At 48.1% G+C, this 144,179-nt stretch overlaps 9 non-coding genes and 1 pseudogene across 9 annotated transcripts; 9 read left to right on the plus strand and 1 right to left on the minus strand.

The window, feature by feature from the left end:
• The first annotated feature begins 10,064 nt into the window (after positions 1–10,064).
• On the plus strand, positions 10,065–65,623 carry LOC144172691 (luciferin 4-monooxygenase-like; annotated as a pseudogene).
• A 60,956-nt stretch (positions 65,624–126,579) lies between these two features.
• Trnai-gau (transfer RNA isoleucine (anticodon GAU)) lies at positions 126,580–126,652 on the minus strand. The gene has a single exon. It is a non-coding gene; the product is annotated as a tRNA-Ile (tRNA).
• Positions 126,653–127,525: 873 nt separating this feature from the next.
• Positions 127,526–127,598, plus strand: Trnai-gau (transfer RNA isoleucine (anticodon GAU)). The gene has a single exon. It is a non-coding gene; the product is annotated as a tRNA-Ile (tRNA).
• A 384-nt stretch (positions 127,599–127,982) lies between these two features.
• Trnai-gau (transfer RNA isoleucine (anticodon GAU)) lies at positions 127,983–128,055 on the plus strand. The gene has a single exon. It is a non-coding gene; the product is annotated as a tRNA-Ile (tRNA).
• Positions 128,056–128,439: 384 nt separating this feature from the next.
• On the plus strand, positions 128,440–128,512 carry Trnai-gau (transfer RNA isoleucine (anticodon GAU)). Its single transcript has one exon. It is a non-coding gene; the product is annotated as a tRNA-Ile (tRNA).
• A 384-nt stretch (positions 128,513–128,896) lies between these two features.
• On the plus strand, positions 128,897–128,969 carry Trnai-gau (transfer RNA isoleucine (anticodon GAU)). Its single transcript has one exon. It is a non-coding gene; the product is annotated as a tRNA-Ile (tRNA).
• A 384-nt stretch (positions 128,970–129,353) lies between these two features.
• Trnai-gau (transfer RNA isoleucine (anticodon GAU)) lies at positions 129,354–129,426 on the plus strand. The gene has a single exon. It is a non-coding gene; the product is annotated as a tRNA-Ile (tRNA).
• A 384-nt stretch (positions 129,427–129,810) lies between these two features.
• Positions 129,811–129,883, plus strand: Trnai-gau (transfer RNA isoleucine (anticodon GAU)). Its single transcript has one exon. It is a non-coding gene; the product is annotated as a tRNA-Ile (tRNA).
• Positions 129,884–130,267: 384 nt separating this feature from the next.
• Positions 130,268–130,340, plus strand: Trnai-gau (transfer RNA isoleucine (anticodon GAU)). The gene has a single exon. It is a non-coding gene; the product is annotated as a tRNA-Ile (tRNA).
• Positions 130,341–130,724: 384 nt separating this feature from the next.
• On the plus strand, positions 130,725–130,797 carry Trnai-gau (transfer RNA isoleucine (anticodon GAU)). Its single transcript has one exon. It is a non-coding gene; the product is annotated as a tRNA-Ile (tRNA).
• The last annotated feature ends 13,382 nt before the right edge of the window (positions 130,798–144,179 follow it).

The following is a 144,179-nucleotide window of genomic DNA, read 5'->3' on the forward strand; positions in this document are numbered from 1 at the left end:
TACTTCATCAAATGTTCTTGATCTCATTCTCACCACTGTACCAGACCTTGTGCATTCTATTTCATATATCCCTGGCATAAGTGACCACTGTTTCGTGCACTTCAATCTTACAGGTTCTTTAAGGCGTCGGTCAAACAATCGGAAAACAATAAGAGACTACTCACGCGGCGATTATGACTCAATCAACAGGGAACTCGAATCGCATTTTGAGAGCTTTGCTCATGGCTTCTTTGATCGCACTGTTCAAGAAAACTGGAACTTGTTCAGAACGAAAGTTGAATCTTTAATCACGCGATACATACCCACATACGTTATCAAGGGTCGACAACGGTCCCCTTGGTTCTCAACTGATTTAAAAAAAAATGCGGAATAAAAAAATCGCGCCAATCCACCCCGTGAATGTGGTTGGAAAGCAAAGCTGTAAGCGGCACCCATAACGATTACTCATGCGACGTCACTTAAAATCACTCACATCGCTCTACAAATAGGAAAACCAGAGAGAAGTGAAATGCACTGAACCACACCATTTATTACTTCAAAGAGATATTCTTGGTAAGGTTACATCAATGCATGATGCTTGAACGGTGTTTGGTTCAGTTGTAATGGTGTAGCAAGAGTGGAAACTTTTTTTTATAAAATCTAAGTAAGCTCCTACCCGGTGTTAGACGATCTGACTTCTCCGTCTCTGCGCCGCGGACGGAGGCGACGAGACTTGCGGCTGAGAAGGAGGAGGAAGAAATAATTCTGTTCAGATTTCTGAACGGCCCAGGAGTGCAGCCTTGGGGAGTGGTTCCTTCTACTGCGGGGCCCATATGCAGTACGCGCGGCCTGTGTTCTGTCCACCCACTGAAGCTGGGTAGGTAGAGAGGGCCTGGACAGCAGCATCTCCCATTTCTCTTGCTGGGTAGTTGACGGAAAGAGAGGAGGGTGCTCAGGGCTAAAGTCGCACACCCCGAATACGGGGCGGAGTATTTCTACTTCTGAGAAAAATTTACATTCAGCGTCATAGCGATTCGGATGCATTACGTGAAGACGCGTACGCTGTGGGAAGGAGCCCGGATTGTATGAGCCGTAGGGTAGTTTGTTGTTCTCTGGAAAGGTCAGGGTAAGGCGAAGGTACGGTCTGTCTCAGAAGGCGATAATGCTGGATTATCTCCCTGGACATGACAAGCGGGTGACTGTCCTCGTGCAGCTCCATAGCACGGGAGGTAAAAGCGCAGGCTTGTTGGGTGGGCGTATTTGTTGCCCTCCATTGAAGCGTGAGGCGGTGTCCAGATGAGCTGAATGGAGCCGTTTGGGGAGTGCTTTTTTAGCACGCACAGTGCAGGTCAGGACACCCAACCCGACTGGTAATTCCAGTAGGCTTGCTGGGAATCGGTGACTACCCTCTGAACCCCTAGTTGAGTGAGAGCCAAGGTGATGTCTGCCTCTTCTGCTGCCGTCATTTGTTGGGTCCTAAGCGAGGTACACACAAGGAGGTTGGTTCTGGAGGTAGCCACGATGATGGCGTGTTGCTGCCCTCGATGTTAGGAGAAGTCTGTGTAGATAACTGTATGAGCCCCATCGAGGGTGGTGTTTAGCGCTTGAGCCCGTGCTTTTCGTTGACCCTGGTCATGTGAGGGGTTCATATTTCTAAGCAAAGGGAGCATCTTTAGTTTTAGTCGCCAAGAGTCTGGGAGTACGTCAAGCGGAGTGACATTCTGGGCTGCCCAGCCAATCTGGTGAAGCATGCGGTTACCCACCGCAGTTCTGAGTCGGACCTTCTGGTTAGAAAGATGGCCTTCTATCAGCTCTTCCACCGTGTTTTGGAGCCCATGCTAAGCAGCCTCAGTGTGGACGCATTCATGAGAAGACCAATGGCCTGCTCAACCGCCTTTCTAATCATTATATAAAGCATCTCTATGTCTTCCTCGTCGAGAAGAAGATAGGGGTTTGTCGTAAGTAACACTCGAGACGACAAAAGCTTCAATTAATCGAAAGGTACCTGATTCTTTTAGTCCTCGCTTCTTGGTGGCAACTCGCCTGATCATGTGTATGATTGGATTATTGCTGTTTTTGAGGCGCTGCAAGGAGACGTCACTCTTGGTGTTGGCCTGGAAATGTAGGCCCAGGATCTTGATGCTGGGGTTTGGAGTGATGGCCTGGTCATCAAGGAGTATTTGAATGTATTCCTTGATTTGGCGTGAGGGCGGACGACACGGAGCTGTGATTTTTTACGTGAACACTGGAGGCCACAGGCTTTAGCACTTTGGCGTACTAGAAGAGAGATGCCATGGATTGGTGTGAGCTTCGTTTAATTTTTGTAACTCTTAGTACATGAGCAAGGTGCGCACAGGGCCGCTAGACGGGCGTGAGTGGTCTTGTGACGCTTTCACGTGGCATTCAGCGAGAAGGCAGGGGGTAAACCCGTAGATGTGCTTGGTGAGTACACCATTTGTCTTCCCGTGTTCACGTGGGCTCGTAGCTGAGTCGGTAAGACAACGGGCTCAGCCGCTCTCGCTTTGTTAGTCTATTAGTTGCAGGTTCGATTCCCGGTGGTGCCAATAATTTCTTTTATTTGTTCGCTGGAGTTTTCTGGTGACACCAACGGTCGCGAAAGAACCCTTGGGGGGTAGAGGTAGAAAGCTTTGCTTTAAAAAATCGCGCCAATCCACCCCGTGAATGTGGTTGGAAAGCAAAGCTGTAAGCGGCACCCATAACGATTACTCATGCGACGTCACTTAAAATCACTCACATCGCTCTACAAATAGGAAAACCAGAGAGAAGTGAAATGCACTGAACCACACCATTTATTACTTCAAAGAGATATTCTTGGTAAGGTTACATCAATGCATGATGCTTGAACGGTGTTTGGTTCAGTTGTAATGGTGTAGCAAGAGTGGAAACTTTTTTTTATAAAATCTAAGTAAGCTCCTACCCGGTGTTAGACGATCTGACTTCTCCGTCTCTGCGCCGCGGACGGAGGCGACGAGACTTGCGGCTGAGAAGGAGGAGGAAGAAATAATTCTGTTCAGATTTCTGAACGGCCCAGGAGTGCAGCCTTGGGGAGTGGTTCCTTCTACTGCGGGGCCCATATGCAGTACGCGCGGCCTGTGTTCTGTCCACCCACTGAAGCTGGGTAGGTAGAGAGGGCCTGGACAGCAGCATCTCCCATTTCTCTTGCTGGGTAGTTGACGGAAAGAGAGGAGGGTGCTCAGGGCTAAAGTCGCACACCCCGAATACGGGGCGGAGTATTTCTACTTCTGAGAAAAATTTACATTCAGCGTCATAGCGATTCGGATGCATTACGTGAAGACGCGTACGCTGTGGGAAGGAGCCCGGATTGTATGAGCCGTAGGGTAGTTTGTTGTTCTCTGGAAAGGTCAGGGTAAGGCGAAGGTACGGTCTGTCTCAGAAGGCGATAATGCTGGATTATCTCCCTGGACATGACAAGCGGGTGACTGTCCTCGTGCAGCTCCATAGCACGGGAGGTAAAAGCGCAGGCTTGTTGGGTGGGCGTATTTGTTGCCCTCCATTGAAGCGTGAGGCGGTGTCCAGATGAGCTGAATGGAGCCGTTTGGGGAGTGCTTTTTTAGCACGCACAGTGCAGGTCAGGACACCCAACCCGACTGGTAATTCCAGTAGGCTTGCTGGGAATCGGTGACTACCCTCTGAACCCCTAGTTGAGTGAGAGCCAAGGTGATGTCTGCCTCTTCTGCTGCCGTCATTTGTTGGGTCCTAAGCGAGGTACACACAAGGAGGTTGGTTCTGGAGGTAGCCACGATGATGGCGTGTTGCTGCCCTCGATGTTAGGAGAAGTCTGTGTAGATAACTGTATGAGCCCCATCGAGGGTGGTGTTTAGCGCTTGAGCCCGTGCTTTTCGTGACCCTGGTCATGTGAGGGGTTCATATTTCTAAGCAAAGGGAGCATCTTTAGTTTTAGTCGCCAAGAGTCTGGGAGTACGTCAAGCGGAGTGACATTCTGGGCTGCCCAGCCAATCTGGTGAAGCATGCGGTTACCCACCGCAGTTCTGAGTCGGACCTTCTGGTTAGAAAGATGGCCTTCTATCAGCTCTTCCACCGTGTTTTGGAGCCCATGCTAAGCAGCCTCAGTGTGGACGCATTCATGAGAAGACCAATGGCCTGCTCAACCGCCTTTCTAATCATTATATAAAGCATCTCTATGTCTTCCTCGTCGAGAAGAAGATAGGGGTTTGTCGTAAGTAACACTCGAGACGACAAAAGCTTCAATTAATCGAAAGGTACCTGATTCTTTTAGTCCTCGCTTCTTGGTGGCAACTCGCCTGATCATGTGTATGATTGGATTATTGCTGTTTTTGAGGCGCTGCAAGGAGACGTCACTCTTGGTGTTGGCCTGGAAATGTAGGCCCAGGATCTTGATGCTGGGGTTTGGAGTGATGGCCTGGTCATCAAGGAGTATTTGAATGTATTCCTTGATTTGGCGTGAGGGCGGACGACACGGAGCTGTGATTTTTTACGTGAACACTGGAGGCCACAGGCTTTAGCACTTTGGCGTACTAGAAGAGAGATGCCATGGATTGGTGTGAGCTTCGTTTAATTTTTGTAACTCTTAGTACATGAGCAAGGTGCGCACAGGGCCGCTAGACGGGCGTGAGTGGTCTTGTGACGCTTTCACGTGGCATTCAGCGAGAAGGCAGGGGGTAAACCCGTAGATGTGCTTGGTGAGTACACCATTTGTCTTCCCGTGTTCACGTGGGCTCGTAGCTGAGTCGGTAAGACAACGGGCTCAGCCGCTCTCGCTTTGTTAGTCTATTAGTTGCAGGTTCGATTCCCGGTGGTGCCAATAATTTCTTTTATTTGTTCGCTGGAGTTTTCTGGTGACACCAACGGTCGCGAAAGAACCCTTGGGGGGTAGAGGTAGAAAGCTTTGCTTTAAAAGAAACGGTTGTTCCGTCAGGCAAAGCAAACTACCTCGTTTCGCCGTTGGCACGTGTACAAATCCGTCCTTTCCGATTACAGAGCAGCTATCAAGGAAGCCAAGCGCGTTTTTCTTAATAATACCCTTCCCTCAATTCTTGCAACCAACCCTTCTAAGTTTTGGAAAACTGTTAAACCTAGTGAAAAGAAAAACATTTCGCTTACGAACTCAGACGGGCAGCAAGTTCGCTGTGAAGACTGTTGCATTGCATTAAATGATTTTTTTGTTACTTCTTTTTCGAATTGTTCTGCATCTGCGTTGCCACAAATGCCTAGTCGTGATTATTTACCTATGTATCCTGTGACCGTTGATGCCGTTGGAGTGCAACATTTAATTCACAACCTTAAGTTATCCTCTTCTTGTGGCGTAGATGAAATCAACTCGAAGTTTCTAAAAAATACTGCACTGTATTCATCAATTTATTTGTCCCTAATCTTTTCGCAATCTATTCAGAGCTCCACTTTGCCGATTGACTGGAAAGTGGGGAAGGTGGTCCCTCTGCACAAGTCTGGTAACACACAGTCTCCTCTCAATTACAGACCAATTTCCCTAACCAGTGTTCCTTGTAAAATGTTAGAACATATAATTTACTCCAACCTTGTCTCCTTCCTAGAATCAAACTCCTTTTTTACTCCCTACCAGCACGGATTCCGAAAAAGTTACTCATGCGAAACCCAACTTCTTTATTTTACTAATGACATAGGATCAGCTTTAGATCGCGGCTCACTTGTGCATTGCATTTTTCTTGACTTTCAAAAGGCTTTCGATACAGTACCTCACCAATTACTCCTCCTGAAAATTAGTGCCTTAAACATTGACCCGAACATTTTTAAATGGATTGAATACTTCCTGAGTGATCGCACTCAGTTTGTAACAACTAATGACTATAACTCGCCTCTTTCTAAAGTAACATGTGGCGTACCGCAAGGTTCCGTTTTAGGCCCTTTACTTTTCCTTATATATATTAATGATCTCCCCGACAGTATTAACTCCTCTATAAGGCTATTTGCAGACGATTGTGTCCTTTACCGCGAAATAACCAACGAATCAGATAACCAACTCCTACAGGCAGACCTTGAGACTGTCTCAACCTGGTGCAATAAATGGCTTATGACACTCAACTCTAACAAATCTAAGTGCATGGCAATAACCCGGCGATGTATTTCTCCCGCTTGTACCTACAGAATTAACGCAGTCCCCCTCCAGCATGTCTCTTCATATAAGTACCTCGGCGTTTACATTACCAACAACCTATCTTGGCACACGCATGTTACCTACATCTGTAATAACGCTAACCGAACGCTCGGATACTTGCGCCGCAACTCTTCTCGCGCTCCGCTGTCCCTTAAAATTCTACTATACCGATCACTAATTCGCCCAAAGCTCGAGTACGCGTCCGCTATATGGGATCCCGCGCAGCACAATCTAATCAACGCGTTAGAATCTGTTCAGAACCGCTCAACTCGGTTCATTTGTTCTAAATATTCCCGTACTGCTAGCATATCAGAAATGAAATCTAACCTTGACCTACCCAATTTAACTGTCCGGAGGAAACTGGCGCGACTTCATTTTTTTCATAAGATATTTTTTCACCACCCATCAATGAAGCGAGACCTGATTTCACAACCATCGTACCACTCATCACGCATTGATCACCAGCATAAGGTTGCCATTCCATTTTGCCGCACGAAATTCTTTTCAGCAGGCTTCTTACCGAAAACGTGTGCCGATTGGAACCACCTTCCCTCTTCCGTTGTAACAATAACAGACCCTTTGTTGTTTAAGACTGCAGTTTCTCAGCAATTTTTGTAACTCTATGCGCTTTCCATTATCTATCTTTGTCTTTTATATGCTTGAATTCTTACTACAAACGCATTCTTTTTTTTCAGTTGATTTATGTTGCCTTCGTAATTTGCGCTTCTGATATTTGTTTCTTTTCTTTGTTTTTTTCCTTGTTTTTTATTCCTTTGTGTGTTATGAAATGTTGTACCCACCCCCTCTGTAATGCCCTAAGGGCCCTGAGTGTACTCTAATAAATAAATAAAATAAATAAATACTTTGTTATCTCGAGCAGCTGGAAACTCGAGACCGAGCTATCTCGGGCCTTCTGGAATAGCTCCCAAGGTATGCTGTCTGCGGTTAAGATAACGCCGATATATTTATGAGACGACAATGGTAGCAATGGCGAGCTGTTTATAGTGCAAAAGGAAGGGTTCAAGTTACGTTTGCGTGTGAATCCCATTACTTTCCCTTTATTAATATTAAGCGTCATTTGCCAAATCGAGCACCAGTTATCGAAAGCATCAAGGTACTGTTGTAGCAAAGAAATGTCGTCATTAGTATTTTTAATTTCGCGGTAAACGACACAATTCATTTACAAAGACCGTTAATTTGCGCCAAGAAATAATCCGGGCCGGATTTTCTACAACGACAGCCGTTACTTTGACATCCTTGGATAAAAACCAGCGGGAATTCAGACGAAGACAGAAGGAAGTAACCACATGGACAGCCGCTGGTCTAACAACTGAATTTTTAATATCAGAAAGGGTGAATATAAATACTGAACACAAACAATAAAGTCATAAAAAAACAATGCTCATGGGCAAACAAGTTTGCAAAGGTCGCGTTGATACCACAAGTAGATGTGCGCATGTTACAATCAAGGCACACGCAGATACGCAATCTCTTTAGGATGGAGACACATGCTTGTTTGGCTTACACACTTGTCTACTCCTTCAGCTATGTGGAATGCCTCCATGAGTTCGCGGGTTGTTTGATTACGGTGCCGAAATAAAATGTTAGTGGCAGGAAAATTAGGTTCGCGTTGGCTGCACTTAGCGCAATGCGAAGAAAGATGGGATGATACAGGGCCTTTCAATGACAATTCATGTTCTCTTAAACGCACGTTGATACAGCGGCCAGTTTGCCCAACATAGGTTCGAGCTGCCTTAATTTTTTTTCGAAATCATAATCATTCGGCATCACCTGGGAGAGGCGTACGGTATGACGTCTTTCTCGTTACGATCAAGTGTTGCCACAATTACGGCGAACGCTGGTGTTTTTTATTTGGGCAATCTTGGCCAATCTCCCACAGGGGGTACGCTTGGCTTGAAAAACGTGCGCCGGGGACGCTGGGCGGTCACCGTGAGGCATGCACACTCGAGCGCTCGGCCTTTTCTTTGTTTTTTTTTAGTACGGGGCGGTCGCAGCGATATTGGCGAACCTCCCTAAGTGAGTATTCTTGGCTTGACAAACGTGCGCAGGGGATGCCGGGCGGTCCACGCGAGACACGCACACATGCGCGCTAGGCATTTTCTTGGTTTTGTTAACGGGCGGGCGGTCGCCGCGAGGACCGCGCTCGGCAATTTCTTGGTATTTTTAACTGCGGACACGAAAAATGACAATTTGCTAAAGAGCTTCGCTATTAATACGGTGTTCAAGTTTCAGTGTCACTGTTTATTTGCATAGTTAAGATGCTGGAATCGTCGTTATATGCATCGAAGTCGTCATCTTCGCGGCGAGTAGTGGATGTGAAGCTATCCGCAGCATTGCATACTTCCACGAGCTCAACTTGCGAATCTTGCATGAAGTCGCGCAAGGCTTGAACCATAGCGAAGCTGTAGGATTTGAAAGGAAAGCTTTAGTGTCCTTGCTGATGCCGTTGTATGCCAATACGCCCTGCACGAAAGTCAACTTTCTCTGACGATGATGATTACTGATCGTGGGTGAAGTGGCAGAGAAAAATTAAAGCCGTTCCACTCAACGTGAAAGCTGTCGTAAATGCAGAGCAGTGATTCGCCATAACGGCCTGTGGCACCGTTATCGGCTTACTGCTACTACCCATCACGCTCTTCGCCTCCCTGTCTCACTTCTCTCTTGATGAATTGAACGGAGGTTTGTCCAAAGCAGTTCGAATTTCCCGCCTTCGCAGTGCTCGCGCGCCCCCTGCCTGGAACGAACAGCGCGAGCGGTTCTCGCACGGGCCGGCACCTTAGTGCGCAATCCACAACGCGTTGTTTTTGGCGGTCACTTATTTCGCTTACTATCGTAAAATTGGGCCCATCTTCCCGCGAGGGGGACTCGAGTAAATGCGTCGCATAAGGGGTGGGTGTATTGCGTTAACGTTTAGTGTTTGGGGAGTTGGTGGTAGTGAATGCGTTGTATCAGCAGCTTCTTGACGTAGTTTGAATGAGTCAAGGATATAAGGCGCGTTCGTAGCGTCCCATTCTGTGTCGGCTTTGTGGCGCAGTGGGTACAGCACCATGTACATTGCGTTCCGCCCGCAGGGTCGAGGGATCGAAACCAGGCGCCGGATGGTATTTTATTTTATATAGTGTAGGGGGAGGGGTGCGGACTACGACTACGGACGTCAACGCGGGTGACATCGTGAGTTACTGAAATGCTGTGCATTTAAAAAAAGCCGCCTGCATCTTCCCACGGGGGGAACTCGAGTAAATGCGTCGCATCTACTCGAGTCAAGCAAAGCGTCACGTCAAGCGTAAGCCATGCAAAGACGCCCTTGACTGAATTCCGAACGCGCGCTCCGCCGCTTATATACGTTGAGGGGACTGCGTAAGCCGGTCCCAGTCGACGACGTTGGCGTACTTGTAAAGCGGCGTGGACTCTAGGTGTTTGAGCCAACCGCGGATGTTGCTTGGCCGGAGAACGGCACACCGGTTATATGCGCAGCGCGCCCGAAGGAGAGGAAACCGCGGAAGAGAGAGTACTGCACATGCGCCGGCCCAAGCGCGTCTGCCGGCCGCGGCTATGACGCAACGTGCCGCGGCTATGACGCAACACAATCCAACACAATCCACTTTAATCCAATCCAATCCAAATCCAAGCCAAGCCAAGCCAATCCAATCCAATCCAAGCCAATCGAATCCAATCCAATGCCCCTCGCGAGAGAGTGTCGAATCCAATCCAATGCCCCTCGCGAGAGATGTGTTCGCTTTCGCCTCGACTCAACGCGCATGCGCAGTGAGCGTGCGGACTACGGACGCCAACGCGGGTGACATCGTGAGTTACTGAAATGCTCTGCATTTAAAACGCTTCCTGTGGCCGGGGTTGAACCTGGGTCCCTCGCGTTATGAAGCCGCCGTCTCTCGGACTGTTCCATTTCGACATGGTCGAAGCCAACGGCAAGCAGCAGATACAGGTTCGCACCGTACACCCCAAACCCAAACGTAGGCCTACAGAGTGCACACCCGAGAGTTGCTGTGGGTATCCTAGAAAAGGGGTGCGTATACCTCCAGAGCAGCACATACTCGCAGTGTGGGATTGGCAAACCAAAGAATCCATCACGAGAAAGCTTTGCGTTCAATCATCGCGGTGCCTAGACGGACGGGTGCATGATTTTATTTATACGTGAGCACAGAAGGACTCATCACAAAACATTTGTACAAGTTTGAAATTGTTTAGTTACATGTTTTATTTTGCTTTTCACCTTGCTAGTAGTAGTAATCGTAATATGCATCAGTATCGCCGTGTTCCTCATGCCAAGCATTACATGCGCGGTAGCGCTTGACGACCGGGCTGGAGGATTTTTTTTTGATAAAGCTACTGCGTGAGCCGGGACTCGGCGGTCACCGCGATGCACGCGCTCACGAACGCTCGGCATTTTCTTGGTATATTTTCCTGCAACACAGAACTTATTGTTTGTACGTCTCCGCTGTTAAAGCGGCGTGAAAAACCTCAGTGCCGCCGGAGCACGAAACTTTAGGCTGATTATAAATGCTTAGTGCCTCGACTAACCACGGGGGTGCCTTAGGTGCAAAAAAACCGACTTCAACATGTCGAAATCGGCGGTATAAACTACGTATCCGCGGTGATCGATTCCATTAGGCGTGTTAACGGAGGAGTTAAAAAAATTAAAACTATAGTGCTTCAAAATATTGTCGATTTATTCGAACAAGTTTCTGCTAATACTGATCACTAACTGCCAACTGCACATTACTAATTAGTTGATATTCCCCGCGTCTGTTTACGCACCCGATCGAAACATTTCGGCGATTTTGACATTCCCTGTCTTCAGGGGATATACTGTTGAAAAATGGTCGTCGCAGAGAGCTTTGGTCAAATCAGAAAGAAAAGAAGCTTCGCTACTCGTGCAAAGAGGAGAATGCAGCGATGACGTGCTCCTTGAAATAGCCTGCTTTTGGTGGGCGGATTTTCAGGACATCAGAGAGAAGGAACTGAATGCAACAACAGTAGTCCTCGGCTGCCAATGTCGGCTGCATGGCCAGATTACTACACTTTAAACAAAGACGAGACAGGTTCCACGGAGTAAATGTACGGGGTAGACATGGCACCCTCTGAGGTAATTAGGATGAACTGCCGTACGCTGCACCCATCCCCCCTGTGCGCACGTCTTTGCCTTTATGTGTTCGGGGGGAGTACCCGAGCTGAGGAATATACGGGAACAGAACGCATTCGTGAGCATAAATCCCGGTACAGGGAGAGGGCGCGGCCCGTCAACAGCGGATGCGAGGTAGAGGGTGGAGACAGTGTGGCATCGGCGCTCGGTGGTGCCACGGCCCCTCGATCAAGTTCACGCAAGTTGCGGCCTGCCGAGTCGCGCCGCTGCCAACGGGCGAACGTGTCTCGGCGGAGTTGACAGTTGTGGCCGCTGTTTTCAGTGAGGGCGCCACCGTTCGGGGATGAGTCGGAGAGCCGGCCGTGCTGTTGGCGGGAACGGGTGCACGAAAGCAAGCGCATCGTTGGCGTTAGTACGCACAAACCCTAAAACGCACGTGGTGCGGGTGGGAAATGTGATTATCGTCATTAGTGAGGCGTTCTTCTGTGTGCATTTTAGTGACAGTAAGTCTCGCGCAAGCGGCGCAATGCCGCGCAACTTTAGTGTGCCGCTGTGCGACTCGAATGCTAAAAAAGATCACGGAGTGCGCTACCACGAGTTTACTAGGAAATCGGAACTTCGTGAGGCGTGGCTGAAGAATAGTTCTCGCGAAGTACCAGCGGGAAAAGGAAGCAAATGGCAACCAAGTGACTGGTCGCTGGTATTCTCTAGACATTTTAGAGAATGTGACTACAAGACAAACGCCAAGGTAAGGATTTTACTTCCGACCGCCGTACCCATCGTGTTTCCCAACTACCCTTAGTACATGCAGAAAGAAAGTGGGAAGCCCAGAAAGCGTCGTAAAGGTACCTCTGCGGTTGATGCAAGTAGATGCATGCCCAAGACAGAGCCCCAGCGAAGGTTTTCTGCTTGATCACAATGATGTAGAAGCGCTCGCTCCTCATTTCTCCGCAGAAGTGTGCTCAAAGAGTTGTTTTTCAACTTATGCGGGGTGCCAGACTACCGTAGACGTCGTGCGTATCATGGAATACTTCAAAAAAACAGGCAAGAATAAAAAAAACAGATTTCTCACCTATTAAACGACCTGCAACGATTTCAGAGCGAACTCGACGGACTGGAAGACCACCTTCAGTCGTTTGAAAACGACAAGGCGATTTAAGCTTTTGTACAGCTTTTCGAAACTGCAAAATAGGGTGACAAGTCTCAGTTTTTTAACAACCAAAGCCGTTCTATTGTAAGCAAAAGCCCTCCTACTGTAAAGAAATGCTGCGCGAATGTGTGCTTTGAAAAGCATGCTCGGAAATGGGGTATGAACACTTGCGCACCGGAGGTCGTTTGAAGTTGCCATGTTGTTCTACACTTCAAAAGTATGTGGAAAACTCGACCGTTGAGGTTGGCGTGAACTCCTTGATAAAGGAGCGCCTTCGTGTGGAGCGTAAGGAACTGTGTGTTGCGCAAGAAGATTATCTCTCACTCCTTATTGATGAGATGGCTATCGCACAGAAGGTGATATATGACCAACAAGTGGACAAAATATTTGGCCTTGTTGACATGGGCCCCGGGGGCGAAACAAGCACGACACCTCAAGTGGCAAACCGTTTGTTGTGCTTTCTTTTACGGGGATTGCCAACCAGCTGTTATACCCTTTGGCTATTTCTTCACGCGATGCCTGAAGAACGACAAGCTGTTTTCTATGACAAGCTGTCGAAGACATGGGATTTCTCGTGACGAGAGTCGTAACTGACAACCACCAAATTATCCTTTTCAAACGTCTTTCGGGAGAGGGCACTCTTGTTCCTGCTGTGCCTGACCTTTCGAGGAAGGGTAGCCGACTTTTCCTTTCTTTTGATGCTAATTATCTCATAAAGAATTTGCGCACCAACTTCCTTGAGCGAGAGATCATGGGCGGGGATGGACAAATTTGAGACGGCTGCTACCTGAATAAACTATTTGAAATACAGTCAGAGCTACTGGTTAAGCGAGTAAGATTCCTCGCTCGCGCTCCCGTGGAGAAGATGATGGAGATGAACTTGGAGAAGATGAAGGTTTGCAGGGCTACTCAGATATTCTCTCCACCCGTTATTGCGACTCTCCAGTTTCTTCAGGGCAACCCGTGAAGCCACCCTGACGCACATGAGTTTGAAAACTGCTCTGCCACAATAAACTTCATCAAAATGGTAGCAAAGTGGTACGCGCTCCATGACATCGGCAACGTTCAGTCTTCAGGACGGCATGACGAACAGTGTGACAGATGATGAATGGTTTCATGGCTGGAACATGACTTCGTGCGCTACATGGAAGACTTCCGGATTCACAGTGACAGGTCGAAACGAATGACGAAGAAGACCTATGAAGCGACACTTAAGACGACAAAGTCAACTGTGGCCCTCATTGAATGTCTCCTTCATCATGTCAGGTAAGATATATTTTGTCTACACCTCGGAATGTTTACTAGTGTTGAGACGATCCCACCTGTTTGATTGTGAGTGTCACCGGATCTTACGTGCGGCATTTGTGCTTTTTTCAGTATGCGCCATGTCCTGACACCTTGCTTAAACAGCGACCCTGTGGAGTTACTGTTCAGTTACTTTAGGCAGTTTAACGGCGGCAATGACAAAGTGGACGCCCGGAGGGCAGTTTATACTGTGAAGAAACTGTTAAAGGTACTGTTCAAAACTTCACACATAATAACGTTATCAAAAAAGCAATGTTTTTTTCAGGTTGGAATTCTCCAAGCGGTAAAAAGTGGTAATGCATCCGCTTCTTCTGAAATAAGGTATACCCATCAGGCGGGCCGTTCAGAATGCTGAAACCTATCCGCTGCCAGCGCCAGTTGTATTTGCTACGAGGGAACTTGCCAGCGAGATCGAGTTCGTGAACTGCTTCTCTGAAGAAGCAGACCTCGAGATAGCACCTGTGGCATTCTTGGCTAGATATGTTGCCCGCGTACGTGTGGAAAAGGTACGGGTCATTTCGACAATATTTATTAAACCGCATTTTTATTTTGGTTTAATTTTTGAGTGGCACGATGATATACGATCTATAGATACTTATCGTAGCTTTCGTTTCGGTGTACTGCTTGGTTCTTCAATAATAAATTTCAAATAGAAACATGTGGGCTAGTACATAGTTCCTGCTTTATGGACAATTTCATTCTCGCTATTAGTTGCCCTGCCAGTCGTGCAAAGCTTTGCTGCAGGCTGAGGTTCTATCACAACCAATTTATGGGCTCCCCAAGCACATGGACAATGGAAATTTGACCACCCCTGAAATTGATGTAGTCGGGCTATGCAAGCTCACGTGCAACTTCGTAAGCCGGGTGATGAAATCAGAAGAGGCCAGACGTAGTAGCCAGCTGTTAAAAATGATGGAGTCAGCGCTTCCACACTTTACACGCTGCCCTCAATTATTCTGCGAAAGCCGTGACAGCGTCCGCACTGAGAAGCTTTGCAAAGTGTTTATAATCAAGCTCTTACGACATGTGCTGGGAAACTGGGCGGGCGATATTAACTCTACAATGGAGCGACTTCTGAGGCTGTCTCATAAACCTCTTTCAGGGAAGGTTTTCCGTTTGTAAATATACCATTTACAATATTAATGTTTTTGAAGAAAAGTTTCCTTATTCTGAATACTATATTTACCTCACCTCTTGCTTTATTTTTTCTCAAGAAAGAATCTCGGCCTTTAGTTACGGTTTTTGTTATTGCTGTTGTAAACAAATAAAGGCTGCATGAAACTCCCGGTTCAAACTCTTTTTCGTGGCTTCGAATAGCAGTGTTCTATAAATGGGCTTAGAAATTTAAAAGGCAGTTATCCAATTTGACTTGAAAGTGACATTTGTTAAGGGGAATATAAATATATATGGACCTGAATCTCAAAGCTCCGATAGTCAGTGACTTTTGCGGATATAAATACACTAAAATCTCGCTGATACGTTTTTTAAGGGAACAGGATAATACAACGTATTATGCGAAAATCGTATTTATCCAAACAAGTTAAAAACAGGGGAAAGATATGCATAATCCATCAGCAAGTCCTTTTTACTGAGCAACGTTGAAGGTGCTGGTCAGTTTTCTCGGTACTTTCTTCCTTTCAACGTCAAAGACTACATTCTTATGCAACGTAAAAAATTAAGCTAGCGCTATTTTTCACTTCGCTGGGCGCTGTTTTGTACGACAATTCGTGTCGCGCCTTAAAGCCACCGGACGCTTGAAAGTCTTCAGTGTGCAAGAAGAGCGTGGATATGTTAACTTTTTTGCGTAGAACTGACCCTTCGACGTTAACACCTGGCGCTATAATTTCCTTGAAGCATGTAAGCACGACGTCTTCCGGTTCGATTATGGTACGTTTCGCAAGATGGCGCAGTGATCGCCTCACGTACCATCATCATTGGACGAAGCGGCCAGCCCTGGCAGCGATGTTTTTGCCGCAAAACCGGCACTGCCGCTGCCCAGTGGCTCCGCAACGTACAGGTCGTGCCTTTTTGGAAAGCGGTCCGAGCTAGTAAAGCAGTATAGCGAGGAGTAACGTAAGATTTCTATAAATGTCGGTGAAGATCCACTTTCGCGATCGTATTATCCTATTTTTGGCAGAAATGGGGTAGTATTAAACACACAAAGACGCATTACTGTATGGGGTCATTCGCTGGGAATAAAAAGAAAAACGCATTATGCCGAAAAACGTGTTTGTTATGCGTTGTCGTGTCAATGAGAATCAACTGTACACAATGCAATATTTTACTTATTTTTATATTTTACTTATTATTACTGACTGAATGGCGCATAAAACATACGGCCGCCGTTTGATAACGAAGACAGCTAGAAAAAATAACTCTGAGATATCCGTAGCATGGCTCCCGCGGCACGCTGTGACAAAATTTTAGGCTTGTATGACTAACGTACGAGGTTCCCAGGGCGTCTAAACTTTTTCCGCGCACGTTGCAGCAGGAGAAAACGTTTAGACGCCCTGGGAACATCGTACGTTAGTCATACAAGCCTAAAATTTTTCCACAGCGCGCCGCTGGAGCCATGTTACGGATACGCCGGAGATTTTTCCCCTATCTGTCTTCGTTATCAAACAGCGGCCATGTGTTTTATGCACCATTCAGTTACGCCCATCGGACGAGCGAAGCGCCGGGAGAGGGCGCAATCAGGTTTCGGCGACGCGTGTCTCTAAATCCTGGGCATGCCCCGGGGCTTGACGGCGTGACTCTTGGGGCTATTAAATTTTGGGCTGAAGAATTCGAACCCGTTCTATTGAATGTAATAAATTCATGCTTCAGGTTTAGTTCGATTCCACTCAACTGGAAAGTGTCCAAGATAATTTTGCTCCAAAAAAAGCCAGGTCAGGTTTCGATTTAGACAACTTAAGGACGATTGCTCTTACTTCTATCATGATAAAATTAGTAGAGTGAATATTTTTAAAACGGATGACTTCTTTCATGCAGGACAGGAAAGTACTCAGTCCTACTCAGATTGGTTTTAGGCGGGGATGTTCTATTTGGAACGCTCATGTGGACTTAGAGGCAAGATTCCGCTTAGCACAAAAAGGGAAAATGGTGTCGGTACTACTAACCTTAGATGCAGCTAAAGCTTATGACAGTGTCCAGCATGGTATCTTACTTAACAAACTAGCGCGAATAAACCTGCCTGCATGCCTTATTGCTCGGATTAAGGAGTTTTTTGCTGATCGGTAATCCTTTTGTAAGAATGGAAAGCTATTTTTACGAAGATTTCCACAAACTAGAGGTATGCCTCAACGATAGGTTTTATGGCCTTTATATTTTAACATCCTTATGATTGACATTCCTGTGCTACCAGAAGTAACAAGCTACGTTTATGCGGATGATATAGCGTTCTTTCCGGCCGTAGTCGACATTCACTCGCTATATGACCGTTTGCAGACCTAATTATCTCTGTTGGAGACATGGCTTGACAGCATTTATTTAACGTTAAATGTGTCGAAGAGTGCTCTACTTGTATTCCCGGTTGCAGGAGCAGTTTCAATTTCTCTCGCTTACATTCCACAGGTAGATTCGCTGAAGTATCTTGGTGTTATATACACGTCTGCTCTTGATTGGAATACACATATTAACGCATCAGTCACAAAAGCGGAGAGACCATTTGGTCGCATGAAAAGGCTATGTGGGAAACAAGCAGTAATGCGCCGGGACACACTCTTGATCCTACGTCTGGCCAGTCATGTAGTTTGGGTGCGTCTTGTTCTGCAGTTGGAGAGGCGCATACCTGTTGGAGAGGCTCATTCTTCGATTTTGCCTTGGCCTCCCCCGGTTCATCTCGAACCGAGTTCTGTACTTAGAGGAACGCGTTCCTGAACTCAGAGTACGATTTCTCTTGCTGAGTTCAAACTTACCTCCGCACGTACGAAGCCCCCTTTGGAGCTCCAAGCCTGTATTTATTTGTAATCCGAGTTTATTTTTTACATCTCCATGGCCTAAACGTATTTCCCCCCAAGTGCTATTCGTTCAAACATGCCTGTACTCTATTTTTGTTAAGCTAAATGGAGTTATTCCGGTATCCACAATTGAGCGAGAAACTGAGTTTTTCGTTCAAAAACCCTTCCCTCCGGCTGCAAAACTTCTCCCATGCTCTGTATTAGCCGCTATTTTAATTCAATATTTATTCAAGTATCCTGTTTCTTCTGTTATTTATACTGATGCATCTTAACATGGCGAGAAAGCTGGAATTGGTAATTTTTCACAATCTCTAGATTGGAGCTATTCGCTACGAATCGTGGATTACACACCAATTTTTATGGCAGAATTTTTGGCAATAGCTCTCGCTCTATGCAAGGTACCGCAGCATGTATCAAAAGTCATCATATTATCCGATTCGATGGCAGTTATATCGGCATTAACGTCCTCTTCCGACTCTCCATTGTACCGTACACTATTATTTTTTGTTCGTCGGCACATGAAGGAGGTACGTTTGTCTAGGACCCTGGCCATACGGACATCAGGGGCAGCGAGCTAGCGGACCATTTAGCTAATCTCGCTGTCACAGCTCTCATTCAATTCGGAATACCTAATCTGGCTCTTTTTGCATCTTCAAGGATAAGGCGATATTGGCATTTAGGCGCTACTCGTTCAGACTCACTTTTATCATTTGAAGAGTATCAACACTAAAAGTTCTGGTGTAATGTTCATTTTTGTGGTTCTCGGCAACGCGAGGTGACCTTCACCGAGCTGCGCTGCAGGTTTCCAAGGATTAATTTCTATCTGTTTAGATGAGGACTTTTAGCTACGGAACTATGTGTGCAGTGCCAGGTCCATGAAACAATCAAACATTTTTTTCTCGACTGCCATCATTTCTCAACAGCTAGACAACTGCTTTTAAATGACCCAATTCAGCGTTTGGGGCTGACTTTTTCGATTCCACTTATATTATCTATTGGCGCATCACATTTGGGGTTTGCAAAAAGGGATATATATAATTGCATTCAAAATTTTTATTCTGCTTAAGGTCGCTTGAATTGCTTAAGGGTGCTAATTAATGGGTAATTCGGGTTTTATTCATAACTAAGTTTTTTTACGGCCTCTTTTCGGAAACAATTTAGTATTTTGAGGTCCCCATGTATTTCATCAACTGATTTAGCCGAAATCTTTGAGGACATCACCATCACCATCATCTTTTTTGCTTTTATGCTCGAGTTTTGGCTGTTAGAAGGTTTGTTTTGGACCGTTTTGGGAATCCTTTAACGACTGTGGTCCAACAGACATTGTTTGTTTGACGTTTTGCCTGTTTGCCAACAAGCATTGCAACCTCGAGCACCGGTGACTGGCTCGATGGCCCTTCTTAGGGGGTCATGAACCGACCACTGCTGGCGCCTGCCTGTCTCGTCGTTGGCCCGTCCCTTACCATGGATCGCCATCATCAATGCGTCCCTCAAGACATTACGCCGGAAGGTGTTCCAAGTGATGGCTCGAAACCACCAGAATTTCGTCAGTCTGTTTCTGACCACTTCCGTCAAGTGAGGATGCTTTGAATGCAACTAGTGGTGATAGTGCGCCTCCCAAGAAAGTTCGAGTCGACTGTTCAGATTACGACGAGGCCACATCAGCGTACTCTGTGCCAGAGGACATGGATGCCAATGAAGACGCTGAAGGCGGTTCGTTTACAACAGTGACATATCACACGAGCCGGCCGTCGGGCATACTAATTCTGTTCAAGCCAGTTGCGGCTGAGGAGTCTTTTTGGAAAGTGAACCCGAACGTGGTGGCTAGAGAAGTCGTCGCAGTTGCTAAGGGACAAGTTTAAGGTCATCGCATCAACCGAGATGGCAGCCTGTCTCTCAGTGTTCCCTCTCTGGCTGCGGCTCAGCGGCTATTGGAAACTTCCAAGATAGCTTCACTCGACGTTAATGCGAAATTCCCTGCTCTTACTGCCTCAACTTCGGCTGTATAACTGACTTGCCCATAGAGTACACAGAACACTGCCTACCTGAGTACCTTAACCCTTTGAGGGTCGAATTTTTTCGCCAAATGCGACCCCAGAGGGTCGATTTTTTTATTGCTGTTTAAATTCTTCGGATGAATCTTTTTTGAGAAAAAATTATCGTATTTTTTAGGGTGACCATCACGTGACAAAAAATCGTATGTGTTTTTATATTTATCTGGTTTATTCACGAGACACACAAGAAAAATTCTAAATAAAAAAATCGCGCCAATCCACCCCGTGAATGTGGTTGAAAAGCAAAGCTGTAAACGGCCCCCTTAACAATTACCCATGTGACGTAACTTAAATTCACTCACATCGCTCTACAAATAGCAAAACCAGAGAGAAGTGAAATGCACTTAACCACACCATTTATTACTTCAAAGAGATATTCTTGTTAAGGTTAAATCAATGCATGAAGCCTGAACGGTGTTTGGTTGAGTTGTATTGGTGTAGCTCAAGAGTGGAAACTTTTTTTATAAAAGTAAAGTAAGCTCCAACCCGGTGTTAGACGATCTGTCTTCTCCGTCTCTGCGCCGCGGACGGAGGCGACGAGATTTGGGGCAGAGAAGGAGGAGGAGGAAGAAATACTTCTGTTCAGATTTCTGAACTGCCCAGAGTGCAGCCCTGGGGAGTGATTCTTCTGTGGAGCCCATATGCAGTCCGCGCGGCCTGTGTTCTGTACACCCGCTGAAGCTGGGTAGGTAGAGAGGGCCTGGACAGCAGTATCTCTTATTGCTCTTGTTGGGTAGTTGACGGAAGGAGAGGAGGGTGCTCAGGGCTAAAGTCGCACACCCCGATTACGGGGCGGAGTGTTCCTACTTCTGAGCAAAATTTACATTCAGCGTCGTAGCTATTCGGATACATGAAGTGAAGACGCGTAGGTTGTGGGAAGGAGCCCCGACTGTATGAGGCGTAGGGTAGTTTGTTGTTCTCTGGAAAGGGCAGGGTAAGGCGAAGGTACGGTCTGACTCAGAAGGCGATAATGCTGGGTTATCTCCCTGAACGTGACAAGCTGGTGACTGTCCTCGGGCAGCTCCATAGCACGGGAGGTAAAAGCGCAGGCTTGTTGGTTGGGCGTATTTGTTGCCCTCCATTGAAGCGTGAGCGGATGCCCAGATGAGCTGAATGGAACCGTTTAGGGAGTGGTTTTTTTCACACGCACAGGGCAGGTTAGGACACCAAACCCTACTGGTACTTCCAGTAGGCTTGCTGGGAATCGATGACTACCCTCCGAACCCCTGGTTGAGCGAGAGCCAAGGTGATGGCTGCCTCTTCTGCTGCCGCCATTTCTTGGGTCCTAAGCGAGGTACACGCAAGGAGGTTGGTTCTGGAGGTAGCCACGATGATGGCGTATTGCTGCCCTCGATGTTTGGAGGCGTCTGTGTAGATAACTGCATGATCCCCACCGAGGGTGGTGGTTAGCGCTTGAGCCAGTGCTTTTCGGTGACCCTCGTCATGTGAGGGGTTCATATTTCTAAGCAAAAGGAGCATCTTTAGTTTTAGTCGCCAAGAGTCTGGGAGTACGTCAAGCGGAGTGATATTCTGGGCTGCCCAGCCAATCTGGTGAAGCATGCGGTTACCCATCGCAGTTCTGAGTCGGACCTTCTGGTTGGAAAGATGGCCTTCTATCAGCTCTTCCACCGTGTTGTGTAGCCCCGTGCTAGCAGCCTCTGTGTGGACGCACCCATGAGAAGACGAATGGCCTGCTCGACGGTATTCTAATCATTATATACAGCATCTCTATGCCTTCCTTGTCGAGAAGACAGGGGGTTGACATAAGTAACTCTCGAGAGGACAAAAGCTTCAGTTAATCGAAAGATACCGGATTCCTTTAGGCCTAGCTTCTTGGTTGCAACTCGCCTGATCATGTGTATGATTTGATTAATGCTGTTTTTGAGGCGCTGCAAGGAGACGTCACTCTTGGTGTTAGCCTCGAGATGTAGGCTCAGGATCTTGATGCTGGGGCTAGGAGTGATGGCCTGGCCATCAAGGAGTATTTGAATGTATTCCTTGATTTGGCTTGAGGGCGGACGACAAGGAGCTGTAAGTGTTTACGTGAACACTGGAGGCCACAGGCTCTAGCACATTGGCTTACTAGAAGTGAGATGCCATGCATTGGTGTGAGCTTCCTTGAATTTTTTAAACTCTAATCCCATGAGAAAGGTGCGCACAGGGCCACTAGATGGGCGTGAGTGGTCGCGTAACGCTTTCAAGTGGCATTCAGCGAGAACGCAGAGGGTAAACCCGTAGATGTGCTTGGTGAGTACACCACCTTTCTTCCCAGTCTTCGCGTGGGCTCGTAGCTAAATCGGTGAGACAACGGGCTCTCGCTTTGTTAGTCTATTTGTTCCAGGTTCGATTCCCGGCGGTGCCAGTATTCTTTTATTTGTTCGCTGGAGTTTTCTGGTGACACCAACGGTCGCGAAAGAACCCTTGGGGGGTAGAGGTAAAAAGCTTTGCTTTAAAACGAGAGAATAACAAGCCCGCACCTTTTGAGTGAATCAAAATCAGATAGATATCAGTTCGCGGGCGCAAAAAGCGGGAAGCGTCCGGAGGACGATACCAAAACCAGCCGCTGCGCGCGCGCGGCCGGATGCGGGAGCGATTGACGGCGCAGCGCTCATAAAACACAAAAAAGGAGAAAAAAGCCTCATCAGTTTAGTAGGCGACATTGGTCTGTGACAGGCGCAAGAAGCGAGAGGCGCCCGAGCGCCCGGTGGGCGATACCAACACGGATACACAGCGTGCCCCCTCGTTAGCGGATGCACAAGCGATAGCCAGCGCGCCGCTGAAGTAAATAAAAAAAATAAAAGGAAGAGCCGTCAGCGCAAGAAAAAAATTTGACATATTTTCAAAGTGTGGGCATCACATGCCAAGCAAGAGAAGTTGGCGAAGAAGGCGCGTTTTTTAAAGATACAAGCAATGCCGCATATGTACATACATTATTGACCATTTTGAAAGTGTTTGCCGATGCCGTACATGTACTGCCGTGACCCTCAAAGGGTTAAGGAAGTGGGAGTTGTATCGGTATGCCGACAAAAATCTTTTGTTCCCGGAGAAGATGGCTCAGTGGAAGAGCGTCCCCTTCGAAGTATTGTATTACAGTTTCGACCAGACCGCCCTATGCACAGGCGTGTTTTTTTTTTTGGCTTTACCAGCCACCCTGTCACAGAGTACTTTGGAACAGCGATACAGTGATACAAATTCCAGCGCCATGGACATATTGCCAACTTTTCTCACGGACCCTTACGTTGCAAGGTGTGCTCTGGTCCCCATAGTCACAAGGTTTTCCCATCAAGGAGAGAGCCAAAGTGGGCTAACTGCGGCGGATCGCATGCCGCAACTTTCGCAGGATGGCCCCGCAAGAAAGCTGTCACAGCAGCAAGAAAGGCATTTAATATTACACGTAAAATTGAATGCACCGAGGCGCAGTAAGCCGAATGCAAGTAATGCTAGAGGCAATGCCTTCTTTCAACAGCAGCTGTCGACATCCCGACCAACATATGCCGAAGTCACCGCTGACTCGTCACAACAGACACCCCGGCCTGCACCTCGTTGAAGAAATTTGGTACCTAACTCGAAAACCGTGACCTCAAGCTTGGCCCCTATGGAGGATCCGTCACATCAGCGACCCTTGGATACACATACCCGGCGGTCCTAAGGCGTATCGGCACGACCGGAGAGGACAGCAGTTCCACAGTTTGAGAAAGAAATACCTGACAAGGCCCTTATACGGATCCTCATTTGAGCGCTTCGTTCGATCACCCGTCTCCTCCTACAAGCTAGCTCCCTTCCAGAGATCCAAGCTATGCTATCACTACTACAGGCCCGCTCTTTCACTGCCCATGCGTGTCTCGGGTATGTCTAACACATACCAACAGACAGCTATTTTTCAATGGAATACTATTGCCTCGCCAACAAGACAAGTGCATTTCGTCAATTAGTGCATTATTATAACTTTCCTGTTTTAGCTTTGTGTGAAACACGAGCAACTGACAAGTTTCGCTTGGCTAACTATGTGCAGTATCGTGCTAAGAGACCAAATGGACTCAGTCGTGTTATGCTTTGTGTGCGCAGACTTACCCTAGTCCCTCGTGTTCTCATCAGTGTTGTACGGAACGGCGTTCCTGGAGCTAGTTCCTTTTTGGAGGAAAGTGGGAACGCCACCATTCCATTGAAGGTCGGTGGAACTGTTAGGTTTATGGAGGAACGGCAGGAACGGCGTTCCTTCTGCAAACTTTACATTGCTAGGATTTGACCGTTTTTTATTCCAAGGCTGGAGTACAAAAATGCACAAGTCACTACTGTGTTTCTCTTTCGACAAGCTGGCCAATTTTCCCGCGCCCTTCAGCGGAACGTGCTTCCGCGAAAGTCAAAGGCACAAGAATAACCCCGCAGTGTGCCGCAGCTTGTGCTTGCTTTCATGCCGGTTGAGCTTACGAGTCGTTCGACGAGTGAATAACGCAGCTGCGAAAATGCTTTCAGCTCTCTTCGTTTTTCGGAGAGGCCAGGATGCGCGTCTGCAGATAGAATTGTTCCCTGCCGGGGAAAGGTTGTCTAAGTCCAAGCGGCGCTGCAGGTCGTTTGTTAAACCACGGTATTTGTGTATTCTCAGGGGTACTTACCGCATTAGTGCACGCGAGGCGGGGGCCCGTTGTTGTCGGATGAATTGCGCTCGCTGTGAGGCCATTTGAAGGGTCACCGGCTCTCGGGACGCTGTAATGCTCGAAGTTACAGAGTACGCACGCAGTTCGTCACGGCGTGGTCTGTCGCCGATCTGGCAGCAATGGGTCGACGGGAGTGCCAGGTCATTTTGTATTGAGCGCGTCGTTTTGACACAGGACAGGAATTTCGTCATTGTTGGGCATAATTTCGTCTCGCGCTGTATGGACACTACCTGAGAGAGGCCGCCCAAACGTGGATGGCCAGCGTTCAGAGTTATTTTAGTTGGTCGGTTTCAACCTGTGCTTTGATTTTTTTGATACTGTAAATGTTTTTACGTACATTATTAGGCTGCGCGCTATTTCCTGTGCTTTTATCTTTGCGTACTTCTAACAACAGCAACTGATTTGTGCTTCGCGTCCACATATTTGGCTGTCTTTGCTTGTTTCCTTTATCTACTACCCTGAGTGTGTTCGGTATACTTTCTAATTCTTGCGTGTACATTTTATGTGTGACTACGCTGTTGACTTTGAATTTCTTTTCTTGTTATCGTCTTCCGACTTATACTTGTATTGCGAAACTTGTAGCCATTACCTGTGCTGCTGCGTTTTGTTACTCGCAAATTTGGGCTGTATAATCCGCAAAGCTTCGCTTTTGTAACCCACTCACTCAATTCTCTGTAAAGGGCCTGTAAGGCATTTTAAATAAACTGCAATATTCAATAACCCTTAATTCATTAAACGCCTATGTATTGTTCCTTTCGACACAGTTTTCTGTGCAAGAAATGTAATTATTTTCTTGCAAGTGAGGAACTTTAATTTGCACATCTGAAGCGCGTTAACCTTACTCCGCATTTGTAAGAGGAGCACCAAAATTGCAGTTAGCCATGTCTGGAGTTTGTCCGGTGCTCCCTAAAAAATTTCGTCTCGAAGCGTTTCTTTGGATTCTTTTTATCTCCAGATAATCTTCTGTCGGCGGTGTTCCTATTCGTATAATATACGTAGTTCGGTGTGAGTTTTAAATTTTACTTTATTTCGCTTCAGTATTATCCGACACCCAATTTTAATTTAAAAAAATGAAATGTAACATTAAAGGAACACTGAAGTGAATTTGTCAAGCTCCCGTTTTTGCTTGCACTGCGTAGACTGGCTCAAATTAGCACAGTTTTCATCGTTTATTCGGTTGACAAATCGGTAATTATTTTACAAAGCGCGAAAGAAGAAAAACTACCATGCGCGGTTTGCGGCGGCCGCACCAACTAAGCTGTGACGTTGGGAGGAGGGGGCACCGTGATTGGACGATGTCCAAGGTTAGCAATCAAACAAGTTTTGGTTTCGGTTTCGGTTCTGTAAAACAACGTGTTTGACATGCGATGGCGTCGTTGGATAGGCATTCTCAATATCCCAGTAATCGTAGTACCGCGCTTCTGCCATGTTGTCGGCTGTAAAATGCATAAGATAAGCCTCCCAGGGCGGCTTGGAATCGTAGTATTCACTAGCCGAGGCCTACGCAGTGCATGAACGCCCCCCTCGTCCCCGCAGACGCACAAATGCATGCGCTTTTCCCCCATATTTGGAGCTTGCCACACTCATGCCTGTATCGTAAAAAGCGTGTTCGCACCAGGCCACGGGTCTGTTGATTCTGGCCTGTGCCCACTGGCCGCAAGCAGTTGGTGCTTATGGCAACAGCACGCCAACGAGAACTCGCTAGCGCGCCAGTGCCAGCCTGCGCGAGTTCTGCGGACTAGTTCGTGGAGCAGTGAATGTTGTGGCCCAAAAAAAGGTGAACTCAGTATAGAAAACATCGGCGAAAAACAGAAAAATTACCTTGTACAAAAAAAAAAAGATCGTACCCGCGGGGATTCGAACTTGTGACGGGCAAAACACTCGCGATGATATACCTAGCGCTCCAGACCACACGGCCACGGGTGAGAGCACAGCAGTCAATGGAAATACAAGGTATATAATGTATAACCAGTTTACACTTTTATTTAGTTGTAGTATTTTAAGCAGCTTGGGTGACTATTTGTTGTATTGCGCTCGTGCAGTACGCATCCCCCGAGTTTCCACAATAGCTCACGTCTAGCAATTGCATTTCTTAGACGGAAAAGCGTACGCAGATGCGTAGACGTGCTGCTGACCGCTGTGCTCGTTCGCCCAGCGCAAAAAAGTGCTTCCCGCACCCTAGTTTATGCTGTACGGTAAAAATATCCGTTGATTTTATTTCCTTAGTACCTATATTGACTTCGCTGACTCTTCTACCCCTTCAAGAGGACTTATATTTTCCTAGTGGCGTACCAGTCAGCGAAGCGGCGCATGTGCGCTTGTGCAGCGCTTGTGTGAAGTGACCTTGACTTGGAGCTAGATACAGAGTACAAACTAACGAAGTAAAGAAAGACACATTCTTCCATTCACAAACGTGTTGTGGCTTAGTTTCAACCGATCGAGCGAATTGCCATGACCCGTCGGCGGCCGGCGGACTATACGTTGGGCCGCCTGACTCGGTCGCGGAAGGTCGGCGAGCCGTGCAGTAGCGCAGCCAATTGCCAGCTCCTCTCCTGCTGACGTCACACGAAAACGCCAAAGAAAATGGGCGAGCGTAAAGAGAGGAGGACAGCATTTTCGAATTGATTTTTCTACTAAATAAATTCGCGTAAACGTGCTCAGAGTGGTCGAAACAGGGCCTAGGGACTCCGGACTACAATTTGCGCTAGTAATCCCGCATTGTTTACAAATCACTTCAGTGTCCCTTTAATGTAACGACACGTTTGAATGTTCGAAATGGACCTAGAACGCGTTCCTTTTGCAATAAAGGAACTTATAACGAGAACTCGTTTGAAAATAGGGAAGGAACAAGGAGCGAGCTTTCTGTCCTGTTTTAGAGGAACGTGTACAGCACTCGTTCTCACGACCTCTTCACTACCGGAGTACGTTAGTAAAAGTGCGGTGCGGCCCTTCATTTTCACTGTCGTTGGTGTCTACCTAGAGCGACAAACCACTATATGTGCTTAATACTTTATTTAGAGACAAGTCAGCTCCATTTATGGTATGCGGTGATTTCAACGCCCACAGTCCATCATGGGGATCCAAGCGGATATGCCGTCGGGGCCGATTACTGGAGGAAATTCTCGAGCGTAACAACTTATGTGTTTTGAAAGACGACACACCAACGTCTTAGAGGAGTAGGTTGCAGTAGGGTACTCGATTTGACGTTATGCTCATCAGACATTGCATTGGAGCCGTCATGGTGTGTCGATGCGGATACTCAAGGCAGCAATCCTCTTCCTGTCTAAATTCAACACCAACGAATTTGCCTGACGCAGCAACCAAGGATGGCATGCATTGCAAACAGGGGGCTTTCCGCTTTCATAACGATCGTTACGAAGATGCCGCGGCCATCATTGACAACTGCGTGCAAGTGCTGAAATCCACTATGACAAAGGTTACCAAGCGAATTCTTGTTCCAAGCGCTAGTGCTGGTGTAAACGGGGAATACGCACGGCTGCGCGCAATTTAACGTCACGCTGAGCGGCGTTTTCGCCGCTCAGGAAAGCTTGAAGATTACCGCACCGCGCAGAGAACTTAAATCAAAATGCGTAAGGAACTGCAGTCTTTTAGGAAAATGTAGGTGGAGGTCATTCTGTGCCACTTTATGTCCGATGACGCCAATGAGCAAAGTATGGGATACGAATCGCGCTCTTCGATCACCTGTCGCAGCAAGAATGACTTTTCAACGATTAGCGCTATGCACAGGATTTTCCGAAACAGCTGTTGCAGATGAATTTTGAGCATGGATTACGAGGCATTCAGAGGCAATAGCCTGTGATGAGTTTATCACATCTCGCAATGCCACTAGGTCATTCTTCCAGAAGTGCAGGACACCATGCTACGCAGAGCTTAACCTCGTGTTCTCGCTGACTGAGCTCGAAGAAGCACTGCGATGGAGTCGCCGCAATGCCGCCGCTGGACCAGACAACGTCCCCTACGCTCTCCTTTGCAATCTTGGTACTCTTATGACCAGCAAGGTTCTACATTTATTCAATGAATTATGGAATTCTGAGGGGAGCCGCAAGTCTTGGAAGTTATCGAAGATTGTACGTCTCCTTAATCCAGAAAAATCCCCACAAGCGATCGACTCGTTTCAGCATGTCAGCTTGGCCAGTTGCGTAGCCAAGCTATATGAAAGGCTAATCTTTTATAGATTATATTGGTTTTTAGAAACATCTGGGTCTTTTCCATCATGTATGTCAGGATTCCGACCACCACGGTGCACTATTGACAGTGCCCTAGACCTGGGGACGTTCATTGAACAAGAGCGCTCTGAAGGAAACATAACAATAGCTGCTTTTTTGGATATTACTCGAGCTTTCGACACCGCAGGTCAATACCAAATTCTTGAAGGCCTCGCCGAAATGGGAATTCGTGGCAAAATACTTTGTTGAATTGAGAACTTCTTGAAGAACAGAAGGGTGTATATGTGCACCAGCCAAGGAGACAGCCAACATCATGCAGTGGAACAAGGGGTTCCTCAGGGAAGCGTGCTAAGTCCGCTGTTGTTTTATGTTGTAATGGCGAAGTTGCCAGCGTTGCTTTCCCCGCAGCTGCACGCAAGCATCTATGCTGATGACATTTGCATTTGGTGCAGCAGTGCTTGTTACTTGTCTATTCAAGCTGACCTCCAAGCTGGCATTGACAGCATTGAGAAGTTTCTACGTGCGCCAGGAATGGATGTCTCTGCAACAAAATCAGACGGGCTTGCTTTCACAGGAAGAAGCTGCGTAGATTACGGCTCACCATGGGTGTTCAGAAAATCGCCCGAGAAAAATATGACGAGTTCCTTGGGATGTACATTGACACATCACTCACATGGTGCTGACGTATGAATTATCTGCAGGAAAGGGCATCACGTGTAGTCCACGTTTTGCTTTACCTCGCAGGCACCCGATGGGGTTGTTCTCCCGATTCTATGCTTCGGCTGCATGCTGCACTTGTCCGTCAGGCCGTAGCATATTCTATACCTGTTCTGCATGGTCTGTCAAATCGCCAAGAGCAGTGACTGCAAGCATTGGTAAGCAGAGGCCTCCGTCTCTGCCTCGGAGTGCCCAGGCCAACGTCGGGAAATATGGTTCTCGCGGAAGCAAGAGAGCCACCTGTGAATGCTTTGCGAGTGCAGGAGGTGCGCCGCCATTACCTGCGCCTGACTACGCAGCGTGACTCGCACTCTTTGCTTTCCTGCCTTCAACAGCGTTCGGCGTCAAAGGTTCATCAGGGCATCTTTGGATATGTCATGGCCCTGCCCCGCGTCTCAATGGCAACACAGCACTGGGTTACCTCCATGGACTGTTCCCTGCATTGAAACCAATGCTGATATCCCCGGGATGCCCCCAAAAGTATCCATATCTACAGTGGCAGCAAGGCAGATGACGCTCAATTACATGCGTGAACGTTATTCTGAATATATGTATATATACACCGAAGGACCGTCGACAACCTACTCGTTGTCGTCAGCTTTCACAATACCGAGCCTTCACATCGATAAGGGGGTCAAGCTCTCGCACCCCACATCGTCGACGGCTGCAGATCTTTACGCCATATATCTTGCAGTCAAATTTATCGCTACCATGGCTTCACCTACTAAATGGGCACTTCTCACAGATTCAAAAGCGGCTCTTCAAGCCCTAAATCGAAATGCGGCTTACAATCATCACAATATCTTGGCAAGACACATCTGTGATTAAATGGCAACTAAAATATTAAAAATTCAGGAAATAACATTTCAGTGGATTCCTGGGCACATTAGAATAAGTGGAAATTCACGAGCTGACCAACTAGCATCAATCGCTCATTCAAATATCACGTGTAGCGCCGTGCCTTTTACCAGAGGTGATCTGAAAAATTATTCGAAAAAGCTAAGGACACACATACTTTGGAAACCAGGTTGACCGATAAATATCGTTCATTGCTGTTATACCAAGTGGACCAGTACCTCGCATACCCGACCCGCCGCGGTGGCTCAGTGGCTAAGGCGTTGCGCTGCTGAGCACGAGGTCGCGGGTTCGATTCCCGGCCGCGGCGGCCGCTTTTCTGATGGAGGCGAAAAGCGAAAACGCCCGTGTGTACGAGATTTCGGCGCACGTTAAAGATCCCCAGGTGGTCAAAATTAATCCGGAGCCCTCCACTACGGCGCGCCTCATCGCCTGCGTTGCGTCGGCGCGTTAAACCCTACAATCAATCAATCAATCAACCTCGCATACCCGTGTGCGTCTCATCTATGTCGTTCGGTCGACACGTCATTACATCGCCTTCGTCTTGACGTGGCCTACACCAAGAAATTCCTTTACCGTATTCGATTTGCTGATTACACCTGCTGTGCTTGTGGACGCCAAACGGAAGATGGGCATCATGTCCTGCTTGACTGCCCTCTGTATGCGACCGAGCAGAAAAAATTAAGTGACAAGCTTAGCCTGCTATCTCGGACACCCCTATCTTTGCCGAAACTGTTGGGTCCGTGGGACAATGTACGCAACCAAATGAAAGCCGTCCTTGCCTTAAGGGAGTTTTTTCAAGTGACGAGGATGTGCGAACAGTGTTAAATGCGTGCACATTCCTCTGAATGGGTGTGGAAACACTCAAAGATATTATGTATATTGGCGAAAGTATCTGTGTCGCATCGTGGATATTTTGTATTGTTTGTATATAGATGTATATAGGTTTTTTGAACTATATTCAGCTGATGTAAGGAATCATGTATATATATATATATATATATATGTGTGTGTTTGCGTACTGCAGAGAGCTAGTAGTTACTGAGTGCGCATACGATATTTCAGCTGCTGCTGTCTCAATGTACTTAATCTAACCTTGTGGGTCCTTAGGGCAAGCATTGTATTTTAAATGCAGAGCATTTTAGTAACTCACGATGTCACCCGCGTTGGCGTCCGTGGTCCGCATCACTACGTAGTCCGCACCCTACACTATATAAAGAAATAATACCTTCCGGCGCCAGGTTTCGATCCCACGACTCTGCGGGCGGAACGCAAGGTACAGGGCACTTTACCGACTGCTCCACGGAGCCGACACAGAATGGAAGGTTACGCACGCGCCTTATATCCTTGACTCATTCGACCGTCAGCCACAGGTGCGCCCTCCCCCCCGCGTCCTCCTCACCTTCTCTCCGCTCGCAACACCCTCTCTCGCCGCGTTCGGTTCGCGTTCATGTGGTGGCGCGATTTCGGCGCTATAACACTCTCTCGCGAAGGGCATTGGACTGGATTCGATTGGATTGGATTGGATTGAATTGGCTTGGCTTGGCTTGGATTTGGATTGGGTTGGATTAAAGTGGATTGTGTTGGATTGTGTTGCGTCATAGCCGCGCCACGTTGCGTCGTAGCCTCTCCACGTTGCGTAATAGCCGCGGCAGGGGGTTCACGGCACGTTTCACGTTTCACCATCGACTTCATCGACAATGTCTACGCTGGAAGACAACAATTACAACAACAACAACCAATACGTAATCCATAAGACTTGCAGGCACGCCCCCCGCGGAAATGCTCTGCATTTGATCGTGCCCCTCGCGAGGAGGATGTTTTGATTTTTTTTGTATACTCCGATGCCTGGAGTAGCCGGCTCCTGTTTGGGTTGGAGCTAAACTCTCCAATAAACGATTATTTCTCTCTCTCTCTCTCTCTCTCTCTCTCTCTCTCTCTCTCTCTCTCTCTCTCTCTCTCTCTCTCTCTCTCTCTCTCTCTCTCTCTCAAACCACCTGGGATTTTTTACGCGTAATCGTATGACTAATTAACGTAGCAAAACGTTTGTTATTCGATTTCTTTGATTAGACGTTCATGCGTACTGTTTCACTTGCACTCGGTGTACGCGCAGTAAGACGAGTCCCACCCCCTCCCCTTTTTTTATGAGTAGGAGTATCTTGGAGGACCCGGAAGGTTTTGTGGTATCGCTCTTTCGGTTGTTGCAGATACACTAAAGCGACAACAGTTTCTTAAAACTAACAATACACAAGGCCCATTGAAATGGCTTAGTTTTTAAGGCGCTCTGCGGCTGAGCCCGTAAATAAAGATTTGGTACCTGCTACAGTGGCTATTTTTCTGGACTCAAGAAATTACGACGCCCAAGCGCACAAAATTTTAACGCACGTAAAACTCAATTCGCAAGGCGCGTAGACGGTGGCTCTGCGCGGTGGCAGGAGGAGAAATCACTCCATGGAGGATCGGCGAGCGACGGAACGTGGGAGCCCGCACGCCCGCACGTTAGCCGGCAGCATTCGCCCGTAGTATCACAGGGATTTTGATGCCGTTTTCACGTGATAATAAGCACAACATTCACCGGATGCATGTCATGTTGTAAAGGGTGTCGTGCTTGATACACCGCGTGCAAGAGATTTCTACGCGCTGCACGAAAACTAGGAACCGAAACATGAACCGAACACAGGGCGCATGGTGTGTTGTGATGTTTTGGTCCCTCGTCATCGTGCAATGCTTTTGAATCCTTGTAGTTATGTACCAATTCGTCTAAACAACGACTCTGTTGTTACAGGGCGGACGCCCTTAGTTTCCGTCACCCTTACTTGACGTTTTCATGCATATCACAAATTCGATCCAGGGGCTGAATTCTCTAAAATGATGGGGCGTTGCCTTGAAACGACGTGGTAGCGCCATGCAAATGCATGTGTTCCGGGGTTTGGGCCGTCGCTTTGAGTGCAGATGAGGCACTAGATCAGCCTAGAAAAGCATTGTGGCAAGAGGCGCAAAGCGACGGGCAATGTCCCCCGTCATTTTGCATGTCGCTTTGCGCCTCTTGCCACAGTGCTTTTCTTGGCTGATCTAGTGCCTCATCCGCACTCAAAACGGCGGCCCCAACACCGGAACACATGCATATGCATGGCGCTACTACGTCGTTTCAAAGCGACGCCCCGTCATTTTAGAGAATTCGGCCCCAGGTCGCCGACGTCCGTCGCCCTAAAGGTGCAGGGAACGATAACAACGTTGCTATAATTTTCTTTTCTTCGTGTTCACGTTCTTACTAGCAAAGCAAGGGTGTGAGAGCGCGGGCATAACGCATTTTCTTTGTGACATGTTACTCTAAACCATAATCTGTTTTTAAAACCTACCGCTGTTGACCGTTTCTTTGCTTTGCGCATCGTGTGTTGTGGGGACGCGTTTTCAGATAATATGGGCTCATATTATCAAAGCTGTTTATACCGACGACCCCGCGAGGGCAGTTTGTGATTTGGGGACACCTTAGTCATCACCTCACATTTCACAGACAACAGGATTGCCCAGGCACGCTAGTTTAGAACCAGCGTTACAATTAATGATTTACGTGCGAAGAGCTTTGTGTTTCTTCCTTGCATTTCCCTGTTTCAGGAAGCCGCTTTTATCAATGCAGAAAACGTTAGGTGATAGTAAGAAAGCAGCTCAAGCTGGTTAGCAGGTTAACATTCTGCATAGAAGTTTCAGGCGTTTAATCAAGCCACAAAATTGTTTTGACTGCTTCGAATGTGCTTTTTTTCTTTATAAGCAGCAGGCAACTCTCTATTAATAGTCTGTCTTATCGAAATATTGGTTGTAGTAGGGGGAATGCAACTATGACTGCCACGGTGTCGACCTCTCGGTATTGTTTTAAACAAAAAGAAAACGTCACGCTTAGGTAGTTTGATTGGAAACGTTTATATCGCTGCATTCGCTGGTGGTAAAACAGACATAGTTGGAAACTATTACTATTCACGCTGGCCAGGTCATTGATTTGCGTGTCCTGCATGGAGCTACACAACGTACTACCGAGCGGTATACTATAAAAATGTCTTACACAGGCAGGATTTGTCAAGTAAGCGGGCGTTAATAAAACGCCTAGTAAGCACGCGTACTGTTGATAAGTCCGCACCGATAATGGGCGAACTCCTATAATTGTGGTGACGGCTAGGGAACCAGTCATATTTGCAGCACGGCCTCCGCGATCGGCTGCCGGCGGCGCAACGGCGCGCCGCCGGCAGCAGATCGCGGAGGCCGTGTTTGCAGGCAGAAACTTTGTAGTGTCACAGATCGGGCGCTGGCAGCCTTACCGCCGCAGCGAGCGACGTGAGCGGCTTTTGCAATATCTGTTCACCTTCGCATCTGGGCCGTAATGTTCTTCTTTTGTTCTAGTGTGGCACGTAACATCTATGTTAAGGACAGCCGTTAAAACCTGGAGTCACCGCCGCCTAACGACGTTAAAAAGCAGAGCTACCCCTTTGCTTTCAACGCGCACATAAGCGGCGGTCCGTAGAGGGAACCCCCCGATCCTCCTTAGGACAGCCATCTTGAATCACTTTGCGCGCCTCCTATAGGGCGTGCCCCTTGCGAATACGAAGCACGGCGTTAGGCGGGCACGCTCGTGAAAAGAATAACCCCCGTACTTACGGCTGCACCATAAAGAAATTACAGGAACTCCCAAGTTGATATAGCGGGATAAATGCGTAAGCCGCTGTGCTGTGCACCGAGCCACCTTAAATAGGCTTCCCTATAATACACAAAGGCATTGATGGGAAGACATTTTCCCAGGGCCACTATAAGAATTTTGGTGTGAAAGTAGGAAGGCCCCAGGGGCCTTTTATTAGATACTTTCAGATGAATCCACGTATCCCTAAGGAGCGCCATACATCGGACCTCTTTATAGTCGTTTTCTCTACTATGCACAAATGCAATGCTGGGAATTCGCTTTTACAGAAGCAATATAGGTTGCCTGATATCTATGTACTAGGGCTTCTCATTAAATATCTACCTAAGACACCCCCGAGAATCCTTACGGCCGGCTTCACTTTTGTACACAAGTGCATGGCTGAAATGTAATTATTAGGGCAATATACTGAAGAGGTCTACCGCCTTTATTATATAACTCCTAAGGAGCGCTATACATCAACCTTCTTTAAAGTCGGCTTCAGTGGTATATATGGCAATATAGATGACATTTTATTAAAATTTGAAAGCCCTAAGTGTGATAGATGAAGCTTTACATACGGAATAACGGGTTTTTTCTCGTTGATGCGACATAGAAACGTTTACGCATGTAAAAAGCTTTGGAACATTTGCGGCAAGCGTCAGCATAATGCAGAGGAAAAAAGACATGGTAATTTGTAAGTCATTGTTCTCGGCGAGAAAATACATCTACTGCATATAGGTTTATGCAGCCGTTTTTGAAAGCAAGGAATGGGGGGAAGTCCGAGTGTTGCCTACGTAGAATTGTGTGCGAACGGACAAGAATATGGGCCCCCTGTACGTCCGACCCGCGCCAAAAGCACTGAGAGCCATAAGACGTACGAAAAAAAAGAAAAGCAAGGAAAGAGACGGAGACACATTGTGACAGTAAAGACGTCCTTGAAAACTATCGCCATGAGAAGCCATAATGCTTTCGCATCCAATACGAGGCCGCAGAGTCGAGCTCCCCGAAGAACTGATATCAATGGATGAATCAAAACGTTGCATTTTTTTTTAATTTGAACCTATTTCCATTTTTTTAAATCTGAAGGCCATTGGCGTAGCGTTTTTACGTACCATAACTAAAGCCAAGCAAAAAAAGAAATAAAAACCATTGTGGCCCAGCTTCTATTGCTGTCGAAGAGGGAACAACAAGTCTTAGCACCGAGACGGGGCAGCGCCTGTCCGTCTCGTCACTGTACGTGTCTCCTTCGCGCTAAGCCATTCTTTTCAGTATGAACCAACTAGCCCCACAACACGTTTTAGTGAAGGAGGGACTTCATATACGTATATGTATGCACATACCTCCCTGAAGTACGGCGTCCATCACACTCTTCGATAAAATCAGTCCTGATTTTTGGGAGATATGTTATGCGATAATGTGAGCAGCAACAGCAGCTGCATCTCCTGCTGCTCCTGCTGCTAGCTTCTTCTCTGGTTCACTCGTACATGCCCACTTTCATCTTACTGACGCTGGACCGACAGCTTTCCCTGCGTCTAACTGCCCGCGAACTGGTTTCATGCCATTTCGTGCGCAGACGGACGGAACAAGAGTTTGACACCGCCACGTGCCTACACAGCCTGCCGTACCATAGAGCGCAGTGAAGGCACACTTGTGCAAGGTGCAAAACAAACACTTCACAACAAAATGGAAATGAACAACCGAATGGAACTGCACTTAGGGGCACTTATCTTGTAATATAACTTAATAGGGCAAAAGATGCCTCATGAAGCGCGAAATCCGGCTATTTTCACACCGAGTGACTGGAAAAATTCGTTGCGCCGAAAATTGTCCGCGTATCTGCTCCCTGCAAAGCAAATGTCGCCGATAGCTGATTGTCGCCTCCCGCCCGTGCTAAACAACCCCTCCGCTTTCCGCTACAACCCGTCACCCTCTTCGCCTCCCTCTCCCTCCTGTCACGACGAATTGAATGAAGGTTTGTTCAATGTAGTTCAATTTTCCCGGCTTCACACGGTTCGCTCACCATCTGTTAAGACAGCGCTCATAGCTTTTTACATTTTTTGTTTCTAGTTGTGACCATCAGCAGGAGCGCGCGAGCTCTGTTCTCGTTCTTCTGCCTTTTATCCCGCATGAGCTAGGGGCTTTCTGCGATGCTTTAACGCGGTATTATTTAACTTTTCTATCGCAAAAACGAACCAAACGAACCAAAGCAAAATCAAACCAAAAGAACGGGGTAACTAAGGGCTGAGGCACCTACATCACCTGAGGTTTGTTTGCGCTAATATATAGGGGCAGGTATGCCTTCGTCCAGCAGTTTTAGTGTGTTCAAACGGTTCTGCTTATATCTACTTCTTTTAGACGAATTGCTGCAACTTTAAACAGCAGAGGTGTTTAAGCTTTTAGTGGCGACGTCGAGCGTTACTAGAAAAAAAAATACCAAGAAAAAATACCGAGTGCATGGGAGTATGCACCTCGTGAGGAGCTCCCGGCGTCGGCTAGGCTTTCGCGTGGTCTTGCATCACGTGAGGAGCTCGCCAAAAATAGCAAGAAAAAAGCGCACGTGAGCGTGCGCTTCGCGAGGAGCGCCTGGGGTCGGCCACGTGGATTTTCGGGAACACTCGCCCAGCGTTCGTGGCGTGATCTCTCGCGTACTGTTCTCACCAGTTCACATGCGTTCACGCCTGAACTGGGAAGCACAGACGCGGAGTTTGCGCTATAGACGCCGAGTTCGCCAAGCGGGTTGCGTGGGTTCTACGGCGTGCTAACGCGGTCCACTTCGGGAGAGATGGGAAAGGCTGCGGACAAAACGATCCGGGCCTTCCAGTCGCGGAGAACTTTCATCGACAGGTTCGGAAATCCATGTCAGCTGCAAGAGCCGGATCTTCGACGAAGGGAGAGGGTCCGCCAAACTCTGCTGTTTCTCCAGCCTTGCACCACTAGTGCAAGCTGCACTAAGTTTTTTTTTTTGTCGGACAGCTGAATCGTGGGACAGGCAGACAGACAGACAGACAGACAGACAGACTACCTTTTAAGCAGCCCGATGAGGACTATGGTCTTCAAAAAAACTAACTAGACAGAAAATCGCATAGCTTTAAATACAACGTATTGCTTTCAGATTCCCAAACGTAGGCATATCTCCGGAACTTTGTATTTCGTTTTTCTTTTTAGATTCTTTTTATTTTATGACGTAACACTAACTGCTTCTCGGTCCCCCGATCTCAGTGTCGCATGAGATCGGGGAAAAAGGGAAGCGGCACTGCCCAGCGAGTTAAAGGCACACGCTTTTCCCATGAGGTCATCTTCCTTGAGGAAACGTCGCTGGGTTGCCTCGGTAGTTTCTTGTTTTCGGTAGGCTGCGCACTTCGCGTACTGTGAGTTGAGCACGTTGTTCGTGGGTGCACTCAGCCACCGATATTTCGATTGTGAAGTGTCATTGCAGGAATTGACTAGCCTCTTGGTGTCCTCGAACGCTATGCGACCTCCGACGTACTTTGGCGCGTGTGAGAGCTCTTCGCTCGTCAGCGGAGCGAGGTAGTCCGACGAGCGCCACCGGTGGCCGCCGACACCGCACGCTGCTCGTGGCTTCAACGTGGTCGCGAAAGATGGGGAACTCCTCGGGAGCAGGGAGCTGTTCCGTCACGTCGTGATCTGCTGGCTTCGGTTCAGAGGCGCAGCAGCAGGATATCCGCGCTCCGGCGCCACGACCCGCGTCTCCGGTTTCGTGCGGCTTCTCTTGGTCTGCGAATGGAACAGAATTTTGTTGTCGGGCTCGTTGACTGTCTGGCTAGCAGTGTCGACGACGCGCTGCTGATTCTAATCCCATTGGCCCTCTGGGGAAGGGAAATGTTCTACTACTCGTCCAGCATTTAGCTATGAAATTGATGAAGCACAAACGGCGACAAAAATTCTGAAAACAATCCTCTTATGTGTAAGCCTTCTTACGCCGCTTTTTCGTATCATCGACGTTACGCCTATGTTTAGCCAATCGCGTGAAGTACAGTAGTAGATATACTTCGGGGATTCGCGAGTTCGTTGTCAGTTATTGCTTCTTATTGTTCTGTTGTAGTTAATCGGGTGAGGGCTACTACGACGGAAAAGGACTTTTTAATTTCGTTGGTTCATATTGAAATTTCCCTGTTTTTTTGTACGATTTTGAGTTAGAACCATAAGAAGCTGCATCAGGTAGACCTTTCCGGTTTCGTTCCTCAATACTTTTTATTTTATTTTTATTTTGTATTTCATTTTCTGTGAGCGACGAAGGTTGTCATGCTAGTTGATCAATAGCCGAAATGCCAGATCTGACTTGGGCAACTTATCGTTTCAGATGGTTGTATTACTTGTTCAATTGTTTTCCTGATTTTCTTACAATGATCTGCATAAACACTGTTATAGCAAATAAATGGTAGAACTTCGCCGATTAAACCGTTCGGTGCAAATTCAATGCATTTCACTGTTCCCGTTGCACACCTTAACCTTAACTTTCGACGCTCGTTTCCCAAAACAAAGAGAGAGGGCCCACTCGTTCGAACTATGCGACTGCAAAATCAACTTCCAGGTGGGTTTCGTTTGCCCGCGATCAATAACTAGGCTTCGGTACATCACTCAGCTCCGTTGCAGCCGCAAAATACATTTTTATTCGAAAAACGCAATAACTACTGAAAAACACCAAAATGTTGTGCTACAGTGACGTGTTATGGGCAGGAATGACTGCATTAAAGTCCTGTACAAAAAACAATTTTCAGTGTGTTCACTGCACATAAGCGTTAAAGTTATAAATCAAATGGAACTACAGGCCCCACTGCAATCGTGCATCATGCGTCTTAGTGATGATGCCTTAGCGATGACCGACAATCGCAGAAACAAGATTCTGTGACGTCGTAGAAAAGTTTCCGGAAGATGCCTGTGGAGTCGTCACAGCTTCACGTTTTTTTTTTTTTCAACATCTTCCTTCCATTTACGAAGTTTGCTATAAAATTCCTACTGAACCAAACTCGGATTTTGTGTCCATCCTGTGACCACCCCCTAACCTTTTCTGGAAATTTAAGTCAGAAAAGGGTCGTTAGGGGATGGTCAAGTGTTGCAAGGCAAGAACGCTTTACTTGTGCAACACAGTCTTGAAATTCGCCATATATTTTCGTGCCTCGAGCGTCTAAAGAGTAAGGCGAGGAAAGTACACTTGCCAGTGGGCGCCGCCAGCTGTGGCATCCCGTGGATCATGCCAGTGCCGGGTGGCGGCAGTAGCGAGGGAGAGAGTTTGCCGCCGGTGTCAGCGGTAGGCGCGGCACCGGCGAATACGCTGGCCTCCATCCATGGGGGCCGATGAGACTACGGAAGCAGCTCGGCAAGGCCTGCACGCGGAAGCAGCTGAGCTGCGAAGAGGGAATTTAAAAAAAATAAGGTCGTTTCCAAGGACTTAAACCACCAGTTGAGGGATCCGCTCAGTCAGTCACACAACTCACCACGTTGAAGACGTCATTACATGCCGGAGGGGCTGCTCATTCGAACGAGGGATCGTTCGCGACGACGACGCCGTTTTTGTTGCTATTGTTGCTGTTCCTTTGTTTGTGGCGCATACCCACTTGGGGGATTGGCCAGGATCGGCAGCTTTATTGGGGTGATGTGCGCGATCTATGAAACTAAGATTTTGAGAAAAAAATGATGAGAATACTCGCACAACAAACATAAGAATTTGTAGAAGAATAGTGCGTACTATGCGGGAATTTGGAAAAAAAAAAGGCTCTTCTTTCGTGGGTATACAGCTTAAATAAACTCAAGAGCGGCTAACAGGGTAGGCGCCTTGTCTCTGAGACGTAGATGTGGACGCAGTGGCAAGCACGAGCCTACGCGTGCGGGGGACGCCTTGGAGATGATGACGACGATGATGATCACGATGATTACGATGATGCGTTTTGGAAACGCCAATGGGAACGCTTAGGGAAAAGTTCCATTGTTTAAAACCGTGCGCATTTTCCAAGAAACTGACGATAGCTAACGTTTATTAACTGAACGAGGATATTAAAATTGAATTAGGCGTGAGGCTTTAAAAATTGGAATTTAAAGTGTCCATACAGACAAAATACTAGATTATTTTATTGGAAATATTTGGTGTTTTATAGTGCCCCCAGCCATTCCCATGCAGCAAATGAAGCTTTATTCACTGATAAATAATTCAATTTAAGCAAAAATTTTGATTCCATCGCCAAGTTGTGTGTTTCGTGACGTCTGCGATGACGTAACCAGGACAGGTCTTCAAGCGAACGTTATTGTGCTATTTAGTCCGCAGCGGACTGCAAAACTCCTTCTCTACCGTTAGTTCTCCTAGATGGTGTCACCATAGCACGCAAGACCGCTGTGCACCCCTGCTTTGTTTCTGACCGTTTTTGCACCTAGCTCGTTTTTTAATACGGTGGGTAGTAATCGTTCCGTCAAACATGGGGTATGCTCGACAAACAGGTTCGCGTAAGACAATGTCGCTTACGCCAATCGGCTGCAGGGTCGTGTGAGACAACCCCAAAGCACCGGACTTCTGTGCAGCTATAACAAGCATAGGGCCCGCAGTACCACCAACAGCACACACTGGTACTTCTTTGTTTACGTGTAATTTCGTAACTTCTATAATTTACCCCAAACTCCTTGCTGCTGTAAAATGAATATGCGGTACATCAAAGCGAAAATACCTCCTTCTCCAAGTTTATAAGCCCTGCCTAACTTGCGTATGCTTTTGCCGGCTTCAGCCAATCACACAGATGTGCATATATTACATCATAGGTTCTAGTGCGGGAAATGAACTAGTGAATCGCATGGCCATTCCTTCCTTTTAATTATTTAGAATATTTGAGCAAAGCTTGCGTTAAAATTGGTGTCAGTATTAGTCGAACGAGGTAATTTTTCGAATAAAACAAACTTGTGTTTTGTCTGCATGGTCCTTTAAAGGCGGCCCTCATTGGAAAACCGCGAAGAATCGTACACTTATCACGGAGGGGATTACCCCATCAAGGACGTGATAACCTCGACATTTAAATAGGATGTGAAAATATAAAAAACGAAAGAAACACCGAACAGATAAAACCACAGCGGAATAAGAGGTTAAAATAAAAAATGGCCCCTTATCTGCTTGCTTCAATGCAAATGTCGTCGAAAGACGACAGTCGTCTGTCGCCTTTCTGACGGAACTCCTTTTCCGCACTCCGATCCCACCCCTCACGTTCTTCGCCTATAGCCCGTCGCTCCTCTCATAATGAATTGAACGAGGGTATGTTTATTGCAATTTCAATTTTCCTGCCTTCGCACTCACTTTTATGCTCAATAAATTCTAGTTTTCTCCTTCTCCTGCATTCGCACTGCTCGGGCTCTATCTGTTGGACAGTGCCATTTTTTTGCATTTTTTATTTCTTGTCCTGCCTTGAACAGAACGAGGGCGCGAGTTTTGTTCTCTTTCTTCTTGATTTTATATTGCACGAGCTGGAGCCCATTTGCGCCATTTTTACGTGGTATGTTTTTCATTCTTTACTGCGCCACTTGTCACAGGGCACCAAGGAAATAAAAAATTACATTCTTAAGTTGAGACGTGTGTATAAAGAGAGAGAAACTGCATAGGGGATAAAGTGTGACAAGATGCAGGCGGCTCCATGCACTACAGAATACTGTATAGGCCAGTCACAGCCAGAAACTCCAACACCTGCTTGTTGATAGATTATGAATTTTGCCTTGCCAACGCTACACAGACGATGAGGCGCGCCATACTGGAGGGCTCCAGATTAATTTGGAACACCTGGGGATGTTTAACGTGCGCCAAAATCTGGACCGCACGGGCGTTTTCGCTTTTCGCCTCCAGCAGAAAAGCGGCCGCTGCTGCCGGGAATCGAATCGGCGACATTGGGCTGAGCAGCACAGCGCCTTAGAGAGGACAATGCGGACACCAATGCATGTCGGGTGGACGGCTTGGGCGATATCCGTTGGCTACCGTAAGCCGGGTTCAGTCTAATTGGAGTCCTGGACATGTCACCAGGAGATGGTACAATAGCGGAAGAAGGGAAGCCGGGACAGGTTGAATAGGCCACTACATGGCTCTATTAAAGTACACGTTGCTCGAACAGCAGGCGGCAGTGCGATTTCCAGGCGAATGCTCCGCCGGGACTTTCTGCGGGCTGGTTAAGCCGCAGGGAAGGTGAGTCCCACGCCGAGAAAAAGGGCACGCGTTCAGCGTTGAAGACGCTCTTTTTTGAGTAAAGGCGTGTCCTGCAGTGACTGCTGCAGAAGTAGGAGCGGGTACATTACTTCAGGAGGATGAACAACGAAATATAGATTTATACTGTTATAACAATAATAGACAACACCGGGACTATATGAAAATATACTCTAAACATTTTGATTTGACGAACAGCCTACGTCTGTCACAAAAAAGCACAAAACTTTTCAGCCATTCCACTCCGTGAAGGTGGATGACCAGCGAGCTGTGTCGTAAACAAACGAAAGTACAATCATTTCAGTAATTGCGGAGAAGCGGCAATCGGAGCGCCACCAGTAGTTCTCGCACGTCATTTAACTTCGGCAAGTGTTCCGCTGTGGGAGGGTACACATGCCTTTTGGTGATGCACAGGCGCTGATCGAGTCTTTACAGGTTCCACGAACTTGCAACGCCCGCGCCGAAACATCGATGGGATGCTGACCTTTAATAGCATTTCGAGCATTCCTGATCGTTCCATGCCCAACTGAAGCCGAACTTCTTGTCTAGGAAGTCCATCTACAAGTGGCCTCACCCTAACACTGCACACTCCATACTGCCTGTGCTGGCCGTCCATTCGCTACTGACGAGTTAAAGGCCACGCTATGGGCCTCGTGCACTGCAGTTTCAAGTAAACTAGTGGCGCCACCTGGTAGCGGCGGCGGAATTTTTTCTGAAGAACAAAATAAACATAAACAGCAGTTCGCGGCGGGGCCCAATTTAAATAACAACCGGAAAATTAGTATACAACAACTTCCACGTTTTATTACGTTCACAGTTGTTATATTCATAGAAATGTTCCGCTGAATAATTGTGGAGGAATACAAGCTGAAATATTTCGAAAGCACCCCTTCTCCAATAAAAGCAGACGATAGTACACAGATCAGCTGCTTGCGACGCCGACGCGCACAAAGCACATTGCAGCCGCGAAAAAATAAAAAGTACAGAGCCATAGGTGAATTTGCGTATCTGCACGCTACTTGGCATAAGACCGCGGCGAAAAAATGTCGTGTATCCAACGAAACCGAACCAGTGCTTATTTTTGTAGCTCCTCCAATACCCGTTGGTGTCAGTATAACTGTGCACGCATTAGAAAATGCAATGAGCATCGCACGAATATGCATGTTTCCATCGTACGTATCCATACCACCAAAATATAAAGAATGCTTAAAAATGAAAACATTACAAACGTAAATATTTACGCTACATGGCGACACAACATTAAACAGACGGACGCACACCAGCCACAATTCGGAGGCTCACATCTACAGTGTTATTGAAATGACTCTCAAATATCTCAAACATATGTTCCTCTACAACTTGTATAGTTTGCGTTTCTGCCACAGTAGATCAAAGAAAACGAGTTCAAGTAGGGCTTGTTGCGCAAAATATTTTTGCTCACAAAGACAACATGCACGAGCACAACTATTTTCGCTAGCATGTAGCTATACGAACATCACGTATAACCCTATCAGCTTTGAAACAATTTCCATTATTCCAAATGGTCTTTTTTTTCACCTGCATTACGAATGACAGAGGAACCATTTGTGCACAATTATAGGTCCTGAAGTGCCCTCTACCTTATCGGTTCCCTTGTCTATGTCGAGCGATAAACAACTAGGTAAATAAACGTTTAGAGGTTTTCATGAAAACTTACTCACGCGCATCTACGTTCGAAAATATTCGCATATTAAGTACGCGTTTATAAACCTACGAAAGCCCTTAAAAAGCATCGCGATATTTTTCCGAGCCCATCCAACTAACTCATCGTAGTTTCAGTAGTTTGTGGTAGAGTTTAGTCGAGCAGCTCCATTTTCAAATACCTGTCTTCAAACCTAAATCTTCGGGCTCTTGACGTCGCATATCCTTGGTATGGTCCCTATCCTTGGTGTCGCAATATACACATGAACCTTTCGCCGCCATTTCACACACACAACGGACATCAACTCACTTCCTGACACGTACAAGGCACAGTGGAGTTTACACGGGAGAGAGAGAGAGAGAGAACAACTTTATTTTATGTCCGGTGGGAAAAAGAAGAGGTTGGAGATCCTCCTCGGTCCTCTCCCCCCTTTTAGGCGGCAGCCAGGAGTCCTTCGACCCCGGCGGCGTCTTCAGCCATCCGGACGAGTTCGACTTGCACTTCGGGATCGGAGCTGAGCAGCGCGGTCTCGCACTGCTCCACGGTTCTAATGACTAAGAAAGGGTCTCCTTTCTGCTGTACCTGTTTATCTTGGTGGCACACGACCAAACCATGTGCTGGAGGTCCGCTCTGCCTTTACAAATTTTGCATTCAGCCGTGTACAGCCCCGGGTAACAGCGGCTGTAGGCTACAGGGTTAGGGAACGCGTTGGTCTGGAGCAAACGCCAAGCCACCGATTGCCACTTAGTTAAAGTTCTGTGTGGTGCAGGAAATCTCGCTCTTCCAAGGCTGTAATGATCTAGTATGTCCCGATAAGATACCAGCCTGTCCCGCCCTGACCGGCGAAACGAGTGCGCGTCGACGGTGGAATCGCCGGCGTCGGCTCGGTTGGTTAGACCTCGAGCCGCGGCGTGCGCGTTCTCGTTCCCCGGGAGACCGCAGTGGGCCGGCGCCCAGACTATTTGGACCCCTCTTACCCGATCGCCGCAGAAACCGGCCAGCAGGATTTTAAGCTCTTCCGACGACACGCGCCCTCTCGAGAAATTAAGGATGGCCGACTTGGAGAGTGAAGAGCATCACTGGTTTTCTCTTCACTAAGCTGTCCGCCAAATGATGCCAGTTATGCCATTTATGCCTTGACAAGAACCGAAAGGCTTAAAGCCGAACGAACCAAATCGTTGCCGGTGCGGCTGGAACATTGCCCTGTAATTTAATATGCTCTTGCGGGGACGAGGGGCCCAACAGAACAGGAGCACAGGAGTGTCGCCGCTGGTGGAGCGATGTCGGCTTCTCTCTCACACACCTTATCGCTTCCAGGAGGCAATGCACACGCACGCACGCACGCACGCACGCGCACACACGCACACACACACACACACACGCACGCACGCACGCACGCGCACGCACGCGCGCACGCACGCACGCACACACACACACACACACACACACACACACACGCACACGCACGCACACACACGCACGCACACGCACGCACACGCACGTACGCACCCGCACGTACGCACGCACGCACGCACACACGCACACACACACACACACACACACACACACACACACACACACACACACACACACACACACACACACACACACACACACACACATTCCTGCACTTCTCTTTCTTTTCCTAAGTGGGCTCCCGAGATTTCGCCTGTTTGTTTTTATCTTTCGTTTGGGATACGCCGCTGGTGTTTAGAACCTGAAGCCGTTGCGAAATGGCAGCGTGTTCATACGGCACAGAATAAGACCCGCGCTTGCATAGAACCGATTTTGTTTTGATGAATCGCTTTCCTGTCGCACTTGCGAAACCTTTTCTCTTTATTAAAGGCCCGTTCAGGTAATTGCATCACATTGCAGAAGAATAGCGGCCGTTATTTATTTCTTATGCTGATATTCGTGTACTGCCGAACCAGACGCTACGAGACGCCGCCAGCTCGCGTAATTCAGAAGTTATGTCTTCGTTGTCCGCAAGATGGCGCTGAACACAGCAAATTTTGTAAACGTATTTTCTTTTGATTTTGACATTATTTTTTTATTCATTTTGTTTGTATTTTTTGGCGAGGGGATTGTACAGTGGCGTTGCGACTAAGGCCGCTGTGCTACGCCACCCCGTTACAAAGGGGAAGCCACTAAGCATCATCATCTGTGGCGCCACCATACCAGCGCACGAGGCCCATAGAACGTCCCTAGCTTTAAAGACAAGCAAAGCCTGTGGAGCTTTATCTGCAAATTTTACGATAAGCCAGTCGTATAAGGATACGCGGTGAAACCAATGCGTACTCCCAGTTATGACTTATGGCACGGAAAATTCGGGCTTAAAAAGCATATCAAAAGAAAACAGAAAGTCGGCTTAAAGAACCCAGGAAAGAGGAATGGCAGGAGCATCACTTACACATAGGAAGCCATTGTCTTGCATTATAAATACAATATATCGGAGCTCCAATTAGAAGAAATTAAGAACCGGAGTTTGGTTGGATATTAAAGCGTGGAACTGTCATCCGGTTAACCACCAGGATACCGGCGTGGCTTATGAAAGCCGAGATCAGGTGTGCTATTCCCGAAGGCCCTGAGTTTGAGCGAAACTCGGGCAAGGCGGAGCTGTGGTGATAATAATAAGCTCATGACAATATTTTGCCGCAGGGTTAAAACGCATCAAAAATGCGATTTATGCTATTTGCTGATTATTGAGGTGACGTAATCGGTCCAGGGCAGCGCGCACCAAGGATGCGCGACTAGGGCGTGGCGCATCTTTCAGTGCTTTCTCTCGCTCCCCTGCTACACTGGTGGCTACTTAGGGCACGCCAATCCAATTACTTCATTTTATTGTACTTTTTCTTGATTAATCTGTATTTCACTACAAAGTTCATTTTATTTTTTTAATCCATGCGTTCATATGATCTTTTTGTTTGGAATTTTTCGTCCTAAGAAGTAGTTTCTGCCGTTGATGATACACAGTGCAATCACGTGAATATGGCCGAGTGGCAAAAAAAAAGAAAGCGGGCGATGAAAGCGCGCTACATTCAAAACAGTTGCCGCTAGTATTACATTATCGAAACTCTCCGATTTTCGACACAAAATTTCCTCGGTGCGGTCCAGTCTGCTTACGTGCTTTTAAGGCGACACCATGGTGAGACGTATTAGCAACTTTTTTTTTAATTTATTGTACTTGCGCTTTTTCCTCGCTTTCGTTTCTTTTTCTTCTAGCACGGATTACTTTAAACGGATTTTATTCTGCTGTGGCGTGTTTGCGTGTAGTTTCTTCTCTTTCATTTGTTCGTCTTAGTGTGCAAGCAGACTGGAACACGCCACAGCCTCCCTAGAATCGGGGTTCTGCGAAGGTGGTGTTCACCTGTCCTACTCCAGTAACTTTACGTTCAGGCTTCAGAATGCACGCACTATTCTACAACTGCTACTGTTCGAATCATCAGTGTTACGAATTTTGCGAACCGGGCACGTTAGTTCCTCCAAGGTCGAAATTCCGGGCCCGCCCCCAAGTGGCCATGTGTTACGAAGGAAAGAATACCAACAAGGAAAACGACTTTTCAGGTTTGTTTGCTTTATTTGATTTTGCTCTTCACCGCTCTTGTTCGAAGATACTCTCCACAGTCGTTTTTTTTTTTTTTTCGTAGAGTTCAATCCCCTCACAACCCTCTGTTCCTTAGCGCCCTTCCCGCTCCCGCTTACCCTCCCTCTGGCGTCACACGGTTGCTTTAATTCTTAGCTCTCCCCTTTACTCGCTTTCTATGCTCTTCTTCCTAGCTGAATAAAATCCGTTCAAAGGTGTTAAGATCGCCTCTCACAATAGCCACGCGCCATTGATTGTATTGTAGAGAGGATAATGAAAAGATGCAACAAGCCATCGGGGTATTGCCGTACCATCATCTACCAAGTGGAAGAGGAAGGCAGGATTATGTCCAATCCAGACACAGGGATTGTGCCAAAGACGTGCCAGGGGAAGAAGATGAATCCCATAATGTGCATGCGCGAGAAACGAGCTATGTTATCCCAACGCTCGGACCTAAGTTCCTATCGGCTTCAGCCCTGCGAATACACCCCCTCAAGCGTCTATCGGTACGTCGACTGTCTCCTTGACGGCATATGTAATACGTATAAGCTATCCTGTCAGTAACGTTTTCACAAGAAATGCGCGCTACGCAACCCCTCGAGGGAGTCTGTCCGCCGCGCTGATGATAAACAAAGCGCACGGCCATGCAACGCTTCGTTCGAAACTGCTTTTCGAGCAGCCGATAACTGACGCGCACGCTCCGGCTGCAGACGGATAGACGTGCGGTAGGAACCTGCGGAAGCTATGTCAGCCAAACCACCTAAAAGAAAGGCTAGGTCTGCAAAACACGTCTCCACTGATTATATTGCGCACACACCCTCTGACAGTCGATTGGGGACAGCCAATGGGGCGGTCGCCACCAATGCTTCTGTAAAAGCTGGCCGCCGGATAAACCGCAGCGCACACTACACTTGCTCCTCGACAGTCATGGAGCGAAAGCCGCCTCTAAGTCATCGAAAACGGGGGTCTGTCACCAAACGACTCCACAACCAATGCAAAGCACTTTTCGGGAGAAAAAAAAAACGGGCTCGAAATTCCTATTTGATTTAAAAGACCTCTCGAGGTTGAAATATCCCTGCTTCGGAGACCATAAATATAAACCACGCCGCAGCAGCGGTCACCACTGGCGTCCTGAGTTAAACTCGGCCGTGCGAAACCATGCCCGAGTTTCCTCCGAGTTCTAATGTCAGTCAAACACATCCAGCCACTTCGGGGGCGCGGCGTAACAAACGAAGCCACACCCACCGTACCCTCAAAGTCGTCATTTGATGCCCGCTAGCAGTGACAAGATCTTAGTACAAAACAAAAATGAAGTCCCCAGGACACCGTCAGCCAACGGTGCTACAGTCGCGGGGGTGTATGGTCCAAACTGGAGTTCACTAATATGCAAGCCGATAATAGAGGCAGAAACGACACGATTTTCCCATGGGAGCCTTCTTCATACACCGTGAAAGCATAGTCGATGACTAATGACACAACTGCAACACCTAAAACGCACTCTTCAATTGACACGGGACGATTTCTGATAAGCGCTCGCCGTGCACACATAAGTAAGCCGTAAACAAAAGTTGTGGCTGGCCGTAATGTGTGGCGCGTACGCGTAACGCTTTAAAAAAACATCCCCCTCGCGAGGGGCACGATCAAATGCAGAGCAGTTCTGCGGGGGGGCGCGCCTGCAAGTCGTATGGATTACGTTTTGGTTGTTGTTGTAATTGTTGTCTTCCAGCGTAGACATTGTCGATGAAGTCGATGGTGAAACGTGCCGTGAACCCCCTGCCGCGGCTATGACGCAACGTGGAGCGGCTATGACGCAACACAATCCAACACAATCCACTTTAATCCAATTCAATCCAAATCCAAGCCAATCCAAGCCAATCCATCACAATCCACTTTAATCCAATTCAATCCAAATCCAAGCCAATCCAAGCCAATCCAATCGAATCCAATCCAATGCCCCTCGCGAGAGAGTGTTATAGCGCCGAAATCGCCACCACGCGAACGCGTGATGCTGACGTCACGATCACGCCACAGATGTTAGCGACCGCAGCGCGCGCGAACGACATATGTGGTTTAAGCGCGAACCGACCGCGGCGAGAGAGCGCGATGCGAGCGCCCCTAACGCGGCGAGAGAGGGTGTTGCGCACGTCCCCACCTGTTGTGCGCCCGAACCGAACGCGGCGAGAGAGGGCGTTGCGAGCGGAGAGAAGGCGAGGAGGACGCGGGGGAGAGGGCGCACCTCTGGCCGACGGTTGAATGAGTCAAGGATATAAGGCACGTTCGTAACCTTCCGTTCTGTGTCGGCTTTGTGGCTCAGTTGGTAGAGTACCGTGCACCTTGCGTACCGCCCGCAGAGTCGTAGGATCGAAACCTGGCGCCGGCAAGTATTATTTTTTTATATAGTGTAGGGGGAGCGATGCGGACGCGGACTACGGACGCCAACGCGGGTGACATCGTGAGTTACTGAAATGCTCTGCATTTAAAACCATATTTGATGGCCGGGAGCACGGCGCGTTCCATTCGCTACAGTGGACCCGTTTGATTACTTGGTTTGCGCTTGGGCATAGCTGCACTGGGACTGTCCTCAGGCCAGGTTGCAAACATAATTCAGTAGAAGAACAGAACACCGACAAAAAAACCCGCCCGGATCTTCTCACGGGGGGAACTCGAGTAAATGCGTCGCAGAGTGGTGGGGGTATCGCGTGAATGTTGCGTAATTGGGTATGGTTTGAATGCTTAATTGTTATTTCGTCTTTATTATTCTTATTTATTGAATGAAGGAGAAGCGAAGGCAAGGAGTGTAAAGTTAGTCTGTCTTTATTGCTTGGTGCCGTCAAGCAAAGCGTCAAGTCAAGCGAAATCCAAGCAAAGACGCCCTTGACTGAATTCCGAACGCGACCTCCGCCGCTTATATACACACCGCCCGCGTTCGAGGGAGAGGAGTACGGGGGAGAGACACGCATGCGCACACTTCCGTACACAAGCGCGCCAACTTTCCCCGCACCCACCACGCCGTTATCACGTGTACACGCCCTGACGCCGTTACTGTTGAGCGCGTCGCGGCGCACGGGTAGCTACGACGCATGCGCGCACAGACGCGCTCCCCCCCCCCCCCCCCCACCCCCCGCACCACTACAGCTGTTGTTGAGAGCGACGGAGCGCACGGGGTACACACGCTCCTCCCGCACCGCCGCACCTGTTGTTGAGAGCGAGGAAGGTACGGGGGAGAGACGCGCACCTGCGCCTCGATGCGATGCGCATGCGCAGTGAGCGTGTGGACGGCGCCGACAACATCGACGAGTGACATCGCGAGCCTAAGAATTGCTCCGCATTTCTTAGGCTCGCGATGTAAGAAGATGATAAAATTTGTTAGCAAAGAATGGATTCGACCAGCACCGAATAGGAGCAGTTGCCAGTCAATGGGAGACGCGTATACATCCTGCAGTGGACAGGAAGGGGATGGTATTGAACGGCTAAATGTCTTACTTCGAAAATTGCGCCTTTTTCTGCAGATACGGTAGGTTTTCATGGTGCGTTAAACTACTTGGCGAAAAACTACCCATATTTTCTTTATTGCGATGCATTCTTTAATTCTGGCAACGCCGAATTCTGGCAACGCCGAAAATTTCTTCGGCAACGCCGAAACGTTTTGAGCCACAAAGAATTCAAGGCAAAAGCTTAACGTTCAAGCCTAGCCAAAATATTTATTTACTCTGAGAAAGAAAGGCGTTTTTTCCAGGTTTCTGGCATAACATTTTTCAGTCTCATTCTAGAAGCAAGCTTGTATTTTGAATTCTTTATGACCTAATAACTTTTGGCTCAATAAGAGCTAATTATAGCAGAGTTATCGGTCGTTGAGCAGTGTATTTTCAGGTGTAAAGCTGGGCTAGTTGGTAAACAGCACAGTAAGTGTTGTCCAACGCTCCTTCCTCTTCTCCTGGTTTACGCTGAGCTAGTTCCCACGTCTTATTACGCTCGTGTATTTTTGTCCACTTCGTATACGACCCGGGGAAAGACTCCGTCATTAAGCGGTCTTTCTGAGAAAAGCGCTGTGTTCGATACTGCTGCCCCTGCAAGCAATGTCATGAGTGTGACAAGACAGTCTGCCGAATGGCGCCAGCATCAACCACATTTATGAGGTACATTCAACGTACATACGTGAGTAATGGATCTGGAAATCTGCAGTTTCGCGAGGTGATTCGGTGTTGGCGTGCGCGGCTGACGGTGTCTGTGGGTGGTGCAGATGGACGGCCACGCTGCTGGTGGCCAACGCCCTCGGGGTGCGGCGCAGGTGCTGTTCTCTTCCACGGAGACCGCAGACACCTTCACCGTCATCAAGAAGTACCGCGTACGTCTACGACGCCCTTGCACCGCAGGCGCTTTTCCATGAGCTTAAAATGTTTCCCCCCTTGATGCTAAGCCATTTTATTCCAGAAATATATAGTTTCAGATAACCACCATGCACACAGACACGGCGTGGCCGCAGTCATCTGATAAGCGCACGCATGAGACGACACGAGTGTCGCCTGGGGAGTCCGTTCCACTGGAAGCCTTTACGCGCATGGACTTCGCTAAAAATTTACAAAAATTTTAGGAAGAATCAATACCCGACGTTTTATCTTCAAATGAGAAACATTTTTTTAGCTTGGAAGAACGTGTGCATGCGTGCATGCGCGCGCTGTATGTGATGACGGCTGATATTTTGACGTAGTCCATCGCACTTGCTTAATAAGTCGGACATACACATAGCAGGTGTTTGAAGCTGGGATTAGTAGCCAAAAAATGCTTTGCGGAAAAATTACGCCAGCATTATCATGCTGACAAACTCTGGCGAGCACAAAATGTGTTGATCGGTCCTAACCACTGCGGACAGTGTTAAATAAGCTGTGTGGCGTAATAATTAAAGTCGCTCCACCGAAACGCCCGTTTCTATTATTCGGGGCTGCGCAAGAGATCCTTCTTTTTAATGTGAAACATTATGTGCCCCACGAGGCGAACAACCGGCATCGCGGTGGTCCACCGAGAAGGCCGGAAACATGACTGATGGCGAAAATAGTAGAAGGAAAAAAATCGCGCCAATCCACCCCGTGAATGTGGTTGGAAAGCAAAGCTGTAAGCGGCACCCATAACGATTACTCATGCGACGTCACTTAAAATCACTCACATCGCTCTACAAATAGGAAAACCAGAGAGAAGTGAAATGCACTGAACCACACCATTTATTACTTCAAAGAGATATTCTTGGTAAGGTTACATCAATGCATGATGCTTGAACGGTGTTTGGTTCAGTTGTAATGGTGTAGCAAGAGTGGAAACTTTTTTTTATAAAATCTAAGTAAGCTCCTACCCGGTGTTAGACGATCTGACTTCTCCGTCTCTGCGCCGCGGACGGAGGCGACGAGAATTGCGGCTGAGAAGGAGGAGGAAGAAATAATTCTGTTCAGATTTCTGAACGGCCCAGGAGTGCAGCCTTGGGGAGTGGTTCCTTCTACTGCGGGGCCCATATGCAGTACGCGCGGCCTGTGTTCTGTCCACCCACTGAAGCTGGGTAGGTAGAGAGGGCCTGGACAGCAGCATCTCCCATTTCTCTTGCTGGGTAGTTGACGGAAAGAGAGGAGGGTGCTCAGGGCTAAAGTCGCACACCCCGAATACGGGGCGGAGTATTTCTACTTCTGAGAAAAATTTACATTCAGCGTCATAGCGATTCGGATGCATTACGTGAAGACGCGTACGCTGTGGGAAGGAGCCCGGATTGTATGAGCCGTAGGGTAGTTTGTTGTTCTCTGGAAAGGTCAGGGTAAGGCGAAGGTACGGTCTGTCTCAGAAGGCGATAATGCTGGATTATCTCCCTGGACATGACAAGCGGGTGACTGTCCTCGTGCAGCTCCATAGCACGGGAGGTAAAAGCGCAGGCTTGTTGGGTGGGCGTATTTGTTGCCCTCCATTGAAGCGTGAGGCGGTGTCCAGATGAGCTGAATGGAGCCGTTTGGGGAGTGCTTTTTTAGCACGCACAGTGCAGGTCAGGACACCCAACCCGACTGGTAATTCCAGTAGGCTTGCTGGGAATCGGTGACTACCCTCTGAACCCCTAGTTGAGTGAGAGCCAAGGTGATGTCTGCCTCTTCTGCTGCCGTCATTTGTTGGGTCCTAAGCGAGGTACACACAAGGAGGTTGGTTCTGGAGGTAGCCACGATGATGGCGTGTTGCTGCCCTCGATGTTAGGAGAAGTCTGTGTAGATAACTGTATGAGCCCCATCGAGGGTGGTGTTTAGCGCTTGAGCCCGTGCTTTTCGTTGACCCTGGTCATGTGAGGGGTTCATATTTCTAAGCAAAGGGAGCATCTTTAGTTTTAGTCGCCAAGAGTCTGGGAGTACGTCAAGCGGAGTGACATTCTGGGCTGCCCAGCCAATCTGGTGAAGCATGCGGTTACCCACCGCAGTTCTGAGTCGGACCTTCTGGTTAGAAAGATGGCCTTCTATCAGCTCTTCCACCGTGTTTTGGAGCCCATGCTAAGCAGCCTCAGTGTGGACGCATTCATGAGAAGACCAATGGCCTGCTCAACCGCCTTTCTAATCATTATATAAAGCATCTCTATGTCTTCCTCGTCGAGAAGAAGATAGGGGTTTGTCGTAAGTAACACTCGAGACGACAAAAGCTTCAATTAATCGAAAGGTACCTGATTCTTTTAGTCCTCGCTTCTTGGTGGCAACTCGCCTGATCATGTGTATGATTGGATTATTGCTGTTTTTGAGGCGCTGCAAGGAGACGTCACTCTTGGTGTTGGCCTGGAAATGTAGGCCCAGGATCTTGATGCTGGGGTTTGGAGTGATGGCCTGGTCATCAAGGAGTATTTGAATGTATTCCTTGATTTGGCGTGAGGGCGGACGACACGGAGCTGTGATTTTTTACGTGAACACTGGAGGCCACAGGCTTTAGCACTTTGGCGTACTAGAAGAGAGATGCCATGGATTGGTGTGAGCTTCGTTTAATTTTTGTAACTCTTAGTACATGAGCAAGGTGCGCACAGGGCCGCTAGACGGGCGTGAGTGGTCTTGTGACGCTTTCACGTGGCATTCAGCGAGAAGGCAGGGGGTAAACCCGTAGATGTGCTTGGTGAGTACACCATTTGTCTTCCCGTGTTCACGTGGGCTCGTAGCTGAGTCGGTAAGACAACGGGCTCAGCCGCTCTCGCTTTGTTAGTCTATTAGTTGCAGGTTCGATTCCCGGTGGTGCCAATAATTTCTTTTATTTGTTCGCTGGAGTTTTCTGGTGACACCAACGGTCGCGAAAGAACCCTTGGGGGGTAGAGGTAGAAAGCTTTGCTTTAAAAACGCTCGGATTGACGTTACATTTCTCAGGGAGGTTCCGGTAAACAACTACATTAATGCGTTTGACAGAAAACTTGGCACATTTGGGGTAGGTGTGACCGAAACCCGGGTTGGACGAGCCCACTTCCCCGACGCTACTGTAGTTCCAGAGTACTGGCCGACTAAAGAGCAGGTGCTCGTGATGGCATGTGAGTGCACGAGAACGTAAGCCACTGAGAACGTCTATTGCGGCTGCGGGTGCAGTATTTTGTGATGGCACAGCGCGAGCTCCGAACGGAAGACTCCACAGTGAAGAGTGGTTGGGCTCTAGCTCTTTGCTCGCATTTCGCGCTCAAGGTGCCTCTGACGAGCTTTATGGGTTTTGTTTTGTTTGTATTTTTTGGCCACATAGAGCCCTCAGACAGTTGCGTAGCTGCGCAGGCGAGTCCCACCCTTCTTTCTTTTGCGTTTGGGTCCTGGGTCCCGTCAGAAGCGCTGCTCCTGCTCCTCCCTATGGTGCTTGACATCTACACTTCGGTTTTTCCAGTAACTTCGCCTCTTTTCGACGCCTTTTAAACTGTGGATGCGGTGATTGTAGTTTTTTTTTCGTAACCACCTTTTCAACGTATATTTTAATGAAAACAAAAATAGTGTTATGTTTGTATACGCATCTTTAAGTTTTATTTTGCCTCAAATGTGCTCAATCCTTCATATGCGGTAAATAATGTTGGCATGAATCAACCGTGCCAGCAGTGCTAGTAGCCGGGCGACGTGTTTGATTACACATACATTTATGGCAGTAAGCCCGAAAGCCAGCCAGCCAAGTAACTGAAACCTAGATTAGGAGGTTAAGAATGATTCGCATTGAGATTTTTGCTGCTTCAACACTCCCTCGATATTCAGTTGCCACATTTTTAATGTACCTTAAAACCGAGATGGTGGTCTCGTGCACTCAGAAGATTGGAGCTTATTGTACGATAAAGCAGGTCGGTGTCCCGGAAAATGTGCTCGCGAGACAGCTCCCACTTGAAATAACGGAACGCCTGTAACACGTCCTTTCCAGCAAACGTGCGGTTTGTGGCTGCTCCGTGGAAATGATTATCGGTTCACTGAAGATTCTTCTCTACCTGAGACACGAGGCTCTAACGTGCTTTACACTCGTATGTATGCTATCGCCTTCGCCAGATCACGCACGTACCGCTAATGCTCACTCGTCTAATGACGCTGACGAAGAGGCCTCTGGCCGGCAAATACAACCTGACTATCTGGCCACGTGCTGGGCTCAGCGGAGGTGCTGTGCCGGCCTCTGTCATTGAAGATTTGAAGCACAAGTTTAAACCGGAGAACCTGTATTTCGATGAGAAATGTTTCGGCTTTCAGATGTGCTACCTGTATCACACCCTCGGCCGAGCATATAGATAGCCAGTAGCAGCCCGCAACAGTTTGCCATTTGCATGGTAAGAGCACACGATCTTTAGCATTATTATACAACCGTACCACATGAAATAATATTATAAATGGCGTCATAAAAATGCGGGCACTACTTCTCACGCTCTCGACTGTTGAAAAAAAAATCGCGCCAATTCACCCCGTGAATGTGGTTGGAAAGCAAAGCTGTAAATGGCACCCATAACGATTACCCATGCGACGTCACTTAAATTCACTCACATCGCTCTACAAATAGCAAAACCAGAGAGAAATGAAATGCACTTAACCACACCATTTATTACTTCAAACAGATATTCTTGTTAAGTTTAAATCAATGCATGAAGCATGAACGGTGTTTCGTTGAGTTGTATTGGTGTAGCACAAGAGTGGAAACTTTTTTTATAATATTAAAGTAAGCTCCAACCGGTGTTAGACAATCTGTCTTCTCCGTCTCTGCGCCGCGGACGGAGGCGACGGGATTTGAGGCAGAGAAAGAGGAGGAGGGAGAAATAATTCTGTTCAGATTTCTGAACGGCCCATAGTGCAGCCCTGGGGAGTGATTCCTTCTTCTGTGGGGCCCATATGCAGTCCGCGCGGCCTATGTTCTCTCCACCCGCTGAAGCTGGGTAGGTAGAGAGGGCCTGGTCAGCATCATCTCCCATTGCTCTTGTTGGGTAGTTGACGGAAAGAGAGGAGGGTGCTCAGGGCTAAAGTCGCACACCCCGATTACGGGGCGGAGTGTTCCTACTTCTGAGAAAAATTTACATTCAGCATCGTAGCGATTCGGATACATTAAGTGAAGACGCGTAGGCTGTGGGAAGGAGCCCGGATTGTATGAGCCGTAAGGTAGTTTTTTGTTCTCTGGAAAGGTCACGCTAAGGCGAAGGTATGGTCTGTCTCAGAAGGCGATAATGCTGGGTTATCTCCCTGAACGTGACAAGCGGGTGACTGTCCTCGTGCAGCTCCATAGCACGGGAGGTAAAAGCTCAGGCTTGTTGGGTGGGCGTATTTGTTGCCCTCCATTGAAGCGTGAGAGGGTGTCCAGATGAGCTGAATGGAACCGCTTGGGGAGTGGTTTTTTTAGCACGCGCAGTGCAGGTCAGGACACCCAACCCCACTGGTAATTCCAGTAGACTTGCTGGGAATCGATGACTACCCTCCGAACCCCTGGTTGAGCGAGAGCCAAGGTGATGGCTGCCTCTTCTGCTGCCGTCATTTCTTGGGTCCTAAGCGAGGTACACGCAAGGAGGTTGGTTCTGGAGGTAGCCACGATGATGGCGTATTGCTGCCTTCGATGTTTGGAGGCGTCTGTGTAGATAACTGTATGATCCCCACCGAGGGTGGTGTTTAGCGCTTGAGACCGTGCTTTTCGGTGACCCTCGTCATGTGAGGGGTTCATTTTTCTAAGCAAAGCGAGCATCTTTAGTTTTAGTCGCCAAAAGTCTCGGAGTACGTCAAGCGGAGTGACATTCTGGGCTGCCCAGCCAATCTGGTGAAGCATGCGGTTACCCATCGCAATTCTGAGTCGGACCTTCTGGTTAGAAAGATGGCCTTCTATCAGCTCTTCCACCGTGTTGAGGAGCCCCGTGCTAAGCAGCCTCTGGGTGGACGCACTCATGAGAAGACCAATGGCCTGCTCGATCGCCTTCCTAATCATTATATAAAGCATCTCTATGTCTTCCTTGTCGAGAAGAAGACAGGGGGTTGACGTAAGTAACTCTCGAGAGGACAAAAGCTTCAATTATTCGAAAGGTACCGCATTCCTTTAGGGCTCGCGTCTTGGTGGGAACTCGCCTGATCATGTGTATGATTTGATTAATGCTGTTTTTGAGGTGCTGCAAGGAGACGTCACTCTTGGTGTTAGCCTCGAGATGTAGGCCCAGGGTCTTGATGCTGGGGCTTGGAGTGATGGTCTGGCCATCAAGGAGTATTTGAATGTATTCCTTCGTTTGGCGTGAGGGCGGACGACAACGAGCTGTGATTGTTTACGTGAACACTGGAGGCCACAGGCTTTAGCACATTGGCGTACTATAAGTGAGATGCCATGCATTGGTGTGAGGTTACTTTAATTTTTCTAACTCTTAGCACATGAGCAAGGTGCGCACAGGGCCGCTAGATGCGCGTGAGTGGTCGCGTGACGCTTTCACGTCGCATTCAGCAAAAACGCGGGGGGTAAACCCGTAGATGTGCTTGGTGAGTACACCACCTGTCTTCCAAGTCTTCGCGTGGGCTCGCAGCTAAATCGGTAAGACAACGGGATCTCGCTTTGTTAGTCTATTAGTTCTAGGTTCGATTCCCGGCGGTGCCAGTAATTCTTTTATTTGTTCGCTGGAGTTTTCTGGTGACACCAACGGTCGCGAAAGAACCCTTGGGGGGTAGAGGTAAAAAGCTTTGCTTTAAAAGAGCTGTACAGTTGAATACATACAACAACGAGGGAGGTTCTTGTCACCCGCGCAGTTTATTCGATGACATAATGAACTGGTTTCATGACGACGCCTACGACAAAAACGGATTTTATCGGGGCTTCTTTCCTCATGACAGAATTAAAGATAAGCATCCTGAAAACACCACTCACAACAAGTGGCGAAAGGGAGTGTTTACCCTAGTTCCCCACAGATCGTCCATATGAAGACAAAGAACACACCTGGTCCCAATAAAGATGGCCAGATTTGCGCCCATGGTCCACAGGTCATGAAGGGCTACATCAACAACAAGGAGGCTACGGATAAAACAATCGACGCCGATGGCTGGGTGCACACAGGTAAACATTCCTTGACTGGCCCCACGGGAGTCACGCGGAAACAACGCTACAAAAAAAAATTTAATGTCGTTCTTTTGTGAATGTAAATTGAAAGTTCCTACGGAGGTGTAAGGACCCATACGCCTCCCTGGACATCTTCAATCCGCGGTGCTGTTACAGCAGCGTACTGTGTTTTTACTTTGAGTGGCCTACCTACGGGTGAACTGCGCCGCACGATGGAGCAATGTCAGCTGCTTCGCCTAGCTGTCGTCGGGTCTGCAGATGTTGAAGGCGGGGTTGTGCACTATGCGCGGGTAGCAGATTGTTCGTTGTAATAATAATAATAACTTGTTTATTGATCCATAGTGATAATACCGTTATTGTCGGGTTAGCCCAAGCCAGAAATACTTGTCGGGCTGTACCCGGCAGTCAGCGGCAGAAACAGAAGGCATTTACATCAGAAACAGAAGGCGGAAACAGAAGGCATTTACATCATTGATTGATTGATTGTGGGGTCTAACGCGCCGACGCAACGCAGGCGATGAGGCGCGCCGTAATGGAGGGCTCCGGATTAATTTCGACCACCTGGGGATCTTTATCGTGCGCCGAAATCTCGTACACACGGGCGTTTTTGCTTTTCGCCTCCATCAGAAAAGCGGCCGCCGCGGCCGGGAATCGAACCCGCGACCGCGTGCTCCGAGGCAGTTACATCAGTGCACGGAAATATCTGCAGGTAACTAGAAAAAAAAGAAAAACTGACATAGCACGTAGTACAGGAAGCATTTCACATTTCAAAACAGGTTTCCACGCATTTCAAATATCGTTTCAAAGATCTTTTTGATTAATACAAAGATCGTTTTGATTTCACAGAAAATATGGCATGAGGAAGTGAATTGAAGGTGGCAGGAACATAACATTTTCCAGCGAAGCATCCAAATCGGGTGAAGCATATGGGTACATCGAAGAGCAAATGGTGTCGTAATGGTCTTACCGGTACATGGTTAACAAGAAGATCACTGTTCCCGAAGTGAGCGCAAATCACTGTTTGTAAAAATAAGTTGTCAAAGAAAGGAAAGTGTAACGCTGAAAAGGGCTTTTTATCATCGGGAATATTGATATTACAGGCGACACTACGATGCATGTTTTTTTTTTAAATGGAGTTGATCCTTAAACGCCACGTAGTTGAACAATGATAGTAAACAGTACTGGCATATCGTAAGGCACTGTAAACAAGTGCATGAAGAATGGTTTTGCGAGTCTGAAATGTCATAAGATGTCGGCAGTTACAAAAATGCACGATAATCCCCTGAGCTAACTACAGATATTAGTCAAACGAGTATTCCATGTCATATCATAGTCAAAAGTGATCCCTGAATATTTTACACTGTCGGAATACAAGATCGGGGCACAAGTGTAACGGCAGGCTCCACCTTTTCATCATCAATTCACAGCAAAAGAAATTACAGCCTTTCCACTGCTGTAAAAATGGAAGACAAGCGAAGCTGTATTGGGGCCCTTTGAGTTATGTATAGGGACACAGTATATTGATCCAATAAAGACACATACACATAACTTCGTCAGGATTATTTCTAAATTAATGTCCATATATCTTTTTCTGGATAGTTTCTGTAGGTTATAACCGTTTTTTGTAACCGTACTCCCTGTGTAGATGGCCATGTATGAACTTCAGTGTGATTAATTATTACAAGTAAAGGAAACTTGTCATAATTATGGAGTCATCTTAGCGAACAATATCAGTGTGAGTTTTTTTTTTTCAAGATACACCAGCTCTAGAGAGAGTGCATGCGGTTCTTTGCCAACGGGATGTCATATCCTGGTGAGAACCTAGTGCAAGGCTGCGGTGCTGCAAGAACTCGCAGCCTAGAAAACAATCAGCGACTGACTACCAAAGGAAATAAACCGGCGATTTATCATGGAACTTCCAATACTGGAGGGAGAGAGAATTTTTATTCTCTAAAGCCTGGTGGTGGGGACGACACAGTTTTTTGGTCCACGAAAACGCCGGGGACTGCGAAGATGTGATCCGCCACGTCACGTTGTTGCAGGACAGTGATCGCAGCAACCTGCCACCTCCTGGAGAGGTGGTGTGGTTGTGCAGTGTTCTGGGGTTAGTCCCATAGAAAATGGTCGGGGATATGAGAGGTAAGGCATTGAGAATCGCTTGGAGTGGGTAGAATAAGTGGAGTCGAGTGCCAGTCTGCAGTACATATTTTTCTGCCTGTCGAAAGAGTGTTTGCTCACAACTGGCAAGCCGGAGGAAGGAAGGGGAAAAGGTGCGACGGGAAGTCAGAAAATACATACCACTACGTGAACTAGAAGGAGGGCAAAGATTTGTGTCGCAGGCGTCAAGCCTGCAGAAGCGTTTCGCGGGCAAGCTGATCGGCACATTCGTTCCCTTCAACGCCTGGGTGATCTGTTCATACACTGCACATGAAATTGTTCTTGAACATTGTTGAGGTGCAAGAATGCAAATGGGTAGACGTGGCCCCAAAAAGGTAATACCTACCGGCTTGGAATCCATGTAGATGAGGGTGGTGCGAATGGTGGGAGAGTTGTTAGCGGCAGCAAAGACGACGGCTAGAATTTCCGCTTCATCTGGGGAAGCGCCGGGCCGAGCAATTAGGTGATGAGTGTCTACTCAAGTGGCGAAACGATTGTACCATGCATGTTGTTCTGAAAGACCACCTCGGGGACTATGTCACAGCAATCGGCCTCACGAGTGATTCTTTGCCTAGTACGTTGCGCAAGGTGGACAGTAGATGGGCTTACATTCCCTTCGCATGTGGATTGGGGCCATGGTAACCTGTTTAAGAGCCGTGGTGTCTAAGAGAGTGAATTGGCTTTCGTCATAGCTGCCAACGTCAAAGCTTTTTGCAAACTTCAACCGGTCCCCTCATTTCGCACGAACATAGTAAGGACAGGGAATACGACTATGCTTAGGTGAGAGGCGCAATGCAGAGTGCTTGCCAGCACATTGCAGGGCTCTCTCAAGCATGCGCGCAAGTATATGTCGCCCGTATACATGGGACGTGGGGCACTTCGACGAGGATGGTGACGTGTGCGTGGTGGAACGCATGAAGGACCTGATTCGCTGCTTGGACGTGGACGCGATGCCGGCCGAGCTGGAGCAGATTCTGCTGGGCCACCCTGCCGTAGCCGAGGCGCTCGTGGTGGGCCTCCCGCACCCGCAGCTGGGCGAGACGCCCAGGGCCTTCGTTGTGCTTGCCCAAGGCGTCTCAGCCGATGAAGCCCTCACACACGAGCTGATCCTGCACGTCTCGGGCGTGTATAGATATATTCAGTATAAGAAAAAGAAAACTTTAAAGAAGGTAGCGGCCTCAGAGTGCTGTAAATGTTTCGGCAAAGAAACTTGCTTTCGTCTGATGAAGGTCATTTTGTCTCCCGAAATATTTATGCTACTACCTTGTCCAAATTTTCTTTTTCTGGTGTCCTCTACCATCTTCAAAGTTCCATCGCTCTCTATACACGTTATATTGTATATATATATATATATATATATATATATATATATATATATATATATATATATATATATATATATATATATATATAAATATATATATATATATAAACAACCACACACGACTCTAGTCAGTGTACGGGTGTACGGACTTGTCGGACGCCATTCCCATAAAAATATAAAAATGACAGCCGCGCCGTCTGTCGAGCCAGCAGTTTTTAGAGAAATGGATTTGGGGTAGTTCAGCTAGACCTGGATATGCAAGCGAAAGCTTGACCTAGCCTGCTTATGTCTTGGTTTCACCTGGTTAACATTTAGCTGTAATTGTAATATCAGTCGCCTGATTAACCTTTAGCTGTAACTATTATACTATTGGTGGGCCATGATGCGGGAGATGCCAGTGTTAAGAAACGACTCCGGCCTGTAAATCGTACATCTCCGCATTATGCTTGTGATGCGGGAGACGCGACATTTGGGGAACGATTGCGGCCTTTAAAGCGTGCATCTCCGCACTCTCGCTTATGATGCGGCAGAAGCTACTGTTAGGAGATAACTGTGGCCTGTAAAGTGTGCATCTTCGCACTAATTCTTGTGATGCGGGAGAAGCGAAGTGTTAGGAGATGACTACGGCCTGTGAAGCGTGCATCTTCGCACGAATCCTTGTGATGCGAGAAAAGCGACTGTCAGGAGGCTACTCCGGCCTCTAAATGGTGCATTTCCGCACTGTGGCTGTGGATGCGGAAGAAACGACTGTCAGGAGACGACTCCGGCTGTAAATCGTGCATCTCCGCACTGGCCCAATATACCGGCCGGGCACCCAAATATCAGCGCCTGAAGCTCGTCTAAATAAAGTTTATTCGCTCACTCACTCCCTCATCTGCTGCCTGAGCTACAATGCCATGTTACGCGGCAGAAGATGCTTCAAAGAGCAGTGGATCACAAACTGAAGGTCAGCGGTGGTATAGGGTGTCAACATGTAGATTTTTTTTTTATTCCATGGAAGGCAGTTTGGAGTCTAGCCTGTAGTTGTCAGGCATACTTGCAGCCCTAACTTTTGTGACAACACCACTGGGCATAATATTATGCCGCCCTAAAAACACCTGACCTGGTCCCATAGAGGCTACACTTCATCATTCTTTTATGCACAACAGCAAAGCTCATATCTTGAGCTTTTTGCAATTCCAAGCACCAGTGGACCTTGAAAGATCCTAAGTATTTGCAGTTCATTGTGTGTGGTAATGAGGCCATGTTTCCTTCTACAGGCACTGAAACCAGAAGCGCTTGCCTTGTTGGTCAACTAGCAATTCGTATACTGTTATGTGATGATCCTCGCGTGCAGCACGTCTGGAGTGAATTCAGACATGAAGGGCTGTTTGAGTTGTTTTTTAACAGCCCTATACCGCTTCTACTTCTCCGCGTCCTCACTTTTTATGACGCCACACGTAGCAAGAGACCTGCAGCTTTCAGCAGCAACAGTGCCCCGTTCAAATCACCACAGTGGGATGAGGCTTAGGCGTACCACCATGAAACGTCTATGTAGGGGCGAATTTAAAATTCAAATTTTAATTCATCAAGCATCGCACGATGTGGAGGTTCACGCGAAAGCCATAGCAAGGCTTGACTGGGTCTGTACAACCGTTTTACAAGAGTTTTGTTGGCCAAAGTGGATGTCACTACCCCTGAAACTCTCAAGGACTGGTAAAGCTTTCATCATTGCCAAAGATAGATTGAGAGAACTAATGTGTCAAAGATAAAGTGCGAGAATTAATGTTTAATGAATGCATACATTAATGTGTCAAAGATAAAGTGCGAGAATTAATGTTTAATGAATGCATACATTTAAAGCTCCAGAAAAACGTAAACACTTCTGGATGTCGCTTTGGGGTGTGAATTCCCTTCCCCCTTTTTCTTGATTTGGTGTGGCATATACAGTAGACTGACATCCATAAAACTTGGTCAATTTAGGACAAAATATTAAAAGTCAAAGCACATAGCTTTATACCCTAACAGGGCATTTACATTTGTCTGAATTTGGTAACAAAATTACCTTTTTTTACAGGGGCCTGTATTGCCATAAAATAGTCATTGTTTAGGGCCCTTGTAAAATCGTAGCCAAATTTTCTCTCTATCAAATGTGCTTTTAGTACATCCCATCAGAGCCCAAAAAGGCTAGTGTTGATAAAAAGCATCCAGCACATAATTGCAATTTGATTTTTGATCCAACACTACAAATAAATACAAAATAAACTGTTTAAAAAGGGTGGATGACTTCCAGCTGGTCCTACGAGAAAACTAATTCTGGAATGATGTCGAAGACGCAGATGATAGGGAAGCTTCATTTCTGACTTTGCCTTCGCGTCACATGTTCCCCTTGTGAAAATGCAGGGTTTGGCCAGCTAAAGCCAAGAAAACCAATGATGCAATAAAAATGACTTCGCAGACGACTTCGTTCAACTGAAGTTTTCGAAGAGCAAAAATAAATTTAGGCCACAAAAATTCTACACAACACAGTACAGTAAGTTTTCGTCGTTCATTCTGTACGCCGACACATATTTGTATGCAGGGTTTGACAAGTATGTGAGGTACTTTTAGCAGCAAGCAAGAGTCAGTAATTGTCTCAACACAAGATATGATTAGTACATTTTCAAATACAGCGGCAACATTTAGGCAAAGTATACATTTCCACCAGAGGGCAAGCCATCGAGTTCATGACGCAATGTAGTTGGACGGTAAATGCGATTGATAAACAATGAATAAAAAAGAGGAAATGCCCTAAAACATGAATTACCTTAGCTAGCCCAATATAACTGATGTTGCCCATTTCCAATGATAAAATCCTAGGTTTGAGATGTAAAAAAAGACGTACCAAAAGGGCAATGAAAAAGTAAAAATATTTCATTGTGTATGTACATGCAAAAAAATTATATTGGAAGAATGTAATGTAAAACATGGCAGCATCTACACTCTGTGGATGATGGCGAGGGTGCGGATTACGGGGACCCAAAATGACATCCAAGTTGTGCCCCGAGTGACATCTGATTTGCCCCCCAACCGTCATTCGATTTGAGCAGTTGCACCTTTATTATTCCCTAAATAAAACTGCAACTCCCGGCTTAAATCGAATTTCGCATGATTTTCGCCTGATCGTGGTGTGCAGACGCATGGACACGGACAGACATTGGGAGATCCTAATGTACTCCGCAGCGTTACAGCCTTACAGGCGACAGAGTAAGCCGTTTGACTCTCTGGTACTAACTCAGAGTCGTTTCCCAATGGGTAAGACGACTGACACTAACCCTGTCTGGTCTACCAGACACAGGCTCGAATCCTGCCGGTGCCTGTGTGATTTTTTGCGATTGTAAATGCTATGCGTACGGTCGCAGACGGACATTGTGCGGTCCTAAGGTAGTGCGCACCCAATAAACAAACCCTGCAAACGACCAGAAAAATGCAGGAGATTTAAGATAGAGGTATTTCAACATTGCATTAAAATTACCTGTCAAATAATGGAGTCCTAAAAATCTGGTGCAAAAGCATTAGCTCTCACGCTGCCTTGTCTTACCCAGTAAGTAACTTGTAGGCAATAATAATAAAACTACAAAAGGAAAGACCGTATGATGCATGGATAAAGAACACGGAAGACTTAAATTATAAACTGCAGCCACAGTGCAATGTGAGAAAGCCGTTAAAGCAACAGACCTTGCTGTGGCATATATGACCTGTTGGTTCAATGCACTACAATAAACCAACGCTTCATTGGATAGCAAACATGCTTTCTGCATCGGCAACTTTATTACTCAGTCTTAACGCACACAGTAGAGGATTTTTCGGTGGAAAGAATGACACCTGGAATAGACAAAATATACTTTTGTAAGCATAGCAGGCAACTACAAAGGCACGAAGGGAAGAATTCAGGAACTTGCCTTCACAGTAAATATGCAGCAGCATCCACCGCATTGGACTGTCAAAACACTGAAGAAAAAAATGAAAGGGTGGAAATAAGTAACTGACAAAGGCCTATTCTAACTTGTAAACCACAGCCATGTGGAAGAGGCGACATTGGCAGGCATTTACCAGCTCTTTGGGTTCCCAAAAAACCAAGCTTGGAGAAAGAGGAAGGGAGAGAGATGGAGAGAGAGAAAGGAGAAAGAGAAAGGAGGGAGGGAGGGAGGGAGGGAGGGAGGGAGGGAGGGAGGGAGGGAGGGAGGGAGGGAGGGAGGAACGTAAATTGACCAGAGGATCAGCAATCAGGCTCAACCACTTACTCTAGGCACTGTGGTGAGAAGCATTATGCTGCTCATAGCCTTTGAAGTAAATGCGACCAAGTCATTTGCATTTATGCTGAAGAAAACACCGTGACGACAACATTCAAACTATTATCTTTTACACAAGCTAAATAAGCAAAAATAAATTTGCTTTGCTACAAAAGAGAGAAATTATTGATTTTAGAGGCAAGTATTACTGGTCGCACAAACTTATGGCACACTGAGCACGTAAAATGCTGAAGTGCTAACATACATGCTTAGTCCATTGAGAATAAACACAATGGAATAGTACCCAAACGTAAAGAGCTTTACTTTAGGTATGGGGGGTACCTTTTCAACATAGCTTTGAAAGATGAAAATAGACTATCACTCTCTTACTTGCGGACGATGAAAAAAATATAACTTCGTTGTTTTCTAAGAGTAATGATACACACCATTGGAAAATTAACTTTTAGTTCGGTGAACTTATGACACCCTGAATTATAACCTGGTTTAGGAACAATAAAAAAACAGGCAGGCATTCAATCTCCATACCACATGCAAGAAGCTTGCTTAAACAGGTGCTGAAATTTAAAAATGTGAGAATTGGGCATGGACGGGACAAAAACAAGCGGACAAAGTTCCATGTAGGCCTACGACCCTTGTAACAATGAAACCTTGCTCAACAGACTGATAATCTAAAAGCTGAGAACTTAACCTCAATGAAGCATGAAATGCTTCTGAGAAAACAGGTGGGCATAGTCACCGTATGGTATGACCAAATTGCAGACGAGTTTAACTACAAGTTGAAAGTTACTGTGTAGCTAAAAATTATAAACGCGTGACAAGGGACACATACAGGCAGTGTCACGCACTCAGTTTCTGGGTGCTGGTTACACAAGTGTATTTTACTGTAGCTTCCTCACAAAAGGTATGAAAATATTTTGGATTTCAATCAATTAGTTTTCTTGACAAGCCGAATTCCTCTTCAAATGGCGGTAGTTTCTACTTCCATTAGACAACCATCACCGAGGCGAGGGTGGAAAAGCTACAGCATGGTGGGGGTGGTGGTGGTAAAACATTTCTTCAAGAGGTTCATGCTTGAAAGCGGGAGAAGCCCTCAGTCCAGGCCCCCTGCGGCGGCTGTGGTCCTGCGTGCCCGGTCCACCAACTGTCACTGGACCTCAGGGTCCGAATCACTAACACCTTCTTATATTTTTCTCTATTATAAGAAGAAACATATATCAAAGAATTCAAACGCACTTTGCCTTAATATGTGATGCTCATTCCAAAGTGAAAACCTATAGTTTCTGGAAGTTTTCCTTTCTTTTACACGATCCTTTTAAAATGTGCGATGGTAGAACAACCTAAAAACCATGGTTTACCACTGAAATTAGTTCATCTGGTCATCTAATGGACAAGTCGGTCAGTGAATATCCGGCGGAAGTCAGTCCATATGCTGACATGCTTCCCGAAGCTAAGATCCGAGCAGCAGTGCACAAGCAGCAAAGAATTGTGAATACCCAAGAATATGGACAGTGGCTAGGCAAGAGGGATGCAATACAGAACAATAGTCAGCGTTTAGCGCCAAAACAAGTCATTCCCTTGCAAACACCACTGCCCGCTATACAAGCCTAACAAGTACAAATTATTGCTAAATATATTTGTTATCTGGCCATACACTAAATATACCAATAAAGTCCACAGACTTCAGAGAGTATGCAATTATCGAACGCATTATGGCTTGTTCTTTTTTTAGGTGACAGAAGTGCTTAATGGTTGTTGCTTACTTCGACAATAACCCAAAACACACTGTTCGGCAAATAAGAGCCTCTGATCTACTACATTAAACTTCAGGGTCAATCAATGCACAGAAAATGGAAGAAGAAGTTTCCGACTTATCTCATTCGACTAGTAGGAGCACATGCATTTTATCAACACTTTAAGTAGTAGCAAGTTTCACAGATTAGAATTACTAGCTGTTGGGCCTAAATTTTCTCTTTACAAGCCTGCAAGCTGAAAATAGGTCTTCAAATATAACTGTTTCTTGTTTTTAGAAGATACGAATTGGCACACGAATAAAAACAGGGGCAGAAATCTTCAGTCATTAGTTGTAGAGAGTGGGAAAGAAGAAAAAGATGAAGAAGCACAAACAGGAAAGCAAATATAAGTCACATCCTCATTAGACACAAAACTGCTTGGCCAATTTCCCGCGTGGGTATGTGCCATGGTGGGAGGCAACCAACCAACCAACCAACATACTCCCCATAAAACTATCTCGCATCGACACATTAAATGAGTATCTATTGGGCCCTTCAGGCCGACTGCTGTGCGCACAGCTGCCGTGGTGGGAAAAGCGCTACGACGACGAGGACAAGCAAGTACACGGGAAAAAGCGCTACTGGCAACTGAAAATTTATTACGGGAAAACATACATATATACATAGAATAAACTCCACCCCCATACCATCCAAATTTACAATCTACCATCCGAGAAAATCACGGCGCACCAACAGCCAAACATTCTGTACATAATCAAACCGCACGTGTGCTGGCAAGAACAAAACGCAACATATTTTATCCACACATATAATCGAAGGCATACTCAGTGTCATACAGCAAGACCGGTGGTTGGCTAACATATTCATTCCCTTCTTTCTTTAACGGAAGGTTTCTATTATTGCTCTTGTTAACCCTTTTTTTGTTGTTTATCAACAATTGACGCATCACGCAGTTTTGGGCGGCACTTGCAGTCTCTGCAATGAACGGCTAAATGAGAATACGGTGACCCTTTTAGCGAGCTCTGATGTTCGCGAAGGCGTACGTTCAGGCAGCGGCCGGTCTGTGCTACGTATTTCTTTCCACACGCTAAGGGAATATTGTAAATAACGTCTTTTTTGTACTCTGCAAACTTCGTGCCGTGCTTCCTACCATATCCCTTCTTCCTTCTTGCATTCTTTTCTGCACCCTTTGCACCGCTGGGCAAATTTTCGCCCACTTGTTTTGCGCTGAAAACACCACGCGCACCCCATATCTTGATGCTATCTTCTTTAGGCGATGAGACGTGCCATGAAGGCACGGAATCACCGCTATCTTCTCGCCCCGGAATCTGCTTTTTTTCTCCTGCTCTGATGAGTGCTCCCTGCCTCTCGGCGATTCCTCTCGCACGCCAACAGAACACACTCATCTGGAAACCCGGCCGCTCTTAACCGGTCAGCGGCGACACTTTGTTCAACCAAATGTTCGCATGATTTTGTTAACGCACGTTAGTTAGTACACGTTAGTACACGTTTGAGGTAACAAAGCAACACGAACTTCAGTTTTTAGATATCTTGGTTAGGTTTCTGCCCATCTAAACTTGCTGGATGTACCACCAAAAATTTGGTAAGCTACGAATCCACCCATTCGAAGCTAGTAAAAAACGGCGACGCCATTTCCTGCATCAGATCTACGTTAAAAGAAGTCCTGCGAACATTTGTTGGAACAAAGTGTCTCCGCTCTGGTAGACCGGTTAAGAGCGGCCGTGTTTCCAGATGAGTGTATTCTGTTGGCGTGCGAAAGGAATCACCTAGAGGTTAAAAGGGCAGGGAGCACCGATCAGAGCAGAGGAAAAGAAGCAGATTCCTGGGGCGAGAAAATAGCGGTGATTCCGTACCATCGTGGCACGTCTCATCGCCTAAAGAAGATAGCATCAAGATATGGGGTGCGCGTGGTGTTTTCAGCGTAAAACAAGTGGGCGAAAATTTGCCCAGAAAAGAATGCAAGAAGGAAGAAGGGATATGGTAGGAAACACGGCACGAAGTTCGCAGAGTGCAAAAAAGACGTTGTTTACAATACTCCCTTAACGTGTGGAAAGAAATACGTAGGACAGACTGGCTGCTGCCTGAACGTACGCCTTCGCGAACATCGCGAACAAAGGGTCACCGTATTCTCATTTAGCCGTTCATTGCAGAGACGCAAGTGCCGCCCAAAACTGCGTGACACGTTAATTGTGGATAAACACATAGAGTAGTTAACAAGAGAAATAATAGAAGCCTTCCGCATAAAGAAAAAAGGGAATGAATGTGTTAGCCAACAATCGGTTTTGCTATCTGACACTGAGTATGCCTTTTTGAATCAGGGTTGAATGTGTTGGGTTTTGTTCTTGTCAGCACACGTGCGGTTTGATTATGTATAGAAAGTTTGGTCGTTGGTGCGCCATAATCTTGTTGGATGGTGGATTTTAAATTTGGATGTCATGACGGTGGCGTTTATTCCACGTATATGTGTATATTTTCCAGAAAGAAATTTTCAATAGCTAGTAGCGTTTTGTCCCGTGTACTTGCTTGTCCTCGTCGTCGTGGCGCTTTTCCCACCATGAACAATTATCAACAAGCCCAGCTCGAAGTTCTTCTAAATGTCACAGCTGCCAAACGCATGCATACACACCACACGCAGACACGCACACCCAGGCACGCACGCGCGCGCACACATGCACATAGCACAACCGCGATTTAAAAGCTTTGATTTTTACCCCTACTGGAGATAAACAAGTAAACTTAGTTCCACCCAATGTAATATCTGCTGAAACAGGGGAGCTGTGGTTCTCTTGTGTCGTCCCGAACGTCAACGGGCGCCCGCCCGAGGACGAGAGCACCATCGCCATGCAAAATCTGCTGTTCCCGCAAAGGAATCGGAAGCTATATGTTAGCGGCGGGAGGCTTCCTCCCCTCTCCCTGCCCTGGGACACCCCTGTGGCCTCAGTCGGTGTATTTGTGAACCGGTTTCTGCAATGCCGCCGGCGGGATTGGGAACCAGCTACAATCCTTGCGTGACGCATGACCTTCAGCAGCCGGACGAAAAGACTCGACGAACAACAGCTCCGCTGTTAAAATAGCTCCTATGGTAAAAGTCCCCTTCTGCTGCAGATAGCACTTCAACCGTGCTTGTAGACAGTTTTTCCAACATTTTGAAGTTTCGTATATCTTGAGGAAACATGTCGCTCTGCTATCGAATGACTTGATGCAGCGCAGCTGAAGTCCTTCTGCGCTGCAGTGTTAAACCGGAGTTTCGCACTCTGTTTTTCCGGCAAACTAACCAACAATTGAAATTAGTAGCAATTACCGCATCAAATCATACCAAAAAACTTTGATATGAACGTAATAAACCATTTCTCTTATTTAAAAGGACACTGAAGGCGAAGTACATGTTTCTCTAGATGGATACATTAGCTCACCGAGAACACCAATATGCCGCTATTAGGCATAGGATTTTTAAAAAATAAGGCTCCTGAGCTGCCCAGGGGGCGCTGCGAAACCGACTTCCGGGCAGTACTTCCGTGCAGTACGAAGCTGCAGGGGCCCATAGGTTCCCCTGTTGACAGAAGCAAAATGAGATCGATACTCCCGATTGTTTTGCGCCATGGTCTCGAACACATCGCCGACGCGTCCGATCTCTTCCAGTGATGAACTTGGCTTTAGAAAAAAAAAAGCTGTGCAGCGGGGAGTACGTTTGCAGCGTCGACAAAAGTGCTCGAATTGGGACGGCGCTCTGCCACTTGCAGGCTCAGCGATCGATGGTCGCATGAAGTGACATTCGGAGTGAAAGCTTGTTGTTTAAACCAATACACTTGGTCACAAGGACGTTTCAACCGCAGGCAATAACAAAAATTACACCATCTTCCCGTGGGGAAGCCTGATGAGGATGCGAAGCATCGTGGCGGTTCCGTGTGGTTCCATTGTGTTGCCGTTATGTTGAGTGATCTGGTTTTACTAGCGCCAGAGGGAATTCCGCGTCCGGGTCCACACCGGTGGCAAAGGCACGCAAGTGCTGTTCTGTTATGGTGAGTAGGCGGTGGTTCTCGAGGCGCCGAAACTCGTCCATCATGTTCTTGTCGATGTTGTCTCTGTGGTAGAATCTGTAGTCTCCGTCAGCTTTGGTGAGGTAAAGGTTGTTTACATTGGTGCACCGGCTGAGAGCAATGTACACGGCCTCGTCTTCGCAGCTTTGTCTTCTCGTTCTTCTTCTTCTTCGGCGGTTCCCCTAAGGGAAGATGACGACGGTGGTTGAACGCGAACCTATCTCGTAATGGATTCTTTGGTTGGCCAATCCCTAGGGGCATCCTGCCACAATCAGCATCAGAGGCGCTGCGGACGGGGCTGGTTGAGCTGCAAGGCGCGTGGCGCTTCCAGCCACAGCTTTCCCACGGGAAATTCAGCATCCCCCTCTAAAGTTTTCAGTTTTTCGTTTCCGTTGACGTTCAGCTTCGCGTGCCTTCGTTGTATCAGTAGCTTCTTGACGTAGTTTGAATGAGTCAAGGACATAAAGCGCGTTCGTAGCACTTGCTCCTGTCCCGTACTTGTAGCGTAGTGGGAACAGCACCGCGTACCTCCCGTTGCGGCCAGAGAGTCGTGGGATGGAAACCGGGCGCTGCTAACTATTTCTTTTTTTTATAGTGTAGTATCGCGGAGCTGTGGGTGTAAGGAGGAGAGTTGCGCATGTGCAGTGAGCGTGTGGACGGCGCCGCCATCAACGACGCAGGACCAGGCGAGTCTAAGAAATGCTCCGCATTTAAAAAGTTAGGCAATCAGCGATTATCGTGCGTATAAGTTTGTGAGTCCGGCGGACTGCAGGCTCTTCTGCAGCGGTGCCCCGCGCTTCTGCGTACGTGCATCCCGGGCAGCACAGGACTGTTCGGCCTAAAACAGGCCGGTGTACTTTGGCCGGTGATTTTCTGTCCGGCCGTTTTCCGGCAGCCATGTTCGGCCCATGTCCAAATGTGGGCCTTTTGGCCGTATACGGCCGTACTCCCATGGCTGTCCAACGGCCAGTGTCCGTCGGCCAGTCGACCGGCTTACCGTCATACGGCCAGATTCCAGCCGTAGGGCTCCGGCCATTCCAAAGCCACCCGTGTACGGCCGAAGTACGTCCGCCGGAGGACAGCCGAGATGCGGTCGTCGGACTCCAGCCGGACTACAGCTACCGGAAATACGGCCGTCCTACGGGCATTGGAGTTCAGCCACAGTACGTTAGCTGTACTGAGGCCGGTCACTGCATGTCGCGCAAGCAGATGACTCATTCGCGCAGTGCAGAAGCAGCACAAACCCAGCGTTTTGGGTCCAATGCAGCCACACCAAAGTGAGCTCGCGCGCAACCACCAGCCGTCAAGCTTTCAGCGCAGCCTTGCTTAATTACCAGCCTCAGTAGACAGCAAAATTCGTTTATTAAACAGTGCTCACAAATTGTCGTTCCTTTATTTGCTGTGCCTCATTTATTGCCGAACACAGAAAATATTCAGTTCTTTGTAGAGCTTGAATAGATGTATTGTCCAGGTCCTGATATCCTCTGTGGGGCGGCTTACCTGTAATAAACGGGGAAAGAGGAGGGGGGTGGGCGGAAGGCGCATACTTTAGTGGGTTGAATTTCAGAGAGATAAATTGCGCCGCTTTTAGCCAATTTCTTTTAGGGCAATATTCCGGAACACTTTCATGCTATGACTACATAAACTATTTTTATAACAGTTGCTTGACCAATTTTGATGTATATAAAACCGGCGTGAATGCCTTTATGAAGCGTTTTGGTTCTCAACAAAACACTCAGGAGCATTTAATATAACTCCTTCAAAAAAAGTATGTCCAGTTTTTGCCCATTTTTCTTGCAAAGACATTTTCTACTCGATCAACTTTTCTGATGATCTTGCGCAGGGCTGATCCTAAGAAGGAGCGAACAGGTACTTTCATTTTCAATCTATTTTAATGTTGTTTTCATGAGTATACGTCCACACCACTTAATAGTCCAAAAGAGCTTAATTTTCTTCTAATGTCATACTACGTTCAAAAAATTCTAGACGCGTCGCGAATGACGCCCTGCTTCAGGTGGCTGCAGTTGTATCCCTTTGTGTTCACGCAAGGAAAGGCGTAAAATTAGAGTTACATAATTTGTTTCAAACCAATAACATAGCAATGGTAGCATGTATACAGGAAACCTTGCATACTGCAACGAATAGGGCAATAAATATTTTATTGGTCAAGGTTGAATGCGTAGGGTTCTCAAACCGTCGGAGGTAAACTTGCCCCTCTGGAAGTTTATTTATTTATTTATTTTATTGATTTATTTATTCATTGTTTTATTTATTTATTTATTTGTTTGTTGATTTATTTATTTTTATTCATTTATTTATTCATTGTTTTATTTATTTATTTATTTATTTATTTATTTATTTATTTATTTATTTATTTATTTATTTGATGCCTGCTTGCCTTTGCATGCATTACAGAAGGGGGATACATAACACTAAGCAATAAATATGAGACAAAATAACAAAATAATTCTACAAAGCGCGCTGAAAATCGTCAATATAAACAGTTAATACAATCATACGTCGAAGATAATTACACTGCAGTATTGATGTAAAATAAAATGAATCGCGCAAGGCGTCACCTTTAAAGGAAAGTTAATAATTTGCTTTAAGCTAGCGGTCCCACTTTGCGATATGTAGAAGGGCGCTTGGACATACTTCTCCCCTTCTACAACAGTTTTCGAATGATAGATATTACGAAAAAAGTTAAACCTGTGGTTTTGTCTGTGATCTTTCACGTCCTGCCATTTCAGTTTATTTTTACTTTCTCTCATGCTAAGTTGAGCGTGCCAATTACCTAATACGAATCGCACTTACATATTCTGTATGTTTTCGAGCGTATCAACGAGCTCTTTGGCGTAGGGATCCACGAAAACACATGCGTACTCCAAGATTGAGCGCACATGAGTTAAATACGGTTGTTCTTTTCAGTTAGATGGAGGTTCATTGAAATTTCGTCTCAGAAAGCCAAAAACATATGCAGCTGTAACTTTTACGGTGTGCACCTGCCTATTTAACCTCTAACCACTCCCTAAATAAACTCCTAGGTATTTATATTCCTCGGCCGTTGTCACAGCAGCATAATTTACGGTATACGTATCTAATTGGAATGAAGGTTTTCTTGAAAAGGTGCCGTTAACAGACTGTTTAACATCCAAAAACTTTTCTGAATCAGCACACCAGGATGTTATTAAATGCGAATGAAGCTGCAGGTATACGGAATCACGTTCATTCGCTATAGTCCGGTTAACTACACAGTACTTTTGAACAAAGCTATAGGACCAATAGTAATAACAATGCAAAAACCGATTCATTCAGTTCATAGGATGAAATGTACTACGCAGAGGGTGATATGCAACACCATCATTTGCTTTTCTGCAGTCCAAGAATATACAGTCAACCACTTTAAGCTTATATATTTCAAGAGCCAAATCGTGCGTGAACTCAACAATCTGCGTTGAGCAAGAAAATCCTGACAAAATCCGTCTTTGCTAGGATGCTGGCGATTATGTTTACCCAAATGAGTCATATCCCAAGAGTAGCTAAGCTCACCTTCAAACATCAGAACTAAATTAACAGCTAGGCTTCGTCAGTGACAAGGCTCTGTTGTTATCGCAAATTTAAAATAATTTTTTTTTCTAAATAGGCAGGAGATCCGCCACCAGGGGGCTGACGCAGTCGCCCGCGCCTCGCTTCAGCTCCCGATTTATGCTGCCAAAACGCGGATTGACAACAGTATCCAGCCTAAGCACTGTCACCAGCGTCTGTAGAACGACGAAAGGAACCACTGGACACCTGGGTGAGCCGCATTAGACCCCTGCTGCCCAAATTATCACCGACCGAGATTCGCGACCTCGCCGACTCCGCTAGGCCTACATTGTAGGCCTAGCTACATCGTTTCGAACCAGCGCCGGCGCCTCGGGCCCGAGATGAACGACGCGCTTCCTCCACACGCATCGCCAAGCACCGACATGGATACTGACCCTGACAGCGGGCGAACCCTCCCGCCAGACACCCATGGATTACTGTTCTGAAGAAACGCGCAAAGAAGACCACTGCTACCGCCACGACGTCAAGCCAAGCCACCGGCCAACCCCAAGTACCCAAAGCGCCGACCCCCAAGCCCCCACCCCGGGAGCCTCCGCCACGTCTACCGCCTACCAACTACACGGTCATCTTCCGCCCACGAGCCGGCCTCAACGTTGCTACCCTGACCACCGCTGCACTGACCGAAGCTCTGTCAACCAAATGTGAGCTGCCGCTTCCGACTTTCTACCGAGCCGTCACTCTCTTGGTACAACCTACTCCCAATGTACTCGTCGCAAGCACCGCGGATCCCGAGCTGGCTGTAAGGCTGAGTGAGATACAGCAACTGCAAATTTCAACTTTTACCTACGAATTTTCTACGTATATGAAGCCACCACCGGGAACTTGTCGCGGGGTCATCCATGGCCTTGACTCTTCGATAAACAAGGACAACCTAGGCGCCTACCTTCAAGGCAACTACCCCACCCTCCTCCACGCGCGCATCATGGGCAACACCCGCTCCACGCTTCTCACATTCCAAGGGACTCGCGTGCCGTTCTACGTGAAGGGGGGCAGTATGCTTCTCCGCTGCCGGCCTTTTCGCCGCTCCGTGCAAGTGTGCCGCGTCTGCGGTGAACTGGGGCACCGCATGGACGTTTGCCCTATCCCTGACAGCCCAAAATGCCTCCACTGCGGACAACCGACTCCGTCAGCAGACCATGTGTGTATCGCTAAATGCCGATTGTGCTCCCAACCCCATACCACGGCGGGTAAAGACTGTCCACGCCGCTTCATCCCCAACTCGCCGACCAGCAAGACGTCCACGCAAGCCGCCAACAAGGTAAGCTGGTCTGCTCTTGCCTCTCGCGCTCCCACTGCTCGATTCCCTCCCCAACGCGACACACAAAACTATGCCCCGCTATCCCCACTCACGCCACTTCCCGCCACCATTCCCCCCGCACTCCTCGACCTGATCAAAAACCTGCAACAACAAAATGCCGACCTCCTACGCCGGGTAGAAGCCCTTGAAGCAGAGCGAGCCCCCCAGTCCGAACCACCCCCGCCCGTCCCCGTGGTTACCCCTCCCCTCACACGAGCCGACGTAGAGGAAATCATCGACGCACAATTTACGGCCCGCAGCATCCCACAAGTTCAGCAGCTGGTACAGCAGTCTACAGAATACCTAAGCAAAATGATCACCGACTCCACCAAAAGTATCTTCGATCTGCTTTCAGAACGCATTTCCTTGCTTGAACGCGCCCTAGTTCCGGACAACCCACCTCAAGCCAAAAAGTCTAAACCTGATGACCAATAGACCCGCAACGCAAGTGCCCCTTACCATCTACCAATGGAATTGCCGATCGTTTAAAAGCAAAAAAGCAGCCCTCGAACTATACGTTTCCCCAAACCCGCCGGATGCCATTGTATTGCAAGAAACTGACATCACATGCCCCAGCCTTCGCGGTTATGATACTTACACCAATCCTCCTCACAAGCGCACGGCCATCGTTATTGCCCGGTCACTGACAGCCCAGGTAATACCGATTACGTCACCCATCGATCACGTCCTCGTTGAAATCCTTCCTCATAAGCCACAAGCACCAAGCTTCTACATACTGAACGTATACAGCCCGCCCACACAACCCCTATCCGCAATCGAAGCCCTCCTCAGTTCGGTGGTGCGGCACACTCGCAACAACCCATGCTTACTCCTGGGCGATTTTAACGCACCTCACGTTACATGGGGCTATCCCCACGCGTCCAAAAAAGGCACGGCTCTGCTACAAGCAACACAGCACCACCACTTCACCCTGCAGAACGATTTGACTCGGCCAACACGTCTAGGCACTAGCGTGACCCGAGACACCATACCGGATTTGACATTCAGTCGCAACACCACCGACCTTGTATGGGATCTGCTGCCAGATACTTTAGGCAGTGACCACTACATCATTGCTCTCACTGTCCCACTCACGAGTATCCGTCGCAAGATGGGCACGGCGCAGCTCACTGACTGGCAAGCCTTCCGCGAAGCTCCACTTCCAAGCATACTGCCGACCGATAACCTAGAGCAATGGACGCAGCAACTCATTGATCTACAAAACTCACACACCAAGAAAATCACGCTCACGCAGGATCTACCGGCAGTAGACAACCATCTCGACCATCTATGGACGGCACGACGTAGCCTACTCAACCGATGGCGACGAAATAAACACAATCGCAAGCTTAAACGTCGTATCGCCCAGATTACAGAAGAGGCTCTTAAATACGCCAAACAACTGCAAGCCCAAAACTGGCGCGGCTTCTGTGACCAAATGAATGGCACTCTTACAACCAAGAAAGCTTGGCACATCCTACGCCACCTCCTGGGTAACGCCCCTAGCAAAATTGCCACTTCGCAAAACATAGCCCGACTTATACACAACCACTCTCAACCGCCTGATCAACTACTCTCCCAAATCCGCCACAAGTTATTCGGACCTGCATCATCTCAGACAACTCCCTCGCACCCGGACTACGTGGGCACTCCCAATCCTCAGCTCGATGGCGCTTTTACCATGGACGAGCTCACGCAAGCACTAACCCGGCTAACCCGCACAACAGCACCCGGACACGATTTAATAACGTACAAGCTACTTAGTAACCTTAACGACGACCACTTAGAATCCCTGCTTGCCTGTTACAACCACCACTGGACTAACGGCACAGTACCGCCCCAGTGGCGCCACGCAGATATCACTTTACTTCCCAAGCCTCACAAACCCATCACTTTTGACAACTTACGACCGATCTCCCTCACATCCTGTGTGGGCAAGCTTTTTGAACATCTGGTGACTCGCCGTCTAACGGACTTCCTTGAAGACACCAACCGGTTACCTCACACCATGTTCGGGTTCCGTACTCACCTCTCGGCGCAAGACGTCCACCTCCAACTCAAAGAGCGGGTTCTCGACTGCCTCAGCAAAGTACATCCCAGTTCCGTCCTCGCTCTCGATATACAAGGCGCCTTTGATAACGTCACTCACACAGCCATTCTCCGCCAACTACAAAACACGGGCTGCGGATCTGCCACATATAACTATGTGAGAGCCTTTTTGACAGATCGAACTGCCACTCTCCACATTGGCCCTCACCAGACAGAGACCTTTCACACACCGGCAAAGGGCACTCCCCAAGGCTCGGTTGTCTCACCCCTACTTTTCAATATAGCGCTCATGGGACTCCCGACAGTACTTGAGCAAATCCCCCACGTGTCGCACGCCTTATATGCAGACGACCTCACCATATGGTCCAACACAGGCTCTCCCGGACAACAGCAAGACAGTCTTCAACAGGCAGTCGACACTACGCTCCAATACCTCCAAACCTGTGGTCTCTGCTGCGCCCCATCAAAATCCGCCTTACTCGTCCTCCGAGCACGAACCCGGGGCCGCCCACCAAACCCTACCCCCGACCCCTCACTCACTCTCAACGGGCAAGCAATCCCCACCGTCAAGACCCTCCGCATCCTAGGAGTCCACTACCACCACGACGGCTCCGGGGCCGCGTACCTCCCCAAACTTATACAGACAGTATCCCAAATTACACACCTAATTCAACGAATATGCTCTCGCCGACATGGACTCAAGGAAACAGATAACTGCCGCATCATTCAAGCAATGCTGATCAGCCGCATCACCTACGGGGCACCCTATCTTACCTTAAAACCACAAGAACATGCCAAGATTGATGTCCTAATACGCAAATCTTATAAGACAGCCCTCAGCCTGCCTACCTTCACTTCTACCGACCGCTTATTGAAACTGGGTCTACATAACACCCTCTCGGAAATTATTGAGGCCCATCTCCAAAACCAACTACACCGCCTACAACTCACACCCGCCGGTCGTCATCTGCTCAAAACGTTAGGCCGGAAGGTGGTACAAACTCCGGACTCGCCGCAACGCATACCTTCATCAATGCGACGCAACATCCATGTCCTCCCCATTCCGCGCCATATGCACCCTACATACAACGCCGGCCGTCGTCAGCATCGTACACGCCTCCTCATCAGAAAATACGGCAGCGACCCGACCACCCTCTATACGGACGCCTCTCCCTATCCTCAACGACCAGCTCACGCCGCCACTGTTGCCCGCTTCGACAATGCCTTCCTCACCTCGGCAACTGTCTGCACAGAGTCTACTACCACGGCCGAAAAAGCAGCTATTGCCCTCGCAATGACCCAAGCCATGAGTCCCAGCATAACGATACTGTCTGATTCACAAGCTGCCTGCCGTCGTTTTGCACTCGGACGAATCTCGGCTCTTACCCTGGCCATCCTTTCTCAATGCCCCACCCTCCCTCATGCCCGCATAGTGTGGACACCCAGCCACACTTCCCTCCCTGGGAACGAGGTGGCACACGCCACCGCCCGAGCTCTCCTTCACCGGGCATTCCCAGAAGAGGGCAACAATGCAGCCAGTATTACAAACTCCTTTGCGCCCCTCTCCCAAACATACACCGACATCCTCTACCACTACAGAGCAACCCGACGCACCTATCCCCCTCCCCACCCTTCCCTTTCTACCGCTGACGCCTGCATTTGGCGCCGACTTCAAACCAACACTTATTACAATCACCTCCATCTCCACCACATATCCCCTACTAACTACCCACTCAACTGCCCCAATGCGATGAGCCTAACACCACAGCTCATCTCGTCTGGACGTGCCCCACCAACCCTCCACCTCCCAGATCCCCTACCCTTGAGCAATGGGAGTGCGCGTTGCAGAGCTGCCAGCTCGAAGACCAGGAGGCCCTGATCTCTCGGGCGAAGATGGCAGCCGCGGCACGCGGCCTACCGGAATAGGATGGCCGCCCACAGCTCCTAACTCTTTTTCTCCCCTACCCCGTCCCTGCTTTTCAATAAACGTTTCCTCTCTCTCTCTCTCTCTCTCTCTAAATAGGCAGTCATAAAATCCCCTGAAGTAACATAGTGCAGGGCATGAAGTTGATCCTACCAATGCAGGAGCGAGTCTCTTCTACGTTTATCACCAACAACATAGTGCAACATTGCTTGTCGCAGTTTAATTGTAAGCAGAATAACTAGCGCTTTTGCTCCCACTTGCCTTTCTTTGGTGGGGAGTCCTTGACATGGTCGCGGTTTAGCTCCTGCGTGGTTGCCGCTTGCTCGACGCCCTTAAAGGCCAGTTATTTTGGTGAACCATCTCCATCTCGGATCGGACATCTCTGGCGGATCGATGTCTCCAATGCTCTCCATTTCTTGAGCGGGCGAATAGCCTCGAGATGATGCGTCGACGAAGCTGGCGGCAGAAGCGTGGTAGCGGCGATGACTGGCGAGGCTTAGCTCACCCGTCGGTGTGGCACAGTCTTCTTGTGGCAATAAATGACATTTCGATGGCCTAAAAGGTTCCCTGCTAATGTCCAGTGAGTCCATGCACCTTGCCTGTTCACCGAGAACACTCATTACTGTTTGACAAACGATGTTCGTTCATTTAAAACGTAGAAACACGGAGCGGATGAAAAACGCGTCCCCGTCATTCGGCTCCCTAACGGCTTTTTGTCCCCCCAGGAAAAAACCGGTCGGTCTCCTTCCAAACACGTCTGTGCATGAATTCTCGGCGCCCAGGCGCGAGCCGTTGTTCGGCTGTATGCCGTTTGCCGAAAAAAGGACGTATAACCAGATACCTTACGTAGGCCGGTCTCCTCTTGAACACCGGTTGCCAAATATTCTGTTGCCATTCGCTTGCCGTAATTCGGCCGAGGACAGCTAACCGAATGCAAAACGTATATTCTGGGGCCGTACGTCCGCCGGACGCGCGGTTCACCGTTGAAACAACGAATGCACGGCAGCCGCGCTCCGGCCGGTCTCCTTTCGAACACCAACTGCCGCAAGAATACGCATATTCTGTGGCCGGTCACCTGCCGTGCTTCGGCCGATTACCGCTTCCCGAAGAAAAAACGGATGCCCTAAGGCCGTACTTCGGCCGTTCTCTTTCTCAACATCGGCAGCCGTAAGAGAACTGAATATCTGGCATCCGGTTAGCTGCCGTTGTGCGTCCGGACACGGGCGGAAGGAAAAATGCCGAAGCGCTGGTTGCCGAATGTTGGCCATTCAATGCATGATCAGTGGCTGCCAGAACCTGGATGCTGGCCGGACATGCCAGAAAGCGGCCATAGACGGGCCGGTCTTGGGGCACACCTTTTGTGCCGCCTGGGATATGAACTATGCGTGTACCTCCATTAAACACTGCTGGTTTGCGTCGCCGTTACGACTATATGGTGCAGCGGTAGTTTGCCGTTTCAATGCATGGCTCACTGACAAAATGCAGCGAGCGCCAGAAGCATGAAATCTGTTTTGGGATTTCGAAACTAGTGACCGTAAAACAAAGTGGTCGGGAGAACTGAGTGGCCACCTCGTTTCCTTGTTTGCTGTCACTTTATTTAATTACGCTCTTGCATCATATATCCCCAGTTCGCACTTAACAAACTAGAATAAGGGTCGACAACGTATTCAGGTGTAGTGCCGAGTTGTATGAAGTCGACACGGCAGAGGGCTGGATGGCAAATCAGGTGGGAGGAGGAGAACGGCTTTGAAGGCAAAGAGAAAAAATTCAGCGGATTGCCAATAATATTTGACAATAATCTGGTAAAGTGTGAACATGGGGAACAATGCAGGTGGAAGCGATACATTTTTTGTCCTTGTCTGCCCGTCAAACTCTATTTAAAGGAGCCATGAAGACAAAATACAAGTCTGTTTTATTCTAAAGATTTCGTGTTTTATACTGCCCCCAGCGCTTGTCCGGATACAAACGGTGCTTTATTCACCGCAAAATTATTCAATTTAAGTAAATTTTGACTTTCCCGCTAAACCGCGCTAAAAGTATCGCGGCAACGCGGTTTACTGGCAAAGTTTTATTACTCTTATGTGTTTCGCGTTGCTGGGTCTCGTGGGAAACGAAACGAACAACGCGTTGATCCCGTTGACCCGATTGCGGCGGCGCTGGCATCGAGGGAACAGCACGGCGTTCGCGCGTTTGTTTACGTTACTGAACCTAGACGACGCCACCATACCATGGAGAGCCGTTTTCTGCATTTGCTTTGTTTTTGACTGTACTTAAACCTGGTTTGTTTTTTTTCTGGGAGAAAATAATCGTTTCGTGAAACATGGTGCTCGCTCGACAAATATGGTCACGTAAGACACTGTTGCTTGTCTAACGTCAATCGGCCAGTGTCGTCTGAGACAAGACCTCAAGACCCGCAGTGCTGTGCAGCTAAACCAAGCATATGCGCGCAGTACCAACAGCAGTACGCATCAGTACTTCTATGTTTACATGTGCTTTCGTAACTTCTACTGTTTGTCCCAACATTATTATTGCTTTAAAAGAATGTGCCCTAAATTCAAGCACAAATAGCTCGTTCCGCAAGCTTATAACCTCCGCCTAATTAGCGTTTGCTTTTGTCGGCCTCCGCCAATCGCAGAGCCGGCTGGTATGATATCATAGGTTCTGTTGCGGGAAATGAGCGAGTGGGTCGCATGGCCATTCCCTTTTTTCCTAATTATGTAGCTTATTTAAGCGAAGTTTACGTCAAACCTGGTGTCAGTATAATACAAACGAGGCCGTCTTTTGAATGAACCAAACTTGTGTTTTGTGTTCATGGCTCCTTTAAGGTCAATAGTGGCGTGTCGGCGTTCAGATTTTTAGTGACAGGGGGAGGGGTGGAGGTTCTGAGACGTGCTGGGGGCCGCATAACACAGCCCCTCGGGCCACATTCGGGCCGCGGGCTGTAGGTTGCCGACCCCGGCAGTAGATATAACCAACACAGTCACTGACGATTGCATGTAAATATTTGGTCCGCGCACCGTGTATGTGGCTGTCTTATGTTATATAAATATAGAATTACGCATCTCTACAATGGCGGACATGCGACTTGGTGCTTGTTTTGTGTCCTTTAATTGCGCTTAATTTGTTTATTTGACGCTATTGCCTTATCTACTCGCTAATGTACTTGTACCCTGCCATTCGTAAATCGCATTACGTAAAATATTAAGCAAGAATCGTAGTTCGCGAAAATACAAAACAAAATTTCCACTCGTTTTCAACGCGGTGATAGGCCAGCAGTGTCAGCGGAGTCGGCTGCCTGTAGCGTCGTCTTGCATATGCTCTGCTGAAGTACCCATTTACGGTTACCTCAGGCGATAGGATGAGCAGCATTCTGTGTTGATGGTATACTTGCGAACTGTTTCTTGTCAACGGTACGCAAGAAGAAACAACGATAAGGATCTCCAGGAAGTTAGATGGGGATACTATCCAACGTCGCTAAGATTGCGACAGCTCGCTCAAAAGAAAGCCGATAAATTGGCTTGTTTAGCGGATAATATTTTATTTAGCCACTGCAACTACTTTACGGCTATTTTATTCATTATGCAGTCACTTAAACGCACCACAATGTGATTAAATTAGGTACAACCAACTTTCGCTCTGGCTTGTAATTGAAAACATATGGAGGGTGGGGAGGGTCGTCTGCTTTGTACTACCCAGAGGCGTCGGCCACTAGGGGCGCTGCATGTCGCCAAAGCTCCAGCGCAGGAGCCCTATATGGTATAAAATAGCAAACACATGAAGACTGCTGTCGCCGCCCGTGGCTACACCGCACAACTTCTACCGGAACTAGGCTAAACTTGCGGGCCAAATGTTTTAAGTTCTTGCGTTCAGGAGATTATAAAAACTTCACTAGTAGTTTTTGTAGCGCAATGTTTGAACGTCGAAGAACATATAGAAAGCTAGAAACAATACTGACAATACTATGAATTGATTGATTGTAGGGTTTAACGCGCCGACGCAACGCAGGCGATGAGGCGCGCCGTAGTGGAGGGCTCCGGATTAATTTTGACCACCTGGGGATCTTTAACGTGTGTGTGAAGGAACATACCCGCGAAGGGGACTGACGCCGTATTCTACGCGAGAAAGACGAAGTGCAAGGCCAAGCGCCTGCTGAGTAGTTGGGAGAAGAAGAGGTGAACGAGGCACGGGCGCAGGGAGCGAGACCCCAGCCAGGGAACGAGGCGGACTGAACGGGGCACGGCTCTGTGCGACCTCAGGGCGAGACGTCTGGTCTATGCGCCACAGTGAGGCAAGGCCGTCGCGAGTCTCTGCTACGGTTCCGGGCGTCGCCGCCAAGGCCCGGGACATCGTCGCCAGCACGGGCCACCGTCGACCGGGCTCCGGCGTTCCGAACAGCGCGTGACCGGGCTCGAGGCGGGAGCAAGGCCGTCAGCGGACCCGGCGGAAAGTCTTCTGGCCACGGAACCTGGGCATCCAACCTCAACGACGCGGACACCGCTACGAGGGCGACGTCGGCACCCGCGTCCCATACAACCGATGTGAGCGTTTCCTGCCCCGGGACGTTTACGCGGGGACGGTGCGCGGACTTTGTAGTTGCGGGCGCTGCAGCGGACCGCGTGGGCTGTTTTATCATCTGAGTTTCCCCTAACGCTTTGCGAATTCCCTTTGCCATTAATTCAACCCTCTGTGCTGTCCAGTCTGTAAATACAATGTCATCTCCTCATCCGCACTAAGAGCGTTCCCTCCGTTTCGTGTGATCCGGCCCATTTCATTACAGTGTGCCGCAATCTCCTACACACGGGCGTTTTTGCTTTTCGCCTCCATCAGAAAAGCGGCCACCGCAGCCGGGAAACGAACCCGCGACCTCGGGCTCAGCAGCGCAACGCCTTAGCCACTGGGCCACCGCGGCGGGTTGAACGCACCGGCGATAGATCACGCGGCGACCCGAAACGCCAATAAGTTCGTTACGGTCTCAGTGCAATATCTGGTGCAATACTCGGCAGGATAACTGTTCTGTACAGCACTGTGGATATAGCCACACTTATTATAACCCTCAGCGTGCTTTTAATACGCCATAAAAACACAGGAGCGCTTGCTTTGGCTGAGGGCAGCATTTTCAAATGAGCGCAACGTCTGCGGTACGCAACGTCTTCCCTAGCTACCGCTGGATGGCGCTACTGTTCCACAGTTGGGGCCATTCAGCTATGCCAAGAACCGTGCGGACGCTACGCATGAGCGCTTCGTTCGACGGCAACTTTCGAACGGCTTAAAAATGGCAATATGATTTTTTTCAACAAAGATTAGAACACCGATCACGGGCTCCTTGAAGCAACATTTTGTTTAGTGGTCCGGGACAGCACAGGACGCGGGAGTTTGGGGATGCACAGCTTGATAAAAGCTGAATAAATCCTTCTGTACAAGGTAGCCTTGTATTCGATTGCTTTTATACCCCTATTAGAGCACTGCAGGGTCCCGGGCTGACCAAAAGCCCAGGCCTGGCCCACGGGCCGGGTCTGGTAGCCTGAAGATGTCTATTAGCGGGCCCGGCCCGGGCCCGGGCTTAATGCGATTGGCCTAGGTCATGCTCGGGGTTAAAGCCGTGGGCCCAGGCTTTGAATCCATGAGCCTGGCCGTTCATATTTCTGAAGTGATGTGTACAAAAGAGCAACAAAAGGAAGGTTGGGAGTGTATTTCCATGCTCCTTTTTATGTTATTCCTATGCATTCTTTTAAAAACGTGCTTTGGTAGGTCTGATAGTAACTGTGCTGTAATTTTAATTGTATTTCTTGTACAGCATCAACATTTCAAATTTTGATGTATAACATACCAAGATACGATTACAAGAAATGCCGTAGCGGGGAAAAGATTAATTCGAACAACATGGAACTCAGCACCTATGCCTAAACAAATTGCAAAAGGATCGACATTTGGGGAGTTGTACTGGTTAATCAACTTGAACGGCAGCATAGTGGACCAAGACATGAGCGAAATACGACGACAGGGCGACCCTGTAATCACAACTAATTTTATTTAAATTACACCACACACATAACTACTACGACCGAATCTACGTGCTCTCACATCAGGACGCACAACTAAATTATCACAAACTGATCGTTAACACGCTAAACGATCCAAAAACCAAAAATTATTTATGAAGATTTAAAGACGGCTGCTAATGCACGAATCCTCTCTTTTTGTGACATGATATGCCTCAATGACTTCCCTAGTGATCTTACTGCCATGAACCGAAAGGATGGTGGCATCATGAAAAAGCGTAACGCACCCGTGTTCGGAACATTGCTTGGTGACATGTGAATGTTTCTTGTGTTTGAGTGACTTTTCGTGTTCTAACAATCTGATATTTATACAATTATAGGTTTGTCCGATATAGTACCGGCGTCCACACTCAAAATGAATTTGATATATTACTTCCGTTGTACAATTGCCGAACAGGTATTTGTGCTTAACGGTACAACTTTTCTTTCCCATTTTCTTTCTATGTGAAAACATATTTTACTCATCTTATTGGGGTTGAAAAAAGAACATTTACACCAAACCGGCCAGCTACATTTCTGAACCCTTGCGGATATGTGTGCTTATACGCAATTAGGGTAGAGGTTTCCTATTCACACAGATCACCATCCTGCGCGTCGTTCTGTCGTCGACTTTCCTTCCTGTCTTTGTCTACTACGCTGTCGTTAAAGATGCTTAGCCTATGTCCATGAACAGGTGTGTTTTGCATGTCGCACCCATCTACAGAAGGCTGCCGTGGCCGGGAATCCAACTTGCATGCTATGGGAATAAAACCCCTCAACAACCACTGCAGGGAAAACATTTCAATCCACGTACATACTCGTACATTGAAACGCGGCACCACAAATTTCAGCATAACATCTTGTGGCCCAGACAACCACGTGACAATGCCAAGATACTGGTAATCAAAGGGGATGGTGCCTCTTGTCTAAGAAGACGAGATATTATTAGGCCGATGTGACGTGAACTGAAGACAGTGGAATTTAAAGTGCGTGCATTACTTAACCCTACATTTCTTGCATGTAAATCCATGACGTGCTGTGCAGACTAGACTCATGATCCACCTGGTTGCCCGCTACGTATACACTCAACCAAATAAAACAAATTTCCTTCCCCATCTAAGCCCAGGCGTGGTCACGCACATGCAGGCACTCCTTAGACTTAAAAATAAATTACCTGGCCGGGTCGGACCTGGGCCTGAGACGACGGGCCCGGGCCGGGCCCAGACAGACTCCTTTACCAAAGACCGGGCCCGGGTCGGGCTCAGGCTTCATAAAGCAGGCTTGGGCTGGGCCCAGGTCTTAAAATCAGGCCCGTGCAGGGCTCTAACCGCTATACATCACCGCTGCCCTGCCTGCTTCCGCTTTAACATGACGCAAGCAGCGGTTGCTGCAGCCGTTCTTTGCGTCATGAAATCACAAGGAGGGAAATGAAGAACATAAATGGGTTGTTTTATTAGTGATTTCTCAGCAATAAAGACACCTTTCGGCACCGTGTCAAGAATAAAATGGTTATGGGAAGGTCAGACCTTCGTTCCAAACCAACTTTCTGATTGCCTTTCAGTCTCCATTTAAATCTGGCCGGCCCTCAAAGCTTGTTTTCCATGCAGAATCCAAGAATCTTGCTCAGTCAAAAATCAAAGCACCAGTTTAAATAGCACTACTAAATTTGTTTTACCGGGTTTTGCAGTTTTTTCAACACAAAATTGCAACTGTAGTGGTCCTCTAGGTCCTCCGGCTGCCAAGCCGTCGTGAGAAAGTATGGCACACGTCTAGTGAGAATGAGGGCTTTAATCGAACTGGATGCGGGTGCAGCGCGAGCGCGTGCCACCACTTCGTTGTCACATAAAACTGCTGATGATGCAGCGTCGTCCTCTACAGCGCCGAAGAGGAAGAAGTTTGCCGGGTGAACGTTGGCAGCAAACTGCGCGCCAATCCTCGGCTTAGCAATTATACGAACGAAACAAGTACGCGTCCTGCTAGGAACAATCCTGCAGGCAGTTATCTGGAAACTTGCAGCAATTTGCGCAGAAAGGTGACTCAGACATTTCATTGGAACAAACGAGCGTGTCGTCGATTTTTGTTATTCTCGGGTCAGAGGAGTTAGCATTGCTCTCTTCATGCTTACATTTATGTAGAACTACGTACATGCGGATGGTTAGTTCACGTTAATAGGACGAATAAAAGTTCTCCATTTTGGCACTACGAAGCACTGTATGGACCTCCCCAAAGTTTGCAACCTACGCGTGATTGAAACACTCCATTCCCACATTCAAGCAATTTTCACAATAAACTTCCCGAGACTCCGCTAAGCCCCACGCTTCACAATTTCTGCGCAAATAGGCCGACACAAATGGTGAAGGCGCAGTACATTTACATTTCGCAGCGACCGGCCTACGTGGTAGTGGTATGATGAACTTGCCAATACTTGTTGTGGTGTCCCGCTTTGAAGCAACTGAACTGTACCTCTGAGCGTATAATGTTTCACCCACAGCAAGAAGGTGTGCGGAAAGAGCGACCGCGAAGAATTCAACCTTTCGCTCGTTCGTGGTCTTTCGATTAGGTCAGTCGAAAAACTATACCTTTTCGCGTTGCTCCTAGCATCGACACCACTGCTCGACGGGTCGCTCCCCACAGCGGCGCCACGGTGTTCAGACTTAAGAGTACGCCTTTACCAGAGACTGGAGGCAGATGAAGGATAGATAAAGAATAATATCTGGAATGGACCTCCGTGCGCCCAATTACGATGTCCGGTACCTTTTTACATCATTGCTGTTGCATCTGCTAAGGTTCGTTCTGCACGCAGTAAAGGAATTACGTCACAGGTAGAAAAAGTCCGTCGCACTGTCACAGCGATGGGCACTGGTGCCTTCACCATATAGTCTGCATTGTTCGCAAGCCGTTTGCATCGAAAAAGCGTCACACGTGGCTTCCTGCGTCTATGAAAAGTATCACCGTTTGTATAGATTGTTAAATCTTGCTATTTTCCTCGATCCAGTCCTCGCGTGGGAAAAATACTGTCTCCTGCACAAGAGCGACTATGGCGTATAAATTCCACTCCACCGCACTTCCCAATGAGGATTGCGCTCCCACTCATAGTTATCTTCCTCATTGACGTCAGAATAGGTGTTCCCACCACGACTCAAATCAGCAGCTGAATAGTTGTTCCAGCCGACTCGGCATTCATAACATGAGCAAGGAACGGATAAGAGATGCACCATGACGTTGGCACGTGCGTACATAAGGAGCTGATTTCGTGTGCAGTGAAGCATGGGTTCATGTACTGCGAAAGAAGGAAATCACGTTGATCCCCAGCTGCTAACGTTTTGTGTGATTGAGCTAGAGGTGACGAGTTCCATTACTGTCTTCGCCAGCCGCTTCAAGGCGAAAAACAAACAAGGGCGCCGTGCATACTACATTTTGGCGCACGTATTGCGGCGTGAATGACGTCAGCAAGTACACTGGTACATGCGGCAGCTTCCCTAGAATCAAGGCTCTGCGCGACTGGTTTGCACCTGCTCTACTCACGTGTGATTAGTTTCAGGTGGCACGCGGCACGCAGTGTTCTGCAACTTCTACGTTTGCGATTCATATTTTCGTGAATTTCGGCATGCGGTCACATTTCCTTTCAAAGCTCCCGATTCCTGTCCAATCCCTGAAGTGTGCACGTTTAACGAAGACAGGAACAACAGCAACAACAAGAACCCTTGTTTTGTGCTGACAACGTGTGGAGATACTATGGTTGGTAGAGCACAGGGCTCCTGCTGTGCACACCCGAGTTCAAATCCCGCCGGGTCACACAGGTGTTTTTATGGTGAAAACCTTAAGTTCCCCGTTCTGCGAAAAAGCGCTGTTGTTTGTGTTATTGACAGGTAAAATAGTGTCCGCCGCTGCAGAGAGTGAATAAATAAAAAAAACGTGTATTACCCGCTGGATTTTACTCGGGCCTCCACAGCACCAGCCCTTTGCTCTAGATTTGAACAAAAATGCTACGCCAGCACATCGAGCGGTAGAGCAAAATCCTTTCTTCGTAACACTGCCCACGTGGAGGGTGAGCCCGGAATCGGGGGCATTGAGGAGATAATATGTCCGCTTCTCCCCCCCCCCTCCCAAAAAAAAACTGTGAGCTGGAAGTGTAAAAGCTGTGAAATAGCGCGTGCCACATAACAAGTGAACGTGATGGCACGTGAGCAGAACAGGCGCAAACCAGCCGCCCAGGACCCTAATTCTAGGGAGGCTGTGGCGAGTACTAGTTTGCTGCAGACGTAATTCAGACAATGAGGCGTACAAATTAAAGCGAAAAAACAGACGCAAACGCAGTGTAGCAGAAAAGAAGCTGGTAGAAGTAAGTCGTGCAAGAAGACAAAGAAATGAAATCGAAGAAAGATGCAAATACGATGATGTAGCAGTAGGCAACTTGTTAACAAATATTGTAAGGCTTTCGACTTGAAAGCAAGTAAGCAGACTTAAGTACCCGGAGTTATTTATATTTATTTACTCTTTGCTGAGGCGCCCATTTTCTTGACCAGACAACCAGAACAACAGAATGGGTCATTTCAGGCTTTCGCCTCAATTGTCGTCTTCCTAGCTTACGACCCTTCTTCGGATCAAACATTTTTCCGATGACAATACCTAATAAAGTATGCCTGCTGTATTTGCATTCCCGCTTTTACCAATGCCGTTACGTTTGTTCTTTAAAAAAGGCCTTCAAACTCTCTTTCACAAAAACACACTGAGGGTAGGAAGCAAGCCTTTCTTAAGTGTGTTGTCTGACACCGTTTTTCGGGCCATTACGGCAAACCTCAACAGTGATGTCTTGTTTCGTACTCCGGCCGCCGTGATGGGGGGCAGCCAACGACATCACGCCATTAAAGAAACGCTAAAGACTGAGTAACTCATTGTTCAACTGAAAGGTCGAGTGCTCTGTAGCCCTCTTCACATTTGTTCGACAGCCAGCGATGTCTTGTTTGCTGAAAAAAAAATAATTAAAGCAAGTATTTCTCTCCCGTTTCCCTTCAATTTTTTTGTGATGCTTTTAGCCCGCACCAAGCGGACAGAGCGAGCCGAGCCCGCTATTACTTGATCGTCGCCATATTCCTGAATACCTGTCCTTATTAGCTTCCAATTTCTCCCTAGCCAAGCAGGAACGGTTATTTGATGCGATGTTGGGGAGGCGGTGTACATAGAAGTTGGCCACCAAGACCCCGCTATTTATAGGGACCGGGCGGCCGTTGTATGGCACCACCAACAGCCAACAGCGCCGCCCGTGGCGAACCGCTTGTCAGTAGAATGCCGGTGGCTGTCAACGCAGCGTAGTTGTGCGTGGCTTCCTGTCGTGCTGCTGCGGTGTGGCTTGCATAGCTTAGATAACCACAAGGATGTTTTTCAGATCGGTAAATCTTAAAAGTAGAGGCAACCCTTACGAGGCATGCAACGCGTGTGGTTTACGCCCATACTCAGTAATTTCAAATTGCCGACGATGCTCAATGCGCTTAGCTGTAAGTGTAGGTCCGTTCCTTCGTGCAAATTTTTCATGCCTGCATGCAGTTTGGCGTATCGAGGAATAAATTGCAGCTAAACGTTCCTACAAAGCCGGTGTGTGCAGCTGCTCCAGTAATGCTGCGGCGATGGCCTTTGGCAGTTGATGACGAAACGGCGTCGCGCACAAGCGACAGCCAAAGTTGGGGGTGCCTTCTAAGATTTACCCCAAAATAGAAATTGTGATAGATGACGCTTCGTAACTTCATTAACTACGTTAGAAACGTGTTTAAGTTCACAGAAATACGTTTACTACCGCCACTGGGAATCGTTTACAGAATAAATAATGCATGATAGTGGAACATTATTGCTTGTGGTGGAAAAACATTGCTTTATAAGACTTGCAATTGTTGCATGATAGTTGGTTAAGGTTTTTTTTTTAAATAGTGCCTGCGTGGCTAAACGACAAGAAAGAGGAGGGTGCCAAAAACCCGCCCTTAGTTTCACAACTGAATGCTGCGGTCGAGTTTTACAAGCTACCAACTAAGCATGAAAAATCATGAACTCCGCCGTCTAACAACTATGATGGTTTATCGCAAAGCTTTTTAGTGTGGGTTCCCTTGGTTGCCTTTTGGATTTAAACTTTGACTAATTGAGCTTTGAATTTTACCAGCACGGAGTTTGGTTCTTTGATCGCAGCGTCTTTGACTTTGACCCTTTCCCATTATATTTCGCGCGAAAAAAGCTTCGCTTTCAACCATCGTCGTCACTAGACGGAGGGCTGGGTGATTTTGCTGTTTATTTTTGCACTTCCGTGCACTCCTCTCCAAATCCGAACTGCTTCAAGCGTGTCGGAAAGGCGTCTGTGCTGGATGAGTCGGGCTGGTGCACCCCTATTTTAGGCAAGTAGTCGCGCGTTTATGGTTTCTTCATGAGGAATTAAGGAATTACACGATTTTTTTAGGTACTCAGCAAACAATACATCAGCATTAAAAAACACATGCTCATGTTAACACTGCCACATTTCTTAACTATCGGTGCAAGCCTGTATTCCACGCAGGTGCTAAAATGATGAAGGGAGGGGGCATGGTTTGTAGCTTGGGCTGTTGGATGGTTGAAGAACTTACGTATACGTATCGAGGTATCCCCCCGTTAAGGCTGAAGCGGAAACTGTAGTCACTGAAACCATTGAAGATAATTTAAAGTGGTAGAAATGAATAGTAATATTAATAGTTTTATTCCTACTCAGATCGCGCGGAGCCAGGCGCAGAGCGCTGCAAAAAGCGCTCATGTCAATGTTGCACATTCCCAACTTTAGAAGCGTCCAATAGGTTTACCTAGCCGTTAGGGCATTTAAGAAGAAATGAATAATAATGATAGTAGTTTCATTCGTAGCCGATCAGGAGGAGCCAAGTGTAGATCGCTGCAAAAAGCGCAGATGTCATTGTTGCCCATACCCAACTTTAGAAGCGTCGGACAAGTTTACGTAGCCGTTACTGAATCTGAGAACCCAACACATGTCTAGACTTCGTTTCACTGCACATATCCGCTGACAACACCACCAAAAGATTCAAAGCACCGAAGCAAACACGAGAAAAAGAACGGAAGGCTGCGTAGTCCAATGAACCGGCTCCTTGCTCTAACGAGCGCCGAGTGGTGGCGCCACCCGTCCAAGTCGGGTGGCGCCACCACTCGGGATCGGGAAGCAGGAGATCACAAGGGAAAAATTATTGCATAATACCAAAGGGAGTGCATTGCTTTTTGAAGCCCGAGCGGGTTGCTTGCGAACAAAAACGCTTATCCGCGAGCCGGTACAGGAAGAACTATGCGCAGGCTGCGGAAATGAGCCAGAAATCATGCGACATATTGTAACGGAGTGCAAAAGTATCCGTCCAGTCCTCAGTGAAGAGCCATCCAGCTTCCGGGAGCCCTTGGCTTTAAGGTTAGCGGAAAAGTGAACTGGACAGCAGTACAGGTTAGTAAAAGTAGGTTGGAGTGTTGGTGGGAAAAGAGCAGAGAACAATCTGGGAAGACATGCCAACAAAGAAGTCAGACTAGCACAAAAATTTCATAAAAGTATTTGCTTTTTATTTTGACATTATTTTTTTATTTATTTTGTTTGTATTTTTGGCGAGGTGATTCTACAGTGGCGTTGCGACTAAGGAAGCTGTGCAACGCCACCCCGTTACATAGGGGAAGCCACTAAGCATCATCATCACCCGGTCCCCTATAGTCCTGATCATAGGTCCCGATGCAAAAGTGCTGCCTTCTGCAGGAGCGAAAGTGGACCCTCCTTTCGATGTCATGTTAAAGGGTAGTGCCGGTCGCTGGTACGCCTGCTACAGGTGCGGTTGTTCGTGTCGTGCTGAATCACTGCCCGCCTTGTGCTGTTTGATCGCACATAATGACTAATGGATTGTGTGCGGACTTATTTGTGCGGCCACGGTTACAGTACGGCCGCTCGGAGACATATTATACGTCCAAATACACAACCTCAGCTGCACCAACACCGTAGTTCAAAGTTTGGCAACAAATCGAAGAGAGAGAGAATCAACTTTTATTGAGCCCAATAAGGTATTGGCTAGTGCACGCAGGTACCGGATGGAGTGGAACCCTCTTCTCGGGTCCCATATGTGTCTAGCAGCTCCTGGCCCCTGGCTGCCAGCGCGACCTGGATCGTCAGGTCGGGGCTAGACAACAAGGTCTCCCATCGCTCTCGGGGATCGGGTGTAGGAATTGGGGTGGGGGGGCGGGCGGATCTCAAGAGACTCGCACTCGGCTAGGACGTGTGCCAGAGTGCCTTGTCTCTCCTTGGAGAACGGGCAAGTACTCTCTTACCTGTCCGGGTACATCTTGTTTAGAAGTGTGGAATGCGCTAGCGACCCCGCCTGTATTCTTCAGATTACGGTCTGCTGTTTTCGGCTCAATTGCGGGTGAGACCTGGGAAATCTGCATCTACGCTCTCTGTACATTTCAGCAATTTCTCTATAGCTCGTGACGGGGCGCAGCTGCGCCGGCTCGTCCTTGGCTTGGACGGATAACTCTCGGGCGTGGTGGTCCGCGAGTTCGTTTCCTTCCACCTTCGAGTGAGCCGGCACTTACACGAGCTCTAAGGCTCGCCTCGGGGGCCTTCGCTTGGACAATATCGCATGTGCCGTGGGGGACACCCTCCCTTTTCGGAAGCTGGCGTACGCCTTCTTAGAGTCCGTTACTATTGGCGGTGAGCGCGAACACAGGCGGCGTTGCGAAGCGCGCCTCCGTGACGTCAGCTTAGGGATTCTCGCATTTGTCGTCTGCTTCACTCAGGATCGCTCTCCCTGCTGTTTTTTTGCGCTCGGTCAACGTCTGATGCTGGTCCGCACCAGAATTAGCGTGTGGGTAACTTTTTATCATAATAATAGGCTTAAAATCGCATACACTAGCTTATGGTGTGAATTAAAGTATAGTTTTGGATACCGCTACGGGAAAAACATTTCCGGCTCCACCCCATTCCTTGCGAAGCCGGTCCTGTGCGGAGCCGGAAAAGTCGGAGCTAGGCGTCAGCTTCTCATGTAAGCATTCGAACAAAAGGAACAGTCAGCTGCTAATAACCGACAACAGCGAAAATGGAAGACGAAAACAAATTCTAGGCCTTCAGGGCTGTCGGCTTTGGCAGAAAGCATCACGATTCCCGGTAATCATATGTAAGGTAAAACAGTTTTTGCAACCTTGCCGAACGCTCGAACGCGTTTTGTCACGTCACTTTACGTTGTCAAGGCATGGAAGTTTGCCGACATGCACTATAGACTGCAAAAACTGTAGGTTGAGTTCCAAATAACCCAGTGTGTATATACGCGCGTGCTGATTCTGTACCAGGCATCTAACCAGTATGGAGGTTTATCGAGCAAAACGAGTCACGTCTTCGTTAAATTTATAGTAACACATATATGTTTGTTACGACCTGGAGGGATATTTCGGAACATTGTGCACAGCCATATCTTCCCGATATTCGGATATGCGTTATAGGAAAACTGCACTCAAGAGGAGGAGGAGGAGTACGTGGAGGAGGGGAATAACTTTGTTTAACAATTAAATCAATTTGGTTAGTGGGCCGGGTCCTCAGTCCAAGACAAGAAAGTAAAAGTAATTTTCTTCAAATCATAGAACGCCATCCAGAGTAGAATAGGATTTGTTCTTCGCGCCTGGAAGGGTTGAAAAGCAATAAAGAGCTACTTGGAATTCTCCTTCGGTTTCGAGTCTTGTAATATATGCAGGTATACTATTTATTACGTTAGTTAGCGGGTATATCATGCCTTCAACACCGTAATCATGTCATCATTGTTCGAGTTGAGAGTCAGTTCGTTATGATAACGATATAATTACGATAGAAATTCGGAGCACAAAAGCCGCCTTCGAGTACTGTGGACCACGTTGTTTAGGGCGCGATCGCGGTGGCGTAGCACAAACCTTCTCATTGTATTTGCATGTGAATAAACAAAGCACGCTGCGGATATGCACCTTTTTGCACGCAGCCGTAATGAAGGGCAATTTGTGAAGAAGGGAATGTATGGCATACAAAATGAAGAAAATATCCACACAACCTTTGTGAGGCTCCCAAACATCCCGAAACCTCCTAATAAGACGTTGGTGACGGCGCAGAAAAATTGATGCGTTGGGCAGAAAAAAAAAGCAAGAAACATTAATCCGATACAGGACAACAACGAAAGAAACAGAAGAAAGCCGCTTTATTTCCTGCTGTGCGATGAGCATGTTTGCTTGGTACGTAGTATTAGACTGTTGAGTCTTGATAGGAGCATCTCAAAAATACTGCAGGGCAGCCTACGCATTTTGAATACTTATCGAGAAGCTCTGATCGCTGATCCTCGCGAATAAGCAAGAAAGGACGAGTTACACACGTTCTTCTGACCGATACTCTGAAGAAAGTTGTTCTCTATCTCTTCGTGTGTTGCAAACTTGTGGGGGATACAGCTTCAAATTATTCAGATGCGTCAGAAGCTGTAAAAATAACTGAGTCGCTAGAAATACGCTTTTTAAACGCACTACAGCAACGAAGCGGGCGATTTCTAGCCCAGGCACTGTTGCCCCTCACAAGCGGAGTGTAGCAGACGACAGCGGCGCGAATCCCTAAGCCGACGTCAGAGCCAGGGGGCGCCACTCAAAGATCTCACCGCCAATAGTGCCGGCCGTCGGATGTGTTAGCGCGAGGGCCACGGCAACTTCCTCTGCTTCGCTCGATTGGGTCGTGCGGACCGACGGGCAGGTCACCAGGGTGTCTATGGTGGTGACCGCCGCCGTAGCCTTGGTTCCGTACTTGGGAAGCGCCATGTCAGCGTATAGGACGTCGGGGTCCTCTTCGAGCTGGCGGGGCAGCGCCCTGGCCCTTGCGGATCGCCTACCTTCGTTTTTCCCGGGCTGCATATTCCTGGGGAGGGGCTTGGTCTTTACGACGTCCCTCCACTCGGTAGGTAATGTCTCAGTGTCTGGTTGTGGTTCGATGCTCCATCCAACCTTGCGCAGGACGGCCCGTCCGTGTTCGGTCTGACTTAGTCTGATCCTTTGGTTAGAGAGGTGGGCCTCCACCATTTCGTCCACCGTGTTGTGCCTACCCGTGCCCAGAAGTTTCTGCGTGGACGAATGGACGGGCACTCCCAGGGCGAGCTTGATCGCTTTTCTGAACACCGTGTCCAGGGCCTCGCGGTCTGCCCTCGTCAGCTGGAGGTACGGGGCAGAGTAAGTGATGCGGGACACGATGAACGCCTGCACCAATTTCAGGGCGTCGTCTTCCTTGATTTCTCGGTTCCTGTTGGTGACTCTTCTGATCATGCTCGTGATCTGCTCGGAGACGGTCTTGATCTTGTGTGTTGCCGCGGTGGCCTTGCCGTCGTCACGCAGCAACATGCCCAGGATGCGGACCTGCTATGTGGGCTCAATCTTCGTGCCGTCGATCGTGACGATCACGTTCGGTGGCGGTTCCTTCTTGGGTCTACCTGGCTGCACCATCAACAGCTCCGACTTCTGCGGGGCACAGCTCAGGCCGCAGGTCGTGGCGTACTCATGGACGGTGGTCGCCGCCCTCTGCAAGGTTTCTTCCACCCAGGCTTCGGAACCCGCTCGGGACGAATTGGGTCGTCCCTCTTCATGGCAACGTGCATGTTATTCGTCAGGAATGCAGTGGAATAAAATGAGATTACGTGATGATGGTATGAAGAAAAAAAAGTAGTCTTTTTAACCTGTTTTCCTCTCTGTAAACTTGGGCTATCTTGTAATCTCAAATACAGTATGTTAGGTTCATCTATGGAAGCTCGTGAAGGAATCTTTACCAAAACAATACGGATTATGCCGGTCGCCAACACACACAATAACATGGTCAAAAAAACAGCCCCTCCACCCCCCCACCCTCCCGGCCTCATCCGTTTTGCGCTACCTGCTACCTCATCTACTTCACACTGACAATGTTGTTCAAAAGTACTTTATAGCACTAATCGCCGAACTGAATCACCCGCACTTATGATTGTATAAATGTACCCGAACCACGTATTTTTAAAGCAAAGCTTTTTACCTCTACCCCCCAAGGGTACTTTCGCGACCGTTGGTGTCACCAGAAAACTCCAGCGAACAAATAAAAGAATACTGGCACCGCCGGGAATCGAACCTGGAACTAACAGACCAACAGAGCGAGAGCCCGTTGTCTTACCGATTTAGCTACGAGCCCACGCGAAGACTGGGAAGAAAGGTGGTGTACTCACCAAGTACATCTACGGGTTTACCCTCTGCGTTCTCGCTGAATGCCGCGTGAAAGCGTTACGCGACCACTCACGCCCATCTAGTGGCCCTGAGCGCACCTTTCTCATGGGATTAGAGCTTAAAAAATTCAAGGAAGCTCACGCCAATGCATGGCATCTCACTTCTAGTAAGCCAATGTGCTAGAGCCTGTGGCCTCCAGTGTTCACATAAACACTTACAGCTTTTTGTCGTCCGCCCTCACGCCAAACCAAGTAATACATTCAAATACTCCTTGATGGCCAGGCCATCACTCCAAGCCCCAGCATCAAGATCCTGAGCCTACATCTCGAGGCTAACACCAAGAGTGACGTCTCCTTGCAGCGCCTCAAAAACAGCATTAATCAAATCATACACATGATCAGGCGAGTTGCCACCAAGAAGCTAGGCCTAAAGGAATCCGGTACCTTTCGATTAACTGAAGCTTTTGTCCTCTCGAGAGTTACTTATGTCAACCCCCTGTCTTCGTCTCGACAAGGAAGGCATAGAGATGCTTTATATAATGATTAGAATACCGTCGAGCAGGCCATTCGTCTTCTCATGAGTGCGTCCACACAGAGGCTGCTAGCACGGGGCTACACAACACGGTGGAAGAGCTGATGGAAGACCATCTTTCCAACCAGAAGGTCCGGCCATTGTTCTTCTCATGAGTGCGTCCACACAGACGCTGCTAGCACGGGGCTACACAATACGGTAAAAGAGCTGATAGAAGGCCATCTTTCCAACCAGAAGGTCCGACTCAGAACTGCGATGGGTAACCGCATGCTTCACCAGATTGGCTGGGCAGACCAGAATATCACTCCGCTTGACGTACTCCCAGACTCTTGGCGACTAAAACTAAAGATGCTCATTTTGCTTAGAAATATGAACCCCTCACATGACGAGGGTCACCAAAAAGCACTGGCTCAAGCGCTAACCACCACCCTCGGTGGGGATCATGCAGTTATCTACACAGACGCCTCCAAACATCGAGGGCAGCAATACGCCATCATCGTGGCTACCTCCAGAACCAACCTCCTTGCGTGTACCTCGCTTAGGACCCAAGAAATGGCGGCAGCAGAAGAGGCAGCCATCACCTTGGCTCTCGCTCAACCAGGGGTTCGGAGGGTAGTCATCGATTCCCAGCAAGCCTACTGGAATTAGCAGTAGGGTTTGGTGTCCTAACCTGCCCTGTGCGTGTGAAAAAAACCACTCCCCAAACGGTTCCATTCAGCTCATCTGGGCATCCGCTCACGCTTCAATGGAGGGCAACAAATACGCCCACCCAACAAGCCTGCGCTTTTACCTCCCGTGCTATGGAGCTGCCCGAGGACAGTCACCAGCTTGTCACGTTCAGGGAGATAACCCAGCATTATAGCCTTCTGAGTCAGACCGTACGTTCGCCTTACCCTGCCCTTTATAGAGAACAACAAACTACCCTACGCCTCATACAGTCGGGGCTCCTTCCCATAACCTACGCGTCTTCACTTCATGTATCCGAATAGCTACGACGCTGAATGTAAATTTTGCTCAGAAGTAGGAACACTCCGCCCCGTAATCGGGGTGTGCGACTTTAGCCCTGAGCACCCTCCTCTCCTTCCGTCAACTACCCAACAAGAGCAATAAGAGATACTGCTGTCCAGGCCCTCTCTACCTACCCAACTTCAGCGGGTGTACAGAACACAGGCCGCGCGGACTGCATTTGGGCTCCACAGAAGAATCACTCCCCAGGGCTGCACTCTGGGCAGTTCAGAAATCTGAACAGAAGTATTTCTTCCTCCTACCCCTTCTCTGCCGCAAATCTCGTCGCCTCCGTACGTAGCGCAGAGACGGAGAAGACAGATCGTATAACACCGGGTTGGAGCTTACTTTACTTTTATAAAAAAAGTTTCCACTCTTGAGCTACACCAATACAACTCAACCAAACACCGTTCAGGCTTCATGCATTGATTTAACCTTAACAAGAATATCTCTTTGAAGTAATAAATGGTGTGGTTAAGTGCATTTCACTTCTCTCTGGTTTTGCTATTTGTAGAGCGATCTGAGGGAATTTAAGTTACGTCACATGGGTAATTGTTATGGGTGCCGTTTACAGCTTTGCTTTCCAACCACATTCACGGGGTGGATTGGCGCGATTTTTTTCATGATTCCATTTTCGATTGAATGCGTCTGTCCACAGCGGTTAATTTTTTTGCGCTACACACGTTTCGTCGCTCTTGATGTGTAACTGCACCAAATAATCGCCATTTATGGCCAGAACAATCACAGATAAAGCAATTATTGCGGATTCACGCGACCACTCAAGCACATTACGCATGCCGTTTGGTGCGAACAGAGTGTGCTTACATCGCGCGCAAAACTAGCGCGCGAAACTCTCTTCGTCGTGGGCACATACAAAACTGATTCTAACGAACAGTCACATGGGGACACGAATTGTAGCCGCTAAGTTTGCCCTCAGCTCAGCGAGCATATGTCAACAGAGCGGCTGCAGTTTCTCCGTTTAAACGTCCGCTGACATTTTTTCCTTTCGAAAGATGAGATGATTCAAACACGAAACAAGGAACGCTAAATAATCACGATTAGACACACGTACGTAGCCGTTTCATTCAGTAGTCTCTTTATATCGTTTTATAGTGTCGATCTCGTTGACTCCGGCCACCGCAGTAGTAGCCCGCCATCCACGCTGCGTTAGCGCAAACTAACTGACAAATTTGGGACAAGCAGGCAGTTTTTTTGGTAACAGCTTTCGTATCACAACGGTATGATTTCTTCTTGTCATTGTTTCTATGACGAAGGTACAGCAGATAAGATTCGCAGCGCACACGACACGCATGCAACGTCCACGGCACGGTCATTGCGACACCTGCGATGACACAATGAATATTACTTTGACTTCCAGAGTTCTTCCCATTCCCCGTTAAGCACCCTTGTTCACACAGCGGGCCCCACAACAATATGCGGGCATTCTGGACAATAGCAGACGTCGCATTCTTGAACATTCTCTGCAGTTAGCCGCTCCTCTTTCTGTTTCAACCCTTGAACATTGCGGCGGCGAGAGGGCAGCACATTTCCCATAAGGCCTATTGGCGGGGTAGGATGAGGTCGGTGAAGCTTGCCCAGGACGTGCCTCCACCTGGTAGCAGGTGTTGAAAATGCGTTCGGAGTTGATCATCAACAAATATTTTCACGGTCGTCTTGTTCTGGTCGATCGCCCTAACAATACCTCCTTTTGCTGCTGGCTGTTTCATGTATACATGCGATAGTGGTCAGTAGCTACAGAAGGCTCTCGCCTTCTCCGGCATGCGCTTCCACAGAACACTTTTCACTGCGCTTGCACGCCGAGCGAAACGTTTCGGTGAAATCGAAACTGAAACACAGGGTATACCGTCTTGGGAGTTGGATCACGTTTTCGGTGTTCTTCCAGTGGTTTGTGTCTTTTCAAAAGCGTGTGACCATGAAACGTTTCCGCATACGTTTATTTTACATTTGCACGTCCCTGCTGCCTCCGTATCCGTTTTAGAAAATCACTTAGGCAAGCTCCACCAACCCCTTTTAACTATGCATTCACTCTTTCTGATGTCACAAAGTCTTGTGTGGGAAAGAGGATGGGCGTCGACGCCTGTTTCCTGTGTTAATAAGCAACTGCTTCTCTTGCGAGTGGCGTATTTGTGTTCGCAACGCTCTAATTTGCCGATATAGATCAGCTTGCGTTTATAATTCAGTGACCCTTTAAGACTCAACAACGGCAATTGGCAGGTCTATGAGGAGACTATGATCCAATAGCTTCATCACTCCATTCATCCCTTACCCAGCGAACCGAACTCAAGAAACAGTTACCTCGATCAACTAAACCAACTATTTTGTCCCGCTATACTAATGAATCATGTTGGTGGACACGACCCGCCAATATCTCTTGTTATTAAATCGTTTAACTGTCGCTAAGCTCTGCGTGCAAATTTAATTTTGTGCAATGTGCGCAACCCAATTGCTGAATGACGGAAAGTATGCATCATTTAACAGCGAAGCTGTTGAGAAAATCAGTTGTGTATGGTTTCCGCAGTTAAAAATATAAAGCAAAGGCTGAGCGCTCGTGCACGCGCGGCTCGTGTGCAGGTTCGTCAAGCTAAGCATACCCACTTAGGAAGATTTGCCAATATTGCCCCCCCCCCACCCCCCCCCTCCCTCAAACAAAAAATTCCCCCGCATTTCCCCGAGGGGGAGAATGTGAAAGTGCGAATGCACGGTTGTCGGCCCGCTTGCGGCGCTTGCGCTCGGCCCCCGCAGCCCACCGCCTCGCCGCCTTCTCTTCCATCTCTTCCATCGGGTTTGTAGTATCACGTGTACACCACGCAGTTATCAAGCCGCTATAACGCCGCTGAGTCGCCAGCGCACGCCGCTGACGACGTAGTTTGAATGCGTTAAAGATATAAGGCGCGTCACTAACACTGATATCACCGTCGCGTCCGTGGCTTGGTCGGTAGAGCGTCGCGCTGCGGCCGCAAAGTCCGCGGATCGAAACCTGGCGCCGGATGCTGTTTCTTTATAGAGGAGCACTGCGGACGCCGACGCCGCCGCCGACGCCGGCGGTGGATGGTTTGGGGTCGCTTATAATTCGCACTTAAAAACTGCCAGCGTTCACCGCGTGCCTGGAGTGCACGTTCGTCAAGTCAAGCATACCCGCTTATGAAGATTGGCCAACATTGCCCACAACAAAAAATATCCAGCGTTCGCCGTATCGTGGCAACACTTGCTCGGAACCAGAAAATGATTTCATAGCGTACGCCCCTCGTTCGTTCGTCCTCGTGTCGTCATGCACATGCGCTCTGAGCCATTGAAGAGCCCGAGTTGAATGTCGAAGCTGCTGTAGGTGATCATTGACCATATATGGCCCGACTGCGATTAGATCGGACGGCCGAGGAAGAGGCCGCGCTTCGAGAGGCTCGGCGTCCAAAGCGTACGTCAGCGACAATAAGTCGCGCTTGCATAGTGGCATATGAAAACGTCGACCAAAAGGACGAGCTCACTCTGGTCTTGCTCAACCTAATGTAATTTAAATGTCATGACATCCACGTCAACTACAACACCGCAAAGATACTAAAACTAAAACTCAGCTTTGTGTCTGTCGATAATCACCTACAACAGCTTCGCAATTCATATCTTGCGCGTGAGTGCAAGCTTCACTTCACTGCCCCCACGATGCGAAAGTTTGCAGCCACAAGCACCACTCTGGACCCCATCGTCTTCCAAAGGGGCTATTGGATGCTGTGCAGGGGTGTGCTGCGCCTACTTCTCAGGTTCCTTCAGGAGGTGGGACTGGCGTATTCATGGTGAAGTGACCATAATATTGACTCATTAGGTGGCGTTCGGACGGGACAATTAGCGGCACATCTTGCCAGGCTAACACCACCTTATCCAATCAAATAATCCCCACCAACACCAACACCATTCATATGCAGTACAGTCTACTCGAAATAGAGAATACCCCCCCCCCCCCCCCCCCATGGCTCAATGACAACGTCTTGGTGCTGCTCAGCCCAACGACGTGGGTTCGGCCCAGGTCTGGGTGGCTGCATTTCAGATGGAGGTAACAAGTAAAAACACCTGTGTGTGGTGAGTTCGGCGCACGTAAAGATATGGTCAAAATTAATCCGGGGCCTTCACTACGACTCTCCTCATAGCCCAGGTGTGGAGTAGGTACGTCAAAGCCCCATAGTCATAATCAAATATAGAACTTTTTTTTAGGTAACCGTCAATTAGGGAGCCAGCGACGATGAGCTCCTTGGAGCCAGCCCTCCTAGCTTCAGAAGGGAAAAGGTTTGGGCGTGTTGGTTCATTATTACAAAAAAACCAGCGCTATTTGTCCCGTCCACGCCTCGTCCTTTGTTTTTAAATAGCGCTTGTTTTCTGTGTGAATCCTAGCTTCAGCTGTTTATACTCGCTTTTCGAAACCACTTATGCCAACAATATTAAATGGAAATGAAATCAAGAGCATTGTTATCCACGTACAACGAAGAGTTAAACCACACAAACTGTACACCGTGCAAGTAATGAGACGGCTCAAGTAAGCTATTCTCTCTGGATTACGATGCGTTCCTACATATAGTGAGAGGACCGTGCACGATGTAATCACTGCCCAAGTGCAGAGGGTGTTGAAAGTCATGCAGACACACATCTAGATTTATTCACTTGCACGTGGCACTTATAAAACTCTTCCATGCTATAGATACCGCAGCAGTGTCGTGTGGCATAGACGAAGTCGAAGCTATTGATATGATCTACCCACCTTAACCGAACCGAACCGAAAACCGGAACCGAACCGGCATTTTCCCCAAAATTGAACCCGAACCCCAACCGTTATTTTTTGAGCGCGCTGAACCAGAACTGGAACTGAAGCGAAAAAAAGAAATAACTGTTCCGGGTTTACGACAAAAGGGATCAACCATCCCGTTGTCGAAAACACGTGGTCAGTGTCATTCCGGACATGTCTTCTACACGCGCCATCAACTTCGCAAACTCTCGCACACTTTTTTCTTTTCAGATCATTCAAACGCCGCAAATGCTCTCTTGATTGATTGATTGTGGGGGTTTAACGCACCCGCGCAACGCAGGCGATGAGGCGCGCCGTAGTGAAGGGCTCCGGATCAATTTTGACCACCTGGGGATCTTTAACGTGCGCCGAAATCCGTACACACGGGCGTTCTTGCTTTTCGCCTCCATCAGAAAAGCGGCCGCCGCGGCCGGGAATCGAACCCGCGACCTCGTGCTCAGCAGCGCAACGCCTTAGCCCCTGAGCCACCGCGGCGGGTGTAAATGCTCTCTTCCAGGTCACAACATGGTGAAACGACTGCGCCCCAACAGTGCAAAGGTATGTTGCTGCTGGTCGAGCAAGCAAGGTGCGAGGCTGGGCAAAAAAAAATGTCACACTCTTGGCAGCCTGGAAGAGGCTTGCAGCATTGACTTAGCTTTTCCCTCGCTGGAACTATGCGGGTCTTGAGGACACGGGATTGCTGCACTGCGAACCGCTCAACGGTTCAGCCCTACATATGCCCACTTGCAGCACCTCATAAGTATTGATATTTCGGCTGGTTGGTACAAAATTGCATGAATCGAAACAACATCGCTTTGGACGGGACATGGGAAGAAAGAGGCGCACACTTGCGCTGGCAATGTAAACCATTAGATTTATAAGAGTTCCGGCATCGTCTTTTATACAAGCGAGGTGCACCATACGCAACTAGAAAGAGAAAAAAAAATTACAGGGAAGGGGGACTGAAGAAATCGGTTTTTAAAACGCACAACAGGGGGATAGCAGAAGAACTCGAATGGGGTGAGTGCGCTGTCGTAGTGTTTTCATTGACGGGGGTCGATAGTGGGTGCGATCTGGGGGCAGGATTACGGGATTGTAGAAGGTACCTTCGAGGGGATATTAGAAGGTATTATCGAGGGGAATTTGGAGGTTGGGTGTTTTCGTGCGGGAAAGTGGGATCACTTCACCATCGGTGGGGGATTCCCGGGAGTGCTGAGCTCCGGTAAGTTTTCCTTAAAATCTAGCCTAGTTTTTTTAAAGTTCACTGCCATGTTGAACGACGCTGATTACAATATGCAGCGCTCCGAATGAACAAAATTGTATTTGAGTCTTCTGGTAAATTGAAAATACAGAACTTTTTCCCCACTTCACTAATAATTCAGCTGTGAACCCGTTCACACACCGATTCAAGCTCGCGAACCGGTTCGCCAACCAGTTCGGAGCATGATTTAGTCGAATCAGAAGTGAACTGGAACGAAATTGATTTCTTTGAACCCGAATCGTAACCGAACCGGTATTTTTTTCGGTGCAACACACTGCTAAAAAGCCATCGTGAATTTAAAAAAAAAAATGGACTGCGCTATCAGATCATACGAGCAAAATCTAAGACCTACATTATAAGGAGTACCGTATTTGGACGATTCTAACGCGCCCCCGATTGTAACGCGCAGTAAAATTCAACACCCAGAAAAAAACAAAAACAACTTGGCGCTTATTCTGCGGCGCACACGAAATAATGCCGCTAACAAACGCCTAAAATTGCCGAAAACGTTTTATTAAAGAGATTTCGACATAGGCCCTGGGCAGTTAGAGCCCTTTCGCGAAGCCCTGGACTTAAAATTTTGGTCCATCTTATGCACGGGACGTTGCCCGGTTTCCGTCCGTTTCCGCCAAAATGATTACTTAGAGTTTAAACGAAGCCTTCATCATAAATTGAGCCATTTCGTTTCGGTTCAAAGTTAACGACTTATGTTAATGACTTATCAATTTTCACCGAACCTTCACCTTTAATATCTGTATACTTAAAAAAAGTCATTTCCTCACGCGCGCGTGCATGCGTGCATGTTTCGGCTCAGGGTTCACGATTTATGTTTTGAGGTTTTTGAGCCCTATTGTAGCGCGCAAGTATTTTATGTGCTGAATACCTTAGAACCGCACAATGTCCGTCCGCGTCCGCGCGCATAGCATTTACAATCGCACGAAAATCACAAAGGCACCGGCAGCATACCAGCCTGTGTGTGGTAGACCAGAAAGAGTTAGTGTCAGTCGTCTTACCCATTGGGCTACGACCACGAGTTTGTACCGGAGAGTCAAACCGCTTACTCCCTCGCCTGTAACGGTGCGAAGTAGGGACCTCCCAATGTCCCTCGCGTATATCCCATGCGCACACCACCATCAAGCGAAAATCAAGCGAAATTCGATTTGAGCTGTGAGTTGCAGTTTCATTTAGGGAATAATCAGGGTGCAACTCACGGCTTAAATCGAATGACGGTTGGGGCGCAAATCGAATGTCACACGGGTCTCAACTTGGGTGTCATTTCGAGCCGCCGTACTCAGCACCCTCGCCATCATCCAAGGAGTGAAGATGTTGCCATTTTTTGTTTTGTTTTTTGTCTAGAAGAACACACATGAATTGTACGGAAATGAAAGTGTCGAAATTGAGCGTTTTTCGAGGTAATATACCCTATTGGACACCTGGTCGTTTAAACCAGGACTCGGCAAGCTGCCGCCCGTGGGCCGCATGCGTCCCGCGTGGAAGTATTATGCAGCCCTTGGCAGGACGTCAGAACCCTCCTTCCCTTGTTTCTTCCTATCTGAAGGCTGACACGGCAATTTTAACCTCAAATGGTTTAGACAGAAACAAAACAAATCAAGATCGCTTCCAGTTGGCATTGTTCCCATCTTCGCACTGGCCAGATAGATTGATTGATTATGAGGTTTAACGCGTCGATGCTACACAGGCGATGAGGCGCGCCGGAGCTGAGGGCTGCGGATGAATTTTGACCACCTGGGGATGTTTGACGTGCGCCGAAATCTCCAACACACCGGCGGTTTCGCTTTTCGTCTCCGTCCACTTAGCCAGATAACGCCTTCGCTGCCTTTCTTTGCCCCGCTTCCCTTCCCAAAAAAGCCCTTCTCCCCCCGTCTCTGATTTGCCGTCTGGTCTTAGATGTCTCGGCTTCACACTTCCCGGCCCTCCACCTCGTAGTATTGCTGACCCCTGGTTTAAACAACTACAGCGGAACCCGATAATACGACTTTGAAGGGACCGCGAGAAATCGTCGTGTGACCAGGGTGTCGTACGACTTGGGTGCGGGTAAATGCCGGCCTAGTAGAATATCACACACGACAGGTGGGCTAAAAACTGATTTAAACTACTATATTTTGCGAGTTCTCGCGTGTTTTGCGAACCATTAGCTAAATTCTCAAGTTTTTTTTAGAAAAAACAAGGATTTAAAAAAAAAACCTTCCTTCCATGCGTCTGAGTTAGCCTGGCCAGCCAAGCGCCGCGGGCTACGCGACACCCTGCGCCTTCCGCGTGCGAGATAATGCCAACATGGTAGAGAAAATTGTGAGGGGAGAAGCCGAGTGTGAAACTGCCAAGGCGAAGCGAAACGAACGATAGTAGAAGGCGGAGATGAAAAAAAAAAGGCATTCCCGTACATGGTGGAGACACCCATTGAACGGTCCCGTGAAGTCGCTATTGGGTCACAGTGCTCAACACAAGGCTGTTTTCGTTTTCCACAAGATCCAGCAACGCGAAATAGATGATTCAAACTTCGCGAGTAAACCGTGTTGCTGCAAAAATTATAGCGCGGTCTTGCTACAGAGGCGGGCAGCGATTGACCCAAAATGCCGGTGCCGACGAATACGAGTCTCCACCCTTGCGGCGGACGCGCGTGAATTGAGACACTGTACCAAAGAAAGGAGCGGAGTGAGAACGCGGCTTTGAAAGACAGTAATAAGCAGAGAGGACAGATATAGGGAAAGAGAGCGTCTTGAAAGGACGAAACTTGGATCGAGCGGGTAAGGAAAATGGGTGTTCGGTCATCGCCGTGGGGTTCCGCCGTATGTGTTTTTGCGTTCATCGGCGACTAGATGGGAGCTTCAAATTCATGGTCCGCCTGCCACCTGAACTTCCACTTCTCGCGGTTTGCGCAGTGGCGTACTGCTCCGCGTGGGGCCGTCGAACTTTCTCACGAGTACCCGCTTGCGTGGTTGCGACTGTTCAGCAAGTGGTCTGGCCCGCCTGCGGACCTGAACACATCAAGCAGTGTCAAACGGAGGTTCAGAATAAAGAAGTGTCGGTACGAGGCGGCGAAGCGGGTGTATAAGGTGGGGAAAATGCCGGTTTATCCAAGCCCGGGTCCGTCGTATGAAGCGGATCGCGTGCACGCGAGCGTGATATCATCGGGGTTTTTAATGCATTGTTTCTATGGGGAGTTTGCCGGGACCACGGTGAACCTTCGTAAGAAGCGGGTCGTCGTAAGTCCGGGAGACGTATCAGGGGGTTCAACTGTAATTGATAGTTCTGAGCAAGAGTGGAGACTAAAAATTGGCGTGGGTTCCCATGACTATGTACACGACAGCACACGCCGCAAAGAACCGACATGTCCAAGCACTAACAAAAGTGAATTCATAAAACATATGGTAAGAATAAATGGAAAACACAAAAGGTCAAAAAAGCAGTAAGTAACATTTGTATTTTTTTTTATTCTTAATGTGTCCACAACTGCAATATTTTTGCAACAGTGAGCACGTACAAAATTTTTGTGGGTAGCTGTTTTTCGTTACACCTACTGCTATCGGATGCGCAGTGTGGCTTTTATCTCCAGTGGTCACGTAGGGGTAACGTCACTCAAGGCATACACACCACCGCCGCAACAATACGGATCGCTTTATATAATAATTCCCAAAAGTATAATGTAATAGTATTCCCGAAAGTATGATAAAGTGTTATAAAAAGTATAATAAACAATGTAACTATAAAAACAACACTCCCATATAAAGCAGGCACATTAGAAAGAAACGCAACTCCAAAGGGTTCTGCACGAAGCAGTCATACTTGATTTTGACATGTGTATGAAATTGTACCGTATACGATTGTTACATCTGCAAGAAGTGTAAATACTTTGTAAAAATTATCTCTTGATTTCTGGTTTCTATGTTCCGATTAGGTTACATGTTCGTAAGCCTCTGGAAGCGCTGCGTGATAGAAAGCTCCCGGCACCAAAAGAACAAGATCACGGACAAGAATGCAGCTCTATTTCCTATGTTTAAAGGACATTTTTTTTTCTTATGTTAGGGTTACGTCGCACACAATGAGCTCTGATTTCACGGGTAGGACGAAGCTTTTCATGTATCGGACGTTTTCCCACTACGATTTCAGCATTATAAAGGATTTCATTCGTTTTTTTTTCTTAATTCACATATGCGGCCATCTGTGCTCCAAAATAGCTGGGGCACTGCAAAGAAATCTCGTGGTTCACCAAGGGTGCCTTGATTCCCGCGTGTCTGTACGGTGGTGCTGGCATCGACGTACCCTAGGTTCCCTTTCATCATAGCGCAGTCGGTTGATCAGTTCATGTAACTAAAAATGAAACTTCTGCGTATGACGACGACGGTCTGCGCTGTGGTATAACGAAATGGAAGCGTCACGTTAAATCACGAAGTTGAACCTCGGAGGTGCCTTGGTGTGTGGCCATTTTGTTTGGGGTGTAACCAGAATGTTATAATTAATGCAGTGGAATTGCAGCCGCTATATTTCCTCTGCGTCTTCAAGCTACACTAAGCGCCCGGTTTTCCATAAAGCAAAGCTGCAACACGTGGTTACCCCCGAAAAAAGTAGATAAAACACACTTTGAGTCCAGCCAAGCGCCTTCTTCAGTGTTAGTCGGTTATTCTTTTTCACTTCTCAGTGTTTTTTGAAGTAAGTACCAGCATTGTTTGCCTTAGCCTCGTACTTTTCTACGAAGGCTTACTCCAAATATCACTTCCTTAGTAGTTTAAGGATGAAATCAAGGGTTTATGTTTATTCCTTTCAAGGTTTGAGAGTTTGCGAAAGCAGTGAACAGCGCTACTTGGGTCACCGGGTTTTTTTTATTAGTTTTCGTTCACGTCACGAATTAAAAAAACAAATGTTCTGTATCTGTGACGGAGGGAAGTCACGTACACAGGCAGATAGTATTACAAATACTGGCTCAATCTTCCCGCTGAGGAGCTCTATTGGTAGGCTCTTTTCTATACACGCATTCGTCTCCGAGCTTAAATTCTGCACGCATATATCCAACACACTAGAGCTGTAGGAGCACTATCATGGCGCAAAGGGAGCTCCTCTCCGAATTAAGGTAAACGCACCACCAAACGACCCGTGTGTTCGTATATCAAAAAAGAAGGGGGATTCGCATCCCTTTCTTTATGTGGTTAGCGCGAATTTTATATTTCTAAATTTTCATTGAATTCCTCCCATATTTTTTTCCCAAGAATACAACTTGCATGAGTGTGCATGTTACATTTTTTTTAGTTTTGTCTACAAGTATGTTTCTAGGACGAATAAGGATAATTTCTTCCCGATTTGTTATTTCTTTATATCGCGTCGAGTAATGGCCACGGTCTGTTATAAAATAAGGTATATCACCTTGCGTTTCACACACGCTGAAATAGATTTTGCTTAACTTTCAGGCTCAAGCTCTTTTCACAGCCCAGTAGGGGTCACCAGCCCGATAACATGACATCGCTGCTCCTGCAAGTTGAAGCTTTTCTGGGTAGCTACGGAGCCGACAAAATCGTTTCCTTCGAGGCGGGCTGTCTCTACACAAAGGCCTCCGATTAGTCACACGCACCCCAAACCCTTGTTTAGGTTGTATTTTCACGATTCTGATTGATTGTGTGGTTTAACGCGCCGACGCAATGCAGGCGATGAGGCGCGCCGTAGTGGAGGGCTCCGGATTAATTTTGACCACCTAGGGATCTTTAACGTGCGCCGAAATCTCGTACACACGGGCGTTTTTGCTTTTCGCCTCCATCAGAAAAGCGGCTGCCACGGCCGGGAATCGCACCCGCGACGTTGTGCTCAGCAGCGCAACACCATAGCCACTGAGCCACCGCGGCGGGTATTTGCACGATTCTAACGAGCTCCTTGTTTTAAAAGATATAGGCGTTCAAAAAATGGTAGCATCTCCAATCTGTGGATGATGGCGAGGGTGCTGAGTACGGCGGCTCGAAATGACATCCAAGTTGAGACCCGTGTGACATTCGATTTGCGCCCCGACCGTCATTCGATTTGAGCCGTGAGTTGCACAGTGATTATTCCCTAAATGAAACTGCAACTCACGGCTCAAATCGAATTTCGCTTGATTTTCGCTTGATGGTGGTGCGCGCATGGGATATACGCGAGGGACATTGGGAGGTCCCTACTTCGCACCGTTACAGGCGAGGGAGTATAGTCAAACCCGGCTATAACGAACCCGGATAGAGCAAATTATGCTATATATCTAACAAAAATAATTCAGTTATGGAAATACATGGGAAACATATTCCTTATAACGAAGTTCACATCCGATATATCGAACTGGGCGTGCCTACAATGGCCGCCGAAATGCACGGTCTCGGAGCGGTGATTGAGATGTGGATTGGCCGTGACCACGGAGCAAGAGTTGCGGCTGAGACATTGCGCCTCGCACGGAGCGACGTGACGCCCGACAATTTCCGTTTCCAACGCGCGGGACTCACAACGGAACCCGCGCAGTCAGCGAGTCCGGACCAAGAGAGCAGCATCGGTTACCTGTGGGACGAGCTCCCCCACGTTCCCGATGATGTAGCGAGTGAACACCGTCCGACGCTTTAATGAAGCGCTTTCGGCTGTCGATGTGCTCCTCCGATGCTTCTTAGATTTTGGAGGACGCGGACTCGAACTGGTGCAAACTATGTTTCGTGTAGAAAATGCTATGCTAGTTTTAGTCGCCATAACGAAAGTGAAAACAAAAATCACCGCTTTTTTCTTTGTGAAGTAGGCAGCTCAGGCGGAAAGTAGATTTATTACTCACAATAAATGGTATATTTTGGGTATGTTAATGGCTACTTTACTGTGTTCGTTTCTGCATACGGGGATGGTGGAGTCGGGGAGGAGAAGGGAGGGGGGGGGGGGGCTCCCGCGGATTGCGAACTGGTAACAATAAGTTCGTTATAGGCGGGTTCGGCTATATCGAACTATTGGATATATCGAACTAATCGCGGTGCATATTGCAGTTCGCTATAAACGGGTTTGACTGTAAGTGGTTTGACTCTCCGGTACAAACTCGCGGTCGTAGCCCAATGGGTAAGACGACTGACACTAACTCTGTGTGGTCTACCAGACACAGGCTGGTATCCTGCCGGTGCCTGTGTGATTTTTTTTTTTTGCGATTATAAAGGCTATGCGCACGGACGCGGACTGACATTGTGCGGTCATAAGGTACTCCGCACATAAAATACCTGCGCGCTACAATAGGACTCAAAAACCTATGTCAAAAACATTTTCCTATAGTCCTATTTTCAAAAACAATAGGACTAAAAAAACTCTGAGCCGAAACACGCACGCATGCACGCGCGCGTGAGAAAATGGATTTTTTTAAGTCTACAGATATTAAAGGTGAAGGTTCAGTGAAAATTCATGTAGCTTGGCAGGCACAGTTAGAAACTAGGATGCCTGGTGCGTTTCGAAGGGCCAAAAAGAGCTTCGATGGACGTTAAAAGATGGCGGCCCCGTGTGCTTTCGTGTGTTCATGTCCTGTCCCCACATTGTGAGTTTCACTCATCACTAGGATTGAGAAGTCATTCATCGAGAGATGAGACGAGCAAAAAAAGAAAGAAAAAAAGAGGTCTCTAAGGCACTGATACAAGCAATGTAAAAATTATTCGCTACCGCCAATGTAATACTTGTATCATTAAAATACTACAAGGCATTGAGTGCAATCACTGCTCTACTTTTAAGAAGGCCCTGATAAGACAATGTCCCATACGTAACTTTGCCATGATCGTCGAAGGAGAATTACGATCCGCGCATCCTGCTTTAGTCGGGCGGAAATACTCAGGTGTAGCGAGCGATGCGCCCACGCGGTGCCGGCCTCCACTCGTGCAACGGAAATCTAGCCACCGGAAGGACACGCGCGAACACGAGAAACTGTTGCTAAGAACAACAGCAGGGCATGTACTTTCGTGCTCTCCAAGCCCCACAAGGATTCGCGATCAAAGGAGAATGCCCGTCAGCCGAATGAGTGGGGCGTGCGCAACGCGAAGGAAGTCGGTGCGACTCCTCAATAAAAGCCGGATTCAAGCGAGACGTAACGCACACTGAAGGCGAGGGGTGTTGGACGGACGCAATGGTGCCGACAGAAGGTAAGGAGACTCTGTGATTGGTATCCGGTCGGAGATCCGACGTTTGATGTCCCATGGGCTGAGCCCGTTTCAATTTATTTCGCCTTATACAACTAAGCAGTGTTGCTGCCTAAAAGTGTTCACATACCGTCTTCTTTCGTCGTACCTGATTCAGCGTGAATGCATAAAAAAATCGCTCATTCGTACAAAATTTTGCTGTGTTAACGGACGTAGCCCAGGTGGTCTAAATTAATTTATCTACTGCGACAAGCCTTTAGAACGGTTGTAAATCCGGCGACTACAAGAGATATTCGAATACGAATTTGGTTGGAAGCCTTTTCAGTAACGTGACAACCTGATTCGTTATTTATGTGAGATTTGGTCGTTATTTATGTGAGATTTGGATATCAATTGCAGATATTTTTTGAAGTAAAACCAGCAAAGTAACGAAAACCAAACTTCTGAAAGGATAAATGTTGGAATACCGTAAAGGCGAAGACACAAATACATGATCCGGTTTTAGAACTTTATTGGTGTAAAAGTGTTATTGACACAGTGAGGGGGGGGGGGGGGTACTACGAAGGCACTGAGGGTGCGCTACGCAGGAGGATGCACCGAAGGTTCATTACAGAAGGTGTGAACGGCGATTTCACCATAATTGAGCCGCGTATAGCACTCGTAAATCGGCCAAAATATTCGCACAATAATTTACACAGGACTAGTTGCAATAAGGGATACTGTAGAACTGCATTAATTTGCTTGCTGTTCCTCGGGCGCATTGCCAGTTACGTTGTTAAATATTGGTCCTAGTGTTATTTCTTCACTTTATTTTAAGCTGAGATCACGCATTTTCCGTTAGAAAGTTAAACAGGTAATGCTGCACATCAACGAATTTTAACCAGCTTATGAGTGTTGCAGACGAACGTATTACGGGCTAGTGACGCGATCGTGTAAAAAACGCCCCCTCAAAAATACGAGGTTCACGCGATTTTTAATGAGGATTAATCTTTTTTATGCATAATTATTCAGCGAAAACAGCTATGGATACCGGTCAATGCATTGTTGATGTCTTTCTGTGGCGAATCTCAACAAAAATCCAACAATGGAAAATAGTAATTGAATAGCACAATGAAAAATTACTACTGCATAAATTGTGGAATCGGTCCCCTTATATTATACGCCCTAGAACCAAAACAATGGCCTTCTTGTCAGGTTGAAACACGCAAGAACTCAAAGACGCATAAACTGAAAGTAACAAAGGGAAATGAGGAATAAAATTATCTTAAGAAGACCTCTAACAATCACATCGACCACATTGTGAAGTTTTCAAGAAAAGACAAAGAAATTTTAAGCCGGAGCACAGAGTAAATATCTGCACCCCTGTAGCCACTTGCAAAAAAAAATTCAGTCAGGCTCAAAATGCGCCTACTATTTAGGAATGTGGGATCTGTGTAGACGGCTGTCGACACACTGGGCAACGAGCACTAGCGCAAGAACCCGTAGTAAGGTTAACGACATAGCATATCATGCCCAAGCTGTCGCTCCAAATATCACCCTTAACAGTGAATGCCCATTCGGTGTTATTGCAGATGCCAGCTCGCAGTGGGTGAACACGACGCCAAAGCATGGAACAACTATACCTCCATCAGTTATAAATTACCGTAAGTGCTGGACATTTGGATGACTCCTACCAAACTATTATAGAAGTTCTAAGGAAACATGCCTTCGCAAAACCAATAGAATTTTTTTTACTTCAGGCATTCGACATCGTTTCAATGTCTCGTGTCGTTCTGCGGGAAACAAAACACCTTAACATACATAACCCGGAAAAGTGGAGGGGGAACCGCCCCGCCGGTATAGTGGTCCTCGCACCAGACGCGTATTCTGGAGGCCGTGGGTTCGGTTCCCCCCGGCGGACATTTTTTCTCAACTTTGTTTATTTCTTTCAAAAAATATGTCCGACCTACCGCATTCTCCCTTTCGATTTCCTTGCCATTACTGACTGTCAACCCTCATTTCCATCTTAATTCAATGAGCCCCTCATTTCCCATACTGATTCGCTACATGCAAAGAGCGAGGGTCTCTGTTCTGGCAGTCTTAATGCCATAGGTAGCTTAAAGGGACACTGAAGTGAATTTGTTAAGCTCCCGGTTTTGCCTGCAGTGCGTAGACTGGATCAAATTACTACACCTTTCATCGTTTATCCGGTAAATAAGTCGTCAATTATTTTATACAGCGGGAAAGAAGAAAAACTACCATGCGCGGTCTGTTGCGGCCGCACCAACTAAAGGCTGTGACGTCGGGAGGATGTGGCACCGTGATTGGACGATGTCCAAGGTTAGCATTCAAAAAAGTTTCGGTTGCGGTTCTGTAAAACAACATGCTTGACATCCGACGGCATGCTGGATGGACATTCTCGATATCTAAGTAATCGTCGTACCGCGCTTTTGCCATGTTGTCCGCTGTAAGCCTCCCAGGACGGCTTGGAATCGTAGAGATCAGTAGCCCAGGCCTACGCGGTGGATGAACGCCCTCCGCGTCACTGCAGACGCTCAAATGCTGCGCGCTTTGCCCGCATATTCGGAGCTTGCCTCAGTCATGCCTGTATCGTAAAAAGCGCGTTCGCACCAGGCCAAGGGTGTGCTGATTCAGGCCTATGCCCACTGCCCGCAAGCAGTCGGTGCTTGTGGCGACAGCACGCCAACGAGAACTCACTAGCGCGTCAGTGTCAGTCTGCGTGCGTAGGCGGCCGGCGGACTAAACGCTGGGCCGACTGACTCGGTCGGAAGGTCGGCGAGCCGTGCAGTAGCGCCGCCAATTGCCTGCTCATCTCCTCCTGACGTCACACGAAAACGCCACAGAAAGCGAGCGAGGGTGCAGAGAGGAGGACAGCATTTTGGAATTGATTTTTCTACTAAATAAATTCGAGTAAACGCGCTCAGAGTGACGGAAACATGGCCTATAGACTCCGGACTACAATTTGCGCTAGTAATCCCGCAATCTTTACAAATCACTTCAGTGTCCCTTTAAGAGGATTCTACTCTGGTCGACCACTCTGGAAATGTCGTAGACACTCGATTCACGGTCCGGGGTTAAAAAAAAAAGGTCCCCTTCACCCCGAGTAGTGCGAGTGGCGCTGGCCACCACACCTAAGCGCACGAAACATAACGCCCTAACATAGATACCCGAGAAACGTGGAGGAGGAACCGCCCCGCCGGTAGCCTAGTGGTCATCGCACAAGACGCGTATTCCGGAGGTCATGGGTTCGGATCCTACCCAGCGGGCCATTTTTTCTCAACTTTATTTATCTCTTTCAAAAAATATATGCCACATTCTTCATTTCGCTTTGCTTGATTCTTGACTGCCAACCCTTATTTCTGTCTTAATTCAACGAGCTCCTCGTTTCCTATTCTGATTCGCTCTCTATCTCTCCATACATATATATATATATATATATATATAGAGAGAGAGAGAGAGAGAGAGAGAGAGAGAGTCCGCACGCGTTATGCGGAGGTTGTGGGTTCGATTCCCGCTTCCGGAAAAAAAAACGGCGCATTTTTTCTCGACTTGAATTTTGTATTATTTATTCCTGCATAAAAAAAAGGCAATCATGCCTCATTCGGCACTATAAAACACTGTTACAACGCCAAACAGCACTGGCAATAAGGACTGCAACTTTGATATGTGTCCTCACGGAATCCCTCGTCCCGTACGTCTCTGTTCTACAATATATATATATATATATATATATATATATATATATATATATATATATATATATATATATATATATACATCGCAATACAATGGGAAATGAGGGGCTCGTTGAATGAAGACAGAAATATGGGTAGGCAGTCAAGAAATCCAAGAAAAGCAATGGGGAAGGTGCCGTCGGTCATATATAGTTTTTGAAAGTGAATAAAAAATGACCGCCGGGTGGGATGCGAACCCACCACCTCCAGGATACGCGTCTGGTGTGATGACCACTACGCTACCGTCGGGGCTGTTCTCCCCTCCACTTTCTTGGGTATTTATCTCACGGGAATTATTTCCAGTTCTTGGTGGTGGTAGCCAGCGCCACTCAGACTGCTCGGGGTGAAGGTGATGTTCTTTTTAAAGCAAAGCTTTTTACCTCTACCCCCCAAGGGTACTTTCGCGACCGTTGGTGTCACCAGAAAACTCCAGCGAACAAATAAAAGAATACTGGCACCGCCGGGAATCGAACCTGGAACTAACAGACCAACAGAGCGAGAGCCCGTTGTCTTACCGATTTAGCTACGAGCCCACGCGAAGACTGGGAAGAAAGGTGGTGTACTCACCAAGTACATCTACGGGTTTACCCTCTGCGTTCTCGCTGAATGCCGCGTGAAAGCGTTACGCGACCACTCACGCCCATCTAGTGGCCCTGAGCGCACCTTTCTCATGGGATTAGAGCTTAAAAAATTCAAGGAAGCTCACGCCAATGCATGGCATCTCACTTCTAGTAAGCCAATGTGCTAGAGCCTGTGGCCTCCAGTGTTCACATAAACACTTACAGCTTTTTGTCGTCCGCCCTCACGCCAAACCAAGTAATACATTCAAATACTCCTTGATGGCCAGGCCATCACTCCAAGCCCCAGCATCAAGATCCTGAGCCTACATCTCGAGGCTAACACCAAGAGTGACGTCTCCTTGCAGCGCCTCAAAAACAGCATTAATCAAATCATACACATGATCAGGCGAGTTGCCACCAAGAAGCTAGGCCTAAAGGAATCCGGTACCTTTCGATTAACTGAAGCTTTTGTCCTCTCGAGAGTTACTTATGTCAACCCCCTGTCTTCGTCTCGACAAGGAAGGCATAGAGATGCTTTATATAATGATTAGAATACCGTCGAGCAGGCCATTCGTCTTCTCATGAGTGCGTCCACACAGAGGCTGCTAGCACGGGGCTACACAACACGGTGGAAGAGCTGATGGAAGACCATCTTTCCAACCAGAAGGTCCGGCCATTGTTCTTCTCATGAGTGCGTCCACACAGACGCTGCTAGCACGGGGCTACACAACACGGTAAAAGAGCTGATAGAAGGCCATCTTTCCAACCAGAAGGTCCGACTCAGAACTGCGATGGGTAACCGCATGCTTCACCAGATTGGCTGGGCAGACCAGAATATCACTCCGCTTGACGTACTCCCAGACTCTTGGCGACTAAAACTAAAGATGCTCATTTTGCTTAGAAATATGAACCCCTCACATGACGAGGGTCACCAAAAAGCACTGGCTCAAGCGCTAACCACCACCCTCGGTGGGGATCATGCAGTTATCTACACAGACGCCTCCAAACATCGAGGGCAGCAATACGCCATCATCGTGGCTACCTCCAGAACCAACCTCCTTGCGTGTACCTCGCTTAGGACCCAAGAAATGGCGGCAGCAGAAGAGGCAGCCATCACCTTGGCTCTCGCTCAACCAGGGGTTCGGAGGGTAGTCATCGATTCCCAGCAAGCCTACTGGAATTAGCAGTAGGGTTTGGTGTCCTAACCTGCCCTGTGCGTGTGAAAAAAACCACTCCCCAAACGGTTCCATTCAGCTCATCTGGGCATCCGCTCACGCTTCAATGGAGGGCAACAAATACGCCCACCCAACAAGCCTGCGCTTTTACCTCCCGTGCTATGGAGCTGCCCGAGGACAGTCACCAGCTTGTCACGTTCAGGGAGATAACCCAGCATTATAGCCTTCTGAGTCAGACCGTACGTTCGCCTTACCCTGCCCTTTATAGAGAACAACAAACTACCCTACGCCTCATACAGTCGGGGCTCCTTCCCATAACCTACGCGTCTTCACTTCATGTATCCGAATAGCTACGACGCTGAATGTAAATTTTGCTCAGAAGTAGGAACACTCCGCCCCGTAATCGGGGTGTGCGACTTTAGCCCTGAGCACCCTCCTCTCCTTCCGTCAACTACCCAACAAGAGCAATAAGAGATACTGCTGTCCAGGCCCTCTCTACCTACCCAACTTCAGCGGGTGTACAGAACACAGGCCGCGCGGACTGCATTTGGGCTCCACAGAAGAATCACTCCCCAGGGCTGCACTCTGGGCAGTTCAGAAATCTGAACAGAAGTATTTCTTCCTCCTACCCCTTCTCTGCCGCAAATCTCGTCGCCTCCGTACGTAGCGCAGAGACGGAGAAGACAGATCGTATAACACCGGGTTGGAGCTTACTTTACTTTTATAAAAAAAGTTTCCACTCTTGAGCTACACCAATACAACTCAACCAAACACCGTTCAGGCTTCATGCATTGATTTAACCTTAACAAGAATATCTCTTTGAAGTAATAAATGGTGTGGTTAAGTGCATTTCACTTCTCTCTGGTTTTGCTATTTGTAGAGCGATCTGAGGGAATTTAAGTTACGTCACATGGGTAATTGTTATGGGTGCCGTTTACAGCTTTGCTTTCCAACCACATTCACGGGGTGGATTGGCGCGATTTTTTTAACCCTTTAACTCTTCTTAACCCTTTTAACTCTTTAACATGTCGGGAGCGGTGGACTTAAGGCAGCAAGACTGCCAGAACAGAGACCATCGCTATGCCAATAGCGAATTAGAGTGGGACACGAGGGGCTCGTTGAATGAAGACAGAAATAATGGTAGGCAGTCAAGAAAGCCTAGAAAAGCATGGGGGAAGGTGTGGTCGGTCAGATATATTTTTAGGAAGAAAGTGGACAATAAATGCCCGACGGGAGATATCTGAAACCCCGACCTCCAGAATACGTGTCACTCATTTCCCATTCTAATTCGCTATATGCACAGCGAGGGTCTCTGTTCTGGCAGCCTTTGTGCCAGAACAGAGGCGTCGCGAGGCGTCGAGGCGAAGCTGGGAGCGAGGAAATCCAGAATTTTGTTATTTTTGTTTGCATGGGCAGTATTGTTCCTGGTTGGGGGTTGCCCGCGCTAACGCCAAGTCTTCAGATAATAGGGAGTTTTAGCTGACCGTCTTTCACGGTCCGCTCCGCTGCGATAGCAAGCGGAACCGCCATTGCGCATGCGTGGCGCGCTTGGCCTCGAACGGCATTGGCTTTGGTTGCGCTGAGCGGGCCGCCGATACCAGAGCGGAGCGTCGAAAACGGTCAGCTAAAACTCTCTAATGTTACCATGCAGCGACGGAAGCACTGCAGTGTATTCGCTGGCATCGTGAAACAGTTACCTTTCCCGAGACTCAATGCTGTAATGCGCACCCCCCCCCCCCCACCCTTTATATTTTTTTTCTAACCGGTGAGCGTAATGGTGCAAACAGCGGCTAGATTTCATATTTTTTTGACGACGTTGTTTTAACTGAATCCATTTCGAGCATTGCGCCGCATGCTGTACTTGTTCGCGTTCCGACCGGCGCGATAACAGTGATAACACGGTATCGCCTCGCGTCGGCCGTACTCACGCCACTCGCGCTCTCGAAGAGTCGACCTGGTCGACCGGCCGCAATCGTGCAGTGGGCCGCACAGCTAGCTACCTGCCGTACTCTTTCCCGCCCCGACCAGCCGCAACAACAGCGTATGGTCTCGCGGCGGCCGTTCTGCGTATTGCGCACTCATAGAGACGCCCCGCCGCGAGCTTGCACTGAGGCGCAGCTGCCGTACTAGTCATTCGCGCGCCGACGCACCGACCAGCCTCGCCAACAGCGTATCGCCTTCCGTAGGCTGTACATGCGTCTCGCGCGTTCGTCGAGTCAACCCCGAGCCTGCTGCCGCCGTCGCAGCCACGAAATCAGCCGTATGGTACTGCCGTACTCGCTCGCCGACGGTGTATTGCCTCGCGTCAACGGGCCCCGGCACACTTCGAATTTCCTCTTTATGTCTCGGAAACCCAGCTCTTCTTCAGTTGCTCGCATTACGGAAACGTGTGAAAGCAATTACTCATGAAGATGCTCACTCGCGTAAGGCCGTGCGTAGACGGGTTTCTGAAGAGAGGCACCGGCCGCTCGGGAGTCCTGACTGGAACGTCACATGCGGAAGTTCGCCGCAGTGACTACCAGTTGTAGCGACGCTCCGCTAGGTGCTGCATCGGCTGAAATGGCGTGTTTTCGAACGGTTTTAATAAAAAAACTGCGCGTTTATGGGGTTTAAAATTAGGTCACAAGAGACTTTTGTGGTGCATACCACACGTTGAAACAGAATTTGTGGCAGGTAAATTTTCGTTGCAGTTGGCCTTTAACCATAGACGGCGCCACGAGGCAGCAGTATGCCAACGCTCCACTGCGGTAGACGTAGTAGGTTCCTCGGGAGCCGCTGGTCACCCACCAGAATAAAAACGGGGACAGGTGCCCCCCGCACGGGGGATCCAGTGTACTGGAAACCGTTACACCACGTCGGTTTGTGCCATGGGGTACGAGAATGTGGGAGGTACTTCGCTACCGCTGGGCACCAACCAGTAAAATTGGTACAAGCACTCCCTGCCCGGGGGATCTAGTGCTTGGGAAGTTACCCGACTGTGTCTGGAAATGCCTCGGTGGAAGGAGTCGTAGCTTTCACCGACGGTGATGGTCGAGTGGTAAAACACTCGTATCGTAAGCGGGAGGTACCAGGTTCGAATCCCTGGGCCGCCGGATACCCACCGGTTTCTTTAAAAGGTACAAGCGTCTCCGGAGCCTCTGGACGCCTTGGACGCGGGAATAAACGCTTGGAGCTTCACCAGAAGCAGCTGTAGAAGGCTATGTGGGAGGTCCTTCGAACCCCTTCGCGCGGGGTCAGGAAAAGCTGGGCACCCACCATTGAAATGGTTACAAGCGCCCCCTGTGCTGCCTTGGTAGGGGATAAAGGGCTTGGACCCGCTTTACCCCTGCGGCCTAAGTGGGAGGCTGCTGCTCCGCGACTTCAGCCGCTGGCCACCCACCAGTTTGAAAGTGGGAACAGACACCTACGATGTGGGGGTTCCTGGAAACCGTAATACCACGTGGGACCGTATCCTTGGTCAAAAGAAAGTGGTAGATACTCCGGTACCGCTGGGCACCAACCAGTAAAAAAAATTGGTACCTGTACCGGGGATGTCGTGTTTAGGAAGTTACCCGACTTTGTCAGGAAATGCCCCGGGTGGAAGGGGCCGTAACTTTTAACCTCAGAGATGGCTCAGAGGTACAGCACTCGCCTCGTATGTGGCAGGTGCTGGGTTCGAATCCTGGTAACACCGGACACCGACCGGTTCCTCTAATGCGTACCGGGGTCCCTGGTTGAGTGCAGACCCTTGAAAGGGGAATCCACGCCTGGACAGCTGCCGTTACCCCCTTCGATGGGTCCCTGACCCTTGTCCATCACCCGGCCGTCATGCCGCGTTGCGCCAGTGCCGGGGGTGAAAGAGTCTCGCGGCATGTCCTGCCACAAGCGGTTGGGAGTTGAGCGTCAACCGTGGTTGTGGAAGGCACCATGGGCATTCGTGTGCCTTGGTGGCGCCGGACACCTACCGGTAAAATAGGTACCAGCGACTCCCCGGCCTGGCGCTCGGCGCTTGTGTCGGACTACAACGCCTGGGAAGCTCACCCGGCTTGCACGGGAAATCACCCCTATCGAAAGGGGCGGCTGCAAAAACGCCGAACTTTATATATATATATATATATATATATATATATATATATATATATATATATATATATATATATATATATACAGAAAGAAATGCCGGCAGTCCACAACGCCAAAGAAGGCATAGGGGAGTGGTTAGTTTTTTTTTTTTTACCGTTATGGACGTTACATTATTTTTTTTTATATTTATTACGTGAGAAAGAAAGAAAGAAAAACACGCGCCCAGAGTGGGGACCGAACCCACGCCTTTCGGTCCCCACTCTGGGCGCGTGTTTTTCTTTCTTTCTTTCTCACGTAATTAATATTAAAAAAAAAATAATAATGTAACGTCCATAACGGTAAAAAAAAACTAACCACTCCCCTATGCCTTCTTTGGCGTTGTGGACTGCCGGCATTTCTTTCTGTATTTCCTAACGAGCCCCACCCTATATATGTATATATATATATATATATATATATATATATATATATATATATATATATATAAGAGAAGAAAAACTTCGAACAAGGTAAAAGCACGATTGTGGCCTACGTTTCAGCAAAGAGAACTTGCTTTCCTTAGGGAAAGAAAGCAGGGAAAGCCCTGAGGAAAGCAAGTTCTCTTTGCTGAAACGTAGGCCACAATCGTGCTTTTACCTTGTTCGAAGTTTTTCTTCTCTTGTGTTCTCTACCATCTTCAAAGTTCTACTACTCCCTATATATATATATATATATATATATATATATATATATATATATATATAGTCTAACCATTCCCCTATGCCTTCTTTGGCGTTGTAGACTTCCAGCATTTCTTTCTATATATATATATACAAGGGTTGGCAGTCAAGAAAACCTCGGAAAGCAAAGGGGAGGATATGGTAGGTCATTGAAACAAATAAAGAATTTGGAAAGAAAGAAAGTGGGGAAAAAATGCCCGCCAGGTGGGATCCGACCCCACGACCTCCAGAATATCGGTCTGGTGCGATAACCACTACGCTACCGGCGGGGCTATATTTCCCCTCCACTTTCTGGGGTATTTATGTCAACGTATTTTTTTCCTGTGCTTGGGGGAGGTAGCCAGCGCCATTCCGACTTCTCGGGGTGAAAGGGACCTTCTTTTTAACCCCCGGGCCGTGACTCGAGTGTCTACGACATGTCGAGAGTGGTCGACCAGCGTAGAACCCTCTTAAGCTCCCTATGGCACCAAGACTGCCAGAACAGAGGCCCTCGCTATGCATGTAGCGAATCAGAATAGGAAATGAGGGGCTCGTTGAAATAATACAGAAATAAGGGTTGGCAGTCAAGAAAACCTCGGAAAGCAAAGGGGAGGATATGGTTTGTCATTGAAACAGATAAAAAATTTGGAAAGAAAGAAATTGGAGAAAAAATGGTAGGTCATTGAAACAGATGGCGTAGATGGCGTAGCCGGTAGCGTAGTGGTTATCGCACCAGACCGGTATTCTGGAGGTCGTGGGTTCGGATCCCACCTGGCGGGCATTTTTTCTCCACTTTCTTTCTTTGCAAATTCTTTATCTGTTTCAATGACCTACCATACCCTCCCCTTTGCTTTCCGAGGTTTTCTTGACTGCCAACCCTTATTTCTGTATTATTTCAACGAGCCCCTCATTTCCTATTCTGATTCGCTACATGCATAGCGAGGGCCTCTGTTCTGGCAGTCTTGGTGCCATAGGGAGCTTAAGAGGGTTCTACGCTGGTCGACCACTCTCGACATGTCGTAGACACTCGAGTCACGGCCCGGGGGTTAAAAAGAAGGTCCCTTTCACCCCGAGAAGTCGGAATGGCGCTGGCTACCTCCCCCAAGCACAGGAAAAAAATACGTTGACATAAATACCCCAGAAAGTGGAGGGGAAATATAGCCCCGCCGGTAGCGTAGTGGTTATCGCACCAGACCGATATTCTGGAGGTCGTGGGTTCGGATCCCACCTGGCGGGCATTTTTTCTCCACTTTCTTTCTTTGCAAATTCTTTATCTGTTTCAATGACCTACCATACCCTCCCCTTTGCTTTCCGAGGTTTTCTTGACTGCCAACCCTTATTTCTGTATTATTTCAACGAGCCCCTCATTTCCTATTCTGATTCGCTACATGCATAGCGAGGGCCTCCGTTCTGGCAGTCTTGGTGCCATAGGGAGCTTAAGAGGGTTCTACGCTGGTCGACCACTCTCGACATGTCGTAGACACTCGAGTCACGGCCCGGGGGTTAAAAAGAAGGTCCCTTTCACCCCGAGAAGTCGGAATGGCGCTGGCTACCTCCCCCAAGCACAGGAAAAAAATACGTTGACATAAATACCCCAGAAAGTGGAGGGGAAATATAGCCCCGCCGGTAGCGTAGTGGTTATCGCACCAGACCGATATTCTGGAGGTCGTGGGGTCGGATCCCACCTGGCGGGCATTTTTTCTCCACTTTCTTTCTTTGCAAATTCTTTATCTGTTTCAATGACCTACCATACCCTCCCCTTTGCTTTCCGAGGTTTTCTTGACTGCCAACCCTTATTTCTGTATTATTTCAACGAGCCCCTCATTTCCTATTCTGATTCGCTACATGCATAGCGAGGGCCTCTGTTCTGGCAGTCTTGGTGCCATAGGGAGCTTAAGAGGGTTCTACGCTGGTCGACCACTCTCGACATGTCGTAGACACTCGAGTCACGGCCCGGGGGTTAAAAAGAAGGTCCCTTTCACCCCGAGAAGTCGGAATGGCGCTGGCTACCTCCCCCAAGCACAGGAAAAAAATACGTTGACATAAATACCCCAGAAAGTGGAGGGGAAATATAGCCCCGCCGGTAGCGTAGTGGTTATCGCACCAGACCGATATTCTGGAGGTCGTGGGGTCGGATCCCACCTGGCGGGCATTTTTTCTCCACTTTCTTTCTTTGCAAATTCTTTATCTGTTTCAATGACCTACCATACCCTCCCCTTTGCTTTCCGAGGTTTTCTTGACTGCCAACCCTTATTTCTGTATTATTTCAACGAGCCCCTCATTTCCTATTCTGATTCGCTACATGCATAGCGAGGGCCTCTGTTCTGGCAGTCTTGGTGCCATAGGGAGCTTAAGAGGGTTCTACGCTGGTCGACCACTCTCGACATGTCGTAGACACTCGAGTCACGGCCCGGGGGTTAAAAAGAAGGTCCCTTTCACCCCGAGAAGTCGGAATGGCGCTGGCTACCTCCCCCAAGCACAGGAAAAAAATACGTTGACATAAATACCCCAGAAAGTGGAGGGGAAATATAGCCCCGCCGGTAGCGTAGTGGTTATCGCACCAGACCGATATTCTGGAGGTCGTGGGGTCGGATCCCACCTGGCGGGCATTTTTTCCCCACTTTCTTTCTTTCCAAATTCTTTATCTGTTTCAATGACCTACCATACCCTCCCCTTTGCTTTCCGAGGTTTTCTTGACTGCCAACCCTTATTTCTGTATTATTTCAACGAGCCCCTCATTTCCTATTCTGATTCGCTACATGCATAGCGAGGGCCTCTGTTCTGGCAGTCTTGGTGCCATAGGGAGCTTAAGAGGGTTCTACGCTGGTCGACCACTCTCGACATGTCGTAGACACTCGAGTCACGGCCCGGGGGTTAAAAAGAAGGTCCCTTTCACCCCGAGAAGTCGGAATGGCGCTGGCTACCTCCCCCAAGCACAGGAAAAAAATACGTTGACATAAATACCCCAGAAAGTGGAGGGGAAATATAGCCCCGCCGGTAGCGTAGTGGTTATCGCACCAGACCGATATTCTGGAGGTCGTGGGGTCGGATCCCACCTGGCGGGCATTTTTTCCCCACTTTCTTTCTTTGCAAATTCTTTATCTGTTTCAATGACCTACCATACCCTCCCCTTTGCTTTCCGAGGTTTTCTTGACTGCCAACCCTTATTTCTGTATTATTTCAACGAGCCCCTCATTTCCTATTCTGATTCGCTACATGCATAGCGAGGGCCTCTGTTCTGGCAGTCTTGGTGCCATAGGGAGCTTAAGAGGGTTCTACGCTGGTCGACCACTCTCGACATGTCGTAGACACTCGAGTCACGGCCCGGGGGTTAAAAAGAAGGTCCCTTTCACCCCGAGAAGTCGGAATGGCGCTGGCTACCTCCCCCAAGCACAGGAAAAAAATACGTTGACATAAATACCCCAGAAAGTGGAGGGGAAATATAGCCCCGCCGGTAGCGTAGTGGTTATCGCACCAGACCGATATTCTGGAGGTCGTGGGGTCGGATCCCACCTGGCGGGCATTTTTTCTCCACTTTCTTTCTTTGCAAATTCTTTATCTGTTTCAATGACCTACCATACCCTCCCCTTTGCTTTCCGAGGTTTTCTTGACTGCCAACCCTTATTTCTGTATTATTTCAACGAGCCCCTCATTTCCTATTCTGATTCGCTACATGCATAGCGAGGGCCTCTGTTCTGGCAGTCTTGGTGCCATAGGGAGCTTAAGAGGGTTCTACGCTGGTCGACCACTCTCGACATGTCGTAGACACTCGAGTCACGGCCCGGGGGTTAAAAAGAAGGTCCCTTTCACCCCGAGAAGTCGGAATGGCGCTGGCTACCTCCCCCAAGCACAGGAAAAAAATACGTTGACATAAATACCCCAGAAAGTGGAGGGGAAATATAGCCCCGCCGGTAGCGTAGTGGTTATCGCACCAGACCGATATTCTGGAGGTCGTGGGGTCGGATCCCACCTGGCGGGCATTTTTTCTCCACTTTCTTTCTTTGCAAATTCTTTATCTGTTTCAATGACCTACCATACCCTCCCCTTTGCTTTCCGAGGTTTTCTTGACTGCCAACCCTTATTTCTGTATTATTTCAACGAGCCCCTCATTTCCTATTCTGATTCGCTACATGCATAGCGAGGGCCTCTGTTCTGGCAGTCTTGGTGCCATAGGGAGCTTAAGAGGGTTCTACGCTGGTCGACCACTCTCGACATGTCGTAGACACTCGAGTCACGGCCCGGGGGTTAAAAAGAAGGTCCCTTTCACCCCGAGAAGTCGGAATGGCGCTGGCTACCTCCCCCAACCACAGGAAAAAAATACGTTGACATAAATACCCCAGAAAGTGGAGGGGAAATATAGCCCCGCCGGTAGCGTAGTGGTTATCGCACCAGACCGATATTCTGGAGGTCGTGGGGTCGGATCCCACCTGGCGGGCATTTTTTCTCCACTTTCTTTCTTTGCAAATTCTTTATCTGTTTCAATGACCTACCATACCCTCCCCTTTGCTTTCCGAGGTTTTCTTGACTGCCAACCCTTATTTCTGTCTTATTTCAACGACCCCCTCATTTCCTATATACGTGTATATATATATTCAAAAACAACAGAAAAAAAGTCCCAACACATGGCAGGCTAGCAGTACAAACACAGGAGAATTATGTTAAATTGAGGAAACCTTAGTTGCCTTCATCATGAGAGGAGTGCCTAGGAAGTAGAGTGGAGTGTGTGAGTTGTGGAGGAGGGAGGTGAAGTCGTTATGGGGCACGGGTGCAGAATAAAAGTCTTTTGGTGACCTTTGCATCACGAAAGCAGATATATTGCCATTGTTTCTTCGCGTCGCTTTTTCAAAACGGAATAAAAATGAAGGAAGCTCGCACTAACGCGTAAGAATTAAAGGTAGCGAAGCTGTACGCAGTCTTCACGGCCATCATTTCGGCTTAAGACAGCGATGGCAGCCGATTTGCTTTTTCTTTACTGCCGCAATAACCTTTGCTGCGTTATTCTTGCTATAAATGGGAGGTTCCTTCATTTTTATGGATGCGATATATTACTGCAAATCGCCTTGGAGGGGCGAACGTTATGACTTGTCTTTCTCGTTCCGAGCAACTGTTGCAACGATTACCGCGAGCACTGGAGCTTTTTGCTTTGTTTTGTTTTGTTTTCTGGCCAATTTTCGCCAATCTCCAAAGTGGATATGGTTGGATTGATAAACCTGCTCCGGTGGCTCTTGGAAGTCTCCTCGAGGCACACATTCGCGAGCGGTCGGCATTCTCTTTGTTTTTTTAACTGCCGGGCAGTCACCGCGAGCCACGTGCTTAAGTGCGTGTTGTTGGCATTTTCTTGGTATTTTCCACTACGGACAGAAAAAAATTACGACTCGCTTAACAGCTTCGCTGTTAATATTGGGCTGATGGGCCTTTAAGGGGCCATGACGACGCAAGTTGAAAAAACCATCCTTTGGTGACCCTTCAGCTCCCTACCAGTGGTAAAAGACGGTTTTTTAAGAAAAATATTTTACAAAATTTTCAAGACTTTCAAAATTTCGCGCTTTTGTGACCCGTAACGGGAAGGGGGGACGTATGATGCGCCAGCCCTAAACACGTAGTTATCCTAGTGTTAACTGCATGTTAGCATTCAAGTAATACTACCAAACGGAACAAGAGGCCCCACTACCATCGCCCGGTCGTGTTCCTTAGCTGTGGTTTAAGTCGGCGGCCGCCATTCGCACAAAGAGTATACGCGGCGTGAAAATAGTCTCTGTGGTTACAGTCGAACCCCAGAATAACTAAGCCATTGCGGAAAGCCAACAAATTCTCTTTTGCGGGAATTTAGTCGCCGCGAGAAAGAAACAGACAAAAAAATCGCCCGCAAACCAAAATTTTATTTCCAAAAGTCAGTTATATTACTTTGGGAGTTTTACCTTGAAGCAACTTCACACCTGAGCTCTCACACTACAAGAAGTGGTTCATTGCTGGTCGTCGTGCACGCGTAAGAATTACCGAATGGTGTCCAACGCACCCAAAACATCCCACAAGTTCGCCTTCTCTGCACGTTTTCCTCCTTGGTCTAGGCACTGAGTATGGTCGAGAATCCAAGCGCAGTCCAGTTTCCTCTGTTGACAAACTTTGCCAGACAGTGGCACCTCGTTGTTGCAGTGGTGTCCACAAAACTAATGTTGACATCCAGAAACGCCACAGCCATCACTGTTTTGTTTTGCGCACGTGCGCCATTAAGGAGTGGCGTCCTAGCTTTTCAAAATGGCAGAGTAAGCTGCAGGTTGCATAAAACTCGTCGGAGCTGTCCTCCCTTCTTCCGCTTGGGCCACCGACTTGGGCAATTATGGCTGCCCTATCTTTTATTGTAGCGATAAAAACTTCTGCTTTCGATTGAGAGCAAGCATGCTGATTGCCACGCATATGCAACCAAAAACACGTGGGCTGTTCAGTGGTGGCCGACAATCGTAGCCCAAGCCAAAGACGTGCCCTGGCCCGTGAGTCACCATGTCTCGCCCCGTGGTAGTGTCACTGGGAAGCTGCTTCCGTGGCTGCCTGTTGCACGGTCCTTCATGTAAACTAATATAGCGGCGGCCACGCAAGCACGCTGTGGCGGACGTTTACGCAGTTTGAGCCCGTAAAAAATGCATTTCAGCACTTTTCTGACACTGTTAGCCTCAAATTGGCAGATAAAATGCCTACCAGACTTGTAGAAAATTTCTTCAAGGCGGGATCGCTTTGCCAAAACATTTCGTTGCCGTGAGATACGAAATACATGGGCTTCTATAGGCAATCCCCGGGGCTCCGAAAATATTTTGTTGCCGCGCAAATTTCGTACTCGCAGGATTTCGTTACCACAGGGTTTGACTGTAAATTCTAGCGAGGCCAGTATTGGTTCAACCAGGTCATTTCTCGTTCCATATGAAAGGAGTATGTATGGTATGACTAGCGTATTGTAAACTTCCCTGAGCCTCCTGCGTACCTACGCTCTGTTAAAGAGTGTTCAGAGAATACTGGCGTGCGTGGGTGTTTGCTCGCGTGCGTGCGTGCGTAATGCGGGGTCTCGGAGCCCAGCCCGATATCGAAATCCGCATGCGCCGAAGTATGCGCGTGACTTTCTCGTGGAATTATTTGGTTAGGCGGACAACCTGATGCACACACTCATACTAAAGCGGGTAATCTTATGTTTCTCAACATGAGCTCCTGTAATAATGCCACCACATTTATTAATGTAAAAGCTGTAAGAGATGTTCGGTGTGTTTTCTCATATTGCAGATCCTGGCTCGGAGGCCGGGAAGCCCTTGATGCCGAGACCTGGAACACCCAGGCCCCTACCGCAGTACAACTTTCGTAAGTGCAAAATATTTTTGTGGTTGCTGAAGGCCTGCTAATAAATGCTTCTAATTAATGATTGATGATTGTTGTGGAACTTTACTTAAGCGGTAAAGGAAACAGAAGGGGCAGCTCAATATAGCCGATTTTCCTGACGCCTATTTCGCTTAAAGCGTCCTCTGAGGACCACATTTAACCTCTCGTGGTGCGAGCCGACCCAGAAATAGCCGCTCACGACGACAGCTCAACAAATTTCGTATTATTAACGGCACTCTTCACCGCTACAACTACCATCCAACCGGCGACAGATGGGTGCCCGTCATTCCCCGTCTTCTTCAACACAAAATTTTCGAGGCACTTCACGACGATGCCATCGCATGTCATCTGGCCCTCCACAAGACATTCGACCGCATAAAAAGCCGATTCTTCTGGCCCGGCCTATCCGCTAGCGTGGCGAAATATGTTGCGTCGTGTGCCGCGTGTCAGTATCGCAAACGACCCACTTCCGGCCCCGCAGGGACACTCCAACCCCTGCCTTGTCCCTCAACTCCATTTGAAGTAGTAGGGATTGATCTCTATGGCCCTCACCCCGTTACCTTGGAAGGACATCGGTGGATTGTTACCGCCGTAGACCACCTCACTCGCTACGCGGAAACGGCTTCTGTTCCCACAGGCTGCGCTACCAAGGTGGCTGAATTCTTTTTGAGGAATATTTTCTTAGGCCATGGACCGCCCCGAGTTCTCCTTGGTGACCGAGGTCGTGTATTTCTTTCTGCCGTGCTTGGGGAGGTTCTCCGCGCAGCCGAGACTATTCACCGAACCACGTCCAACTACCATCCTCAAACGAACGGCCTGACCCTGCGTTCACCTGACCCTGCGTTCGCCTGACCCTGCGTTAGAGGAACCCTGCGTTCGCCGCGAATGAAAGCGAGACGGGCCTCCTCCTATGACCGTGGCACGGGACCGAACGGCGTTGGGTAGTGGTCGGCAATACAGCTACATCAAAAGTTAACCAAGTAAAACAAAGGATCGTATTCTGCTGGGCGCCGGAAGGCCGCCGGAAGAGATTAGGGGGCCTTCCGGCGGGTTTATCTCCGGTGCGATCTCACGCGATTGGCTCGGAAAGAAAACTTCACCTAGCCTGCGTCACGCGGCAGTATTTTGGCTATATTTTGGTGACGTCACGTAGCCAAACTGCTTCCGCGAAGGAGGGGTGAAATCCGGCGCGGTTGAGAGCACACCGGAAAGCAAGACGGTTGAGCTTATGCGGCCTGTTTTTGTGATTTTAGCTTTGCCGACAGTTTCAGACGCACAAGCGACCGTCAACAGTTTGCCCCGAGTGACCGCGAGTGTAAGCGCTCATTTCAACGCAGCAAGACCACCGTGCGTATTTTGCGCAACGAATTGGAAGCACTTGTCGGCCATAGAGGTGGAGCGAAGTCTCAACAGATACGAAGGTGTTGTGCGTGCTGTGTCCCTCTTTGCAACTGACAGTTTGCGAAGCGTTTTCTGCAACGTTGAAACACTGTCGCACCCCGCCGCCAGACGCATCGTTGTCGGCAGTGGTGTCGACACTGACGGAGCTCCGACACACAAGGGGTTTGGATACCCCGGCGACGTAAGCACGGTGGTAAGTACTATTTGTTTGTGGCTACGTTTGTTACGGAAGCAAAAAAATGATGCAGCCCCATTGTTTTGCATCGAAGATAAAAGAAGCTCGATGTCTGAAAAGCAGTCACAGAAATGTGTTCGTTTTGAGCGGTGTCGTGTGGTGGCAGTAATCTCCTATATAAGTTCGCAAGTGTGGATGACCAAATAGTATAAGTAACTAAGCAGATGCATATGTAAATAAGCTTTTAACACTCTGTCCTATCTTCGCTTAAGTTAAATAATATCGAAAAGGTTTGTCAGAAATGTAGTTGAAATGAAAACGTTCGGAGGTATCGCAATTGGGTGGCGTCTTGAGAGAAAAAGCTTATAAATATCGTGTTGGGTGCGTGACTGACTTCCTAACGAACCGTATAATATGTGCACAGCGTATATCCCCCTCCTCCATCCCCCCCCCCCCCCCTACACTCTCATCGTGTGTCAACTGCTTTGGCGCCTTGTCACTTCGGCTGACATGTTTCCCCCTCCTTGACACATAGTGAAAAGGTGACAAGTTCAGCTTGTCGGCTCGTTTTAGGGGTTTATCGATTTCGAAATGCGGGTTGGGGAGGGGGGGGGGGGTCGTGTTCCGCAATTCTACCGCACAGATGGGTGGGAGGGCCCTCATCAATAGTTGTAAGACACCAACTTTCCTCTCAGGTCACCTGCATGCCAATTCCCCGCTACGCGAAACAACGAAGATTAAATGAAAGGCACATACAACACGGTGACGTCGTTCGTAGTTGCATGCAGTTGTGGAATGAATCAGTTCGAAGTAACCCAGTTCATTTTATTCCTGCTCTTGTGTATTACCTATTCCTTTCTTCAAACTGCGTACTTGTTTAATGCTTTAGTAAATATTTGTGTTCTGTATTTCTTTCAGGTGTGCGACGCCAATATGAAGGACCAGGCCGAGACTGCCGACTACAGTGCCTTTGGGTGGCAAGCTGTTCACTGTTGCCACCCTTTGTGCACGCCTAAAGCCTGGCGAGTTGTGGGGTTAATTGTGGGCACCTGCTCGAGCCGTGGCTCATGACACCCACTGCTCGTCATCCAGGCCCCAGACACCTCAAGAAAAGTACAATGCCGCACATGGTTCGATAAGGTCTGTCGTGAAGTGAAACATTGCAGTTCTCAAGAGCTGTTTTCTCTGCCTGCAGTAATTGTCAGAGTGTGTAGTCTGGTGCCAACATCTGCCTGTTGGAACGACTGACGACAACAGCTACAGCAGCAGCAAGTGGACGAGACAGTGATACAGACGACGCGGCTGTGGAGGTTCCTGCTCCCGACACATTGATTCCTGCTCCTGAAGGACAGGCAACTCCAGAGCAGGGCAACGAATGCATCTTCAGGCAGCTTGGTGGCACTGAACGTATCATTTTTAACTTTCATTTATGACTGTTTGTGGTGTGCGGTGTTTGTTTCCTCGGCAGAAAGTTGTTTCGTTGTTGTTTCAAGCAGCATATACTATGTCGTGACGCGGCATTGTTTGCTGTAGAGAAGTTTCTTGTTGTTTTGTGTTTGACATGGTTGTGTGAAGATAACAGAGAGAGTTGGTTTGCTTTCAATCACTATATACTATGCCCTGACACTCCGTTGCTTTATCTGGGATAGCCAGTGACTACTGTATGGGTAGTCAGGCCTTGTTGGGAATATAGAGACCGGTCAAGATTCTCTTCAGAAAAGTCTGTTTATTACACTGTAACCGTCATTCGGCTGTGAAGCAAAGAATGATGATGCATGTACCACACACACAAAAAAAATAATGATGAAATAATAATGAAAAAAATAATGAAATAAGGACACATTTATTTCACCACTGTCAAGAGTTATATTATGACATAGCACAACCATTACATGGTGAATTTGTTTGGCGATCCCTGACAGATCATTTTACTTAAAGAACACGATATGCAAGTATGTAGCTCCACTGTTGAGGCAAAACAATAAACATTCTTAAAATGTGGGAGGCTGTCTCTTATTAACACACAGTTCACTCTCATGGCCAACTAATTTACTCTGACATTCTCATAAGTGGCAAAATGGTGATAAAATTTTCTTAACCCCACCATTGCCTGTATTCTAGCACTCAGTGCTTTGATGACTGCTTGTTAGATTTGTGAAGAGTGATGTTGCTTTTTTTTCCATCATGAAGGACACCTGCTTGTAAAAATAATCATTATGTGCCAACAGGAGCATGTGCAAAGGTGTATTGAATTTTTTCCCAATAAATCAGAGTGCGGCAAGTTATATTGAACTCTTTCCTTTTTCCCCTGCATGCAGCAGCACCGTCCCAAAGTAACCAACACTGGAAAAAAATATTCGTGACAAAATCAACAATAGCATTTCTGCAGTGATGGTTCGCAGCCTTATTTAAAGTGTACAGAAACCAAGGCTATCTTCATTGCAAAATTAAAGAAAGGCGCATTGGTGTTTATGATGCAATGCCAAAACTGCTTTCTCTACTCCAGCTTGTTAAAGTGCTCATAATAAGCACGCATTCTTGTTGAGGCCCACAGTACTGCTTCTTCTGGCGAGGTTCAACGCTGAGGGCCTTCCACGTCCAGCAGATCCAGTGCGCCTGAAAATGTACATTATGAGCATAACGGCCAAAAAACAGCAAAGGTTTAAAAATGCGGTCTCTATCTTAGTTAACGAAGCGTGTTGCGATATACCTAAACTATTTAACCCTCAAGGATAGAGGCATTGAAGAGGGAAGTGGAATTACAAATTATGCTAACGTAAGAATGCAGTGCAGGTCCTCAATCCCAAAAATTACACCTCATTGCACAGTTCTGCCTATGCTTGTATAAACAAGTGATTATCGCGGATGGAAATAAGCGGGAAGGTGGTTTGATTTTCGGGATGTTTTAAGAAATGGGTGGACAAAGTACTTCATGTTACATGATTAAACACCAAATTTGTGGGGGGTGGTCATTGTAAAGTGATACATTCTGAGGCTGTTAGAGCACTTCGTCACAAAGAGTGGCATGTTAATGTAGGTCATGAAACAAAGCTAGGCGGGAAACGTATCCTCGGGGCGCTAAAGATTGGAGGTTAGTACTATTTTTCATTGACGTTGCACTTGCCGTCCTGCTTTCATTGGAAAATTTTATAACGAGCTTGCCATGATATAAGTACGCAATCTGAGCGTGCGCAAAACACGCACACATACGTTTTGCAAAACGGTTTTAATTCACTGCACAAGGGAGAGGCGCCCAACAACAACATGGCGTGCCGAAAATCGATTAAAGTGTCATACTCACGTCACAGTCTTCTCATATATAACTGCCACATTAGCAACAGTTTTTTCTCCCACTCGGGAGTTGGCGCTGAAGTCTCGTAAAACGATGGAATGTTTCCTCTACAAGCTGCACGAGAAAGTGCACTACCGTTCACGTCGCTCTTCGTTCCTAGAGAACGCCCTTTTGGGAAGACACCTTTGTTCAGAAATTATACTGAGCGTTCAAATATCCCTCCTTTTAAAACAGCTGTACCGCGCGCAGCGCTCCCTGGCGCCTCATAACTGAACAAAGTAAAAAAAATAAATGCATGTAAACCTGTTGAACTAGCATTAACAGTGACGGCACTGCCCGTAGAAATACACAAACAGAAAACGTTTTGTTATATCCAGACAATTTTATTAATTTCCCTCTAGTAGCATTTGAAAGTTATGAGATTGTCCCCGAAGGCGTTTGACACGCATTTCTGGGATACGGGGCGTGGCAGTGGCGATTTTTCACGTCATTTTGACGTCACAATCGTCCGAAGCGCTTCGGATACGGCCCCAAGATTCAAACAGACCGGGCCAAGCTTCTGCTTTGCATATCTAAGGTGAGCTGTGCTAAGCTGTAGCCGCAGCCACTTCTCTTGAAAGAAAGCGAAAAAAAACATGATTAGTAGAGACAGAGACACACGAGAAGGACATTAAAAATAAAACTAAAAGTTTACTGACGTTTCCTCTCCCTGAAACGTCAGTAAACTTTTATGGTTATTTTTAATGTCCTTCTCGTGTGTCTCTGTCTCTACTAACCTTATTTTTTCGCGCTCTGTGTGAGTTTTTGTTTCCAGACTCTATATATATATATATATATATATATATATATATATATATATATATATATATATATATATATATAGACAGAAATAAGGGTTGGGAGTCAAGAAAACCTCGTATAGCAAAAGGGGAGGATGTAGTGGGTCGTTCAAACAGATAAAGAATACCAGACAAACATCCCCGCCAGTGGCGTAGTGGTTACCTCACCAGACCGGTATTCTGGAGGTCGTGGGTTCGGATCCCACCCGGCGGGCATGTTTTCACCACTTTCTTTCGGACTCAAAAAATTCTTCATCTGTTTCCATGACCCACCACAACCTCCCCTTTGCTTCCCGAGGTTTTCTTGAATGCCAACCCTATGGTTATCGCCCCAGACTGGTATTCTGGAGGTCGTGGGTTCGGATCCCACCCGGCGGGCATTTTCTCACCACTTTCTTTCTGACTCAAAAAAATTTCACCTGTTTCTATGACCCACCACAACCTCCCCTTTGCTTTCCGAGCTTTCCTTGACTGCGAATCCTTATTTTCTGTTGATATGTATGTATAGATATATATATATATATATATATATATATATATATATATATATATATATATATATATATATATATATATATATATATATATATATATATATATTGTGGTGACGTTTATCGACACCTGCAAATGGTCACGTCGTCAAGTCAGGGAAAGTCCGAGTGGACGTAGGAAACCGGGGCCGAGGTTCGAGTTGTACGAGGACACAGTTCGTCTCCTTCTGAAAGCGCTGCATTGCACATAACCTTATCGGAAGATTGTCCACCAACTGCTATGTTATGACCGGACATAGCCACTGGAAAAGTGTCCATCTTCTAATGTTCAGGTTCTTCGCTACAATCACCCCCGACGAGAAGAGGGAGCCATCCTGGCGACTCATGGTGACGACGGAACCAGCGGATCATAGTAGGGCTTGAGTCGCTGAACATGCACAGTCTCACGGCCGCGGCGCCGAAGGTCCGATGAGGGCATAACTGGTTCGACGATATAATTCACTGGCAAAGTGCTTTTGATAACACGGTAAGGACCGTGATATTTCGACGTAAGCTTCGGAGAGAGACCTGGAGTGGGACATGGCACCCAAAGCCAAACAAAGGAGCCGGGAGAGAAATCGCGTGGTGCACTGGACGCGTCAGGGCGAGATTTCTGTAGCTGCTGGTGTTCAGAAGTGATGAACGAGCGAGCTGGCGGCATTCCTCAGCAAACTGCGAAATCTGGGAAATCGGTGTGCACTCTGAGGGATCAGGGCGGTATGAAAGTACCGTGTCCAGCGTACAGGTCGGCTCCCGTCCGTAGAGGAGGAAGAACGGTGAAAATCCAGTAGTCGACTGCGTCGCGGTATTGTACGCGTACGTGGTGAACGGAAGGACCTGATCCAAGTTGGAATGGTCTGATGAAATATACATAGACAGCATGTCTCCCAGAGGGCGGTTGAATCGTTTGGTTAGGCCGTTGGTTTGTGGATGGTACGCTGTGGTAGTGCGGTGAACGATGTTACACTCGGCCAAGAGCGCTTTAATAATTTCCGATAAAAATACGCGACCTCTGTCGCTCAGCAGCTCTCGGGGCGCTCCGTGTCGAAGGATGAAGTGACGGAGGAGGAAGGACGCCACGTCCCGGGCTGTGGCTGCTGAAATGGCTGCTGTCTCCGCGTATCGCGTGAGATGATCTACCGCAACGATAATCCAGCGGTTCTCTCTGGATGTGCACGGCAACGGCCCGTAGAGGTCGATGCCCACTCTATCGAAGGGGCGGGAAGGGCAAGGCAGAGGCTGGAGCTCTCGCGTTGTTGATCGCGGGGGAGACTTACGCCGTTGGCAGTCTGTGCAGGAACGAACATATTTTGTGACGAAGGTGTACATGCCTCGCCAGTAAAAGCGAAGGCGAAGTCTTCGGTATGTCTTCACGACACCTCCGTGGGCACACTGCGCGTCACCGTGGAACGAAGAACAGATGTGCACGCGTAAATGACGAGGGATGACCAGGAGCCATTTGCGACCTTCGGACGAATAGTTCCGGTGGTAAAGGAGTTGGTCACGGACAGAGAAATGGGCAGCTTGGCGGCGGAGGGAGCGGAGCACGGCTGCTGGCGATGGACGGGACAAAACTTCCACAATGGAAGCGATCCACGGATCCTTTCGCTGTTCAGCACCCATGTCGGTGATATCAAGGGGGGCCAGAGTGCACTTCACAGAAGAGAAGTCTTCAGCGTCGGATGGTAGAGGAGACCTAGAAAGGGGGTCTGCGTCTGTGTGCTTGCGGCCGGACCGGTATACAACTCGTATGTCATGCTCTTGCAGCCGTAGGGCCCATCGACCGAGGCGGCCAGACGGATCCTTTAGCGACGAGAGCCAACAAAGGGCGTGATGGTCCGTCACCACGTCGAATGAGCGTCCGTAGAGGTACGGGCGAAATTTCGTAATAGCCCACATGATCGCTAAGAATTCCTTTTCGGTCACGGAGTAGTTGACTGCGGCTTTTGTAAGGGAACGGCTGGCGTAAGCGACCACGTACTCCTCGAATCCGGTCTTGCGTTGTGCGAGCACTGCGCCCAGGCCCACACCGTTGGAATCGGTATGGATTTCCGTGGGAGCGCTGGGATCAAAATGTCGCAGTACCGGTTGGGAAACAAGAAGGCGGCGCAACATATTGAAGGCGTTCTCGCAGGCGGGTGACCAATCGCCGATCTCGTTGTTGCCACCAAGGAGCTTCGTCAAAGGCGCAATGATGGTGGCGAAATTGCGGACAAAGCGCCGGAAGTAGGAGCAAAGTCGTATAAAGCTACAAAGTTGTTTCATTGTCGTCGGTTTGGGAAATTCCGCCACGGCGCGAAGTTTTGCAGGGTCAGGAAGGACACCGACTTCTGACACCACATGGCCTAGAATAGTAAGTTTTCGAGCTGCAAAGCGGCATTTCTTCAAGTTTAACTACAGGCCGGCTGTGGCAAGGCAGGTTAACACTTACTCGAGGCGGGTAAGATGCGTCGCAAAATGAGGGGAAAAGACGACTATGTCATCTAAGTAACACAAAATTGTTTTCCACTTCAGGCCGCGCAATATGTTGTCCATCATCCTTTCGAAGGTTGCTGGCGCATTGCCAAGTCCGAAGGGCATGACGTTGAATTCGTACAGCCCGTCAGGTGTGACAAAGGCTCTTTTGTGACGATCCGCTTCTGCCATAGGAACTTTCCAATAGCCAGACCGTAAATCCAGAAAAGAGAATAACTCGGCTCCTTGCAAGCAATCCAGGGCGTCATCTATGCGAGGAAGCGGATAGACGTCTTTCCGCGTGATCTTGTTTAGGCGCCGGTAGTCCACGCCGAAGCGAATTGAGTCATCTTTTTTCGTCACAAGTACTACAGGAGAGGCCCAGGGGCTTGTGGAAGGGCGTACAACATCGCGCTTGAGCATGTCCGCGACGTGCTCATTATTGACTTGGCGCTCAGTGGGCGACACACGGTATGGGCGCTGTCTTAGGGGTGCGTGGGAACCGGTGTCAATATGGTGCGAAAGCAGCGACACACGGGATGCCCGGCCCAATTCGACGCGTTGGGCATCGAAAGAGTCTCGAAAACGATGCAGAAGGGCCAGAAGCTCGTCTCGTTGCGCAGGAGCTAAAGCGTCGTCGAGGGAACGTAAAAAGATATCGGAGTCACAGTTCACACTAGGCCTAAGCGCAGCGAGGTGCAGTGATGCAGCGTTCTCGGTTGCGTCAACGATGAGATGATCGTCAACTGGCTCGACGTGGACAAGACATTCACTGCGAACCAATGTGGCGGGGCATGCCGACGGATTTGAAACGAGGATTTTACCGAGACCAGAGCGAATTTCAAGGACCGCGAAAGGTAGCGGCAAACATTTCCGGGTGCTGAAGAGCGTCGACGGCGTAAAGAAAACGGTGGTGTCCGACAGGCAGTCACAAGACACGGAAACAAGCACTGAGGTGCCGGGCGGAATGTCGGTATCATCGGTGGCAATCAATTTGGCGTACTTTCGGGGATAGCGATGTCGTTAAACGAGAGAAGTTCAACCTCAGCGCGAGCACACCAAATCATAGCGTGATGTCGTGACAAAAAGTCCCAACCGAGGATGATATCGTGCGAACAGGAGGCCAAAACGATGAACTGGAGATATAGACGTTTTGCTGGATTGTAACTCGGGCGGTGCATGTGGCCAATGGTTTCACGTCTTGAGCATTCGCTGTCCGGAGGGTGACGCCAGAAAGCGGAGTGGTGACTTTCCTCAAGGAACGACAAAGACTTTCACATATTACAGACACAGAGGTACTAGTATCGATAAGAGCGAATGCGGAAACACCTTCTACGGTAACGTCAATCACATTGTTAGGCGAAAACGGAGGACTTGAGCAGTTAGACGTGTACGCAGTTGTTGTCTCCGGAACTGCGGCCGCTAGTTTCCCTCAGCCGCGGGGTTGGCACGCGGGCGCATCGGGGAAGCGGAGAGGCGACGCGGAGAAAAGGAACGGCGGCTTGAAGGCGTCGAGGTCGACTGGTCAGCTGAGTACGAAGAAGGGGTTGCGCTAGAAGTAGCGGGAGCGAAAGTGGAAGAAAGCCATAGGCTGGGATCTGGTAGGCGTCAACGGGAGGTTGGGCACGACGGCGACATAAACGTGCCACATGTCCCGGAAGTCGACAAGCGAAACAGATTGGGCGGTTGTCGTGGGTGCGCCATGCATTCGGGGTCCGAGGCGTGTTGCGACCGAGTGGGAGCACCTGATCCGTGCTCCGTGGCCTC

This window comes from Haemaphysalis longicornis, unplaced genomic scaffold (genome assembly GCF_048455015.1).
Source record: "Haemaphysalis longicornis isolate Haplotype H1 unplaced genomic scaffold, Haemaphysalis longicornis Haplotype H1 scaffold_25, whole genome shotgun sequence".
NCBI lineage: Eukaryota > Metazoa > Arthropoda > Arachnida > Ixodida > Ixodidae > Haemaphysalis > Haemaphysalis longicornis.